Source organism: Impatiens glandulifera, chromosome 8, assembly GCF_907164915.1.
Source record: "Impatiens glandulifera chromosome 8, dImpGla2.1, whole genome shotgun sequence".
In the NCBI taxonomy this organism is placed as follows: domain Eukaryota; kingdom Viridiplantae; phylum Streptophyta; class Magnoliopsida; order Ericales; family Balsaminaceae; genus Impatiens; species Impatiens glandulifera.
Window position 1 is genome coordinate 2,417,424 of NC_061869.1, and position 118,964 is coordinate 2,536,387.

Sequence of the window (118,964 nt, forward strand, 5' to 3'; positions counted from 1 at the left end):
CACCAAAATTGTTGTTAAAGTAAGCAAATGTAAGAACCCTAAAATTCATGTAGAGTACCATAAATATAAAATATAAGAACTTTAAAGTCTTGAAAAAAAATCTATTTCTATCCTATTTGTACAGTATAAATAAAAATCCACAATAGGAATAAGCAAAGCTTATTATCTTCTTCAATTCAATCTCTTTGTATCGCAAAACGAGGGAAAGATAATAAGGCCTTATATAAAGCAATACATTGATTGGGGATCGGTTTTTTATTGTATTTTTTCGTTTGTAAATCTCTGTTATTTGTTTCTGCGAATGTTATTATTCAGTTTTTTAAGTTTTTTTTTTATTAATTATAGTTAAATTTTTCTAGTTTTTATTTTTAACCCTTCCACTCTTGAGATTTTTTAATAAAATGACATTAACCGTTTAAAAAAAAAAAAACACATTCAAATTTTTTTCAATTATATATTATCCTTTTCATAATAAACATATTAATATATATATATATATATATATATATATATAAATAAATATATATTAAAAGGTCCACCAATGAAATAGTATAAAATAAATTATTAAAATAAACTTAAAGTTAAAATTACATCAAATTGTTAAAACATTTATAAAATTAGCAAATTAAGAGTTTCCTTTAAAAATATATTTGTTATATATTTTTATTATTTTTATATATAATAAAATATAAAATTAATTTAAATAATAATTAAAAAATAATATAGAAATATAAATTCACTCTATCTATTTATATAAGATTAAATAAAATTGTAGCATCAAAATTAAATAGTTAATTTAACTATAATTATGATCTTTAAAATTTAGAATACAGGACTACGTTTAAAACTCTTCAAACAAATAAAATTTTAATGTTTCAATCAAAATATTACTTTATCAAAATAATAAGAATAAATATATATTTGAAAGGTAAATGTGTTTTCAAATAAAATTGCTGTTGCTCATGAGCATAAACTAACACATGGGAAGTTCAATTCTTAAAAATAAAGTAAAATTTGGATCAAGATTAAATAAGCAGTACAAATATTTAAGAATACAAAATTCACTTGCCAACTTTCGAAACAAAGCTGACAACACAATGAAAAGTATTTGAAAAAACCGCAAAAGTCACAGCAAAACAAAGACAAAATCGATGATCTCTATCGACTAGAAGTATATTTCTTGAAATCCTTACCAGCCTTCCTCGAGGAGGCGGAACCCCTAGCACCACTGCCTTTACCGGTGCCTTTACCGCCTTTCCCGGTCTGACCTTTCTTTCCGCCACCAGCCTTCTTCGGGTTACCTTTTCCACCTCTTCCTAACCTTCCCAATCCTTTAGTTCTAGCATCCTTCTTCATCCTAGGGTCAACAACCACTTTTCCCTTTCCACCCCTAACTGCAACTCCTTTCTTAGCCACAACATATTCCCTCTCGGGCTTCTTTGGAGTCGCCTTATTGTAAAGCTGTTCAATCATCTTCCTCTTAGACCTATCCGATATTTCAGACTGGTCTGAAATGGTGTTAGCCTTCTTACGAATCTTCTCAAGTTTCCTCTCGGCTACTCGCTTCTTCCTGGCTCTAGCCTCTGCAACCTTCTTAGCAGGCCGAGCGTTAATTTCTTTGAATTGGGCTTTCATTGCATTAATTTCTTCCTTCGTTACTGGCTTGTTAGGTCGGTTGTGTTTCTTTTCGTCCTCTACGAACCAGCTGGGCAAACGGGCATCATCGTTGAACATGTATTTGTTGTAAGAATCGTCTATTAAATTTTCGCGGTCTTTTTTGTGTAGCATTTTCTTTGCATAGGCTAATATCTCAGCTTTTTTGTCGTTGTCGTAATCGGATTCGTCTGAGGATGAATCGGAGTCACTCGAGTCCGAGGCTATTGCGGGAACTATCTCAAAATCGGGTTCTGGTTGCGTTTCTTTCTTGAATTTGTTATTCTTTTTCTTCATATCTTGAACTGGAAGCTTTTCTGTTGTTGGTTTCTTTTTTTCGTTCTTCTTGTTGCTAGTTGGTTTTGTAACTGGCTTGTCTACTTGCATTTCATCATCACTGTCATATTTAGCAAGCTTATCTTGTTCTTCCTCTTCTTCATCTTCTTCAAAGATGTCTTGACTGAACCATTTCTTCATTATCTCTTCCTGAGTTGGAGCTTCATCAGCAAACGGTACTACAAGTGGATTTAATTCAATGTTGTCTTGCTCCCTATCTGAATCGTCCGAGAGATTCATATCATCATTTTCATTTCCCTAACCCAAATCAACAAGAAATCTTGAGATTAGAGAAAAATAATTTTAAAGTCGAAAGTATTAATTTGTAAGGGAAATTACCTGGAGTTGCTCGTCCTTGGATGCTTCTTCCCCTTTGGCTCGTTTCCTTTGCTTTTGAAGTGCACTTCCTTCAATTCTAGTCACATAACTTTCATAAGCTTCATCAAGCATTTCTTCCAGTTTTTCATCATACCTGCAATAAAAACAGCTATAAATCTGGTACCAAGAAAAAACAAGACATTTTCTCGAGAAACTGAGTGTAATGAGATTGATAAATTACTGTTGGCGTTCTTCATCAGAGTCCATGTCACTTGACGATGAATCTTTAGGGTCTTCGCGAGTCTCTTCATCTTCTTCATAATTAGCAGTCCCAATATCACCATTCTCAGTATCATCAACAGCTTCCAAATCTTTCTTACCCTGTATTCCAAAATATAGGCCTCATTAGCTGGATCCACAAATTGCCTTTACAAACTTATTTCATATATGGTTAACACTATCAGCCACTTGCCTAGTTTAAAATGAAAATGCTAGCAATTATCCATTTTAACCAAGGCGTGTTTATAAAAAAGCTGCCATGCAATTCTGTTTTTATTCATTTATAGTTTAAAAGTCTCAAGGTTAAATCACAACAAAAGAGTAAAATTGAAAAAAAGAGTAAAGGAACCAACCTTAATGGAAGATAAAGCGAACAATTCAATATCCATACATCCATCCTCCACCGCATCCATTTGCATTCCTGTTGCCTTACGTGTCTTATCCTAGAAAATTAAGAGAAATAAAATTAAAACAAATACAAAAATTATATATATCGAAAAAGTAGAAAACTCTGGTTTGAAGGTTTCTTCACATTCTATTAGCTATTAATAGTACAATTTCACAATATTTCTAGAACATGGGCATAGTATTGGCTTCTTATAGAGATATCGGCAATAAAAATTGTGAATTCCAGATTTTGTACAATGGAAGATATGCAACTTACTAAAATGATATATCATTGACACTACTCAAAGATTTTGAATTCTGAAGCAATTTCTAGTTTTATGCAATCTAATTTAGAAGACCCTTTCCTCTGATAATTTCTTTGATATTGAGACATAACAGCTAGACCATGACTACTAAAAAATTGGACTTAACCATATTAATATATCAAACACAAGTAGGAAATATTCTAGGTCCATGCACAATCTCTAACAATTAACACTAGTATCCAAGCTTTGGGTTTTTAAAGCAGACATGATCATTGGGCACTGCAGGCAATATTTAAAGTTCAAAATGCAAGCAAAAGAAGAAAGACTCAACAATTAAACAGAAAAGGATTGGAAGATAGACAAGGGCTTCAAACCTTTTCACGTCGTTTTGTAATAACTTTCTTTGCTCTCTTTTTCTTACGATCCATAGCATAGGATAGTTCCTCCATCTCATTAAGCATCTTCTCTTCTTCATTCTCTTCCTTGTTCTCATTCTCCACAACAGCTGGCTCAGGAGTAGGCTTCTCAGTAAGTGCAGTGAGTGCTTTCTTAATACCCATTCGCCACCTATATAATAATGAGCAAAACAATATAAACAAATAAAAAATCTGCTGAGATCAAATTCTTGTGAGCCTCATAAGCTAAAAATAACTGGTGGAACTACTAGACTTAGAACCCAACTAAACCATCTGCCTCAGATATAATCTTTCATGTCAAATGTATTTCAGTAGGCAAATATTATTTTAAAAATACTAACTGAATTTTAAAAAGAAATAATCAAAATGGAAGAACCCATACACAAACAAGGAAAAGAGAAAACTACAAGGATGTAAGGAAGACATTATTAGTACAGTGTTGATTATAAGAACAGTTTCAGCTTACTTCAAAAGATACTTGAAATCTTGTTTTCCCAAAACACGAAGATCATCACATAGGGATTTCACCTGTAGAGATCAAGGGAGAAATAGACGAACGTTAATCAGAACTGGTTTAGTAAAGAAACAAAAGGTTATAAAAAGATGAGTCCCAACACCTTTAAACATAAAAAGAAATGTAGTAAAATAGTAATTGTATCTACATAAAAATTTTGCAACAGGAGATGAAGCCAGAGGAAGAATTACCTCTTCAGTGGTCAAGGCGTGATTCTTTATATCTAATGAAGCAGTATCTTTAAAGCTGATACATGTCACTGTGCCAAGCATATCAAGGGGATTGTCGGACCAAACAAAATCAGCAGCAGAACAAACCTTTGTAAAAATTGTCTCCCCATCTTCATACCTGAAAATGGAAGAACATTAAGACACATACATGTACTGAATAAACTTGACGCAATGATCCAAAACAAATGGACCATTATACATATATAATATCATTAGTTCATAGGTTTACCCATCACGGTGTCTCTTCTGTTTTGATGCTCTAAGTACATCTATCACCTAAGTAATCAAATTCACAAAAAAATCATATTCAGATCCACAAGCTTAGGTAAGGAAATTAATACATAAAACAAACAATTACACGATCACAAGTGGATTACCTTTGGGGGCTCTTTGCCACCTTCAAAAAGATGCCTTATATCAAGTAGGCGAGGATCTATCTTTGCTGGTGCCTTATATTTTAGTCCAATTAAGTATATCTCAGCAGACGCTGAACGACTGGCAGCTGGTTTATCAACCTCCACCTTTTCAAATAACTGGAAAGGAAAATAAATTGTTCAAGTATCTGAGAATCAACTATGACTATATCAGATTCCAATATATATATATATATATATAAGTATTACCTGTCTTAGACAGTAGAGAACAGCAGTGTAATCTTGAGACCTGAAGACCTGTAATAACATGCAACTATCAATACTATTCCAATTTCAGTCTAAAGCAACCATTCATGTTCATCAAATTCATAGTAATTCTCTTTCACCTTTCCAAAAACAAAGTAATATATACAGCCTCCATCTAATTCACTTTAAACAATGCATTGAAAAGTGTAAGCCAATTTAAGGGCTATCACATAAATCATAAAACTTGTGCCTTTTACAAGCATGGAGGGTACCCAAAACATAAAACATAAAACCCATATGAATTACGACAATCTTACCTTAGTCACAAACGTCCCTTTAGGTGATAAAAACTCAGTAGCAAGTCTAACAGAATCAATAACCAAAGCATTCTGACTCGTAGCCTCTTGAGCCCAAGCACCACCAACATTAGGTGAACCATCATGAAGCACTAAATCAACAGCTCGGCATCCATGTTCACCCATTAGTTTCTTAATAGTTGACCTACACTGAGGTTTCGTAATATCTTCTTCGGCAGCAACGGCTCCACGAATAGGGCGAATAGGAACAAGATCGAGACCCATGACGAGACTTCCAACAGGAACACGCTGAACAGCAACCTGCATCCAACCACCGGGAGCAGCGCAGAGATCGAGTACACCACGGGAAGAACGAAGGAAGTTGAATTTGGAATCGAGCTGGATAAGCTTCCATGCTGCACGAGATCTGTAACCTTGTTCTTTAGCTAGATGATAGTACTTATCCAAACGATGCTTACCCTTCACCTTTCCCATCTTCTTCTTCCTTTGTTAAATGCGGCTCCTTCAATTCGATGAATCGTTGAAGAACCGCCGACCTAGCTTAGCTTAGCTTATATATTAGATTATATACAGTTTCCTTGCTGCCCTTTTTTTCTATTACGGGCCTTCTTTTCTATGGGCCTCAGTCGCTGAAACCATGTCAAGCCCAAATTATGCATTCTGGATTTTGCATTATTAGTTAAAAATATAATTAAGTGTAATTAAATTAAAATTTATTAACTTTTTTAAATTTATATATATAAATTAACTTTTTCCCCTTATTTTTCTGTAATTTTCATAATATAGTAAAATTATATAATCTTAGGATCCTATATTTAAAATAGTAAAAATTTGACTATGTACAACTTCTCTTAGAAGCATAGTTTTGAAATCGGTCTGTCCCGGCCCGAGTCGTTCGGTAAACCCGGTGAACCGGTCGTCAAACCGAGTTGGGTTGATAAATTATCGAAAATACAATTAACCTAGTTAAATTCGGTTCAACCTAGTTAAATTCGGTTTATCCGTTGGTTATTTCAGAATTCGACAGTCCGGATTAACCCAACAGATTTATTCTGTTTATAAAAAAAACATTTATTTTATTTCTCACTTATCACTCTATCGTTCTTCTCTTCCCGATTTTGGTTTCCATTGAGTTTACTTATTTTTAATTTTATGTGAGTAGATTACACTGAAAATGACAAACTCTTTCATTTACTTCAAACTTGACCTCTTATCTGAACACCAAGATAAAGGGAACAATAATGATGTCCATATTGAAGGCAATAAGGTGACTATTGATGTTGGTGATGATTTTAGTGTGAATGGTGTAAACGTTTTGCGAATAATTAGTAATTAATATTTATTTTAATTGTATTAATCCATGACTTAAGATGAAGAAAACAATATTGGTGTCCATATTGAAGATAATGAAGTGATTGTCGATGTTGATGATGATTTTTGTTAATGGTGTGAACGTTTTGCGAATAATTAATAGTTAATGTTTATTTTAATTGTATTAATCCATAACTTAAGAGTTTGTGTTTATTTTAATTGTGTTATCTCTAGGGACGGATCTATGTATGGGATTCAGCTCACCCCGAAAAAAATGATTTTTTTTACGGTTAAAATGTGACACTATCTCCCTATTTTTTTTTAAAAAAATTCAATAAAATTTACTATTTTGTTTATTTAATTATTAAAAAAATGGTAAAACTTACTTTTATTTAGTCGTATTATTCAAAATTTTCTCGTTATTTGTTTAAGCACACTCTAAATTTTTTTAAGCTCACCCCACTGTCGAATCTTAGGTCCATCCCTAATAGATGCAATGAAGCAATGAAGAGACTTTAATTGCGAAATAATATTTTGAATTTTGATCTCTAACTATTATTATATAAACAGTTTGATGGATTTTTGCTATTTTTGTATTATTATATAAAATTCATAAATTGAACCAGACCCACCGGTTGAACTAGTAATAGCCCCTTCACTGTGTTGATGACTAGGTCCGGTTTTTAAAACTATACCTACAAGAATCATACAACATCAAATTTTAAAAATAAACTCAAAATCTTATACCTTGTTTGGTTTTGGTTATTTGAATAACAAAGATCTAAAAGTTATATTTTCACCCTCTCCTCTCCATCTCATTATTCAATTCATTAACTAATATACTAAAATATCATATATTTTATATTATTAATTTTTATTATATCATAATATATTAATACCCTTTAATTTTTTTTTATCTAAAAATATCATTACTTCTTCAAAATCATCTCTTATATTATTTTTCAAATTACTCAATTTTTTTTTCTTCAAAAACTCTTATACTAACCCGGCCTAATAATTTTATAATTTTTTTAAGAAAAATGATAGAGAGCAAGACAGCGACTGGGATAGCGATGCCTAAGTGGGTTTGACAGGTGGGTGGAATATTCTCTCTCCTATTATTAATTATTTTCTCTCTCCTATTATTAATTATTTTTTCTCTCTTCTTATTAATCGTGAGAATAAAAATATTAGATAAACATTTATTTATAAGTAATAAAACTAAAAAAATATTAATAAGTTAATAGAAAAAATAATAAAAAAAAGAAAAAGAAACCATAAAAAAATATTTGATAAATAAAGGAATTGAAAAGTCATAAAAATAAAATAAAAATAAAATAGATAAATTAATAATTCAACTAATCAGTGATATTAATTAGGGTTTAGAATTTAGTATTTAGGATTTAGGTTTTAGAGTTTAGAAGTTTTTTTAGAAAGGGGTTCAGAGTTTTGGGTTTAGGGTTTAGGGTTTAATAAAAAAGAAATTATTTAAGAAGAGATAAATTAATTAATAAGAAGAGAGAGAATATTCTACAAAAACGTGTTTTAATTATTATTATATTTTTATTTATTTATTAATTCCACCTGTCATCCTATGTAGGCATTGCGTTCCCAGTAGCTGTCTCACAGTCGCGCTCTCTATCATTCCTCTTTTTTTAAATATAATTATAATATTATTATGACCAAGTACATATAATTAGGTAAGACACTATCTTATATTAAGTATATGTTTGACAATTTATATTTAAAATATTACTACACTTATTAAATAAAATTAAATACATTCTTATTAAACAAAAACCATAAAAATAAAGTAATTAACATTTTAATGGTTTAAAATAAAATTTCATGACTGAATAAATGTATGAATAGTTAAATAATAACTAGCAAGGATGTCTTTCAATTGAATAAAAATAGTACCTAACAAATATAACATTCAAACAAATTATAAGCCAAACCTATTTTTTATATTCATATAAAAATCTTTTATCATATAAAAAAATATATATTCAAAAGTTAATATTCAATAAGATGACGAGTTATTGAAACCACACTTTAGAAAGAAGTTTAAAATTTTATAATCTGCTAAAAAAAGATTTGAATTTAATCTATAAATATTATTAAATTTGTTATATACCTAATTAAAATACATTTTAAAAAATTATTTCAACTAAATAAGATTTTTTTTTGTGCAAACCCTATTGCAGGTGTTTCCAAATTGGGGGCAATGTTTCTTATCTTTCCAAATTGGGAGTAGTATTTTCATGAGCTTGAAAAGTTTCAAACTAAACTAAAAATTAAAATTGGAGCAAAACTGAAGAAACAATAGAATAAAATAAAATAAAATAAAAGTAAAATGGCATCTATGGCCAATAAATTTAGCAACCTCAATTGATTATTGTCTTGTCCAATTGTTCAGCAATAATATCCACTAAAGAAGAGAAAAAAAAACACAACAATCAACATGACAAACAACCCAAATTCATTAATTGAGAAATTGACATCTCATTTCTATTTGCCATGTACTTTCTACATCACCTTTCTTCTATCATGATCATCAGCTTATGGACCATAACCATTCCATGATTTCAATCCCTTACCGACGATAAAGACAGTCTTAAACTCGGAATCATAATCCTCAACTAAATTTTCGATTCCAACTAAAAACATACCGAATGAAATGGGAAGTCATGACTTTCACCTGGTCTCGATAACAAACATGTTTACAAATAATATTAATAACAATCCTATGTTTCATCTATTGCTGCATATTATTACATGTCTTGGTTTAGCTTGATTATGGCAGGCTTGATCCCAATCACCTATACCTTTATTAGAAAACAGGGTCAGTTCAAAGTTTTCAATTTTACAGTTTCTATTCAAGATCCAGATTCATTATTATCATTTTAGACAATTATGTGATACCTTTAATTTCATCATGGTTCAAAGAGTGAGCACAAACGGTGGAGCATCTCTTCTTCGTCCAGCAACAGTTCGATAAACATAAACTTTATCAGCTTGACAGTCATCATCGCTCTCATTTCTTTTCAAATAATCTCCTTCATCTTCTTCTTTCATTACCTCAACATTCAACCTCGGCATCTCCTTAGCCAATAACTTGCACGCTTTCATCGTCACATTACAAGCCGACATCCAAAGTGATCTCATTGATTCATACTTATCCAATCCCGAAAGTAGAGCTGCATTCCCAAAAGGGCAGTCCCTTATCTCAAGCTTCCTCAACCTCGGGCAGCCTGAAAGCATACACTTCATTCCCCAATCACTTTTACCAGCAAAAGCTACTGATAAAGTCTCCAAGTTCTTAGCATACTTTCCTATGTATTCGAAAGTTCGGTCAGTGAGAAGGCCGGAGACTGAGAGTCTTTGGAGCTTTGTGCATGTTTTTACAACAGCACCAAATGCCTCGTCCATTGGTTCATTTGTGATGTAATCCGGCTGGTGTGGATTCATAATGCATAGACGAAAGTGGGTAAAGTTTGGGCAGTTTTGGACTATCGTCGTGACTGCTGCATTTGTCATTCTTTGACAGAAATAAAGAACATAGTGAAGTTTTGGGCAACCGCGAGAAACTGCAATGAAACCCAATTCAGTTACACCATGAAAATCCTGGTCGTAGGGTTCAGTTGGAAAAACACGAAGCTCCTCAAGCAATGGACAATGCGATCCAACGGCCTCTAGTCCAACATCTCCTACACTATCAAGTAGCTACACCACCCAAAAAACAAAAAAAACTGCATAAACATCTTGTTCAATCTGAATTATTTAAATTTAATCTACAAAGTTCTTACCCAAAGTCGCTGTAATTTAGGACAGTGAGCAAGAAACTTGTCTAGTTCAACACCACGAACTGCGGCGTAACTTAGATTCAAAAAAGTCAAGTTGCAGCAGGCATGATAAAGAACTTTGAGAAAGAGGGATGAAGCATCCCATAGACCTGAGAGTGTAAGTAAGTTCTTCGATTTTCCAAACGTGCTTTCGAGTTCTGGAAGCTGGTGAATGGCTGATTCTTGCCAGAAACTACCAGTTCCAAGATCTGTCAACTGTGGAGCCAGATCGAGCAGCCTCTTCAACTGATCTAGTGTCACATGACTATTAACCTTCAAAACCTTTAGTGATTTGCAACGACCAACAAGTTTTTCTAAATCAGAGAAGCAAACATCACTATGAAGGCTGGCAAAGTTCAACAGTTTTAATGATGAAAAGTTATCTGGAAAGCAGCTTAACCATGAACCCTTTAAATCTTCCATTCCATTCTCTTGTATGTCTAATTCAGTCAAGTTCCTGTTAAGAATCAATACTTGAGCTAAATCATCAAGATCAAGATCAATATAAACATATTTAAAGATTCTTACTTGCAATGTTGGGCAATGGATGCAAGACCTTCTGTACTGAACCCATCACAGCTAAATAGAGAAAGAGAATTGAAATTTGGAAAATTCATAGCCAGAAACTCCAAGCTTTCATCAGTCACAGTCATCCTCTTCAACCTAAGTTCCTCCAGAAAAGGATATGCAGAAGCAAAAATGACTAACCAAGGATGAATCTCAGCACCCCAATTCTTAGGGACTAAATTGAAGTCCGAAAATCTGGGTTTCCCTTTAATAGTCAAACTTCGGATCTTTGGAAACCTCCGGACAACTATTTCCGGCGAAACTGAGTAACAATTACCTATAAAAACATGGGTCCGACTCCATCTCTCAGCGTTGTACCAGTCCTTGCAGACGAGTGAAACAGAGCTCCGGTCCTTGTTAGACTTCACTAAAGAGAGAACTCGTTCCAGGACCTCATCAGGAAATGGAGAAGAAAGAGTTGAATCGGACGATTCCGATTCCAAAGACTTCATACAGTCTAATTTCTTTCTCTTTGGATCCATAATGGAATCAGATTTCAACTAATAACTTACAATCTATTCCATATAAACCAAATAAAAAAGTTAGTAACTAGAAATGCTAATCATTTTTGTTCAGTTTTAAGTACAAAATGAACTATTACTTACCGGTGACAGAGATCCGCCATGGATGGAGCTCGAAAGAATCAGGTTAGCATGAAGACGATGATCATGATATATCTACATACTAGAGTTTGGATATGGAGAAATTTCTTCTCTTTCTTTCTCTCTCTCTTCAAGTGTCCGAAGAGACAGAGGATAAGGGATGTCCTCGATCTTATAGATTTAATTAAGAAACAATAATTGTTTTTTTAGCATTATTATAGGGGTTAGTTTGATTCACCTTATAGCATTATTAAATTTATTTTAAAGGTACATCTATTCAACTTATTTTAATGACTAAAGTTAAATATGTTTGATTAAGTTAGTAGTTAGATGTTTAGTTTATTTATTTCTTATTTCTCAAATTTGTAATAATATTTAATAATTAATTAATGTTATATATATTTAAAATGAGAAATAATTGAGAGATAGAATTTGAGAATGAGTGAGGTAACACAATTTGATTAACCGAAAAAATAACAAAAATTTTGCAATATATCATTTTTCTAACAAGTGATATAGTGACACATTATTCTCTCTTATCACTCCAAAATTATAAATCATCAATAATATATAACTTATTACATAATTATATATTTATAAACTTAATATTTTTTAATTAAAATAATTAAAAAAAAATATTAACTTAATTTAAATATTAATAAATTATTTAAATTAAATAATAAATTATATGAACATATTAGTTTTTATTAATATATATTTTTAAAATTTTAATTAAAATAAAAAGTTTAAATAAGTAAATAAAAGAAAATTTTATCAACAAAATACCTAACAGATAAAGTCATACTTATTTTAAAAACAAAATATTTTATTATTTTAAACAAAACTTAAATCTACAAATTTTGTTTAAAAATATAAGACATGTTATTTGAATTTTTATTTGGTTTAATTATTAGAATAAATTTTATTTAAATTTAATACAAATAAATTATTATTTTAATTAATAAATTAAAATAATTGATAGTTAAAATTAAAATAAAATAATAAAAATATAACTTTAAAAATATATAAATAGAAACTTCAAAAACCCAATATATATATATATATATATATATATATATATATATATATATATATATATATATATATTTCATTTATTATTATAATAATTTGATATAAATAATTATTTTAATAAATATATATAATTAATGATTAAATAAATTATATAAAAAGTTAAAAAGTAAAATGAGAAATAATATTGAAATTATAAATTTAAATAGTAGGAGGAGTAGATAAAAAAACTTGAATTTTAAATGTAAAATATATATGATTATTATTTTGTGATGTAATTTTAATTTATTAATTGAATTAAATTAAGCTTGGTTAATGTTTACTGTATGACTTTTTATTCTTTTTCTAAAATTACATACTTTCTATTTTAAATTAATAAATTATTTAATTTTATAGATATAATATATATATATAATTAAAATTAAACATATTTAATAATATAAAAATTAAATATATTACATTAATATTAAAATAAAATATATCACATTAAAAAATAATAATTAAAAATTTTATTACTTACATCTTAATCATTATTTTAAAATATATTTATATACAATAATAATGGTTATATAAGTGAACACAACTCAACACAGTTCAAACACGCTTATAATACTAATTATGCATATAATTTAACTTAAATTCAAGCCACAAAATGAGACAACCATAATATATAATTATATAATAAAATTTAAAACAAAAAATGTGATGTTATAATAACTAAATATTCCTTACCCAAATTTAAAATAAAATATGAATAAATTATTTATTTTATTTGACTAAATTATTAAGTGTTATTTCATTATTTTTACCATATATATATATATATATTTTATTTTAATAGTAACTTATTAAAGTTAATTTATATTTAATTTTAATTATTTATTGAGTATCTTTAATTTTAATTATTTATTTACATATTATATTTATAAAATTACATCATTTATAAAGTTTAAAAAGAGGATGTATAATAGTAGATGAATCTGAATGATGTGCGTTAATAGTAGAGTGTATTTGAATATTAGATATAAATAAAATAGATCAAGAATTGAAAATACATATGAAATATTTAGGTTGTTGTTAATATTAAGTATTTGTTTAATTTTTATTTTAAATTTTAAAATATTATTTGATTTTATTTATATTTAGATTATTTGTTCAAACTACTTTAACAACTTATTACTCAATTACATAAGTCAGAATTATTTATAAAATTTAAATATTTAATTAAAATTAATCTTCTTATTCAAACTATTACAAATGGGGAGAAAATATTTTAATAAATTAAATAAATAATTTATTTTATATTAAAAGTGTTAAATATTTTTTATTTTAATAAAAAAAAATATTTTAAATTTCTAATTTGTTTGATTTTAAATAATTATAAATTAGAAAACCTCTTAATATATATAATTTTTTTATAATTTTTTTCATAATAATTATTTACTGAAATGGTATTAAGTATAAAAGAAGACTTTTAATATATATATATATATATATATATATATTTATTTATTTATTTATTGGTACTTTAATTTTATATAATGATTTATAATAAAATAACAAATTTTAATTTAATCTTATATAATTCAAGGAAAGAATAGTTAACTACTACACATAAAAATAACACAGTAATTAAAAATCACCGTGTTCAGTAATTAATATCATTAGAGATGAAACTGACAAAATGTCAGGGACAACTAACCTCCACAGTGGTGTGATTTGAGCTTGCCTCTCATGTTCTGCCACGTGTTCAATTTCACATGGAACCCAACTGCATCCTTAGTGGGGTGCTTTGCGCACCATGTGCACTTTAGAAACCCAAAAATATTCATAAAAATACATACAAATTTATAAATATTTTAACTAATTAAAATTTAAAACACTACCAATTAATTATATAGGATAATGTTATGTAATTTATTAAGAGTTTGTTTAGATATATTAGCTATGAAAAATATGGATGTATGATTTATATATATATATATATATTATATTTTTAATTTTATTTTATAATAATTTATAATAAATTATTTATTTATTTTATTAAATAAATAAATTTATAATATATTTTTATTTTTTAATATAAACAAAGATTTTTAATTAAAAAATATTTTAATTTAAACTTAATAATTAATTTATCCATTTTTTAAATTTAAATTGTGATTAGTTACTATTGGAATGAAAAAATAAGTTTTTTTTATAATATATTAAAATATTGTATAATATTAAATATTAAAATAATTTGTAAATATATGATTTAATATCTTTAATTGAAAACTCAAAAGTAAATATCTAACTAATAATTGGGAAATAAAATAATTTTATAAATGTATAACTAACTAAGTTTATTTACAATAGTAATTATGTTCATTTAGTTTGATTGTTTAAGGAAGTGATTTTTTTGGGTTTTGTTTAAATTTAAAAAAAAATATGATTAAAAGTAAAAATAAATATTTTTATTTATTTTTGATCAAATTACTTCTTATATCTCTAAATTTTTATTTAATAATTAATTTATATTAAAAGAAAAATAAATAATTTTAATATTTTAAAAGATAAATTAAATAATTAAACTATAATTACTAGTCTAAATAAACTTAGAACTCGTTTGATAAAAAAGTTTTTGGGATAAAACTCAATTTTTATCTTAAAACTCATAATCTTATTAACCATCAAATCAAATAATTTTATTATTTAAATAACTAAATTATCCTCTTTTTATTATTCTTTCACCTACATCTCATAAATTAGAATTTTTTCCAAACAAGGGTAAAACCACCTAGGGCAACTTGTTACTATGAACAGTTCCATAGCCACAGCAGTTAACGGAAAATCCAATAGACATGATTAGACGGATGAGAAAGGGAAATTTCTTCTCTTTTTTTCTTCATCATCATCGAATCTAAATCTGATCTGTTTGAAAGGAGGTGCATTCCGATCTCTTCTCCGATTTGACGGATTGTATTCGGTAAGAAGATTCTTCAGATGCTTCATATAATATAAGAAGAAGAATCTCATATGGCGTTTCGATTTCCTTATGCTTTTCATGTAAAGTAGATTCTATCCGTTTCCGCCTCGCTCATTCAGCAAATCCAATAGCAAAACAAATCGGATATGAAGAACTTGACCGATTATGCCATTGAGGTAATTAAGATTCTCGCCTTTTTCATAATTTGTTACATTCATTCATTCATTCATTCATGGCTGAAATAGAGATTTCCGATCATACATTCGATGGAATCTTATCGGAACCCTAGGTGTGTGTATGTATGTGAGAGAGAAAAAGGGAGTACTAATTAATTAACTAACTAACTATAGCATCTAATTTGGCAACAGCTAATCATCATTAAATTAAAGATTAGATACCATTATTAATCATTACTTATATCTACTAATTAATAATATATTATTTTAATTAAAATGCCTCAATAAGTGAATACAGCTGGCACTTATTTGTCTCAGATTGATGCACACGTGGCGGCAGACCCACTTTTCTGTGCCCCAATTGAGTTGAATCATTTTTTTTATAAAATGTTTGGGAGAAAGGGATCTCAATTGTTCTTCCAAATTTTAATATTTGACTCTAAATTTATTATATAGTTTAAATTCAAAACTTGTTAGTAAGTGTTTTCTAAATTAGAATCATTCTATACTTTTATTTAAAATTTGTTTATGTGACCAGAAACGAAGGCATTATTTTATTTGGGATAATTTATCCCAAAATTCAAATATTATATTAATAATCTAATTAATATTTTTATCTATTTAAATATTAAAATTACATTATAATTTTATTATTTCTAAACTATTATTCTCTCACTTAAATCAGTATAAATTAGTTTTTAAATTTTAAAAATTAATTTTTCATACTTTTTATTAATCAAAAATTTTGAAAAAAAACTCAAATAAAACCCAAAAAAAACTTTTCCTCAAACAAGTCTTTTTAGTGTAACCCTTTATCTTATTTTTTATGTTTTTAAAACATTAAATATTTAGATTGTTTATTTATAGAAGGCCTAATTTTTATATAAAATGATCCAGGTCGATATAATTATTCTAAAAAATGACTTTGATTTCTTGCCTTGTCTAAACTCATATTCTATTTCATTGGATAAATAAAATTATAATCCCTAGAGAATTGAATCGAAACACATTTATTTTTGTCAAAAAGTACACAAAAGCTGTGTAGTGGATGAAGTACAATATTTGCCAAATTTGTCAAACCATATATAGGCAGCCGTTCTATTTGAAACTCACACAATTATTTAAAACATTGTTAATAAAAATTGAAATCAAGACTTTTGAATTTTTAAATAAGATTTTTGTAATTCATCTTCCAATCTAATAATAAAACTAGGGGTTTGTTTGAGGAAAGAGTTTTTTGAATTTTACCTTGATTTTATCTTAAAAATTAAGAAAAAACTAATTTTTAAAATTTGAAAATTAATTTACCCTTTGACTTTAGAGAATATGTTGTGAGTGAAATAATGATGGTTTAGAGATGATAAAATTAGAGAACAATTTTGATATTTAAATGATAAAATTATTTGATTTAATGGTTGATAAGATGTTTGGATTTTGGGATAAAAACTGAGTTTTATTTCCAAAACTCTTTCATCAAACGAGCTCTATGAGAATGATCATCTTTGTAATGATTAGTCATCAATTAACATGATAATCTAGTTTGTATTATTCAGTCGGAGGAGGTTGAGAGAAAATTGCGTTTAAACGTAAAATGTGTTTGATTATTATTATAATAGATTATTACTCAAAATTACTATAACAAATTATTATGTAAACATTAAACGCTGAAATTCTTCATGATCTTACATTCGAGTAATAATATTTATATCTTGAATCCTCGTGCTCAGAATAGATAACTTCTTTATAGTTTCATTAAGAGATTTTACATTGTCCTTTTCTTGCTCCCAAGTTTATCTCATTATTTTATACCTAATTTGTTTAAACTTTTAGGGTCATGCATATCTAACGTTTGCGTAATAATCTACTACGTATATAAACATATTTTTGCATTTAAATACAATTTTCACTCTATTTCCTGAATCATAATAATCTACTACGTATATAAACATATTTTTGCATTTAAATACAATTTTCACTCTATTTCCTGAATCATATCAAACTTATATGAGAATAAGCTCAATCAAATTTATCCTTTTTATTTAAAATAGAAATTTGACTGGAATAATATATACTTTTTTTTTTTGTGTGACATCACACTTTTATTCAACGTATCTAATAGAGAGAGATAGAGAATGATAATATAAAAAAAGAAGAAAAGATTGGGGCCATTGGCAGCTAGCAAGCATCAGCATATTTGCATGGAATATAAAAATGGTAACTAGCTAGCTTTTGTAGTCATTTCGAGGAGGAGACGCATATGGCTGGCTACTTCATGTGAAATTGGGTCCCCAGCCATTGAATGCATGAATGAATGATCATCATCATCATGTGGTGTTATTCACATGATGATGATGATGAGTTCCATGTCAGGTTCATGAGGTTAATTTATAACTAATTGTCACCAGGTCCTTTTTTTTTAAACATACAATTTTATTTTATTTGAACTTTTACCGGACAGAGCTTTTTTTTTTTTTATCTCAAAATCCCTAAACTACCGCCTGAACTAAACAGAAGTAATTGTTGCAAACATTTTCTGACTAAAAGATGACAGTAGAGGCTGTCGGTGTCTTTGGTTTTTGTGTTAATTAGCCAAATGGGGGTACTGATCTTAATTATAATTGTGGAGACTAAATATCTTATTGGTAGATGTAGATCAGTCTCACCACAGACCATGTATAGAGAAAGGTATGTAGGGCCAACTAATATTTATTATAATTTGTAACATTTCTGCATGTTGTTTCATTAGAAGAAGAATATCTCATGCTAATCGAACTGGATAGACACCAGTAAAAAGAAGATGAAGAAGAGATGGAGTTCTGCTCCCCACTACCACCTGTTTGTTTATTTAATTCTGATTCACTCACACAGGTTATAGACCAAGTATTTTGATTTATGATTAGATCACATACCAATCTCCTTGTCGACTCCATTAATTAATTAATTAATTAAATAACATCTTCTTCCAACAACCATCTTTTCTTATCCCTATTGGGGCAGGTTAGGAGTTAGAGTAGGGGGGCCGACACGTGGCAAACTAATTGTAATTCTCTAGTCAAAAAAGTTTTTTACTACTACTCTTTGATGGGAACTCTGGTCGTATTTTCTTTTAATTGGATACACACGACTCTACCTATATACCTATCTATCTAGCTAGCTAGGTTTTTGAATTATAATCATGAAAACAATAATGCATTGATCAAAATCTGAACTTGAATGGGCATTATATTTTATTATTATTTAACTCTTCAATGAATCTGTTTTGTAATAATTAATTATACTCCCCTTCTTCATCATGATCACAAGACCAAATTGGGGACAAGAAGTTGAAATGCTTTGATTATACATATATATGATACACTCATCACCACCACAAACAAATGTGGTAAACAAAAAGCTCTTCCAAAATTTGTGAGACAGCAGCTATTATATAATATATATATATCTCACTTTGAATTATTATGGTCTAGAAAACATGTACCTGCAAACACGCCAATAATTGTTGCCATTCATTCAATCACCCTTTTTTATTTTATTTATATTCCACTTGAATCCCTTCCAAATATGTAGCGTCTCGTCCAGTCCGTGATCACCAATGCTCTTGTACGCCAGCTCACTTGTTTGCTATAACAATTCCCACATTCATTCAAAAACAAATTAGGACCACTTCATTTCAACAATCATTTATTTTTATTCATAAATATATCAAACTCTTTTTCTCCGCGGTCATTTTGGGCTCTCATTATTGGCATTTCAATTTTCCAAAAATGAAAACCATCAAAATCTTATATGATAGTTCTGACACTAAGAAAAACCTAAAACGTCTTGGAAGAAGATTATCGTGAATGGTTTGTTAGTAAAAGAAAGACTCTAATTAGATAGAATCAAAGGATTAGAGTGGGTGGGAACGTGCCTCTGGTTTGGGAGGTTGGTCAATGAAATAAACTGAAACATCTCTATTTTCAGTTATTAGTCTTTTTGGTTCATTATGGTTTTAATTTGTTTATGTTTTGTTATGCTTTTATAATATGGTCCGAGGCATGGGAACTGCCTTTTGTGCTCTCTCAATTGTTTTCGTGAATAATAATTGATAGAGATTAGTGATAAACACAAATTTCAGTGGCAGAATCAGAATCATACGCTTAAAAAAGAAAACAAAAAGCGCAATAAGGAAAAGGAAAATACGTACCTTGCATACACAGAATACCAAAGCCACTGAGAGCTGCGGCCAATTGACACCCAATCTCCTGGAAGTTGGGCAGCCGTTTGTTCTCCTCCCAAAGGAGCAAATTGTCCAAGGTGCTTGTACCTTAATTATTATTATTATTATTTAGAAAATCACATTCATGTTTGAAAATTGTAAGAGTAAAAATGCATTTACTATAAAAAGTGTGATTGCCTTTTCTTTTAGATTAAACTTTAAAAAGAAGCAGCAATTACTTGGATCAGAAAGTTTGGATGAATTGCTCAAATGTAGATTTATTTAAATAGTTTTTATGGCAGTGACAAAACCCCATACCAAAAAGGAATTTTGTTTCCCTTATCAAATATTCTAACAAAACTATTATTATCTATATCTTTCTCAAAGAAACCAATCCAAAAGGTGCATACTTTTTTTTATTTTCTTTTCTGTTTTTGATGGAAAACTGAGGATTTTATTTAAAAGCTTTATACCTGAAAGCATGAAACCGATGACGACCTTCTCCCCTAAAGCGGAGGGGTCCTTCCGGATTTCTCTCACACTCCTCCATGCGATTAAAACAATCAGCAAGGTAAGATCCTTGCTGAGCAGCAACCTACATATGATATATTAAGCAAGAAACAATAATTAAACATATATGACATATAAGAAGAAAAAAAAGAAGTATTGTTGATAATTAGCAAAACCTGAGCTGTGGCTGGAAGATTTTTCATCTGGGAGTCAACCTGGGATAGAGCTTTCTTAAATTCTTCAATACTCAGTTCAATGGACTCTTTTTCTACATCCCCTTTTGATTCCTTCATTAGCTCAACTATGTCTTTCATCTTTTTATTCTTCAAGTAAAGCTCCACTTGGGGATATCTTTCACAGATGTCATCAATCACTTCCTTGAACTCTTTAACTGTAAGTGTTCCAGATTTGTCCTTGTCTGCTTTGCTGAATATTGCAGCAATATCTTCCTAAAGATTGAATTATAACCAAAAAGAAAGAAGAAGATCAAAACAAGCTAAAATTTGAGCCTAATGCTTCACTGTAAATAGAAATTTTATACTAAAATGCAGAAGGAAATAAATGCTTTGGTTTTAGACATTACATATAGGATTCCTTACTAGAACTGGTTTGATGTGGGTTATTTGATATGTTTTCAAATAACCCACTATGGAATCAGCCATTACCACTTCAATTACACCATTCAAATTATCAAAATACTCTTTATAAAGTTAAAATTTATAACTGTTGTTTACCATGATAAAAACCCTGTTATTTGTATAGGATGATGAAACAGGGTTCTTTGGAAATAACTGGTTGGTTATTCAAATAACTCCAAATCAAATAAGGGTAGATGAAATTATACCATGACTTTTCTTTGATTAATTGTGGCACAATCTCCAACAGCATATATATTGTCGTGACCCTCAACACGTAGCCATTCATCTGTTGCTAGGGCACGTCTGTTTGTCTGTGTTTTAAGAAAAAAAATCCAGTAATAAGCAAAATCAAGAACTTTTGGACATACCAAAATCATAATCAAGGTTAATGTCAGAAAAAAAAATACCTGACCAATTTGCTTCATGAAATCCATTATGAGAGGACGAGTTCCAATACCAGTTGACCACACGGCCATTCCATATGGTATTGAAGAAATTTCTCCATTCCTTTCTTTTGTAGAAATTTCTTTGTCAGACACCTTAACAACCATTGACCCTGTTTTTAGATCTATACCATCTCTGTGGAACTTCTCTTCTGCAAAAGCTGTGATTCTCTTATCAAACCTGTCAAAACAACACATGGTAGAATAAGAAAGAAATAATAACATGAAAGATTTCGAAAAATTCATTGAAATAGTATCTTACATGTTAAGAATATGATCTGCTGCCTCCAGAAGTGTTATTTTCACAACATCCATGACCTTAGGGTACAACTTGACTAAGTCTTCAGTTACAAAATCATGGAGCTCTGCTGCAAACTCTACACCAGTCGGTCCACCACCAACCACCACGAAATGAAGAATTCTCTTCCTCTCTTCATCACTCAGATTAGGTAAGCTAGCCTTTTCAAAGTTTTCAATAACAGTCTCTCGGATCCTCTGAGCATCTTCCACTTCCTAATAAATGTTTTGCATTTATGAATTCATCTCTTTTAGGAATGTGATTCAAGATTTTAATATGCTTACATGAATTGACACAATTGTGTTATCTGATAAAAACAAATGGAAAAGAGAACTGGCAGAAAGTTAATAAGAATTATCCACAAGAGTCACCTTCAAGAAATGGCAATGTTCCTCTACACCAGGTGTATTGAATGTATTAACACGTGCTCCCACAGATATCACAAGGACATCATAGTCCACACTGAACTCTTCCTTATTGTTTCCCAGGTTAGATCGGCAGTAAACCTTCTTATTTTTTGCATCAATGCCAATACATTCAGCTTCTGAGAAAAGGACATTCAAATTTTTCTGCAAGAAGAAAAATGAGAGAGGATTTCAAATTCACTAAATGATATTACCCCAAGAATATCAAACATACTTTAATATGTTTTTTGAAAAATGAAATTTTCATTCAAACCATCATATTATTACCTTTCTAACAATCCTTCGAATTGGTTCGACAACACTCCGAGCTTCCACTGTGCCACATGTAACACTAGGCAACAAAGGGGTGAATGCGAAATAATTTCTAGGTGAAATCACCTGGACATCATAGGATGGATTCTTCAAATTTTTCAAAAAACTAGTTCCAGCCCAACCAGTTCCAAGTACCACAACCTTCTTTCTCTTGCCATCACCCTCTGACCCATTGATGAGATCTACTCTAGGTGATTGTGACTCTGAATTTGCTTCCGCATAAGCAGCAATGCCTCCACCACTGTTGAAAATCAGATTCAACTTTTTTTTTAAAAAGCCAAAAGGATTCAGAACAGTTGTACAAGTTATATGATTGAAAAGAGAATTATATCTGAAACGTTATCCCATTAGAATGCTAGCAATTATTCAATTTAATAACAGCGCGGTTGAGTAAACAAATATACGACCCTATAGTAAAGGCTTAGTTAGACTGATCACTTTGATAGTAGGCATATTAATTCGCAAAAGCTTCTTATGTTCAAAACATGAAAACTTAAAGTGGAAATCAGAGGAAAATTGCATAGGATCCATCCTGTTCATACTTTAATTGGTGATTGTTAGAAAAATGAGAATTCATCAAATGAAGAACTTGTATAATTATGAACATCTAAAAATGTGTCATGCATTCTTGAATGTTGTTCTTTATATCATCTTCTAAACCAAACAAACCTAATTGTAACATATTTGACATTTTATACTCTTAGAATATAAGATATTATATATGTAAGATGATAATATCAAAATATTATATTAGTTTCTTTATAAGTTTAATGTAATGTCTATCTAATATATCTAATCTGTAACTCTAAGATATATCATTCAATACAATCTCCTCTTTATTCTAAAATATAGAAAGGAGAATGATAATATTCAACCAGTTCAACAATTTCCAGCATCTAATCAGAACATATATTTTCGGTCATAGTAACACTTCTCCTCCTCAATCAACAAATACTAAATACAAAAGGCCATAGCATAAGTATAGACATTCTTTTTGCAATTGACCAAATAAGCAAAAGAGTCCATAGATCTACAACTAGATACGACAAGCCAATAACATATTTACAACTCCTAGCGATTAACTTCATTGAATTACAGTAAATGCAACTCAATAATCAATATTTTTCACTGTTATAAACCGGATCAATAATTGCTCAAATATTGTGTTTCAACAGTATCATTACATGTTTTCCAATGAAACAGAACAACGAAGAACAAATATTCCAAAATTTACTATAACATTGTTCACAATCACGATTCCACCACGTAGATTTCGTACAACTCTAATATACGAACTCAGTGATAGAATTCCAAAAGAACAGATGAGTTTACCTGACGGTGAGGACGACAAGCAGCTTGGAGAGTGAAGAATTCTCATGAAATGCTCGAGAAAATCTCTCGTAGAACGTAAAACTACGCATCGTGTCTCAACTTAGATCTGTCCAGAAATTTTGGAGATTAACGAAGTTCTACAGCTAGCATACAAAACTAGTACATGATATTTAAGAGAGAGAAAGAGACGTGTACTTACAGTATATGTCCTCTTTCGCCGTCGGTTGGCAAATGTGAAAAGACTAGAGGAGAGAGAGAGGAAGGAGACGTATGACTTTATTATTGAGAAGAGTCAGAAGAGATCTAACTGTATTTTCAGGAATAAGAAATTATTTTTGGCGCTAAAGAAACGTGGAAGATGGCGTAAGAAGAACGTGATCATCCAACTGTCTTTCAAAAGAATCTTCTGTCCAGCTTAGCAATTTACCCGACTTGGCGTCCAAGAAACACGCGCAAACCGTCTCTTTATTTCTTCCGCCATCCAGCTGTCCCATCACGTCATATTTATAATTTATAATTTTTATTTGTAATTATATATATTTTTATTACTATGAAGCTTTATTTAATAGATTAATTTCGAAAATTCGGAAATTTTAAGTAACATTGTTTATTTTTAGTTTTTTTTATTTTTATTTTTTCTTTATGTCTTAATTTGATAAAAAAGAGAAGTGAGAATTTTTTTTTTATATTTTTAGTTTTTCTTAAAAAAAATGTTATTAAATTTGTTAATATATATAATTAAAAAAAATAAAATTGATAATGATATTTTTAATTTATATTTTTTGGTCCCAACTGGGAGAGGTGGTTTCTAAGGTCTATAACTTTGTTCGGATTGAGATTTAAAAAAAAAATTAGAAAGGGAAAAAATAATGATTAGTGATGATTTTGAAGAGGTGATTATTTTTGGTAAAAAGACTTAAAATATTAATATATATGAATAAAATAAAAAATAATAATTTAAAATAAAGGATATTTTAGTATTTTAGTTAATAAAATGTGTGATGTGATTGTTGAGAAGTCATTAATTTGAAAATTGATTTTAGATGATTTTTTTTAAAAAACTAAAAAAAAAGTTTATATGTATTTTTTTTTTCTTCACATTGTACATTATATTTTGTTTGAATTTTTTTTATTTAAATAAAATTGATTGATAAAATTTCTTAAACATTTGAATATATATATATATATATATATTTATATTTATATTTATATTTATATTGATATTGATATTGATCATTGACACCTTCTATTTTTCTACAGCTAAACACAAAACATGTTTACCTGTCATTGCAACTTTTTTTTTAAATACAGACAACATATTATTTTGATTTCCTTTTAGTTTTAAACCTAAACATTACAAATCTTCATTTTATTTTATTCTTTCCTCTTCTTTTCTTCACATAACACCAACCAGACTTCTATTTCAATAAAAAAAATATTCATTTATTGAATAAAGTTAATAATGTTGATTATGTCCAATAGAATAATAACTTATATCAAACAATTTCCACATTTTACTTTTGTAATTTTTTGCTTTTAAAATATTTGTAAAAATTTATTAAGCTTGTTGCTATTTTTGTTTGAAGTTGTACTAATTACAATCGTGATTCTGGTTAGTGTTTTGATTAAAAACATATCGAAAAAAAATTATCGAGTCTAAATATATAGTATTTAGTGTTTTGATTATACTTTTATCTATCTATCTATATATAAATATATAATAACACTTAACTACAAATTATCGAGTCTTTGCACCACAATGCATAATGCATAATCTGTTATGTGAGTATAAACGAGTCAGATTGTTGTTTTACGGGTTAATCTGTCCTCAAAATATAGAGTGGTTTATGACTTTAACCAACTAAGTTACATAAATTTTATATTTTAAATTCAATCAATTTTTTTTTAAATATTTGCAACATTTTTTATTTTTTAATTAATTTTATAAGTTTTCTTTTTAATGTTAGATGATGAGTTTTTAATGTGAATTGAGTGATTTTTTTGAAATTTTAATCATATAAAATATATGTTTATACACAAAATTATAAATATGAATCAACAATCTTAAGTGTTTTAGTGGTTAAAGTGTTAATGATACATAATAAATGCAAGTGTTCGAATCCCATGCAAAATGATCGATGTGAAAAGTCATGATTAAGTATTGAGAGGTCGATCATAGGAACAACCGAGATATTGATTGTTGAATATGTGAATGATGGTTGATTGAATTGATAGTTGAGTATAAAAGTGAGGTAATGAGATTAGTAATGAGAGATTCATTAGAAAGAAAGAATATTAGTGATTAAATGAGATTGTTGGTTGACTAAAATGAGGGTAAGAGGTTGGTGATATGAATAGATGATTGGATTTCCAAAATGAAGGTAAAAGAGAATGTTAATGTTAAGATGGTTGAGTGCAAAAGTCAGGTCACGAGATTAGTAATACGAGATGTTCAATTAAGAAGAAAGAATATTATTGGTTAAATGAGATTGTTGGTTGACTAAATTGTGGGTAAAAGGTTGGTGAAATAACTAGATGGTTGGTTTGCAGAGTAAAAGAGTTTGGTGTTGTTGAAATGGTTGGGTGCACAATACTCGAAATAAGATAATGAGATTATGGTAGGTCACGAAAATAGTAATAAGAGGTGCATAATGGAGAACAAATGATATTGATGGCTAAAAGTATGTGAATGAAATTGTTGATTAACCAAAATGAAAGTTGGTTTGTCAAAATGAGGGTAAAAGTTGGTTGTGTGAAAAAAAATATTCGAAGATATATTGCGAGGATTTAATAATATGAGAAGTGCATTGAGAAAAAAAAATATTGACTATTAAAATACTTTAAGATTGATTGGTTTAACCGATATAAAGGTAAGATAAAGTGAAAAACCAAATTTTACTTTTGCAAACCATGTTCAAAGTTATTTTTAGCGGAAAAAAAAAGTATTAATATTTAATTGTAATAATAGATGGAACTATGATATTATTAGAAATAATATTAGTATTTTAAAAAAAAATTAAAGAATTTTTTTAACCATTAAAATTTATTAAGTAAAATAATATTTCAAATTAAATATTCAAAAAATAATATATTTAACATAATACCTTTTTATTTTTTTATTCATATTTTAAAATTATTAATTAATTTTTCATCATATTGTATAGATTTTTTTAAAATTATTAATTTAGAGGTTATTTTAATTCAGAATCACTTCAAGAAACCTTATCTATACATGATTTACCATTATTAATGAAAAGATCTCAAACATTGACTAAAACATGAAAGTGAAGATAAAGTGAAACAAAAATGAAAATAATCAAATACATGAAAACAAATTAAACTGAAAATGGCAAATTAATAGACTAAAAATGTACACTTATTTTTAAATTTTGCTTTTGATTAATCATGCATACTCTAATAATCAATCTAACATGAATAAAAATATTGTTAGAAGGATAATTGTTTGAATTTATTATTTCCATCTAAAATTAAGGGTGTATAAGAAGGTTATTTTAATTAAGAAAAGTTACTATATTGATCATAAACCAACTTAGAATCTTTTCAACTTACATGATTTACTATGATTAATCAAAAGATCTCAAACATTTGGTTAATCTAGACTAAAAATAATGAAAGTAAAAGATGAAAATAGTCATAAGTGTTAGATCCAATTCTAAAAACTAAGTGAATAAATCTTAGAATACAAACTAAATCATTAGAGGAAGAAACCTATCATCCAAAATCTTTTAGTTGAAGACTACAGACAAACTATTAGAGTGAGAAAAATACCTTGATCCATTATCCTCTGTCTATCACAGAAGATTGGGTGTTTTGATCTTCCAAACTCAGCAATCACCTTCTTCTCTCTCTATGGATCGATGGAGGCTCCAAGGATTGTAGGTGAGAGTGAATTGGGGACCATAACCCATTTTATATGCTTTATTTGATAATTTTATTTTGACCATCACAAAATATAAAATTATCCTAAGGTATCTACACATATATAAATTATCCATATTACTTTCAATATACTCCAAAATCCCTTAATCTTTATAAATCACTTAAAATTGATTTAGCTTAATAATAATAACATATATAACCTTTAGTCAAATAATTTAAATCCATTTTAGAATTATAAATCCATATAATTCTAACAATCTCCCACTTGGATTAAATTATGAACTAAACAATTATACATTATCCTTATGATATCAAATTTTGTTATTATCTAAAAGAATATATTCAAACAATCTTGTCCATTGATTATATCAAATGCAGAACCAAAGCGGCTTTCGTTATCATTATCGTAGCTTAACCGATCAATGATCACAAGCATTAATATAACCAAATGACATAGATCAAATATGGATGTGTAGCATGGAAATTACATGTAATGTGATTTAACATGCCTATTTCCAACTGGTCCAACAAAAACTGTATTGAGATCCATAAAAATAGCCAGAATGGACTAAATGAACACCAAAATTAATACCAAAATGATTAAACCAAAATATATATTACAAATATCCATAGAATAGTATCCCAAAAAACATACAGACTCCCACTAAACTTTCAATATCTCTAAGAGATACAACCCCCATATGGGCAACATGCTTATGAAAGACCTTGGGTTGTAATCCCTTAGTGAGCGGATCCGCTATCATGAAGTCTGTTCCAATGTGTTCTATAGATATTTGACCATCCTGAACTCTTTCCTTAACAACCAGAAACTTGATGTCTACAAACTTAGACTTTGAGAAACTCCTATTGTTGTTAGAGAACATTACAGCTGACTGATTATCACATAGTATCTTAAGTGGTCTTTCGATCTCTTTGACTTGTAATCCCATAATAAAATTATTCAGCCATAATGCTTGATTAGATGCTTCATAGCATGCTATAAATTCAGCTGCCATAGTTGAAGAAGCTGTAAGTTTCTGTTTAGCACTCTTCCAAGAGATAGCTCCTCCAGCTAAAAGGAAAATATAGCCTGATGTTGACTTCAAGTCATCTTTGCATCCAGCAAAATCAGAATCAGTGTACCCTATGATCTCAAGCTGATCTGATTTCTTGTATGTGAGCATATATTCCTTAGTTCTTTGTAAATATCTGAATACTCTTTTTACAGCCTTCCAATGATCCAATCCAGGATTATTCAAGTATCTTCCTAACCTGCCAACTATGTACGCTATATTCGGACGCGTGCATACTTGAGCATACATTAAGCTTCCTACTGCAGAATCATAAGGAATCTTTTGCATTTCTTTGGCTTCAAAGTCACTTGAAGGGCATTGACTTTTATCTATTTTGTCTCCTTTAGCCACAGGGGTATCTCCTGCTTTACATTCATGCATGCCAAACCTTTTTAAAACCTTCTCGATATAGTTCTTTTGTGATAATCCAAGTATACCTTGACCACGATCTCGATATATCTGAATTCCTAATACAAAAGAAGCGTCACCAAGATCTTTCATTTCAAATTTCGTTGAAAGAAATTTCTTAGTGTCGTGCAATAAGCCTATATCATTGCATGCCAATAATATGTCATCAACATATAAAATCAGAAACATAATTTTATTCCCACTAAATTTATGGTATATACAATCATCAACTTTATTTGCCTCAAAACCATATGAGATAACAGCTTGATGAAATTTGTAATACCATTGACGGGAAGCTTGCTTTAGCCCGTAGATGGATTTCTTCAGTTTACAAACTAAGTCCATTGAATTATCAGAATCAAAGAACTCGGGTTGCACCATATATATTGTTTCATTAATGTCGCCATTAAGAAACGCAGTCTTAACATCCATCTGATGTAACTCTAAATCATAATGAGCTACGAGTGCCATTATAGTTCTAAAGGAATCTTTCGTAGATACCGGAGAAAAAGTTTCCTTATAGTCGATGCCTTCCTTTTGAGTAAAACCCTTAGCAACAAGACGTGCTTTGAATCTCTCAATGTTACCATTCGAATCCCTTTTGGATTTGAAAATCCATTTACAACCAACGGGTTTCGAACCTGCAGGTAACGGAACGAGATCCCAAACGTCATTGTCCTTCATAGACTTTAACTCCTCATTCATGGCATCAATCCATTTTTGAGAATCAGAACTCTTAATGACTTGGTTGAAAGTGACAGGGTCATCTTTTACTTCGTCTATGTCCTCATGTTCTTGTAAGAATACGTAATAATCGTCTGAAATCGTACTCCTTCTTTCTCTAGTGGACCTTCGTAATGGCATAGTTTCTCGAGATTGTTGAGTTTGTTCTTCCAGAATTTCTTCTTGAATAGGTTCAGAAAGCACATTGTCCTTTTCATTATCCACTTGATTAAAATCAAGTGAAACCAAAGGAATAGAAACAAATTCTTCTTCAAAGACAATGTTTTCCTTATCTTTCCTCACACACTCTATATCCTCGAAAAACCGGGCATTTCCCGTTTCAAAAATTGTCTTTACCGTAGGATCATAAAATTTGTACCCCCTTGACCTTTCAGGATATCCAACAAAATAACAACTAACAGTCTTAGAGTCCAATTTCTTTTCATTTGGCCTGTATGGCCTTGCCTCAGCTGGACACCCCCATACATGTAAATGTGTTAATACAGGTTTTCGGCCTGTCCAACACTCATATGGGGTTTTGTTAGTCGTCGCCTTAGTAGGTACCCTGTTAAGGATATAAGCTGCTGTCTTTAGTGCTTCACCCCAAAGAGATTCTGGTAAGCTTGAATTTGCAATCATGCTCCTTACCATGTCCTTAAGTGTGCGGTTTCGTCTTTCAGCAACACCATTCATGTTAGGCGAACCCGGCATGGTGTACTGAGGAACAATACCGCATTCTCTTAGGAATTTAGCAAATGGTCCTGGACGTTGTTCACCTGACCCGTCATACCGACCATAATATTCACCCCCACGATCGGATCTGACGGCCTTAATCTTTTTATCAAGCTGATTTTCAACTTCAGCTTTAAAGGATTTGAACACGTCCAAAGATTGTGACTTCTCTTGAATGAGATATATGTAGGCATAACGCGAGAAATCGTCAATGAATGATATATAATATTGTTGACCATTCCAAGCTGCTGTAGGGAATGGTCCACAAATATCAGTATGTATCAATTCAAGGACTTCCGTCGCTCGGTTAGCTTCAAATCTCCTTACACTCGTTTGTTTCCCTTTAATACAACTAACACAAACATTAAAGTCAGTCATATCAAGAGGACTTAATATCTCATTTGACACAAGCTTTTCAATTCTCTTTTGAGAGATATGACCTAAACGTCTATGCCATAACAGAGCTGAATCATCATTAGTTAATTTACGTTTTGCACCTCTTGAATTAACTTGCAAGGTTTCATTAAATGAAGCTACAGTTTCTAACATGTATAGATTGTCACAAACAGATAAAAAACTAGAACCCATAACATTTGAATTTAATGATAAACTAAATTTTCCATTTCCAAATGAACCAAAATAACCAAATTTGTCCAATGCTGAAATGGAAATTAAGTTTCGTCTAAAAGACGGTACAACAAAAGTATCATTTAAGTCCAAAAACTGTCCAGATTTTAGTAACAATCTAAAGTCTCCGATAGCTTCAACTTCAACTGTTTCGCCATTGCCCACAAAAATGTATCTTTCAGCATCATTCGGCTTTCGGCAATTCAGGCAACCCTGCATAGACATACTAATGTGAATGGTAGCACCAGAATCTAACCACCATGTATGTCTAGATGCAGAAACCAAATTAACCTCAGAACAAACAAGGTTGAGAAGTGTACGCTTTTTCACGCGCCATGCATGATACTTAGGACAATCTTTCTTTTGATGTCCTTCTTCTCTACAGAAGAAACAGTTCAAGCCGTTAGACTTTTTCTGTTTCAATTGAGAAGGAGCACCCACAGCTACAGCTTTCTTCTTCCTTTTCTTATTCTCTTTGTCTTTGGAAGATGATGCCATATGAGCACTTTCTGTTCGATCATGCTTAATTCTCTCTTCTTCTTGAACACAATGAGATATCAGCTCATTAAGTGTCCATTTATCCTTCTGGCAGTTATAACTTATTTTAAGCTGCCCAAACTGAGAAGGAAGAGAAATCAAGACTAAATGGACAAGCAGTTCTTCAGACAACTCTAACTTAAGGTCCTTAAGTCTTGAAGCAAGATGAGACATTTCCATAATGTACTCCCTAATATTCCCTTTGCCATTATACTTGAGTGAAACAAGCTTAGCTAAAAGCGTACTTGTTTCAGCCTTCTCGTTTTTCTCAAAACGCTTCTCAAGTGCATCTAGGAATGCTTTAGCATCATTGTCTTCCGACAAATTGCCCCGAAATGCTTCTGGAATAGCACGTTTCATGATCATTAAGCTTACACGATTCGAACGCTCCCACTTTTCCAGCTCTCTTTTATCATCAAGAGTACTTGATGCTGTAAGAGATGGGGGGCGTGCGACCCTAAGTGCAATGTCAAGATCCATGCACCCGAGAACAATCATAACGTTCTCTTTCCAGACTTTATAATTAGTTCCATTAAGCATAGGAACTGCATTAACATTACCTATGATACTTGAAATGTTAACTGTAATAACAGAGAATATAAAATAATGTAAGCTCACAAAATAATGTGCATATATATTTAATAATAATGTAACTCATATTATTGTGCATCCATCAACAAGAAACCGGCACAACATCAACACCTAATCTTTTGACTAAAAGTGTTAACCTGTAATTGGCAACTTGGTCCAGTACATAAATATTGACAACAAGACCTGTCAAACAATGGATTTATCTTTGGACAAATTCAATGTTCACATGGCAACCTAATAATTGTCACATATTTTAATACTGCAACAATCCATGTCAATGTACAAACATCTACCTTCCTTTGGGCCGGTGAATATTCATACAATGTCATGTCTCATGCCCAACATATAAAACAAGACAATTACAGCAAGAGGCTAATTTTATAGCATGTTACTCAACTATCCTATTTTACAATGTAAGACGTCATAAAATTGCACGAAAGAGTTATAATTCACATATATGCTCAAACAATAGACAAACAAAATCATTTTAGATCGAATAGGGATAATCGCAAAAGGTTTAGTCAATTACAGACCAATCCTAACCCCATCGATCTAAAAAAAAAAACAAAGAGGCGCTGCATCCAACATTGAAAATCACTCATTCATTGATTTTCACCCCCAAAATTGTTCAATTCATCATATAATGAATGATCAAACAATAATCCTTAACATGCATCAGATAATTTTGCGGAAATAGACACATGCAAAACAAACCCTAAAGTAATTCTGAAAAATTGATTCCAAAATAACCCTAATTGATTACTTGTAGTCTAACAAATCCATGCTCTGATACCAATTGTTAGATCCAATTCTAAAAACTAAGTGAATAAATCTTAGAATACAAACTAAATCATTAGAGGAAGAAACTTATCATCCAAAATCTTTTAGTTGAAGACTACAGGCAAACTATTAGAGTGAGAAAAATACCTTGATCCATTATCCTCTGTCTATCACAGAAGATTGGGTGTTTTGATCTTCCAAACTCAGCAATCACCTTCTTCTCTCTCTATGGATCGATGGAGGCTCCAAAGATTGTAGGTGAGAGTGAATTGGGGACCATAACCCATTTTATATGCTTTATTTGATAATTTTATTTTGACCATCACAAAATATAAAATTATCCTAAGGTATCTACACATATATATATTATCCATATTATTTTCAATATACTCCAAAATCCCTTAATCTTTATAAATCACTTAAAATTGATTTAGCTTAATAATAATAACATATATAACCTTTAGTCAAATAATTTAAATCCATTTTAGAATTATAAATCCATATAATTCTAACAATAAGAACACAAAAATGAAAATAAATTTCAAATAAATGAAAACAAATTAAACTGACAAATGAACCTATAAACTATATGGTTGAAGAAGGGAAGAAAAAGACATAATCCTAAATAAACCCAATAAAGAATCTTCTTCAATAGAATGAAATTCTAAAATAAAGTTAAAGAATAAAAATAAAACTAAAACCTTATTCAACTCCCGTTTTTTATTATCTACAACTCTCGTTTTTTATCATCTGCACTCTGATAGTTTCTTCAAAGTCTAATCATCAACAAATAATTTAACAGAAGTATCATATATATATATATATATGTATATATATTTTCTTATTCATCCTTATAAGGACATTTCGTCACATTGTCGCATTCGGAGTTTCAAGCTCTTCAAAATCTCGAATCGAATTATATAAAACTGCAATGGGAAGAGGAGGCGTGTCAATTAGAGGCATCCGCTCATTCGCCATTCACATATCATCCTGATCATTTGAAGCAAATAATTTTATACACACATTCAACCATCCATTCCCCCACATCATTACATTCTTCTTCTTCCTTCGCCTTGGCCGCCTAGTCAGCATATTTGGGCCTCAGTCTCTTTAAAATCTCTATTCGGATTGAATTCAATTGGATTATTCAAAACATCAATGGTGTATTGTACGTAAAATGAGTCTTCATCGTTTAAAATCTATCAAATAGTAAAGAAGGAAAAAAATATTTATCCACAATGAATATTTTCGATAACCTAAAAAAGTAAATAAATCTATTTTACGTCACTGCAAATATTTTTCGAGACTAGAACATTTTGATTCAAGTTATCACGATCAACACAACACATAGTATTGATCTGCAAATTCAAACACTCGGCATGAGTAAAAGTACTGAAGAAGAACACATAGTATTACACTATAATACTTAAATTAATCTAAATTACTGAAAATTAAGGGTAGTAAGTTAGTATATATATATATATATATGTCTAAATTTAAAAAGAAATCAAAATAAATTCTCTAACAAAGTTTACGATATCAATGAATAGTAAAATCAAGTAAAATAAATATAATTTTTTTTATCAAATAAATTAGTGTAAAAAGGATATTTCAAACTAAATTACCAAATTATAAGAACCTAACTACTATTATTATAATAGAATAGTTATGGTTTCTATAGATTTAGACATATGGATGTTTACTAACGAGGATATCATCAGCCGGAGTTGAGACGGTTCACATTCATTTTCTCATATCAATGTACTTCGTTTAATTAAGGAACACATAAGTATATATATATAAATAATTACGGGAATTCATATAAATTTGTCGATTATAAATGTATATACCTTATAAACAATAATCTTTTATATCCCATTATATACATTTCCTTTAAGGAATTATCAAACCATCAACACAAATAGAGATCTTCATTAATGAGTTTTTAAAGGAAACTGTATTTATTTGAAAATTGGTTTTAATGGAAAAAAACTAGAACATATACATTTTACAGGGAGACGTTGAAGTCATGATAGAGATTTGGAAAAATTTACAAGAACTTCAATCATTAATATATAAGAAATAATATTGATGGAGTAAGAGATTAATAATGTTTTGAGATGGTTAAGCGTAAAAAATGCTCGAAATGAGTTTACGAGATTAATTATATAAGATCTTAGAAGAAAAATGATATAATTGAAATAATTAAGAAAATAATGTAGAAAATGTTCAAAAGTATTTTGAGTGGCAAAAATATCTCAGTATTGATATTTAATAGAAATAATATTAGTATTTTAAAAAATAAAATTTAAATAATTTGTTTTTAATTATTAAAAATTAACACATAAATAATATTTTAAATTAATTGTTTGATAAATATTTTTTTTTAACATAATAATTTAATTTTTTTATTAATATTTTAAAACTATTATATATATATATATTATATATATATTTAAAAAATAAAAAATAAAAAATATATATATTTAAATAATTAAAACAAAACTATATTTTGAGATGTTTTAAATAATATATATAAATATTTGTAATTTTAATTTATAATATTATTATAAAAAAAATTTATATACAATATTATAATATTAAATTATTATTATTAAATAAGTTTGGTAGGGAATGGTGTCATTTTAATTAAATTTTCAATCAACGCATTATTTTCCATAAAATTTTGTCAATATTTTTATCGCTTTATATCATAATATTTTCTAATATTTAATTAATTATCTGTTATAATAATATTATTTTTCTTATTTAAAAAAAAATATATTAAAGTTGTTTTTTTTTAATATTTAATAAATCCGGGTCTTAAAATATATATATATAAAAAGTAATGAATGGGACCTTGAGTTTTTTACTTTTTTTCTCCTCTTTTTTTCCTTTGTTTTTTTAAATATTTTTTATATTTCTTAAATCTTAAAACTTAGATTTTAAAATTTAAATATTAAATCCTTAATCCCTAAACTTTCTTAGATTTCTTAAATTTAAATATTACTCATTCTCCTCTTTTTCCCTATTTTTTTTACTTATTAATAGGGTTTAGGTTTAGGCTTCTAAGGTTTAGAACTTTAAGATTTTAAGTTTTAGAATTTAGAATTTTAAATTTAAGTTTAGATTTAGGAAAAATAAAAATATTAATAAATAAATAAAAAAGGAAAAAATGAAGGAGAACAGAGGAGATTCCTTTCTTGGAAATTTGTGAAAAAAAAATTAAGTAAAAAAATTGGTTATATCATGTTTTAATATTATACTTTTTAAATAAACATAATCTAAATTTTTGTTCGTGTTCTAGTGTCTAGAATTGTTAACCCTACTTATATTATTTATTTAAAAATATGTTAATATTCAGAATCATACTAATTTGTAAAATAATTGCTTTTGATAACTATGAATGAAAATGCTGTAAGGATAATCATCAGAATTTAATATTTTCATTTTAATTTAATTAATTCAGAATCACTTCAAGTTACTATTTTTATCATAACCCAATTTAGAATCTTATCAACTTACATGATGATTTACCATGATTAATCAAAAGATCTCAAACATTGACTTAAAAAATAAAAGTAAAGATAAAGTGAAAGTAAAAATGCATAATAAATGCATATATAGAAGACAAAAACATTCAAGATTTTTAAAGCAAAAAGTGTTAAAAGAGAAAGGGATATATTCTTCAACTTGGTTGAAGAAAAGCCTTTCAACAAAAAGACATAAATTCTAACTAAACCCCAATAATGAAATTTTAACATAAAGAAAGATAGTTAAAAGAATGAAAAGAGATAAAACTAAAACTCTACCCTACTTTCGTTTCCGATCCTATGCAGTCCGGTAGTTTCTTTAAAGTCTTATCATCGTCGTTATTATCAAAGTCTGAAATATCAGATATGATTTTCTCATTCACCCTCTCCGCATTCGGAGACTCAAGATCTTCAAAATTCTCAATCATTATTTCAATCGGATTTTGTAAAACTGCAGTAGGAGGAGGTGGCGTGTTAATCAGAGGCAGTCGCTCCGCCATCCTTACATCGTCGTCCTCTTTTGAAGCAAACAATTTGGTACCCACATTCAAGCGTCCATTCCCCAACATCATTACATTCCTCCTTTTGAGCGGCGCATTTGGGGGCTCAATTTCTTCGTAATGTCCATTCGGATTGAAGTTAATTGGATACTTAAAAACATCAATCTTCTTCCCCTCCGGAGTACTGTACGTAAAATGAGTCTCCATCGTAGTCCAAGTCTACATATAAAGAATAAGAAATAACAATTCATCTACAATGAATGTTTTCAATAACCTAAAAAAATAAATCTATCTTACCGCAATAGAATTGCTAGGTTTTCTATACATCGATGTTTACGAGGATATCATCCGGTAAGGAGTCGAGACAATTCACATACATTTTTTTTCAGATCAATGTACTTTGTTTAATTAATCGACAGCATAAGTATATATAGAAATAATTACGGAATTCATATAAATTTGTAGATTATAAGTGTAGAAGTATAAGTACTTACCTTATATCCCGTAATTTAAATATACATATCCTTCAATGAATTATCAAACCATCAGCACAAATAGAGAACTTCAACGAGTTTTTGAAGGAAACTGGATTTATTTGAAAATTGGTTTTAATAGGGAAAACTAGAACATATATTTTTCACAGAGAGACGTTGAAGATGAAAGATAGAATGATGACATTGAATTTTAAATATATAGTAGCATGCCTATATAGTAGCACAATTAAATAAATTGTTATTTAAATAATTATTTATACTATAATAATTACCGGCAAACTAGGTCATTTGAATCTTAATCTTACTTAAATTAAATATAAATGTATTTTTAACGAAATATATATGCATAAAAATATAAATATAATAAAACTTACTTATAGAATATATATACATAACAAAAATATATACTTAAAAAAAATTATAAAACAAAAAATTTAATAAAGGAGAAAAGACTCAGTATTATACCTTTACATGAAAAATTAGTTAATATGATAGAATTAGTCTTGTACCCTTAAATATGATAAAATTTATTTAATAAAAATTAAATGTAAACTTAATATAATTTTATTAAGAAAATCAAAATACAAATTTAACAAATAGATTTGAAATTTTCTTTTGTCTAACATGGGACTAAAATTTCCCTAACATTATCGAACAAAAATTTCCGAAAGAACATAGTCTGGAGACTTTTTTTTTTTGTCCCGAGAATATGGCTAATTGTTCTTGTTTTCGTTCTCAACTTTATCAGGACTCTTTTCGACAAAATTCCAATTCACAATAAACATAGTTCAAATATTAATTATTTATTTTATTAAATATTAAATTAGGTCTAAACCTCTCTATTTCAAATCTCTATCGTTTTAAGGTTAGTTTGATTCAGTTTATTGACGCCAAACTTATTGGCATGTATAGCTTATGCGTCCAATTTATTTATTTTTATTTTATAATATTATTTAATAATAAATATAATATATATATATAATGTTATATGTATTTATTAATTTAATTTAAAATATTAATAAATGATTTAAATTAAAAATAGTATATTTGAAATTAATTATATTATTTTTTATAAAATTTTGTTAATATTTCATTTCAAATATTAATAAATGACTTAAATAATATATTTTAAATAAATGATATATTATAAATTGAAAAATAATATATTTTAAATAAATGATATAAATATATAAGTTTAAATATATTTAATAATATTAAGATCAAATTCTTTGTTCATATTATAAATTAATTAAACTAAAAATTAGTTTATTTTAAAATAAATAAAATAAATAATATAAATATATTATTTATTATAACTTTTATTAATATATATTTTTTAAATTTAATTAAACTGGTGATTTCTTCCTATGCAGGGTTCATAAATACATTACTTTTTTCTTATTTCCATTTCTGTTTCTATTTTTTTCAAAAAAATACTTAGAATGATTCTTTCCTATGTGGTACCTATTATTCGATTTCCTATGTGGTCCCTATTATTCGATGATCATATAAATTGATCATAGTCCATTAAAAAAATTAATTTATTATTATATATCTTTTCAATTTACGTTCACATTTTTAGCATAATCTTTAAATGTACTTTTTACCCTTTCATATCATTATTCATTTTGGGCACAATATATATTATTAAAAAATTACATTGTATTTATATTTTATATTTTACTTAAATATTTATATATTAAGATATATATTATAAATAATAAATAAATATTTTTATTATTATTATAATTTTATATAAATATATAAAAATATTAGAAATAAATAGATAGGAGAGAATGAATAAAATGATTAATAAGAGATTAAATAGATGAGAGAGAATAAATATAATAATTAAAAAAAAAATGAAATGATTAAGAGATAATGAATAAAAAAATATATTTAAAAGTGACCATAATCAAACAAGGCCTTAACTCTTTTCAGCCATCATCCACCCTTAACATGACCTCCAAAATCTCTAATTCTCTCATCTTTGGCTTCCTGACGAGTTTGAACATGACCTCCAAAGGGATTCATAATATTTATTTATACTTTATATTGTTTTTGAATTTAGATTGTTATAAAATTGATTTGGGATTGGAAATAAATAAATAAAAAATTAAACTCATTTCGAATTTGTATTTAATTCGGTTTTCGAATTGACTAAAAAAATCGAAGAACTCGAATAACAAAAAAAACCAAACATAGACCCTATATTATATATTACTGTATCCAAGATTTAAAAATAAGTATAAAATATAATAAACTTAAATTAATTAATGGATTTTATGTCTTGTTTCATTTTAGGTTAAGGAATAGTATTATTAAGAAAAAAGAAGTAGCTAATGCCTGGTGTTTTGGAGCATTCAAAGTCTGTTGAATGACTGACCTGTTTAAACCAACTTCAAACTGGTAAAGCTCGGTTTAACTTCAGTTTAAACAGATTAAGGATTGTTTCGATAACGGTTCAGTTGGTTTTGGCGTATTATTCGATATATTCGGGTTACATGGCCACCCCTAGTGGAGTGGTGGTATGACAGTTTCTTCATTGAATGACAAATTTATCAAATAGCATCATTATTATGATGATTACTAACTATAGCTTACCATTGTCCAATGACAATAAATATGAATCTTGCTTGTATTTGGAGTATAAGGGAAGTCCAAGTGCTCTATCAGCAATTCTTCCATCATCATGGATTTTCTCAATTAAGCTATCAAGTGATGGAAAATTCGCCTGTCAATTCAAATCTTAATGTCAGTTAATCGGAGAAGAAAGAAACTGAATTACATTATTCGGGTACCTCTGAGCGTATATAGCCAACAATCACAAGTCTTAATTCCTCCCCATAAAAATCCTCGTTGAATTCATGAAGCAACCATGGCTCCTGAAAGTTTTTATAACCACAATTCTTCCACAGTATAAGGAAAACGTTTAAACCATTTGAAGACACTCTCTTGAAATAGATTTAGATGAGAAACAGTCAATAAGTTTTGTTTCAGATACTCAACATAAATTTTCAAATAAATTTACTGATGGTTTCATCGAGACTCAAAAAAGTGTTTTCAAATATGTTTTGAAGACGAATATAGACTTACTATAGTCTTTTCAGCATTGTTAAAATACGGGTTCCATCCGATACTCATCACCATCTTGTAAGTTCCTCGTCCTGACAATCCAGCCCAACCAAAATATACACCCGAAGGATGTTCTGACAGCGTATCAGAGAAGCCCTCGGCTGACAAATTGGCTGAAGATGTATAAAGCTTCAGTTAACCAAGGAAAATAATTTTACAAAATTAATTTCAATAAACTTAACCGGACCTGTAGGAATTCCAAGAACCTTTGAACCACGACCATATCCTTTAATAACAGGACCTCTTAAATGCCAAGGTTCTAAAGGCAGAGTTCCTTCAACCCCTATAATGATAGTGTAAATGTAGTGTTATAAGATTGAGGGAAGCTGATAAAGATATGATCATGATGAATATATAGAAGAAGACTTTACAATCTTTGAAAGGAGGAAGTCCCCATTTTTCTGGACGCAAGTCGAGAAGAGAATTAATCAATTCATCTGCTGCAGTGAAAAGATGGGTCTGTTTTGGAAGAGATGGAACAACAACTACTTCCATTCCAGCAGCCTTACCAGCAATTACGCCTGGTCTAATAGCAGTAAAGCAAATTACAACAACATTAAAGAAACGCTTAAAAACGGTTTAGAGAAATGTGTTCAAGTCACATACATTGAATCCTCAATCACAAGGCACTCAGAAGGATCGGCATTGAGTCTTCTAGCTGCTTCATTGAATCTTAAACATTGAGAAAGACGGTTAAAGATTTATCGATGAGTAATTCATTTCTGTCAAACCAAATGTTTCAATAAGTTTCATCTCACATTTCAGGAGATGGCTTTCCTGCTGTAACTTCATCACCACCAATAATGGTAGAAAATGACTCTTTCCATCCTACAAAATCAATATGTTCTAAGGTTGCATCTTGTAGATTAATTTATTGTAACTTTAACTTATTTATTACAACAATCAATTAATCAAGCTAAACCATCCATGAAAGCCCAAAAAATAAATAAATTAAGATACCTAATGTGGAATGCATTAGCTTTATTTCGAAATCCTGTTTTTATTAGTAATTTCGTAGTTGTGGTGATTTTTCCCAATAGAAATCGCCCATTTATTTTGAGAAACACATTCTCATTTTCTGAAAAACTGTGGTTGCAGAGGTGATCTAACTGGGATATGCTAAAAATGATTCATTAGCAATTTAGCATATTATCTCGTCCATCTAAGACTATACTTATCGATAAACATTACAAAAAGAAGACTAAATCAACGGAAGTACTTACCAGGGTGTTTGGAAATCTTATTTTCAATATTACTCCTTGAAGAGTTGGAAGCCAATGCCATTTTCACATTGTTACTCCTTAGATGCTTGATTAACCTGTCTGCACCTGGAAGCGCTTTAATATCGTTCCATCTACAATAACAGAAAAGAGAAGTTCCAAATTTCAAATAGATCCATCACCCCAGTTCATCTTTCCATCTTGTTACCCTCAAACAAAGCTTAATTTGAATTTGGATAAGAATAAAATGTAAAAAAAATGATGTAAGTTTGATTACTTCTCAGAGAACATTGGTGTAATTTCAGAAACAAATTCATCAATGGACAAGGGAAGTTGGTAATCTTCAACAATGGAAGCTGCAGCTTCCAATGGTGTCTTTCCTACAATTCTAGGAGCTCCTCTTCCATCCCATTTCTTCCCATACTTAACCAAATAGACCTTTAAAACTTCAGCCACAACTCCATCTATCAAAAAGAATTAAGCAATCTCTATCATTTTAAATCAAGTCTTAAGGAAGATAATTGACTATTTGAATAGGCAATTTACCTGTATTTAAAAGTGTACCATCTAAGTCAAGAATGACGCATGAAACCAACTTCTTTAAAGAGATCGCCATGTAAGAGATCGGGTGAGTAGAAATACAACTGGAAAGAGATAACATTTAAGCATTAAATCAAACACATGGAGTGCAATAGCGTGATCAGTTGCTGAACTGAAGCAATTCAAGCTAAGAAGTAATCAAACATAAGATAGAAAGATAACCCATTTGATCTGTTCTACTTACGGATGAATGATGTAAAGGATCGAGTTAGGTGATACCAAAATGGACCCAGAATTGTAAACTCCGGCGACGGCAACTTTCAACTTCAAAGCTCAAACTCCGATCGCCATTACCCAGAATTCTGATATGCTTGTTCTTGATTTCTTCTTCTTCTTCCTTGTTTACTTTTCTAGCCGGCTTCCTTGTTGCCTTCTTGTTATTGCAGAAATTTTATACTAAAAAAAATATTCTGGATTCATAGAATGTGTATTATTTTATTATGTCAAATGTTATTCTCTCTTTTAAAAAAAAGGGCTTATAACAAATATTATTATTTAAATAACTTTCTTGGTATGAATGATTAGTTATTCTTAATTCAAAAAAATAATTATTCTGTGAAAAGTTTTTTAAAAAGTATTAATATTTAATACAAATGATTTTTTTTAAAAAGAATATAAATTATTGTTATATTTTAGTTTGATAAATTAATTTTATTGATAAAAAGTAGGTAAAATAATAATAAATTATTTAAATAATACGAATCAACTCAAAATCTTGACTAAGAAATTTAATGTTCACTATAAAACATTTTAAATTTATCAAGGTTTTTATTAAAAAAAAAAATAACTAAAAAAAAGTTAATGAATAAATTTTGTTGAAACAATTACTTTAGATTATTTTAAGTAGTCTAAACATGTGGATCTATATAATGACGATTTAAAAATTGAGTTGGACTTAAAAAAATATTTGGAAGGAGTTTAAACGAATGAATAAATAAATAAAAGTATGTTTTATCTAATTTTTTATGAACTAAACTGAAAATAATGAATTAAATTTTAAAAAATTAAGAGTTGACTGTAGTTTTTTTAAGACGTGAATTTAGATGTATCCACATTTTTAACAAAAGTTGACCAATTTTTAAAAATTTATGGACAAACTCTTTAAAAAAAAATGCTTCAAAGTAGTTATTTTAACCAAAGTTTACCCTTATTAAAGTGTTTTTATTTTATTTTATTTTATTTTTGTCCATTTAATTTAAACTCGTGATTTAAATGCAATTTTTTTTTAATAAAAGGTTTTAAATACTATTTTTTTTTAAATGAATATTTTTTACTTACATATAAATTCACAATGTATCATGTGAATTTATTGTGTAAATTTTTTTTTCTGAAATTTGAATGGTTTTTAAATATAATATAGATATTTATAAGTTTGGAACTCATAAATACTTATAAGTAATCAATTACATAAATTCAATGGGTATATATTTTAGAAAGTTAAATTGATCAAAATAAAAATTTTGATCAAATTTGGGTATTTAGGTGAGATAGGTTTTATACATAACCACTTGTGCACTTACCTTATTCCTCTCATTTCTTTTTATTTTAACCTAATTCTATTGTTCTTCTCACATTTGTGTGAGTATGATTTAATTCTTTGTGCTAAATTAATATGAAAATGAAAAAAAGAAGTTATTTTATTTTATTTATCTTTTTATTATTATTGTTATTTTTCTCTACATAGCATGTTTTTAGGACAAAAATTATTTTCTTACTATATGAAGAATGTCTTAATTGACATAGAATTAAATCTTTATTAAGTAAGCAAACTTTATTCTCAGTTACTATCTTACTACTTATGGTTTATTGATAATTTTTTATTCTTTTCATTATTCTCAAACATGATAATTTGATCTAGTACTAGATCATAACATTCATTATTAGAATTATTCTCCATCCCTCTTAATTTCTCTTTGCATATCTAATTTTACTTCCTAATTTTACATAACTTTATATGGAAACTTAAGATTAATCCACCTTATCTTATAAATATAAATTTTAGATTCTTTGGTTTTAACAACAAAGTTCATTGACTAACTAGAGGTTGGAGCCTCCATAGTTGAGATTATTTTGTTATTATAAATTTAATAAATTAATACATTAGTTGAGATTATTATTTTGTTCTTATAGTTATATTGATTTTTTTTTATCTAACTTAACTAGTATTTCACTTTGGTAATTTTTCTTCATTTTAATGTAATTAGCATTTAGCCCGTGCATTTGCAAGATACTTAATATAAAAAACCATGAAAAAAATTACGGATAATATTTTTAATTTTATTTTTAATCTTTTTAAGTTTATGGGTGGGTCAACCCACAATCCGACCCGAGTATATATATATATATATATATATATATATATATATATCAGTTAGTTAAAAAATTGAATTTATATTAATGTTAAAACGTCTCGCGTTCATCAAATTTAGTGTTGAATTTAAAATATAAAGTCTTGGTAGCCTAGTTAGTAAAATGTTGTACTTGTTTTTTGTTAGGTTGCAAGTTCAAAACATACCTCTAACATTTTTTATTTTATTCCGTTTTAAATTTAAGGCGGGTCAACCCACAATCCGACCCAAGTATCCAAATTAACCACAACTCTCGACCCGACAATCCGGACACTTTAAAAATTAAGAATCATTATATATATATATAGATTAATTAGTTAAAAAGTTGAACTTATATTAATATTAAAACGTCTCGCGTTTATCAAATTTGGTGTTGAATTTAAAATATAAAGTCTTTGTAGCCTAGTTGGTTAAAGAGTTGTACTTGTTTTGTTAGGTTGCAAGTTCGAAATATACCTCCCGTTTTAAATTTAAAGGCGGGTCAACCCACAATCCGACCCAAGTATCCAAATTAACCACAGCTCTCAACCCGGCAATCCGGACATTTTAAAAATTAAGCATCATTATATATATATAGATTAGTTAGTTAAAAAGTTGAACTTATATTAATATTAAAACGTCCAGCGTTTATCAAATTTGGTGTTGAATTTAAAATATAAAGTCTTTGTAGCTTAGTTGGTTAAAGAGTTGTATTTGTTTTGTTAGGTTGCAAGTTCGAAACATACCTCTAGCATTTTTTATTTTATTTTTAACCGTTTTAAATTTAAATGCGGGTCAACCCACAATCCGGACACTTTAAAAATTAAGCAATATATATATATATATATATATATATATATATATATATATATATATATATATATATATATATATATATATATAATATATATATATATATATATATATATATATATATATATATATATATATATATATATATATATATATATATATATATATATAGATATAGATAAAAGAAGTTTGTAGATAATAAAGTAAAAATTAAGAAGTTTGGCCCAATGAAAATATGTTCAGGGAGTAAACTTGGGCTGCTCCTAGGGTTTTGCCCAGCGCAGCAACTACTAACCGGACACCTAATTTTCATACATTAATTATATTGTCATAACATTAATTTTCAATTAATTATAGGTGTATTCATTATGTGTGAAAAAAAAAATGAGAAAATTATTTTCGTACTACCAACTTATATATCTATCCATCACGTTATTTTTGGGGCCTTAGACGATCTAAGATGATTCGAGAAGGATTTCAAAGATTTAATTAAATTTTTGAGTCATTATTGAGAGAAAGATTTGAGAGAGAGCTTAGTAGAAAGAAACATAAAGCCTATTTTTTATTTTTTTTTATAATACTGCATAAAAAAAATTTTTAGAACCTTCTTAATTTTAGGGCCTTGGGCAGTGACCCAACTTGCCCACCCTAATAACCGGCCCTAATACTAACTATAATTATAATCACAATATATAACTATAATAGCATTTAATATCAAATAATAGTTCTTCCATTTCTCTTCTTTAGAAGCAAAAACAAATATCTCAATTATCTTCGAGAATCATGTTTTTCGTATATCCCGATATCATTATTTAAATCAACTTCATTCATATTGATTACCATTACCCTTTTAATAGATTTGATGATTTTGTTCCATGTGACCGAGCATCATCAATCATTTTGATGAAAAATGCTTTCTCATCTTTTCTTCATAGAAAGTTCCTCCTAAAGCCACACATTTTCAGGCATTGGTGCGCGCCTAGCAACATTGAACTTTGGAATTGTACCATACAATCGGATGTTTAGGATTTCATTTCAATATATTGTACTTCATTGTTTTTCATTCATTCTTAATAATATTTTGATGTTTGTTAGAAAAAAAAACTATAAAATATCAATAATGAAGAATTAATGGCTATTCTAAAATGGTGACATGTAAATAAATGATCATTTTAATATGAACAAAGGGTTTGGTGATATATAGTTTTTAATTATCATAAACTTATGAAATTTTTTGATACGATAAATTGAATTCCTTCAACAGTCGGTTTAGCTCGAACTTAATGTGCTATTTTTGGACTTTTGCATCAAATTATTCTTAAAAGAGTGTAGAAAAAGGATCCAAGTATCTTTGTATATCTTTTTCTTCTCCTTAACTATGAAGGAACCAAACATAATTAGTAATGACTTTAATAGTTGTTTTGTATCCATGTCTTTTAGTGGGCATGATTAATTATATAAACTAAGAAATAAAATTGTCCAATTTTTGTTTGAATCAAGTGAAGTTGTTGTTTCAATAACCACTATCAATATCTATGATGCACAAATAAAGCCAATTGACAAGTCTAATCAAGATGATATGAAACTTGGATTAAAAGTTATTTTGGTTGTTATATGGAATACTAATTATTATCCATTAAGCAATATATTGCGTCTTTCTCACTACTTATTCCTTAAATCACCACAAAAGTCTGCAACCCGTATTAGAGTATAAGCAAAAGATTGCTTCTAATCAATGTTTTATTAATATATAGAAAATATTGTAAATTTGTCCTTCACTAATAACACGGGTTTTTTTATATCGAACTTTGTTTCGAAATATTGGACGGTTCAATTTAAGCTCGATTGAGGTAATTAGATAAATAATATGATGTTAGGTTTAAATATTTTTATTTTTATAAAAACTTATAAACCCAAAGATCAAATAAGCTCTTTATGGAAAACGATATTCTTTTCATGACTCAAGTCTATTGTTATCAATGTCCAACAATTGAGATACCTAATTTAGTGTTAATCGATATTAAAATAAAAAAAATAATTTTAATTTCCTTTATAATTTTATTTAAAAAAAAGGGAATGGATGATTATCGACAAACACTTAATTCGCCTCACTCTAGTTTGCCCTAAACAACTTTAAATGTCATTAATGGTGTCAAAATAAATGATATGGGTCATACAAAATTGTTTTTCACATGTGATCTTAATATCTTGATTATATTCAGGTAGACAATTCATTACAATTAATGAATTGTACTTTTTCTTAAAAAATAAATGGTTATTAATAGGGGACTATAGGTAGACAAAATTGGGAGGAATTTTACTTTTCAAAATTTAGAGGAGTTATTCTCCATTTTCCTAAAATTCAAAGGCTTTCTTCTTCTTATTTTTTTAAAATTAAGTTTTTTTTTATTATTTTTTTGAAAAATGTCCATGCATATAATTTTTTTTTTTTTTTTTTGCTTAAACATGACATGAAAAAAAAAATGGTACTCAATAAGTTATTGAGCTCGTAATCCTCGAGAAGAACGATTAACTCATCGACATACTCTAGTGGTTTTACTGAACGAATCTCAGAAAATTTTATAATAATAGCATTATAAATGATACACATCAGACTACTACGGTCACTAAAAGTTTCACGATTTCTCTCAAACTAGATAATCCATCAAAAAAATAATCTATATATATATAATGATGCTTAATTTTTAAAGTGTCCGGATTGCCGGGTCGAGAGTTGTGGTTAATTTGGATACTTGGGTCGGATTGTGGGTTTACCCGTTTTTAAATTTAAAACGGTTAAAAATAAAATTAAACAAGTACAACTCTTTAACCAACTAGGCTACAAAGACTTTATATTTTAAATTCAACACCAAATTTGATAAACGCGGGACGTTTTAACATTAATATAAGTTCAACTTTTTAACTAACTAATCTATATATATATAATGATGCTTAATTTTTAAAGTGTCCGGATTGCCGGGTCGAGAGCTGTGGTTAATTTGGATACTTGAGTCGGATTGTGGGTTTACCCGTTTTTAAATTTAAAACGGTTAAAAATAAAATTAAAAATGCTAGAGGTATGTTTCGAACTTGCAACCTAACAAAACAAGTACAGCTCTTTAACCAACTAGGCTACAAAGACTTTATATTTTAAATTCAACACCAAATTTGATAAACGCGGGACGTTTTAACATTAATATAAGTTCAACTTTTTAACTAACTAATCTATATATATATAATGATGCTTAATTTTTAAAGTGTCCGGATTGCCGGGTCGAGAGCTGTGGTTAATTTGGATACTTGGGTCGGATTGTGGGTTTACCCGTTTTTAAATTTAAAACGGTTAAAAATAAAATTAAACAAGTACAACTCTTTAACCAACTAGGGTACAAAGACTTTATATATTAAATTCAAACACCAAATTTGATAAATGCGGGACGTTTTAATATTAATATAAGTTCAACTTTTTAACTAACTAATATATAATAATGTTGAGTAAATGGATACTTGGGTCGGATTATGTGTTGACCCACCCATAAATTTAAAACGGTTAAAAATAAAATTAAAAATGTTATCCGTAATTTTTTTCACGGTTTTTTATATTATTACTCGTGCAAATGCACGGGCTAAATGCTAGTTGAAATAGTAACTCAAATATGTAGGTCTACCATAATAGCCGTATCAATCCAAACTTTTTAGCAATTACTCAAAGACTCGGGCATCACTCAATTAATCCTAGTAATACTCTCCAAAACACTCCAAATACTAATCACTCATCGAAAATGTAAAAGTAAGTGAGTTGTCGATTCAACATCTTCATAGCACATACGACTAGACATAATACAATTTTTTTATAAATCCAAATATCATCTGTAAGAATTTTACCGTAAATAATATTTCTAAAGAACGAGAAATCTTAAATGAAACTTTAATTAAACAACTTAATTAATATCCACCTAAAAACTATCCATATATATTTATTTTCAATGCATATCGTCATGGTCAGAAAAAGACACTTGTTTGAGTTTAAAAAAAAAAGTAAAATAAAATAAAACAGTTAATTAAAAAATTAAATGTAATTTAGTGGTTGGAAATATCGTCATTCATTTGAAAAGGACATGAAAAATAGATAAAATAAATAAATAAAGTATATTTGTGTTAGCTTGGACATCTCTCTCTTTGATAGCGGACGAACTTTCAGCTTTCGTGGAAAACGATCTATAAGCTCGAACTTTTGTCGAGAAATGGATTATCACGGCGGCGGAGAGGCGGTTTTCTCCGACCAAGTTCTTCTCAACGGGATTGCGATTCCGGCAATACTTACCTCAGGCGGACGGATCCGATGGACTGAGGTCGGCGGCAGCAACCGACAGTTGATAGTTGAGAAGGAAGTTCTAGGTTTCTCCGTTGAAGGTTCCAAAATTAAGGTCAAGGCAATCGTTGAGAAGCCTGGAGGAACATGCTGTGTCGGTGTTGGAGGAGTTCCGATGAGGAAATCCTTTGTTTTCGAAACATTATCGGAGGAATCACTCCGATTGTGGTGCCAAAAGCTTCAAGAATGCATCGACTCATTAAGTATATTCTGATTTCATTTAACTATAATGGAGAAATCAATGAATCATATACTGTTATTTTTAAATTCATTTTACTTTCTGGAGTTGAATTCAAGTATGCTGCAGATCGACCGAAGAGATTGTTTGTCTTTTTGAATCCATTCGGAGGGAAGAAATCAGCTTCTAAGATATTCCTTGATGAAGTTAAACCTCTACTTGATGATGCTAATGTTGAATTTACTCTGTTAGGTTTGTGGATTTGATCTGGAATATGGATTAAGAAATCTTTAGTTTATTGAGAATTCGTTTTTATTGTTTCTTTTCATTGGTTTTAAACTCTCAGAAACTCAATACCAACTTCATGCTAAGGAAGTTGCTCAATCATTGGATTTCTCAAAATATGATGGGATTGTTTGTGTTAGTGGAGATGGAATCTTGGTTGAGGTCTGTTACTTTGAATATCATCTCCAATTTTTCATAGATTATAATACTTCTATTGTTCTTGATCTAATAAGTTGTTTCAGTGATGATCTGTGTTAGAATATTGTTGCATATGATGGATGATGTCAAACCCTATATAGATTTAACCTTTTGAGAGTTTTCTGCAATTGGAATCGTTTTCAGATACACTTGCGTGTCTCACTGTGTTTTGAAACTGTAGTAGGTAGTTAATGGACTGCTTCAGAGAAAGGATTGGAAAGATGCAATATCGACACCTCTAGGAATTGTACCGGCTGGTAAGTAATCTAATCTACATGTTCTTAATTCCTATCATTGATTAGGGTTTGTATGTATACTCATCAGCATTTGTTTTTGTGTTGAGGAACTGGAAATGGCATGGCAAAATCACTTCTTGATTCAGTTGGACTTCCTTGTACAGCAACCGATTCCATTCTTGCAATTATTCGAGGTTCTTAACCTTAACCTTATTCGATGATCATCCATGTTTTCAGTTTTCTAGGGGAATTGTTTCAATTTTTGTTAAGAGTTTTGGTGACCCGAAAGGGATCTTTATAAATATGTGTTCTGCTCTAGGGTTTTAGTCGTTTATCTCTAGATGTAACTACTTTTTCGACATATACTGAAAGTCTTCTCTCTAGCCCATGTTTTTTTTTGTTTATCTTGTGTTATTAATAGTTTCTTATATTGATTGTAGGACACAAGCGTTCTTTGGACGTCGCAACTATTTTGCAAGGAGATACTAAGTTCTTTAGTGTCTTGATGCTCGCTTGGGGTATGGAATACTAAAACAAAACAAAAAAACATTTTTGTTACTATTACACATCGACTGTTGTTTTCTCAAGGTGTTCTTTTTCCCGCTTATAGGCTTAGTGGCAGATACTGATATTGAATCTGAAAAGTATAGATGGATGGGAAGTGCCCGTCTAGATTTTTACGTAAGTTCATTTTACAAAAAACAACTTGTGTAAATTATGTAACTGCCTGTTTTGATTCTCTAATCTCTTTCCGGGCAGGGTCTTCAAAGGATTTTACGTTTGAGAAGATATAATGGACAAATTCATTTTGTTCCTGCTCCTGGTTTTGAAACAATTGGAGAGCCCTGCGGTCAGAAAGGTGTGGCTGAAGCTTATCATAGTAATAAGCACGTTAAGGAAGGTGAACAGGCCGGCTATGAAGGGCCTGTTCTTGATTTGGAAACGTCAAATTGGAGATCGCTCAATGGTCCTTTTATTTCTGTGTGGCTTCATAATGTTCCATGGGGCAGTGAAGACACCATGGCTGCACCCAATGCTCAGGTCTTTTTCTCTTCTCCAACATATTCCATTTGGAAACACTAGAAACCATCAATAAATTTATTTGAAAACACTTTTTCAAATGGTCCTAAGAGAATGTCTAGTTTCTTTACATGTATATTAATTTAGTTGTCAATATGCAGTTCTCGGACGGATACATTGACGCGATCATTTCAAGAGACTGCCCTAGTAAATTGGGTCTCTTGTCGTTAATGAGCAATATGAATAACGGGAATCACGTCAAGTCGCCTTATGTTATGTATTTCAAGGTAAACTCAGTAAAACACATTCTTTTGTAATAAATATATTGTTCCTAACTACCCAAAAAAACAAAACAGGTAAAAGCCTTTGTTTTGGAGCCTGGTTCACGAACCGACGATCAAACCAAAGGCGGGATCATCGATTCTGATGGCGAGGTTCTCGCAAGAGGGAACGGGACTTATAAGTGTGATCAGAAGTCACTAATGACTTACGATAAGCTCCAGTTAACAGTCGATCAAGGCTTGGCTACCATTTTCACACCTGTTTAGAACAAAAAATCTATTTTAATTTTCAAAACCAAACCATAGTGTTGTACTTTTTTTAATTTGTCATATTAATTTACCTGCTTGTTTTATAGATACCAATTTCATTTTTGTCAAGATTTTGCAAATACAAAATTGAATTCAACATGAAACTCAAAAAGAATAATTCATTTCTTCTCTATATGAAAGTAAGTTTTTTAATTTACAACCCCCAACCTAAAATTCAGCCAATGAAATGAATTAAATCTCTAATTTTCCATTTTGTTTGCAATAAAATAAATTCAAAAAGATAGATTATTTTCAAATATCTAACGGATACCACCGCTCATCATTTTCGAATACTGCTTGAGAGAATCCTGTCTCTGCAGCCTCATCTCGTCGTTAAACTTCTTTATAAACGCCTCCACTCGCCGGTTCAGCTCGTCGTGGCTCAACGACGGTTCTCTCCGCATCTTTCCCGGCGACGGACTTACCGACGTCGACGAGGGCGGAGAGTTGTTACAGTAGTTAGTTCGATCTCTGAACGTTTCCGATTTCTTCATTATCCGATTCTTCGGTGATTCATTACCATCATTTTGACAGCCGTAATTCTCAAACGTTTCCGACTTCTTAAGATGTCTCGTCAACGGCACATGACGGCCGTCAGTTATCGTCTTCCATGTGTTCTCCAATGTTTCATTCTTCTTCGGCTTCGCCACTTTCAATACCTTCGCAGCTGAAATCAAATTCATAATCTAATTTCAGAATCTAATCACTAATTCAAAATGAAAACGAGATCGAATTCTCGATTTACCTTCCGGACTGATTCTTGCAGGTTTCCGATTGCTAAACCTCGACAGAGCCATAGGTTTCTCCGGCGAGTTAGTTCGTGGCGATGGCGTCCAATTCGATCTCGAGATAACGAACTCATCTTCATCTTCAGACCTAGATGTAGATCTAGATTCCTCTGATTGGAGTTCGAATTCTAGATCTATAACCGAAGACTTGAATAAATCATCATATGAATCCGATCTCTGATGGAAGCTTGAAGATGCAACAATGGAGATAATGATACAGTTAATGATTAGATAGAGATATGGAGGTTTCAGCCACGATGCTATAAACTCCCAAATTGAAGGTAACTGGTAGATTATAAAGTCTATAATCAATGGAACAGAGAATTTCAACAACATAGCTATAAACAATACGGTAATGGATAGAAATATGAATTTCAGAGAGAGAATCCAGCTTCTAGAAATCGCCATTTCTTACCTTTCTCAGGCGAAGAAGATGAGTTTTTGAGAGCGTTCTTATTTGAAAATGGAAGATTCATATATAAGCGTGGATCTTGTGGTGATGAAATCCTGACCGTTAGATTCGAGGGGAAAAGGTACATTTTTAGATGGCCAACATATTCAAATAAGCCCCCTATTTAAAAGAAGAATCATTTTATACCTTTAAATGGAGAATAAGATAAAAAGGACTGAAAATAATAAGTGGAAAAGAAAATTGAGGGCTTATTTATTAAAATAATATGTGGAAAATAATGGATTAAAGTTAGGGGCTATTTTGATATTCTTTCTATAACTATGTGGGGTCGGTTTCAGAAATTTAAAATTGAGAAAAATGTAACGGTAACAAAGATGACCGTTGGAATAGAGAGGAGGCGGCTGAGTTGTCATGTATACCCGGTCTAGTTCTAGACCAGCTTTTATTGATTTTATTTTTTAAGAAATTTTGAATTTTCATTAAATAGATTGTAATTAGTTATATGTCATGAATTTTGGAATTTTTATATTTTTTTAAAAATCCTTAAAAAAATAGAAGTTCAAAAGTTACATAATTAGATTTAGGATTATTTAGTTACAATCCCAAATTAAGCAGTTAACGGCTCTATTTAAAAAAGATGCAAGTACATTATCCAAATTTGGTACTTTTATTTATTTTCAAAATAATATATTAATTTACAGGGTAAGAATAAAATTTTCTAGACAATATTTTATTTACTCTCTTATAAATCAAATTACTTATTTAATTAATTAAAATATTAAAATATCTTTTATTTAAATTATTTATTATTATATATTAATATGTTATACTTCATTTTACCAAACAAAATTCAATTTCACAAAATCAACAGTAATCAAGATTTTTTTAAATAATTCAAGCCCTAGTTATCTAAGCATATTCACAATCCAATATATGAGTAAAATTGAGTTGCCATACTGCAACCTCAGGCAACAATGGTGTTAAAGAAAGCACAGCATATTTATTTACACAGTAATATTTTCCCATCTGGGTTAAAATGAAATAACACAATTGAGAAGGCGCGTTTAAATTATTACATATAAGAAACTGTCACCGACGCACATAGGGCAGGGCGCATTCACACTTGGTTCGACAATCATGAACTCATGGTGCAGCCTTCAATGCAATGTTGTTCAATCTGAAGCTATTTCTTGAACCAATTTTAAGCTATTTTCTTGAACCAATTTGAATAAGGAAAATAAAAAGTAAGACCTTTTCTATGCTCATTTCTTAGCAAACATTCCTTGAAATTGTGTGAGTGATGAAAAATCATAATCTCTTCCTGATTGTTGAGCTCCAATGGATCCTGCTGGTCCCGAGAACCTAGTCGGATATCCATTAATTCCTACAGGGCTTACACCTTTGACAGCCGGAACAGGCGTTGTTGAACCATACACATTACTGGAAGCAACAGATTCAAATTTACATTTTAGTAAAATCAAAACTTGGATCGCATAATTTCAAGAAAAAAGTGTCATTTTAATACTAAACCTACACAGAAATAGTGTTTGTCACTGTGTTTCGAAACTATCTTACCTAGGTGTAGAGTAGATTCCGGTTCCTGTAATGTTTCCCATCTGACATTAGAGAAAGAAAACATAAGAACATAAAAGGAGATAATATTATTTTTTTTTTTTGTAGTAAACTATAAAAATTTCCAAACCTGCCCATATTTCTGCGGAAGAACCATTGGCATTGTATTCGTGGTCATTCCTGGAACTTGGCCGTAACCATTAAGACTTCCTCCTCTTGAATTTTGACCCTGAAATTGTGTGGCATTGAATCCATAATGCAATGGTGCTGGAGCTGGAGCTGCAGCTGATGTGAAAAATGACTGTTGTTGAGTTGCTGATGGTGAGACTTGTTGCTGATGCTGTTAAAACAAAGAAACATAAAACAAATTAAACAAAATCCATCAAATAATTTGACATAAAAGTATTCCACGGCTAGATCAAGACAAATTTAACTCGTAAGCTGGTTACTGCAGAAGAAAATAAAAAGTATCACACTAACATACCTTGACAAAGAGATTTGTGTTGTCTTTCTTCACTTCTTGTAGAGGCTTATCAGCAGTAGTAGTATGAGAAGTTATCCATTGTACATCCGCAAATAAGTCTTCAATTCCTGATGTTTGTTGGATCTTCCTTTCTGCTTCAAAAGCTGAAAAAGTCATATATAGTTAAACTGCACAACATCGGCTTCAAAAGAAAATAAAAGAAATAGGAATGAACATATGTAGATATATTCATACATTGGCCATGATTAAAAGTTGAAGGAGAATCCACGGAGAGTAAATTGAACAGTTCAGTAGCATAATCAACAGTTGATGCTGGAGAATTGGTGGAATTGACCGTTGATGCTGGAGGATTGGTGGAATTGGATACCGGTTTTACTGATTCTGATTCCATCTTTCTTTCTTCTTCTCTTTGATCACGAGTCACCTAAATTTTACAAAGTCCATGACATGACATGATTGAAACAAAATCAGCAAGAGACATCAAATGTGGAATATGCAATATGACTATTGCAAATGGACACACAATGACACAATATGTCTAAGGCCTTGTTTGTGATCTGTGGTTATTTCCAAATAACCTTTTTTGATATAGATGATAGAAAATCAAGTTATTTGGGTAAAAAGACATTAGGGGTAAGACGATATTTTAGTTAATATTTGACTGTGAGTAGATTGTTGATTGGGTAGTACTGGATTAGTTTGATTAATCTCAAATAACCCACATAAAACAAGCTCCAACAATCAAACAAACAACAACACTTTCATATCAAATGAATTTGTATATGTTTCTTATATTGAACGGTATCAACGCAAGAACATTTTGAACAAACCCGGGGAAAGGAAGTTTAATCAAACAAGGATAATGAAGCGTGACTGTACATTACCGGGGTAGATGCTTTAGGAGAAGAATGGTTTGCAGCAGAACTTATTTCTGTACATAGAATAAGCTGAGGGATTTTCTTCTCCTCTCGAAACTGTTTAATATTCTCCTTATATCCCATTCCACCATTAATTCTTGAATTTGGTTCCATGGGTGAAAGCTTCTCTTCTCTGGTTGGGGAAGGAAATTTTGATTTTTCATATTTTTGTATCCATCTCTTATCTGCATACCTAGAAAAGCCCACACTTAACAATTACTCAAGGAGAATAAAACTTGATTAATCAGTTATTGACCTATACTCACTTTGCCCGAATGAAATTCTCAATTCCAACTCTATCATATTTAGGTGGCAGCTCGGCTTCCCAATAGCTATTTGATTTTTCATTTCCCATAGCTGCAAAGTAGAGTAAAAAAATAAAAATTCAGGTTCTCAACCGAAATGCATTTTCATATGAGATAACGATGCTCACATTGAATAAATGCAATCTGATCCGGGAGCCATGTGTCAAGTGTGGCTGATCTTACCTGCAGAAAGAAAACCAAGTTCATCAATAATGAAATCATCGTGTTATTGTTTCTTATAAGATGGTAACATGAAGAACAATTGACCACCTTCGATATATGCACTCCAAGGCTTCTGTGAATCCCAGAACATTGCATACATATGAAAATTCCAAGATTTACACTAGCCCATCTTGGAGCTCTGCAGTACAAAACAACAACAAAATAAATGAACAATATTGCTTAACTAACACGTTTCTTCTTGGTTCCAACATATCGAACCAATGAACCTACTTGCTTTTGCAGTCTGCACATTCTCTGTTCTCGGGTAGTTTAAGAAGTCCTTCCAATATCTGCAGATTGAATTCACGTTAATGTTCAAGTCAGCTCATAAATGCTTCTCTTTCTGTTTATGTATTCTCTTCATTTTCTTAATTACTCAAGAAACCAAGTAGATAATCCAAATGAATCAAGTTTGTTTGGGAAAACATAAAAAGGCACAAATATCCTTCTTTTCTTTAACAATTAACCAATGGGTAATGAATGAAATTTGAAATGGGCAAAATATGTAAGGGCAGAATAGTCTTGTAGGTATGCAGTTTTAGATTATCTTGATAATCCTTCTTCTTTTTTTTACCCAAACAAGATTAACTACAACCCAACTCAATCAGATTTGACAACAAACAGATTTGACAACCTAACAGTATATATGAAATGAAGATTGGTTAGAACAGGAAAATTGAAATTCTACAATGAAATCATAGCAGAAAGGAGAGTAAGATCATTATAGAGATGTTTAATCAGTGCAATATGTGTATGAATGTGAACCTTTCTATGTTTGGCGTTCAGCTCCTTGGATACACTAGCTTTCCCATTCATGGCGATACAGAGATAGTAAAAGGTGGAGATTGGTTCCTGCGAAAAAAGTTAAGTTTCTGTGTAGATAAGAACAGCTGTGTTTCATCAGACAGATTACAGAAAGGAGAATCATTCGAATTGGAAAAGAAAAGAGAGGTCTATGGATTTGACTTTATACCTCTGTTTTGTTTATCAATTTGGAAGGTTGGTGCGTGTTAAAATGAAAGACGCCATGGGCCATGCCATTGCCTGCCTGCCCTCCTCCTCTTCCTCCGTGTACACGTTTTTGTTGCTTTTTCTCTCTTCTTCTTCTTCTTCTTGGCGGTAGGCGGAAAAAAGAGTCATATGATTCCATTAGTTTGTTTGCCTAATGCTTTTATGACGAACAAGACGACCAACTCATTCTGTCTCATGTTTGTTTTTTTGTTTTTGTAATTGATCGAGGCGTAAAATAACACAAATAAACACAATTAAATATATAATATTTTATAAAAAAAATATATTTATTAAGTATTTTTATTTTATTTAATAAAAAAATTATAAAATATTCAAATAAAAGGTAATTCATATTTTGTTTGATATATATAGTCAATTAATTGATGAGAATAGAGATTTTTTTTTTTTAAAAGAAAATTAGAATGACTACCAATTGTTATAACCTCCATTTTAATCTAAAACACTTTCCGATGGAATCAAAATGAAAATAGAAAGGACGTGATAGTTGAATTTTAAGTAAAATATTTAAATAACCTATATAAAACGAGCAATATGAATTTTAAGTTTATTTTTTATAAAATATAAATTTTTAATATATTATAATATATATAATATTAAAAATCTGTTTATATCATTTTATAAATATATATATATATATTTGTATTTTAGAATATGATATAATTGTGTTTTTTTTAATTGTCTCATTCTCATTCATAATTATGAAAGGATCATAAAATTTAACAATTAATATATTTTATGAGAAAGAGTGCAAAGTGCAACCACCATATTATATATATTAAAAAATGACTCATAATAAAATAAATAAAAAGATGGAGAAAATGACTCATAATAAACAAATATAGATCACAAGAATCACAAAATATTGAAGTTTTAATCTGACATAGTATTTAAATAAAAGAAAATACAAAAAGAATAAGGTAAATATTATTAATAATTGTTTGGTTAACAGTTCTCCTCCCTATCATATTCAAGCTATCGTCAACCATTAAAAGTCGCCTTCAAGATAATGTATATTAATTAGTGGATGATTCATCATGATTGGATGTGAGTGACACCATTTTTAGATTGAGAGAATTATTCTCCACTTTTATCTTTTAATTCCAACTTTTTTACATTATAAGTTTTTAACTAAAAGTGGGTTTGCTTCATTTCAACTAAAAGAAATATTAGTTTCATATTTCTTTTTATTAATTTGTGTTTATTTATATAAGAATGGTTGTAAAAACAAACAATAAAAACATAATATTGTGTAGAGAAAATCAAATATTAAAAAATCAATGTGTGCAAAGATATTTTAAAATAGTTCTCAAAATGACAATGAACTCTCCGACCGAATTTGTCAATTTCTGAGATCGAACTTCATATATTGTCAAAATATAGCATACGTAATCTAGAAGGATTTACAATTTTTTTTCAACCAAATTATTCACTAAAAAATTAATAGGGATAATTTTTAAAAATAATTTATATGATCTCACTCGAAATATATTATTTAAAGTTATGATATAACCATGGTCCTCGTTTCAACTAAAAACGTTTCCAATTTAAATTGAACTTTTGACATTTTGATCTCTTAATCCGACTTTTATCACTGTATAATTTTAAAATTAGTTACATGTACTGAATTATTGTTATGCGACTAGTAACCGAATATAACTAAATTTAAATTTATTAAAAAAAAATGGATCAAATTCACTGTCACCCATATTCAATAATATCATTCTTAGTAAATTCGAAATCTTTTATATCTTGTTTGACTTTTTTTTCATTTGAGTTACATTTTTGGCTTTACCAAAATTTCATACATAAACAATAACTAATCTCAATATCAATAACAACATAGTTTAAAAGACAGTTTTTTCAGTACAATTTAAATATATAAGCATTTAGAAACTAAACTCAGTGAAATAGAAAAAAAATAAAAAATTATGGATTATTTCTTCAGATGGGACCAAAATAATAACTAAACAGAAAAATCATTTAAAATCTTAAAGGGGGCATCTTCACGTGAGTCTATAAATATTACATCATTTTCTGATTTGATGGTTCACTAACAAACCATTATTATATATCCAAGAATTCATTTATTTCCTGTGAATGGAAATATAACTAAACTTAATGCGGTTGGTACCAAAAATACATGATAAATCAATGTTACAGTTATTTTTATAATGGATTGGCTTTAGGTAGATTATAAATATTATTCCTCCATAGAAAGTGTCCATTCAATGAACCCATTATTATATTTGTAATCCTAACAAATAACAATAGCTGCTGCTGCTGCTAAACTTTACATTATTGATGACATAATTGAGTTGGGTTAGCACCAACAACAGGACTGATGAATTTGACAATTATGCATATTATTCCTATATGGGTCCCTTCATTAATCATTATATCTTCTTAATCATTCCAGCTAAATATACTACATCTAGAGCTGTACAGAATTTCAGAAAATAGTAACTAAAAATGTACCTTCTCGAGAGAACAGCTCGATCGCCTTACCCTGTTCAGGAACCAAACCAAACACAGATCATATGAGTTAGTATTATGTTAAACCCGCAATCCAGAAATTCAAATTTGTATTTGATTTTATCTCCCATAGTAGTTTACAACTAGACACTTCTAAATAAGATAATCAAAACCTTTGTAATCTTTAACAAAATTTAATCAAGAAAAGCTGAAGAAAATAGGGCCAAATTTCTGCAATACGCTATTAGAGCAGGCAAAGTTTCCTTTAATCCACCAAGATCAGCTTTTCTAATTCATTTGTAATCAGAACTCATAGAGAGTTTTGTTTCAATTGATCTGTAGAAATGTTTCTTGTGGCAGTAGGAACAGCCAAGCGCATTCCATTAAGTTCTGGTTTTGCAATGACTTGACAACCGAGGCGAGATCTGTTGAAAAGCATAATATGAATGAGAATTACTTATTTAGTTTGACAAAGTCAGCCAAATTTTGTGTGGAATGAAAGTGCTTACGTTTTTGTCAAGCCAAAGGCAAGATCTAACATGTCATTTTCTTCATCAGTTGGATCTTCTAGCTTATTGTAGTATTCTATGTCCTAAACAACAAAGATAATAACAAGCAAGAAAAGTTTAGTAATCAGAACAAACCTACCCCAAACTTTTATTTAGCCCCTTAAGTTCGTTTCTTTTAAATAAATTTTGTTTTAGGTTAACCCTAAACCCTAAAACACCGTTCAGATTATCATGAGAATTTAACACAATGTAAAGTACATCAAGAAGTGACGCTACCCTGATTGCCAAAATTTGTATGATCAATGATGCAGATGCAAAGTGTCAAAAACAAAACCTTTTTCCACTAACTGTCTCCAAAAATGGTCATTTCAAAACTTTAAGGGACCTAAATCAAACAAAGTTTCGAGAAGGATATCAAAATTTGCAATAGTTTAAACGCTTATTTATGGATTTTCCCTTCTTTTTTTCCTTGTCTCGTCGTACCATCACAATACAATGGCAAGTGGAACAAGCAAGGCATCCATCACATGCTCCTGTTATCAAATTGAATCAGGCAAAAGAATGTTGATAAGAATTCAGTATAAGCTTAATCCATCAAACCCTAAATCCAACACAAGGATCACATATTAACAATTTTTCTGTAAATTAAACACAATCATTTACCTTCTATTTCAACATCATTTTCGACGGCTGCTTCAAGCATAGACATGCCAATAGGTACATTTACATGTTTCACTTCTCCATCTTTATCAAGAAATGACACTGATATTCTACACAAAATGATCTTATTAATCATCCCATTAAAATACTTTACACCAAGGATAGTATAATAATTGTAATTGAATATTAATAACTTACTTTTCTTCATTTCCTCCCTCTTGAGGTTTTGTGCTTGAAAATAACCTAGAGTTAAACTGATTGCATTCCTTGTTAATTACAATGTTAATTGAATTGATATTCATGAAGCAAAAATAAAGCTTGCAAATTTATTCATCACCCACATAAATAGAAGGATTAATTACTAACCTGGGGTAGTAAAATGGAGCGACCTGACAGAGCAATTCGTTTAACCAACAGGTAAGTTAATGAGATTTGCTCTATGAAGCAATAACTGGAACTTGGAGAAAGAGAAATTACCTGTGAAAGATTGGAGATAGTGAGAAGATGGATAGAGATTGAAGATTGTTCGGCGCTGAGTAGACGGAGTGGAAATTGATCGTCTCAATAGGTATACAGCTCTGTTAGCAAAGGCTCTGATTCTAAACGCCATTAAGACGACGATCCCCCCTCCAAACTCCGCTTCCTGTGGGCGGCTGTGAGGTAGTGCGAGATGGAGACGACGAACTGAGATTTTGCCTCCTTAGGCTCCGTTTGGAATTGCGGATGCTCGCCTTATCAAAATAAAAAAAATATAAAATATATTAGTATTACTATTATTTTGTTGGTAAATATTGAATTGTGAAATTAGAACCCGAGAAAATATACTACTTAATATTTATAAATAAAAATTAATATTAATAATTTAACGCACATTTTAGTGAATAGAAAATTTTGACTATTGAATTTAGTGAAACAGTAGTCAAAATTCACTAAAATTCGTAAGTTAAATTAGTCACGTTCAAATATTTTAGGAATACAGAAAGAAAAAATATAGTACAATAAATTATTAGGAAAGTAAAAATTATATGATTTTCAAAATTTAGATATTTATATTTATAAATTAATATATGTATATATATATATAATTTTTTATAAGAATATGATATTAATTTAATTATAAAAATATTATTTTTTAAAATTAAATTTAAATATAATTATATTATATTATTATTATATATTATTTTTGTCATTTTACTAGATATAAAACTAATTTTATTTAACTATAAAATATTTTTTATTTTATTAAAATAAATTCTGTCATTCTATTTTACTAAATATAAAACTAATTTTATTTAAATATAAAATATTTTTTATTTTATCAAAATAAATTTAATTAAATCAAATATGTTACTAAAAATACACTCTATTGGTTCCACTTTATTATAACTTAAAAATTATATTTATGTTTATTTATTTATTTATTTATTTTTTAACTTCTTTATTTTTTAAATTTTGTTTTCATGTAATGTTTTTGTCTTTTTAAATTTTTTTTTTTTAATATACATGAACTTTTTTAAAAAAAAATCTTAAAAAATAAATTAAACAGCTATCCGATAATAGTTCAAAGTGATATAAAAAAGAAAAAAAAAGCGCATATAAAGGTAAATTTGAGGAAATGACCCCACTCATATAGAAATAACTGATTGTGTGGGTGCATAATTTAAATAGTGCTGATAACCTTTTTTTTTTAATGACAATTGTACCTTTGTGTAACGCAACCGGAATTATTTTTTTTCGTCTCGCGATTGCGTAACGCAACTGGGCATTTTCATCCAAAAAAAATTATAATCAATTTTTTATTGACACAAACTGAAGCATTTTCGTCCAAAAACAGTAAAAGGAATACCAGCGTTTTTTTTTTATCCTCTGCACTTTCTGCATTTCAAACTGTCCGATTAAGAAATAGAGGAAATGGAAATAATAATAAAGATTTAGCTTAATATTGAATTGGGATTAGTTAAAAACCGCCATTGAATTGAAGCTTCTTATGGTATCTCGTTCTTCATTTGCTTTCAAATTTCCAATGTCTTCTCTCTCTAACTTCACTGGAATTGCATTTGCAGCATAAGATTCATCGCCGATCCTCACGGTTTGTTTCTTTCCTATTCGAATCTATAAATTCCTTTCAGATTCTTCGTAATGTACATATACAAATGAACAAATTAACCTACCTTTAATCTTCCATCTCATCTCAATGTTATTTTCTATGCTTATATTTGCAAACATACAGATAGGTCTAGATAGGTGAAGACAAGAAACTGAAATTCTTAGATATAAGAATATATATATGATTATCGTGCATAACTTAAGAGAGGATTTCTTGCTTTGTTCGTGTGTTTTTTTTATTAACGAACTATGGAAAGAAAGAAACTGAATATCTATGTAGCTCTTCTGTTTGTGAGTTTAATTTTTGAAAGAGTGAATTGTACAACAGTTACATATGACGGGAAATCAATTGTCATCGATGGTAAGAGACGTGTATTGCAGTCTGGATCGATTCATTATCCCAGGAGTACACCTGAAGTGAGTGATTGTTTGTATTTTTGTATGTTTAAGGTAAAATAATACATAAACCTTAAATTCTATTGTATTCTTATTGTTTTAGGTATGGCCTGAACTTATTCAGAAATCAAAAGAAGGGGGAATTGATGTGGTTGAGACTTATGTCTTCTGGAATTATCATGAACCAGTTAGAGGACAGGTAAACAAGTTGTTTTCTTCACTATATGTGAACTAGAACTTGGTAGCTGAAAGGATATTCTATTTAGTTAATTTGGTTTTGTGTAAACTATTGCAGTACTACTTCGAAGGCAGGTTTGATCTGGTAAAGTTTGTGAAGACAGTGCAGGAAGCCGGTTTGTTTGTGCATTTGAGGATTGGTCCTTACGCATGTGCAGAATGGAATTACGGGTTGATTTCTTCTAGAAGTAACTATGATTCATTGTAGGATGTTGAAAGTTTTTCTAATGTAAAATATGTTTTCCAATTCTCTGACAGGGGATTCCCAATGTGGCTACATTTCATTCCTGGCATTCAGTTTCGTACAACAAATGACCTTTACAAGGTATTTACATTTGTTTCTTTTGGAGCTAATGAAATCACTTTTATAAATAACGCAACAAATTGAACTTAGAATGAGATGAAACGTTTCATGGAGAAAATTGTTGAGTTGATGAAGGAGGAGAACCTTTTTGCATCTCAAGGAGGCCCAATCATTCTTGCACAGGTAGTTTGGGTTGGATTTCTTCGTTAGTTTTTGTGTGTCATCCTATGGACTTTAATTGATACCATTAATTTGTATCTTTCATTTGCATCTTATGCAATTAACAGGTTGAGAATGAGTATGAACTTGTAGAATGGGCCTATGGAGTTGGAGGAGAATTATATGTTGAATGGGCGGCTGAAACTGCTGTTAGCCTTAATACAACTGTACCTTGGGTGATGTGTCGTCAAACCGATGCCCCAGATCCAATAGTAAGTGTCTATAACTAATCCAAACGATAGTTATGACGTTAAGCAGCTGTTCATGAGAAGTGTTGTGATATTTATGTAGATAAACACATGTAATGGGTTCTACTGTGATGGATTTAAACCAAATTCACCTTCCAAACCAGCAATGTGGACTGAGAACTATGTTGGATGGTAAAACATGCCTATTTGTAGAAATGTTTTGACATATCAAACATGAAGCTGGTTAGAATCTTTGGAGAGCTAAATATCTGTAGCCACAACCTTGCAGGTTCAGTGCATTTGGTTATGCAATTCCTTATCGGCCTGTTGAGGACTTGGCTTTTGCTGTTGCCCGTTTTTTTGAAAAAGGTGGTACTTTTCAAAACTATTACATGGTGAGTCTAGATAAGACTGCATTATATCTCTATATATATAATGTGTTTATTCGAGTGAAATGGATCTATGATATTCTCTTGTAGTATTTTGGTGGTACTAATTTCGGAAGGACAGCTGGAGGGCCGTTAACTGCCACAAGCTACGATTATGATGCTCCAATTGATGAATATGGTAACTTCTTACATTTCATTGCCTTTTTTCTAAACTTTTTTACGAGTTTTATGTCACACAATTTTGACTTAATGCAGGTTTTATTAGGCAGCCAAAATGGGGCCATTTGCGGGATCTTCACATGGCAATCAAGCTATGTGAAGAATATTTGGTCTACGCAGATCCGGTTCAACTCTCACTAGGTGAGAATCTTGAGGTAACGCTAAAAAAATTCATCTGTAACCCCGCGAATGATTATGGAGGCTGAGTTATTGAAATGATAAAAAAAACTGAATTTATGTACAATATAAAGGTGGGATATGTTTATTTGACAAAATGGAATCAAAATTTTAAAACCAGGCACATGTATTCTACAAAGCTTCAAATGACTGTGCAGCATTTCTTGCCAACTATGGAAGCAATTCAGATGCTACCGTCAGCTTTAATGGGAAATCTTACTTCCTACCCGCTTGGTCAGTTAGCATTCTTCCGGATTGTAGAACTGTTGTATTTAACACGGCTAAGGTAAAACTGCTGATTCCCATAGCCTTTGAAGGGAACTTTTCTTGTAAAGATTTATAACTCCTATATACTTTCTTCATTAACCAGGTTGTTACACAGAAAAACCTTATTGACGTTGTCTTTCCTCGAAAATCTAATATGATTGAATATTCATTAGCTTCATCGGAATGGAGTTGGTTTAAGGAAAAAGTGGGTGTTTGGAGCAATAGCTCGTTTATCACATCCAGGTTACTGGAGCAGATCAATACAACACAAGATTCAAGTGACTTCCTTTGGTATACAACAAGGTACAGAACTCTTATAATCAATCATTGAAATGAACGTTTATCAATTATTATTATTATTATTTTTCATCTGGCAGTATAAATGTTGATGAGAACAGTAAGGTTGATAAAGAAACCAAAGCTTTTCTTCTTATCCAGAGTTTAGGTCATGCAGGTCTTGTTTTTGTCAACAAAAAATTAATAGGCAAGTGATTTTCTGCCTCCAATGTGATGTTGATTGAAGCATTTCTTCAAAAGGATGTGAAAAAAATAATACTTTGTTTATCTTTTGAAGGATTTAGCTACGGTTATCATGACGATGCAAGCTTCAATTTCAGTGGATCAATCGATCTTAACCACGGGCGTAATACCTTGGACGTACTAAATATGATGATTGGTTTACAGGTACATTACATCTTGGATAATCTTCCACAATATGTTAATGTTTTCTTTAACATTTGAGGGAAAAAACAAATTTATATAAAATGTTGAAGAAAGAATAAAATTAAATAACCGATTTGATCCTATTTGTTGTCTTATGTATATGCAGAACTTTGGGGCATGGTTTGATATTGCTGGGGCAGGACTTTATTCTGTTATTGTCAGTCATTCGAAAAATAATAGTAAAGAGGATCTCTCATCTGCAGAATGGACCTATCAGGTTCGATAAAATTGTCAGCATTGGCCTGTTTTGTTATATGTTGTGATATAAAAAAAGTTAGAAAATAATATGCATTTATTTTGGTTTATCTTTCATTTCCTTAAGGTGGGGCTTGAAGGCGAATCAATCGGACTTGATAGAATCGATCTTGTAAATAGTACTTTATGGACTAAAGGGAGTGATCTTCCAACTAATCAGAGCTTGATATGGTACAAGGTATGCATCAACCTGGTTAAGAAATCATTTTTTTCATTTTAGGGAAATATATAGGATATTTAGTTTGCCCAACACAAGAAAAAGGTAGATAATTTTCATATTTTAGATACTTGAGGCTCAAATTTTCTTTCCAAAATTCAGACAACATTTTATGCTACTGATGGAAAAGGCCCATTATCTTTGAACCTTTCGAGCATGGGAAAGGGTCAAGCATGGGTTAATGGGCAGAGTATAGGTCGCTATTGGCCTGCTTACATCTCACCGTCTGATGGTTGCACTGATAATTGTGATTATAGAGGATCCTATGACTCCAATAAATGTCTCAGACACTGCGGTCAACCTTCTCAAATTTTGTAAGTTAGATTAAACTCAATTTGAAACACTTTTTAGAGCTCAGTCAGAGTTTGCGGCAATGAGCCTTCAACAACCCCATTTTAAACTTATGTGAGTTTAAGAATGCATCAAACAGGTATCATGTCCCTCGATTATGGGTACACAAGGGTGTAAACCTACTGGTTCTTCATGAAGAGCTTGGTGGTGACCCTTCAAAGATCTCCTTTCTGTCACGAGTTAGACATGAGATATGTTCCGTCGTGTCTGAGGATGGGATACCACCTGTTGACACTTGGAAGCCGAAAACGAGCCTTCAACAGCCCCAAGTTCGACTGAGCTGTGAGCATGGATGGCTTATAACTTCAATTAATTTTGCAAGCTATGGAACTCCAAAAGGGGATTGTGGCACTTTCACTGCCGGAATATGTCACAAGAATGTTAAACCCATCATTCAGCAGGTAAAATGCTGCATATTCTCATCTTTAGATTTATTTAGTACTTTGATATATTAGTTGAGATTTCAAACCTTGGGGAGGTTTTGGATCTGTTTTTATTATGTCCAAAGGCTGTGTTCGATCATCCAAATTCTTATACAAACCCGTTTCCACGTGAAACCAGAAATAACCATACTTTGGAGATTGTATAAAGTATATTAATTTTATTATTGCAGGCTTGCATAGGCAACAGAGAGTGCTCAGTCCCTGTTGCTACAGCTAAACTAGGTGATCCCTGTCCAAATGTGCTCAAAAGCTTGGCAATTGAAGCTGTTTGTACTACTACTAATCCTTAGGCAGGAAAAAAAGGTATGAATAAAACTACCCATATGTGATGAAAACAGTTTTAAGAAGTATATGAAGTTTACAAGTCTTCTTATCAATCTGTGTTTGACATCTTTCGAAAGGAAGAAATGAAAGCCAAAGACGATTATTTAGTTGTAGATAAGCCAAGTTCTAAGTTTTTAATTAACATTGGGATCAAGGAAAAAGGAGAATTTTACCCATGTGTTTGCTGCTTTCCATGAGACTATGAGCCTCAGAAGCCTCAGATAGTGGGAAGGACTTGTAGACCACTGGCTTCACCTTCCCACAATCAATTGCCGGCCAAACGTTTTTCTCCACTTCCCTCACTATTTCACCTTTGTTTTCTATACTTTTACCATGCAAATCAATCAATTGGATTGTGACGTGCTTTGTTAACAAAGTGACTAGGTTCGTTTTTGGCCGTGTGTCTCCTATATAGCCAAACATAAGGAATTTTCCACCGACACTTAGAAAGAGTCTTCCACTGACATTTAGACTTTCAAGGTTAGGCTTATAGTAGCCTTCTCCAATGCTATCAAGTATAACATCAACACCTGTTACGTACATCTAAGGATCAGATATTGCTTTTTCATAAAGAAAGCAGCATATGGTGTATTTATATTTATACCTTTCCCTTGTGTTTCTTCGTTCACCCGAACAACAAAATCTTCGGTCTTGCAGTTGATACATACATCAGCTCCAATATCCTTGCAGAAAGCTAGTTCTTCCTCACTAACTGCAGTTGTAAAGACCTTGATTCCATAGTACTTAGCTATTTGGATGGCAAATGTACCAATTCCAGTTGAACCACCATGGACCTACATACGTACATTACAAATCTGTCACAAGAAATAAGAAAATGGCTTCCTTTAGATTAGTTAACTTGTAATGTATGTACCAGGAATGATTGACCAGGTGATAGTTTACTGATCATGAAGACAGTAGACCAGACAGTATAGGCAGCCTTAGGGAAGAAAGCAGCATCTTTAAGTGAAATATTAGGTGGAACTGGAAGAAGTTGAACGGATGGTACAGTCACTTTCTCAGCATAACCTCCTCCGCTAAGAAGAGCGCATACCTGATCGCCGATTTTCCACCTCGAAACATTGGTCCCAACGGCTTCGATCGTTCCAGAACATTCAAGGCCAAGATAGGGACTGGCGCCAATCCGAAGACGGTTGAGACCTTTGCGCTGAAATGTATCGACCATGTTGATGGCTGTGGCCTCGATCTTTATCAAAACTTCACCGTCTTGAAGTTGAGGTTCATCTACCTCTTGCACCTGCAGCACTTTCGGACTGCCGGGGGACGTAATGACTACAGCCTTCATTTCCGACGACTGTTTTAGTAACGAATCACAACAACAGGAGAAGAAGAAGTGAGTCTATATCACATAATTATGAGAAATTACATGGAATTTGGAAGAGGAATGTGAAAGTAATGATATGGAAAAAAATAAAATCAATCTCTTTCTCTTCCCTCCAAATTTCTTTTTCTATCCCTCCTATGTAATGATGGATTTAATACCATATTTGAAGGGAAATTTAATGAAATGACCATAGTAACGCCTTTATTTAGGGAAATGAACCGCGCCCATAAACTTTACAAAAATATCATTAGGATGAAAATACCCATTCGCGTCACACCATAATTCGTCGAGTGTGCCGTCGCGTGACGCGATAGAGTATTTTCGTCATAGCACAGGAAAAAGCAAGTTTTGTTGGGCGTTTAATTTTCTCAAATAATGGTTTTATTGAGGACATTTCATCAAATTTCCCTTATTAGAGATTATGTATAGAAAATAAGAACTTGGTAAGAGAAAATGTAAAAAAAATAAAAAATAAATAAATAACTATTGCATAATGACTAAGGTCTTGTTCGGATTGTTTTGTCTTTTTAAATCTAGAGGGAAAAACGTAATGATGGTCGATGATTTTGAGTATGTGATAATTATTTTTGGTAAAAATTTTTAAATGATATTAATATATATAAATAAAATAAAAAATAATAATTTTAAATAAAGAGTATTTTAATATTTTGGTTAATGAAGTAAATAATGTAATTGTTGAGAAATAATTAATTAAAAATTAATTTTATTTGGATTATTTTAAAAGATAGCAAAGAAAACAAAGCCTAAGGATGCCATGCAAGCTGGCCAATAATTGAAATTTGGGCATGGTTAAGACTATATAAGTTGTCTACTAAAACCACCATGTCAAACACATATCAATTTATAAAGCCTTTTTAATATATATATATATATATTAATTTAATTATTTTATTAAAAACATTTTTTTTTAAAAATTAATTATTTTAATAAGATTAACTATTTTAAATTTATATATATATATATTATTTATTTATAAATATATAAAAATCATTTAAATATCTCTAATTTCTTATAACTAATTTATAAATATATATATTAGAGAAATGATATATATCACAACTCTAAATTAGCGACGCACATCGAAAAAACCTCATTGTCATACAAATGTTATACAAAAGGGACTTGGTCAGCGAAGTCCCTTTTGTATAACAGCGTACTTTCGTTGTGCGAGTCGCGATTTCAGGGTCGATAGGTATAAGGTATCATTTTTCATATATTTATATATAATTTGAAATTTTAATTTTATTTTAAAAAAAATCAATATATTTTATTCAAAATTATTATTATTTAGGCAAAGTTTAAATAGTTATTTTAAATAAAATATATTATAATTTTATATATATTAAATAATTTTATTTTATAAAATTATTCTTAATTTTAAGATTTTAATAGAATATATTTACAAATTTAAACTATTAATCTTATTAAAAAATTCAAAAAACTTTATTATATTTTATTTATATTAAAATAATTAAATTAAAATACTTAGTTATTTATGACTTGATCAACAACAAAATTTAAGAAACAATGTAGGTGTATTTATAGCGATTTTAACTTTGTTAAGGCGCCAAACAAAAGAAAAAAACTTAAGGAGTTTAATAAGGGAGAGGAACTTGTTCAACACGTTCATTGACGGGATCACTTCTCATTGACCATATTTTCGAGGGTGCCAAGAAAAAGTGATAATAACAATGAAAGTATGTCTCGCATGAACCTTACCACCCAACAAGCCAAAATACTAGAATGAGACGTCTTTCTAACCATAAACCGTTTTTGGAAGGATATCATTTATCCTTTCTTCTAAACTTAAAAATATATACATATAAAATCATTAAAAACATTTTATATTTTCCAAGTTATGGATAACAAACCACTAACAAATTCACCTTGGAAAAGCTAAAAAAAAATTTATAAATGGAAAGCATGTAAGCAAAATAAAATCACGGTGTAAATAACCCTCCTTAGGGGATTATAATAGGAGATTTTTCCATAACTTTACAAACTATCGAAAAAATATAATCACGTATCTATCATTAAGGTGAACGGGGTTGAAATCGTCGAGTCAAATTCCATTCGGGATTCCACTCTCTTACTATGAGAGTCTTCTCACAAAGTCTACTTATGAGAAGCCGAGGAAACGATTTAAAAAAATTAGCGAGCAACAAAAGTTTTCTATCGAGCAGTATTTCACAATTGAGAAAATTTTGATACAAGTTGTGATGGAGACAAAACACCTGATCAAATGGATACACATTAACTTTCATTGAAAAGTCTTGAAAATTTATTAAGGAGGACTATTTGAGCTCGTTCAAACAATTTCATGTTACGACTTATTTTGACAAATGTTGAAATTCTAACTTTATTATCCTTGTTAGAAATATTCAAAGGCTAAAGAACTTAAACACTTCAGACCTATTAGCCTTGTAACGAGTTTTTATAAAATGTGGCGAAAACATTAGCTAATAAGCTCAAAGTTCTTTTTGTCAAAACTCATTTTTCTTAATAAGATGTCGTTTGTACAATATAGACAAATCACCGACGTTTCTCTCATTGCAAATGAGTATATTGACTCTATTGCTAGAAAATGGGGAGGGAATGTCTTTGTAAACTTGATATCGAAAAAATTTTTGATCACGTCAGTTGGGGACCTTGTATAAAGTATATTAATTTTATTATTGCAGGCTTGCATAGGCAAGAGGGAGTGCTCAGTCCCTGTTGCTACAGCTAAACTAGGTGATCCCTGTCCAAATGTGCTCAAAAGCTTGGCAATTGATGCTGTTTGTACTACTACTAATCCCTAAGCAGGAGAAAAAGGTATGAATAAAACTACCCTTGTGATGAAAACAGTTTTAAGAAGTATATGAAGTGTACAAGCAGTCTTCTTATCCATCTGTGTTTGACATCTTTCGAAGGAAGAAATGAAAGCCAAAGACGATTATTTAGTTGTAGATAAGTCAAGTTCTCTAAGTTTTTAATTAACATTGGGATCATGGAAAAAGGAGAATTTTACCCATATGTTTGCTGCTTTCCATGAGACTGTGAGCCTCAGAAACCTCAGATAGTGGGAAAGACTTGTAGACCACTGGCTTCACCTTCCCACAATCAATTGCCGGCCAAACGTTTTTCTCCACTTCCCTCACTATTTCCCCTTTGTTTTCTATACTTCTACCACGCAAACCAGCCGCTTGGACTGTGAGGCGCTTTGCTAACAACATTGTTAGGTTTGTTTCGGTCACCGTGCCTCCCATAAAGCCAATGATAAAGAGTCTTCCACCGACATTTAGACTTTCAAGGTTTCTCTGATAGTAGGCTGCTCCGATGTTATCAAGTATAACATCAACACCTGTTACATCTAGGGATCAGATATTGTTTTTTCATGAAGGAAGCATATGGTGTATTTTTTATACCTTTCCCTTGTGTTTCTTCCTTCACACGAGCAACAAAATCTTCGGTTTTGTAGTTGATACATACATCAGCTCCAATATCCTTGCAGAAAGCCAGTTTTTCCTCACTCCCTGCAGTTGTAAAGACCTTGATTCCATAGTACTTAGCTATCTGGATGGCAAATGTACCAATTCCACTTGAACCCCCATGAACCTACATTACAAATCACAATAAATAGTGCATTTTGCCCTAGATTAGTTCATTTCTACTATTACCACCACTACTACTACTACTACATAGCATGATTTGTACTCAAAATGTACCAGGAATGATTCACCAGGTGATAGTTTACTGATCATGAAGACAGTAGACCAGACAGTACAAACAACCTCAGGGAAGCAAGCAGCATCTTTAAGTGAAATATTAGGCGGAACTGGAAGAACTTGAACAGCTGGTACAGTCACTTTCTCAGCATAACCTCCTCCGCTAAGAAGTGCGCATACCTGAAACCCTAAGTTTAGCAAAGATCTAGTCTCCAGTGATCAATCTAAAGTAGGATTAGTTATTATCATCATTAACATCTACAATACTCATCTTCTTTCAGTAATTACAGATATGACAGAGAACATGCATTGGAATTTAACCGAAACAGAAATTTCAGAAATCGGATGACCTGATCGCCGATTTTCCACCTCGAAACATTGGTCCCGACGGCTTCGATTGTTCCAGAACATTCAAGACCGAGATAGGGACTGGCGCCTTTCGGAGGAGGGTGGAGACCTTTGCGCTGAAGAGTATCGGCTCTGTTGATGGCTGTGGCCTCGATCTTGATCAAAACTTCGCCGTCTTGAAGTTGAGGTTCGTCTACCTCTTGCACCTGTAGCACCTCCGGACCGCCGGGGGACGTAATAACCACCGCTTTCATTTCCGACGACTTATTTAGGAAGAGAACTGGAAAGGAAGAAGAAGAAGTGACAGTCTATCTATCACAATAATATAGTTAATAGCAAAATATATTAAAGAGAAGCTCAATTTGACAACTAAACAAGTTACTTTTCATTGGAAAAAAAAACTATTACTCTAAAATATCAAATCCAGTAACCATTTATTAAAAGAAATAAAAAATTACTCTAGGATTATTTTGTCTCAATTATTGTTAAGAAAGAGACATATACGAATTCAAGAAAATTGATTCCTAACATAATCGGAGGTATGAACAGCAAACGACCCCTGACGATTAGTAATATTATTTGAATTATAATAATTCGAGACGAAAAAATTGATTCAATTAAATAGGATGCCGGACCAAACAAAACACAACATTACCTCAAAACTGAATTATTAAAAAAAAAAAATAAGACTCCAATACTAAAAAATTGTCAATGAATGAGTCAGAAAATTTTACCATTCAATTATTGTAAAGTTTATTTTTCTCTCAGAGAATAAGACATTAATTAATTTAATTAATTAACAACAATCTAAATTAATTGAATAATTTTATTCTTAAAAAAAATCAATAAAGTAATTAAGTTACAATATAAATAAATAAATAAATAAGGAGAGTCCTATTTTCACTTAAAAACAACTTAAATTAAAGTAAAATTGATTGACCACCCTTTAATTAAAGGTTTTCATCTCATTTTTTTCATCAGAAAGTTTAGGGATTTTCAATTTTTTTGTCTTATTATCATAATACATTATTTTTATTTTTTATAACTAAAATTTATTTAGAGAATAATAATAAATAAGTAAAAAAAATATTATTTTTTATTCATAATAATAAAAAAATTATCTTTAACAATGTGTTAATTATTTTTTTTAAAAAGGCTAATATAATATAAATAATAATTGTTTTAACCTAACAACAACAACAAAAAATAAAAAAATTACAAAACAAGAGTGTTCATTTTATCACCAAACACAACGAAATTAACTATTGAGGAGCAACAATGGAAATGTAAACAAAAATACTCCTCAACAAACAAACATGAACATAAAATCAAATTTAATGAACTCGAAGATCTTCAATCAATGAGTTCACCGACCGCATCCGTCGGTGTTCTAGAAAGATCTCTCAATCGTCATAATAATAGCGTTATGGAGTAAACACATCGGTCGACCGTTATCATTGAACGTTATACATTTTTTTTCAATTCAAATAGTCCAAACATAAAATAATTAGGACGAGAACTCATCGACTCAATCCGATAGAGCTCGTAGTTTCAATTTAAACATCTCAATAATTGACGATTGACTCAGACATCACTCATGCAATGTCAATCATATTCCAAATTGTAGTCACTCTTTTACAATGCAAAAACAATGGAGGTGTCGTCTCCACCTCTTCACAACATATTTTACAACGATTAACCATAATGCACATTTTCATCTATCGTCCGTCAAGATCTTTATGAATAACACTTTATCAAAAAAAACGAGATTTTTAAATATAATTTAAAACCTCACAACTTTAATAGGAATTCACATTGCAATCTCCGTAAATAATGTGTAAAAATAATCTACCTGAATTCATGTCTTGTCAACTTAATGCGAAAAAAGGAATCAGCACTTTACGCTCAATAAGATCAACATACTTTCATTTCAGATGACTTTTTTATTATTAAATTTTCTTCTATATCTAATTTTATTAGTGAAAATAGAATATGAGAATAAAATTTGTGAATAAAACAGTAGAAGAATTGGTTTGAGTAATTAATTTATTGCAAATCAAAAATTACTCGCAGAGTCTATACATACAAGGAAGGAGGAGGAGTCTAACAACAAAATCACTCTTCAACATCTCTTATCTCTATCTCTATCTCTCCAGTATTCAAATTCCTGAACAGATGGATGAAATTGGCGATCGGAGGTGGTTGGATTCTTCAAACAGAGGAATCAACGGCTCAAACCTCTCTTAGAGTTAGGGGAGAAGAGAGATACCAAAGAATTCGTAACGCCGGAAACAATCGCCGCCTTCACTTGACCTCTCATCGGTATCGGCCGGACGTAAGTGCGCGAAAACTTCTTACCGTTGATGTTCGTCTCTTTTCTTGCTCCAGCCATGATCGATCGATCGATTGATTGATGATATGTAGAAAATATAGATAGATACGAATTTGTTGATGTTGTTGCTCCCGATGAAGATGATGATGATGATGAAGTGCAGTGAGCAAAGCGGTTACTTATATAGAGAAATTGTTTACGATATTACCCTTACTTTTGCTTCTTTTTACGATTTTCTTTTATTTATTATTTGTCCTATATATTCCCATGTGCCTAATTATTTCATATTTTATACTTTGTTAAATTTGATGAACATTCATCCAACCTCAAAAGAAAAACATTCTTTATATTATATGCTCTCAACTTTTACATTAAACAATTAAACAACTTGGGGTTTAATAGTTAATCTTGATTATTTCTTATTAATGAAATACAATTTTGACATTATAAAATTAACTCATTAGAATAACTCAATTGTTAAAGAATTGGAACTAAGATATTATATTTTCTTCTTAATAATGTGTTTTTAAAATTTATTTTGTTACAACCATTTTTTTTAAAACGCTGGATTTCGATTTTTCTTTGAAGTGCGACTAATTCATGCGGATTAAGCACATAATCCGCAAACACACTTAACTAGGCGCAGAACTTAACGTCTGAACGGGCTCAAACCCAGAACTTCAGAAAAGCTGGAGAATATTTACCTCTTATTGCATTTTGTTGCAACTTATAACTATTGTGCTAATTTAGTTTGGTCTTTTAAACAAATGTAGGTGTTTTTCTTACACCATATTAATTAACAAATGCACCCAAATTTAAGAAAAAGAATAAAAAGTATAAAACGTGTGATTGAATTTAGTGTAGATGATAATGAAAAGTTATTTAGGGGCCAATGAAAATATAAATTAGTGTTGTCTTAAAAATAAGTGGAAGAATTGATAAATTGATAGTGAAGTAAAGATTTAGATAAGATAATTAATGCAATGGTGGAAGGAACTATTAAAGCATGATAATCACATGCTAATTTAAAAAAGGACAGCCACTGTCTCTCCACTCTTTCATTTTAATAAGAGTACTGTCTCTTATTTCCTAACACAAAAAATAAAATAATATAAATGCTTTGATGGCTTTACTATTTATATAATGTATTTAAGCATTACAAAAGACAATAATTACTTAAGATAATATTTATTTAAGCATTACAAAAGACACCTCCATGTGAAATGTGACAGGAAGAGATTTAATGATGGTGGTAATAATAAAAATATTAGTTTGTTCTTTGAATCCAGACCCTTCTCTCTATGATTTGTGATAATTAATTGAAGGGGGGAGGATTCAATGGATCTAAAGGGCTTCATTCTTTCATGTGTTAAATAGTTAAAATGTATGTCAATATCATCTACCTTAATTATTTTTTAATTCAATTCAAAATATTCTAAAGAGAAATGGTAGAATGGTAATTTTTATTTTAAAAGTTATTTGATTAATTATGAAAAAAAATATATATAACATATAGTGGGTGGCAGAACCAGGAGAAAATATCAACGGCAAGGCTCGAACATAGGTCACTCGGATGACAGGCGTGCTACATAAACCTATCATGTTCTATTTTACTATTCTAGGAGAAAGTAGAGGATTGATGTCACGATTTTGAAATAATGGTAAACATTTTAGACAATTTATTATGCAATATTGTCTATTAGAACCAATTTGTAATATTAATTATTTATAGTTTGACATTCACACATACTAGAATTTTGTTTTCAAATTGAGATTACTATTTACTGGCAGTTCCAAAATTAAACCACCCCAATTCGAAGTTAAAAACCATACTGATATAAAGCCAAATAGTGTATTTTTTTTAAACGATCAACTTCTATTAAAGAAAAAATAATGCATGCAAACATTATAAAGGGAGAGGGAACAAACAAAATAAAAAAAAAAATTAACTTAACAATTTTAAATGCCAAAATAAAGTCTGTTTTCTATTAATAAGAAAGTTTGTTTGAAATTATTATTATAATTGTATTCTGTAATTAATCTGATCTGATTAATAACAAAATTTGATTAAAATAAGTTTAGTAACATTTCAAATATGTCTTTAAATGTAACCACAAGTTTCGTTCAAACATTACAAAAGAGAAAAAACAAGCAGAAAAAAAAAAACCATAAATACCCCTTTTCCGGAAACATTTCGAAAATAAATGATTTGATATATGAAAAAAATAGCAAACCAAGTAAATATCTCGTATATCCAATCCGCCGTATATATATAAATATGTCATTTTAGGGTACTCTATCACGACATAATAGAGCTGGATCTAAATTTACCCCAAAAATCGACCAGCCATCACAACTAAGATCTTCCAATACAAGACCAAAAACCAATGTGTATCCAGTAATTGTGGTTTTAATCAAAGCTTCTGTTTAAAGATAAGAGAAATTATCAAAGCTTCAGCATTTGTATGGTAAAGACATAAAAGGATTAAACACACTATTATGGATAAAAACATGGAAAAAAATATTGTGAAGAATTAAAGAACAAAAAAAAAGAGAAGCAAAACTGTGACCTCATATATTTTATGCTTTCTTGTGAAGCCTTTGCTTTCTTTTTCGTCTTCTACTAAATGGATCGATCCAGATTTTATCCTCTTTCACGGCTCGTTCCCACCTGTCCTTGAATATCTGTAGCTCTATTGTCGATTGTCTCCTTATCTGTTTGTTCAAATAACACTTATATTCTATTCACAAACTGCCATCAATTTTCAAACAAGGCATTATGGTAAAACTTACCTCGGCTCGAACATCAACAACGTGTCTCTGAAAATTAAAGAAGGGAAGGAGAAGTCAGATAAATACGACGAACCATTTTCTATAAAAACTAACGAGAAAGGGAAAATGAGATTTAAAGGTGATCTTATAACTGCTTGTGGATTCTGTTTTAATTGTGGAATTTTATGAGATGTTATTTATAACAAAACTATGACTCAAAGAAAACTAAACTCTTACCCTTGTTGTTTCTTCAGAATTTGTGTCCTGCGAGAAAATGAGAAGAGAAATTTAAATAAAAGTTAATTTTGGGAGATTAGTACGAAAATCTATAAATAAGAGCAATGAAATAAATGGAAAACATAACACACTTGGTTAAAGACCATATTGAATTATCAAACCATATATTATTAACGACAGATTCTATCGAGGTGACTTCTAAAGGAACAATTCAATCTTACAAAGGAAAGAATAAAGATTTAGAAATTGAATGACCTTTTTTGCAGATAGACCACCAAGTGTCTGTGTACCCTGATGAACAACATATTCACTGTCAATAATTCCAACCTTCTTAGTTCTATCCCCCTGTACAATAAAAAACAAAACAGTTAAAGTTCATGTTTCGAAATCAGATGAGACTTAGGTGTTATTTGATAAAGGGATATTTGGATTTAATCCAAATTATTCAAATCATCAACCAAAATATCACTTTTACAATATTTTAAAAATTAACTACAAATGATATTTTAGTCATTTAACCCAAATAATCCACTTTTTCATCTAAAAAAACATTTATTTATAAAAGAAAAAACTACATCAAACCAAGCTCTATGTTCAATCTCCAAAATTTAGTAACTTTTCAGAAAGTTGTAGAAAGAATCAGTGTCTCACCTGAGCACAATATCCAAGTTTCATGTCCATTCCCCAGCCATGAACAAGATCATTCTGAACAAAATAATATAGCCTAGTCAAATCAGCTATTTGATTTAAGCAACCTAATACATCAAATTAAGGCAACAAACAAAGAAGGCGAGCATCACTCATTCCGTGTCTGAGAATTTTAAAGTTGCTCTTTTATTATTTCATGCAATAACCATCCAAAGTCAGAATAGTTGTTAATCACATTTGCTATATATATATCAATATTCAAGCAAGATTTCAGAAATATATCTGCAAAATAAAATAGAGGTCAAGGAAGAGCTAATCATATTCACCTGTATGAGATGCCAAGCACATTGCCAAGCCGATTTAGAAAATACTGGAGCCATTCCTTCCACAAAGCTGCATAAGTATTAAGAAGTTATTCACATCTAAAATCTGAAATGCTAAACTAAGCTCATCAAAAGTGGTAAATGGCTTATGACGCAAGGGAACCAGCATAATTTTATTGTTAAGATCAATAGAAGACAAGAATTATTTTTAGCAAAACTAAGACGGGAATGACTGTAACTTGCCCAGTGCACGGAGGGCCTTCACTGGATTCTGAGCATTTTGCATTCCCCCGATCATCCCAAACCCGTCTGCATAAGGTATAACATTCTTGTTAGTATTATTCTAAGTCTTCACCAAAGAAGATGATTGTGAAACAGGATACTGACCTATGAAACTTATTTGTTCTCAAACGTACTGTAATTCTGTGATGTATACCGGTTGAGTTTGGGTCTAAAGCTGGCTGGGATATTTCAAATCCTTCATCTTTAACAATTTCCAAGTATCTGAAAGAAAAAAGAAAGGTGGTGACAACAATCAATCAGAAATAAAAAAGACAAGGCCTTACTCAAAGAAATCCTGCTATGTAAGATGCACAGTAAAACTGAATTCCAGCTAACGATATGTTTGATAACACAATTATTATAAATAACTTTTCCCTACCAAGATAAATTTGAAGTAACAGAATATAAATAAAATAAAAAAAGAATAGTTTCATTCTTGCTTCGACCTGTTTAGATTGTTCATACTAGTTTTACTAATAGAATAGCAGAGACATCCCATTTATGATTCCAGCCGAGAAGACTAGTTCAGAAATGTCATAATTTTTTATGACTTCATTAAAGAATTTCTATTTACTTGCTCAAAAACATTCTCTATCTTTTTTGGTTTGGCACCTTTCGCTTATCTATTCCACCAGTCTGTCCAGAAACCCTTTCTCATTATCTTCTATACATCCCCTTTTTTCCTACCGACTATGTAATCTAATAGTGCCTATTTTGAATTATGTTCATTTGATCATTTATTATTTTAAATTAAATAATTATCTAGTCTTTAACTACTTTCCTGACATTTAACTCCATATTGTCAAATCAACTTAGTACATACCAACGACTTAATATTTAGATTTTTTTTTTCATTTGGTTTATACAACATTTATTTTCAGACTTGACTCACTTCACTTAAAATTCAATATTAACATTTAGCACTTAAGTTTTATTTTTATTTAAATCACCTTTTGTATGTCTAAGTCTAATACTCTAATATATAAATGCATTGTGGTGGTAGGGCACTTGACAATTTAGGACACAACAAATCAATATTTGCATGTTTCAATAGATACATGAGAATTATTGAACAATATTCAAAATGACTTATTTGCATTGAAATAGTATGGTTTTGGAGTAAATATCAGGTTGTAAAGCAGTACCTTCCAGGGTGAAAATTCTCCACTCCTAAATCTTCATCCCACAAAAATATATAATCATAAATTGAGACAATGGCTGGATGCAGGAAACGTTTGGCAAACCACCTAAGAAATAGAAGTCAAAAACATAAGAAATAATCAAGTATTTCACATAATCCTTTTGATGGAACTTAAGGAATGATATAAAAAAGCAGGAAAATTGGAAATGAAAGATGGAAGTCTGGGATCCCATATTCCAAATGAACACATTCAAACTGGAAATGAACTTTATGATTCTTGAAGAATGAGGGGCAAGAGGATTAATCAAGAAAGACAAACATCATGTTTCAATAATTGAGAAAGGCACGTTAGATCAGAATATTGAAGGAATAGTTGTAGCAAGATAAATAAATAAATAGTAGGTCCATGAAGATGACATTATGAACTACTACACAAAATTACAAATCTACTATTTACCAATTCTTGAACAATATGTTAGCTAGAACCATTCTCAATGAGAAGTAAATCAACCTTAACAAATTCATGCTTCTAACAAAACAAGCATGGTTAAGCTAAGAAAATCAGGTATATGCTACTCCATATCCAGTTGAATATCTATGTTTTAATACATGGGAACTTACGGTTGTTGCTATAAAACGTCGAACTACAAAATAAGTCCTAAAAGGAGGGCTTATATTACCATTTTGTCTGGTTATGTGCAGCTACATGTATTGCTTTCTTACTCCAGTTAAAATTCGACCATCCATTCACATTGCTATCATAGTGAAATAGCATAACAGTGAAGTTCTCTGCAAGAAACTGAATTTTATACAATTACTCCAAGAATGTCAAAGTGATGACAAGTAGAATATAAATGACCATTTGCAATGGTTGACAAGTATTGACTGATAGTTATACCTTTTGAACGATAACATCAACATTACTTTTCTGTTTTACACCAGCAGGAATTGCCAACAATTTATGAGAGAACGAAGTGTTAACCTAAAAAACAGAACAATCCTACATATTAACCAATTTATATTATCATTTGCTACGGCTTTGACATACTGATCAAACAAATAGTAAATCTATGAGTAAAAGACGAATGGAATATATGAATAGATCACAGAATCCGAAGCTTACACGTGACTTCGACCATAGAGGCTTTAACTCCAAATCTGACCTTGCTTGAATAATTCCATGTGGCAAACCCTTCAAATTTATTGCTTCTATACCAAATTCCTATATCATTCCATCAGCAAAACTAATGTAAGGGATTTAGTTGCCAAGAATAGAACGCCAAATGATCTTTTGTGTTAAAGACCACTCACATATAATTAAAAGAATTGGATATTGGAGACATAAACTTACTTTTGATGTGTAAAATGGGTACAGCGTGGACTCTATCTGTTCACAAAGAAAGTAATGAAAAATCAACAGATGCTCCATCAAGCCATTAAAGGATAAAAGAATAGCAAATTCCACTTAAGTGTATGAAAGGTGAAGGGCATGAAGACTACATGAGAGCTCACTTCTCAGGAATTAATTTGAGCATTAACCTATGAAGTGCTTAGATCTCTAAACAGTCCCAAGGTATTCAAACAATATGCCTACTTCTAATGGTATCAATAAACCTTCAAGTCATCCATGGAAAATCCACAAAAATTTATTGTATATACAATATTAGTATAAAACCAAATTTTTAGATCCCATACCTCTGTCTGTCGATGTTGATATTTAGTGGTCCTATAAACAACAAACAGCATAACTGTGCAAACAAATCCCATGAACGGCAGTTGTCTCATTTTCAATCAGCATGTTCCCTGCATTCCCACATATCTAGTCAAGAACTTCTAAACTGATTCAGTCAAAAAGCCCTAAAATTATAAACATCTCTCCCAAATTCATATCAGCAGTCACATTGAACAGAAGAACAATAGATTATATGACCTTTAACTAAGGCCTTATAATCCCTACATTGCAACTCATAAATCATATAGTAAACTATCCTAGCAAGTCTTCAAGAAAGTAAACATCAATCACAACATATGAAATCGCAATCATATCCAGGTGAAATTGCTCTATATTTCCTTCATACTAAACAAAATCCTGAAGCAATCTATCAGTTCATTCAACTACAAATCGGAACATCTATTCTACAGAGAAACAAGTGTTCAAGCTAGTTCGATTCTAAAAAGAAGATAAACCTTCGAGATTCCTCAAGAAGGATCGAAAATGAGCTACGATTGATTACGAACTGCTCCAGAACCAGTAGTAATCATTAGCCAAACCGGATCCAATCACGACAAGGTGCCTATACATACGCGTTTAGAGATTATAGCTCGTGAGACGATCGCGTTCTAGAGATCGCAGAAGGAGAAAATCAGCGTTTGCATGCTCTCTCTCTAAGCTTGAAAAATGTGAACTGAAGCGTTACCTTTTAAGATCCACTTCCATTATTGTTATTATTATTTATTTTTAAGCGGTCAACATTCTATATTTTATTATTCATTACCTCTATAAAAAAATAAAAAATGAAATCCTTGTATATTCTTTAAAACAGTCAAAATATTTAAAGAAATGTTTGATACCATCATTAAATATTTATTCAAGATTTCTTAATAAAATGTTTAAATGATTTTATATTGCTTTAAATAATTCAAAATAACCCCCAGACCAACCAAACCCTAATATTTTACTTACCAAACAACCCCCACCAAATTACAATATTCAACATTATAAATTAGTAGTATTTTTATTTTGTTAGATACTTGGCACAGTCACTACCTGTTGTAAATTAAATAAAATTTTATTATTATTATTATTTTTTTATTTTTTTTTTGTCTCTTAGGAAGATTTTGACAATTCAATTTTTTTATTGGGTTAAACATATTTTTATATCTAAATGCACAAATAAAATATTGAATTTTTTTCTTTTTTTCTGTCCATAATTTATTGTCTGAGAAATTGACATGACCTTGCACTCTTAAATTATTTTCATTTAAATTTCTTTGGGTTAATTATGATAAAAAAAAATTAAAACTTACTCATTTAAAATTTATAATATTTTAGGTCAATTGTCAAATTAGGGCTCTCTATCGAGTAAAATGAGATTTTTGATATATATTCTTTAAATTTTACCATTTGTGGTATATGGTTAAAATTATACAAAAATATTTTATCTTAATTTTTTCAAACCTCATTAATTTATTATATTTATGACATTTATAAATAAAAAAAATATTAATATCACTAATTATCTAACAAATTAAAGTTTTGGTTACTGAATTTTTTTATTTTTGTTTACCGAACCATTAATTCACTGAAATTCGATAATTAGTTAGTGATATAAATCTTTTATTTATTTATAAATATTAAGTAGGTAAAAAAATTAAAACTGTTAAAACAAAATTTCGTTTTCGTATAATTAAAAGAAAAATCAAAATTGTGAAGTTTAATCGTAGCCCTCAATAAAGTCTCCCAATTTAACAATTCAGCCTAATATTTTACAATATTAATTATGTTACGAAAATTTAACTAAAATAAAAGAAACCACATATCAAACCAGCCATCAATTTGAAGTTTAAGAAATGAATGTAGCTAAAAAAAAAATAAAGCACATAAGAAATGAAAGCCTTTTCTCATGTCATATTCACAGCATAAGTTGGTTTTGCCTCATATTCTAATAACAATACTCACAAAGTATTATCAAAATCTGAAACTTTATCTACAGTCCTATTGTCAATATGAGAAACTAAAAGAAAAAACTATGTAAAAAAGAATACTAAGAAACCAAGTCAAATATATCTCACTTTTTCCTTACCATCTTTTTAAGCGTTTCCCCGAGTTTCTTCGTCGAACCAGATTGGTTAACTTTTCTACAATTTTGGCTAAGAGATGATGTCGACTTACCAACCTTTTTGCAACTTTGCGCACTTCTTCCAGCAATCTTCAGCCTTTCACGTCTTTCATCAGTTTTATCAACAATGTCAACATTGTTATTACTAGTTTTTTCATCTCTTCGGGCTGTTATCCCAAAAAAACTATTGAAATTGGGCGCTTGGTTCAGCACTCTTGGATTGCGAGGACGAGAACTGCGTGGTCTCACTGGTGGGTTATATATTGAGGAGGGAAATAACTCCATTGAGGATGATGAGATGTTGTTGCTTGTGCTATTGTTTATTAAATGCTGCTCATAAGCTTCGGTTATCATTTCTCTAAGCAAAACCGCACTATTATACTCTGGCATCTTTCTTGAATAATAAGCTATAGCATTGTTGGCTACCAAGAGCATGTCTCGAAAGAGCTTTTCCATTGATAGAATGGAAGAGCCGGCTAGCCTTGCTTTTATCGTGTCGAAATCCATATGCTGTCTTATAGTCCTTCTGTATCTTGATGTTTTCTGTCAAAAGAATGGGTTAGAGTCTGATCAGAATGTGAAAACAAACAGATTAGATAAATGTTTCCAAATGGAACCAGTGTTAACATACTTGAGTGTCGAGCCGGTGTTGGAAGACCTTCCCATGTTTGTTAAGGGCAATGGAGTCAAAAGTTGCAAGTAAGTCGTCGTGTTTGGACTCAACTTTGTTTCTTCCGGAGGTCATAGAGCTAGCCGTTGTTGAGGCCAAGTTTTCACTGTCATTAATAGAGTTACTTTTTACAGGCATTTCTTTCCCATTAGGAATTTTACTATTGACAACTGAATCTCTGGCATTATCGTCGCAAATTTCCCTCCTTTTTCTCTTACCCCTCCTCTTTTGAAGTGTTTTAAGAGATTTGTTTTGCTCGGTGAATTCCAAGTCTTTCTTTATATCCCGACTGAAACTACTAGTTGATAAGACTTCATTAGATGCCTCTTTGACAGATGATTCTATATGCTCCGATTTCAGCAAAGGTACGACGACAAGTGAATTGGTCTCACAAGAACTGTAGTGAACCTGGCTATGGTTGGAATCCCCTTTCTCAGACTTCAGACATTGAAGTTTTAACTCAAGTGAACTGAAATTGCCAAAAGATGAGATCATATCATTACTGAAAGGATAATAATTCAAAGAGGCTGATCTATTATGACAAGTAACTAGTTAAAGATATCACAATGCTAATTTGACTAGTTTACAAGAAAGAATTATCAATGATTTGTCATGTTCTCAAGATTAGGGGTCAAGCCATGGTCAATTGGAGAATTTTGGGATTAAATTGATTGGTTGAGCAATAACAAACCAAACTTAAAAAGGGTTGGAGGATGATTCCGATTGTGTCATTTGGTGGACAGTATGGGGAGAAGAAATAGGAGAACATTTGAAGGAAAGGTTCTCCACCATGATACAATTATAGGATTATTTTCCACTTCTTTCTCATCGCTTTTAAAAGGAAGGGAGTGTCTCTGGTTGGGAAGTCTTTAACTCGTAGATGAAATGATCTATAATTTATCTTATTTTTTTGTTTGTCATTTGTTTCTTGATATTTTTATTTTGGCATGAGAGCAACCTATTTGTTGTTGCACTACTTCAGAGGCATGTGTGTAGCCTCTTTATGCTCTCATTATTTTTTAGGTAAATAATACAATTACCTTTTCCAAAAAATCAAACAAATAACTTACCAAATTGAGCCTTCGGATTCCTCTAACTCCTGCTTCAACTGTGTCACTCGTCTCTTTCTTAGTTCTTCAAGCAAAGTTCTACAATATGAAAAAGGAAGACAATGAGAACTTTCATAAATAGGGACATACCAGGAGAATATATAAGCCATTAATAAGAAGCTTCAGTTCATGTCAAATCTTTCATCACTGCATTTTTAATTGGATATGTAACTGAAATAAAATCCAAAAGGGCGCGTAAAATGATTTCCAAATCAAGGTTATCAAGACTTTTAAGATAAAAGATAGTGTTGAAATATCATAGCTACTTAGAGAGTTATATATTCGCATTAGTATGATAGACTTAACCATATATATTTGCAACATAATTCAAACAAACAAAAAAGTAATCACAAAATCACTCCAAAAACAAACAGACAGACTCAAAAAAGTTTAGACCCTCTCGAGTAATGTCCCTGTTAGAAGATAAAGAGTTGGAACTTCGAACAACTTAAGGGGTGCAGATGTAGCTACTTTTCGTTCCAATAGAACAAATAAATTGAGTGATTGAGAAAACTTACGTGCATCCATCATACTGTTTTTGCAAGTCATCATACTTAGCCTTGCAAGCCTAGAATCAAAACAAACAATTAAAAGACTAATATAGTAACGATTGATCTCATGCATACAAAACAAAGCTTTGATTGCGTAATATGCAAGAATAGAACTGATAAATGAGAATGATAGGAATCGTCTACAGAGATGTATCATGTATGGCAACTTAATCCTGATAAATTCCTCAAATCAAACTTACTTAAGGTCTTAAATTCTCAATTATATACATAAAATTGAACAGTAGCTGAAGCCAGTAACACTAGTTCATGTTCATGATAAACTATTGATTTTGATCTCAAATTAACCATCATTTTTACTAACTAAATCTTCTATCTAAATTCAATAATTTATCCAATACAAAAACATGTCCCACCAAAATAGGATAAGTAAACCATCACTATCTAACCAAAAATCAAATTGAAAAGCATTATATTGAGCATGAAGTGTGATTGTAATTGCTATGAAATACAATGCAATCAAAAGAACCTACTGACCTCGGGCGTAAAGTTGAAAGGAGAAACGGTTCGAGAACGAAGTTCGGAAGAAACGAGGTCCCAGGATTGTGGACCGTGTCGGAGAACAGCGCCTCCGAGGATGAGCTCCTCCCACGTGCCCCACACGCTCTTAACAGCGACCGTCGTCGTCGTCTTCGTCGTTGTCATCTCCGCCTTCGCCGGAGAAGGAGAGAAGAGAGATAATGATAAGTGAATTAAAATTGACGGAGAGATGAAAGGGTAATTTGGGAATTAATTTAAGTACCAGAATTAGGTCTCCCTTTTCTATTTTAACTTTCCTGATAATCTCTGTTATCGTTGGACATGTCATTTTAACAGTGGTCCCCACCTAAGTCAAATAAATAAATTAATTAATTAAAATATTTTATTAGTTAGTATTAGGTGTTATTGTTTTTTTATAAAAGTTTTTTTATTTGGCATGCTTAATTATTATATTTTTCAAAAATAATAATTTGTTTTTAATATAATATTTAACATAAATATTTAGTTAATTATTATCTTCACAAAATAGCAACCAAACAAGGACAAAAACTTATAAGTGGGGATTGGGGATGGGGGGACTATAAATATGTTACAACAGGTGTTCGGATGATTGAGTTTATGAAAGTTCACAATATTTGTATAGTAAATTTCAAATATACCCTTGGTTTTAAATTCTTTTTTTTGTTTCTTCTTCATTTTAAATTTGTATACAAATGTATATAATATATAAAAATTGGAAACATGGTGTTACTTTTAATTTAAAACAAGAGAAAACTATATATTTTAAAAGAATTTAAAACAATAAAATATTTAAAATAATAAAATATTTAAAATATTAATCTATTGCAATTTTAATTGAAGTTAAAAAAAGAATAAGAGCACGGATTTCTAAATATGGAAATAACATGTGACACGTTCAGAATGCATTGGGCTGTTGATTGGCACATTCATCACCAGCCACCTGTCAAATTCTAGTTCTCTTTCATATTATATTATATATATTAAATAATATTTTAACTAACTAATTCTAATATAATAATAATAATATTCAATTTACATATTTTATTCCAACATCAATTCAATAATGATCAAGATAAACTAATTATATATCAAACTGTAAAAATCATGAAATGATAACACTATTAAAAATCAAGCAAATAACTTAAATAATTGTTACAATATAAGCATATTAATTTTCTTCTGATTATTAACCTTAATTGTAACAAATACAAATTACACATTCTACACACAAAAAAAGTAGTCACATATTGACATTATAATAAAATACATTACTAGCACAAGTATACAACATTCTCTAAAGAGCGGTTACTATAAACACGGGAAAGAATTACATCTGATCGGTCATAGCACCGGTGTCTTTGTACACCCAGTTGCAGTAGCAGCAGCCGAGGTGTAGTAGTTGTGTATATATATATATCCAATATTGAAGCTCTCAAAACTACAACCCTTCCCCATGAAAATGGAAGATTGACTTAACGAATGATGTAGAGTGTAGATCAACCAAAATTGTGAGAGCCTCGGTTTTGCTACATGACTATGTCAATTGTGTTTTACCAGTTGTGCTGAAAAAGGGTAACCCAGTGAGAATGGATGACAATGGGCGGACCTATCACCTATGTCTGTTGCAGGACTAGATTAAGTTCCATAGCACCTTTAGCCACTAAACCGCCCCTCCTAAAAGAACAATCAAATATCATAAGCAGCAGAAAGTAATTAATTTGCTTGTATTATATTATAACAGCAAAAGCCATTGAAAAAAAAGTGAGTTTTTCATAATTAAGGATTGTATTGAATCTTTTTTCAAATGTGCCTGATGGAGATATTGAAGAGTAAGGGCCCCCACTAAATTTTATTTCTTTATGTTTTCAATAAAAAAAAAAAAAGGAGGTGTTGAGATAAGATAAGCTTAATCCTAGAGATTTCGCCAAAGCTAGCTAACAGATGTTGCTCATGCAAACAATATGAAGAATTAATCTATCATTTGTTGACATGTAGTTAGCAATGTAGATGATTAGGTTAAATTTTATTCTTTTGTTTCCAGATAAGAATTATGATGTATAGTTTAGCTTTAGAATGATAATTGAGCATGTTCAGAATCTCATTAAAAATTCTGTAAATCTTTTCAAATTATTAATACAAAGATTTTCTTTCCACCAAAAAAAAACAAATCCATCATTTGTTGATCATGTTTCCTCTCTGTAGAACTTTGTGGGATATGATTTGTGAGGTACTCAAAATCAGTTCGGATTGTAATCTTTGTCAACAATGGAACATCATGTTTGAAGAAGTCACAAAAGTATCGTTGCTTAAGGCGATATGATGCAATTGTTTGTATGTTGGCTGTTTTGTATTCATGTTTGTTGGAGTGATAGGTTGTATGCTTTTTGTTTTTCAAATTTAGGACAAGGGGTTGTTTTGTCCTAATTCAAAAACTCATGTACTCTTTTCCCTTTTTGGGCTTTTAATTAAATGGCAATAAGCCATTTCCCAAAAAAAAAAAAAATCAGTTTGGATTGGAGAATGTGGGATGAATGAATTGATTGTTGGATGAAAAAAGTCGAACTAATGGAGGATGATTCTTATTTCCCTTTGGTGGATCATATGGGTGAAAGAAACATGAGAAGAAGGAAAGGCGCTAAGCCACAATAGACTAAATGGATTGAGTTTTCCTCTTTCATAAAGGGAGGAAGAGTCTCATGCCGGGAGGTATTTTTTTGACATCGTCGATGAAATGATCAACAATTTTCTTTTGGATCATGACGGTGCTATTTTTCTGTTTTATTTGACACAAATTGTATTTGCGGGCATAAGAGTAGCCTTTTTGTGCTCTCAATTCTAATTAGTTTTGTAAAAAAAATATCTTTACCTTTAAAAAAAGAAAGAAAATAAACATTTTTTATACCTGATAAGTTCTGGAAGATTCTTTTGGATATTTTGAAGCTGGACATTGCACTTCTTGCAGCATTCAATTCTGTGGACAAGTTTTAGCAAGTATATATGTTTAGTAATATTTAACTGAACAAAAATCCAAGCTTCATTTTAGCATCAGCCATAATACCTTTCCTCAGCGTGAAGGTTAACTCCAACAGCTGGACGTGCTGAAATAGCTGAGTGGATCACCGGACCAAACACAGCCACAAGCTTCAACAACATCCCAAGGGAAATACTGGCATGCCTATATATTATTATCCAAAAAATATTGTGTCATTTTTGTTAGCATTCACGGTAAAGACAAAATATGGTTTTCTTAAGGGATCTTAAGAGATCTCATAAATACAGCAATTTCAAGGAATATAATATACCTCGGAACTTGAAAAGAAAAAAAAAATGCGTGGAAAGTTCACCTTTCTGTTTTGCTGTCCAACAAACCGGACAGCAATGGCAGCAAGAATTGAAATGTATCCAATGTTAGAATATCTGTTTTCTCCATAAGTACACTCATCATGTCTGCTTGTACCTGCAACAAGTTCAGTCCAGACTTTCAAATTTCACATGAATGTAGGATACAGAAGAATTTATAAGAACCAAAACATCCAATACATCTAAATTCTCCAAAGATAACTCACAGAATGATCAGGAAGCTTTCGCATGGCATCTATCGCACCCTTGATGTCATTTCGCTCCCAAAAATGCCTAAGCACCTGCAAATTCATATCTCCAACTCTCAGCCACTTCAAGAAAAATTAATTATGACAGGATACAGTTTTTGAGAAAGTTAGAATAATGTCTTGGACCTTGCTTGATCTGGGTTATTTGTACAACTAGGCAGTTATTTTCAAGTAATCTCGTTTGATGTACGTTATGGAAAATCAGGTTATTTGGAGTTATTTGAGTAAAAAGACATTAGAGATACAAATATAAAATAAATAAATATATTTTTTTAGATAGAGAGTATTTTAGTTGATGATTAATGAGTTGATTCTCAATGGAATATTGGGCCATCAACCAAGGTCTTGTAATTTAAGAATCATCTCCAAGTCATTTTAATTAGATATTTAACTATTTTCCATATATAGCATTTGACAGGTGCTCTGATAGATATCACACACTAACTAATCCATATATTCATTTGATACAAACAATGCATGTTTTAATGAAAGCACGAGTTTCAGTATTCAAAGAGGAAGGTGTAAGTCGGTATAACAAAAAATAATGCCCTTAAAGATAATCCACCAAACCAACCTGAAGTTTTGTCAGGCGACCACGTAGGGTGCTTAAAAATACATCATGATTCTGCACCAACTCTTCAGTAATATTATCCTCATTGGCACATTGCGATTCGTTATCCTTCATTTGTGGCTGCTTACCCTGCAGTTGGCAAGTAAATGCGGATGAGAATATCAGAGGAAATGCAAGAATATACTCATGATAGAAATAAAATACTTTCAAATGAAAACTCAGATATTGACACGCACAATCTAAGTCTTAAATACATGTTCCCAATTCAATGAGATCGTAATTTCCAGAAGTTAAAAGCAAGAAATAAACCTACCAGCATGAAGGTTGAATGTGTTATCTCAGGTTTCAGAATAGGAGATATATCAGACACTTGAATCTCTTCAGACTTTACTTCATCTCTTCTTTCAAACCTTTCAACTAGACTAAGAGTACGCCCTCTTACAACAGTCACTGCACCAAAGAGTATAAATTGAATCAAGTTCCGCTAAATTCAACCTCCTAAACAAATTACTACAATCAGTGGCAAACCTCCATTTACATGTCTAACAGAAGGTTGTTTCTGTGTACTGTTTACATGCTCATTACCTGGAAAGATAAAAAGGTAAGTAAATTTCATTATATCTCGTTTATCATGTAAATTGATGAAAATAATACTAGCGGAAGAGAAAGGGTTAGGGCTAATGTCCTATGGTTGAAGTATGTGGTTAATAGCGGTTCCTAATAGAATAATATAAAATGACTAGTAGTTGTTATGTTTTAGTTAAGCAAAAAATTAATTGAGTACTCTTTTAGAGTTATATCTCTCTTCTCTCCCAAATGTAATTATCTCTTTTCATCTCATGATTGTATCTCAACCCTCACAGTTAGGGTTTGCTCTTCTTAACTATTTATATGAATATTCTTTCTTCACATAAAATTAGTAAATTTATGGGGGAAAACAAACAAACAATGCCACAAGACCTGTAAGTGATCAACCATTCTACTGGAAAGAAATGCCTCAATTTAAAAATTGATCACAAGGTCAAAAGGAAAGTGATTCTACGAGTTGCCTTAAAGATATACTGGATGTTTTTGTAGAAGAGACTGAACATTCACGGATCAATCACAGAAGACAAGAATAGACTCAAACATAGGCCTAAACGGAGGAAACGCAATTCAGGACCACGTAAAATAAAGGCAAGCGTCTATCTTAGAATTGCAAGGACAGATAAAATCAAAACAAGGAGAATGCAGTGGTATAGTTAAAAGCTGCATCCGGGAAGGGTCTATGAACGTTATCACATGGCAACAGTTTTAACTAGACAAGAAATAAATAGGAGGAATGATACAAGACATATGCGCACAGTGCAAACCATAAGCATGGTAAAAAATAAGAAGTATAATTAGAAGATTGAGCACGCACCAGCTTCGTGATGAGATGGCTTTTGATGTAATACTACATTCTCTAACTTATCTGACACATCCTTTACATTCAAATGCTTTTTCCCAGCTGTTTCTTTAACATCATCATCTGTCAGAGATCTACCATTGAAGGTCAAATCCACTGCACCTTTTGAATTACTAACTTTACCCATTGGTTCGGGTTCAACGGCCACTGATAGCTTCTCTGTGTCAAATACAGTAGCAGAAATTGAGCGGGCATGGAGAGGTTTGGATGGTACAGTAGGTCCAACCCTAGTATTTGAGATAGATTCTCTTTTTGACGTAGCTTTTCCATCAGAACTGTCCCGAAGCACAACGTTTGGTACTATAAAAGATTTGGTGTTTGCTTGCCCGAATGTTTTGACCTGTGCACCAGCAGTAGGACCCTGCCTCGATTTTGGAATATTACTACTTTCCTTGGAATAAGATGAGACTAAACCCTTAGAGTTGGCTCGACCAATTCTTTTAGAAGAAACTGGCTTTTCACCTGCAGAGTTGTACAGAAGAAGTTGCAGCAGGTTAGACAGCAGTTCAACTTACATTCCATAATATTCCAGCATGGACTAAAAACATAAAATAGCATAAAAGCTTTCTGAGAGTAGTTCTGGCTATCATGATTAAATAAGGGAATAAAAAGGAATTAGGGGAAGAATGAATGCATTTATGGTATATAAGACCCTTGAACTATATTGTAGCGTAACTACTAAAGCCTTGTTTAATATTTGAATAACCAAGTGGTTATTTCCAAATAATCTTGTTTGATGTAGGTTATTGAAAATCAGGTACTTTGAGCCAATTTGGGTAAAAAGATATTAGGGGTATAAATATATAATAAAGAAATAGTATATACTCTTTAATAAAATAAAAAAATAGAGGGTATTTTGTTCATGACTTGAATGATGTGATTTATGAGTAGATTGTATAGTGAGTTATTTGAAACTAATCTCAAATAACACACATCAAACAAGGCCTAACAAACTTTCCTTTGAACATGCCAATATCATAGGAATATCTACTTCTGTAAGTCCTAACAAGAAAATCATCTTCCAAAACAATACTTACTATCTACATAGATGTTTTTTATCTCTTTGGAGTCATACTCCGGGGACATGCTTCGCATAGCTGGACCTGCTCGCCTATGGTTACCAACTTTTTCCGGTGAACTCTGTTGGAGATCATGCTTTTGTTCACTGCATTTAGTCTTCTCATTTATATCACTAACTCTGTATGGTTCAATAAGCTGAGACATAAATTGAATGGGTAAGATAACTGTTAGACACAATGTTCAAAATTGACATTTCAAGTATGAGTTAGGGATTCCCTTTCAAAAAACAGAATAATTAGGGATAACAAATTCAGAATAAGTACCGAAATATCTGATGCCCACACACCAACTGAATTCTGATAGTATGAGCAACCCAAGAGCTTCCCCTCATTAATGGTGAGATCACTAAGCTTTGACCACCCAATTTCCAAAGCATCGTGACATATAACAGGTTCCCATGAATAAATCTACCACAGATCAAGAAAACTGAAGTTAGATCTTTTCTCCTCCTGATAGCAACCATTAGAAACACCAAATGGAAAATAATATAACCTTTAGACTGTCCTCTAATCCACAAAAGAGAGTCCGGCCATCTGGATGAAAGGTTATAGAGCACACACTACTGGTCTGGATTAAAAAGAAAGAAGATAAACATTAACGGAAGTTCAGGAAATGCCCACCAAGAATTTAACTATAACTTGATTCAGTGTCTGCACTTGGGAAAGATTTTATTGGATTAAGTAGCTTTTCCAGAATTACAATGTTGATGGTTCAGAAGATTCAAGTCATGCAATTTATGTACCTCTGGCCTTGTCGAACCAATCAGTTCAAAAGTTTCCAAATCCCAGAATTTTACTGTTTTGTCTGCCGAGCCTGGTAAAATAGCCAACATAATAATTAAAAGTTACTCCTGATAATATCCAAAAGTGAAAGAAAATAGAACAAAACAAAAGGAAAAGAGAAGTAAGAATAGACTAGGGACCTAATGTCCTTCAGGCTTTCATGGTACTTAAGAAATATCACAAAGAAAACTCCTGAGTGATCAAACACCAACCTGTTGCCAACAAGAACTCCAGTGGATGAAAATCTAAGGACCTAATATGTCCTTCATGGTACTTGAAGTCGTGCAGAAGTTTTCCAGCAGTAAGGTCCCATATCTGTCAAAAAGAATCTTATATAAATGCTTTCCTCCCCCAAACAAATATTCATTATAAATGCACACGTGTATTAATTCAAAATACATTAGCGAGAGTTAAAACGGTTCACCTTCACAATGTTGTCATATCCACCAGAAACTACCCAGCGACCATCAGGACTGAACTTAATTGTGCTAATTCCTCGACTATGACCAGTATATGTGTGCATGCATCCTTTTTTTCTGATATCCCAAATCTTCAGATTAGCATCCAGGGCACCAGATGCAAAAAATTCACCAAAGGGATGGAATTGAACTGCAGTGCAATTGGATCTGTGTCCAGGTAGAGTGCGAACCACTACACTTCAAGAGCAATCAGAGTTGCATATTAGGCTAGTTATAATATGTGCTTAAGATGAAATGCCTACAATTTTTATCATGTTCACTATGTATCAGGCATTTCTCAAATCCTCAATAAATCGGAATGACGTGTTCTCCACGGAAGTGGTAATCTATGCATACTTTATGTTTTTCCTTTATTGGAAACAGGAGAAGAGCCATATAACTGTTCTCAACTCAAAGAAAACCAATGTACCTTTTGTTTCTTCCAAATCCCAAAGCTTAATTGAACCGGCAGATGCTCCAGCAAGCACAAAAACCTCAGATGAGTCAAATGCAACAGATTCAACTGGGCTTGTATGACCACTTAGGCTCTGCAAAATGCAAGTAAAACTGAACTCAGATCTACGCAATGATTAGGCTGAGGCCATAGGCAGTTTTTCATAATTCTAAAGCCAAATAATACAAGATCATCCATCAATATGTACAACCATTGGGATAACTGAAATAACATTAACCTTGTTTCAATATAGAATGTAAACGACAAATTAACTCTTGATTCCTGCTTTTGCCATGCAATTTCGAACAAATACGCAAATAGAATAACTAAACAAGCGCACAACTGACCGATAAAGAAGTGTCCTTCCCAATCGACCAAAGGTTCACTTTCTGATCATCACCACCTGTTAGAAAGTGCCGAGAATTCTTCTTTCCAATAGTCAAACAATTTACATTCCCAGAATGAGCCAGAAACTCCTCTATTTTCATTTTTAAGTCAAGAAAGCAAACATTGCCAAATACATACTCGAAATCAACAATAATAACTACACACCTGAGATCAACTCATTCATATCCTTAATCTTAAGCTTAAATGTCCATTCTACAGTACTAGTAGGCTCAATTAATGAGGAAATCACGGAATCCTGAAAACTAATACACTACCTCCTCTCTATACTCATTTTCTTTGCAGAAAACGATATATTATCCAAATATTGCAATTAGGAAAAGCAAACATTGCCAAATACATACTCGAAATCAACAATAATAACTACGCACCTGAGATCAAGTCATTTATATCCTTAATCTTATGCTTAAATGACGCAGAGGAAACATATATTCACAAGTCACAACATAAATGTCCATTCTACAGTACTAGTAAGCTCAATTAATGAGGAAATCACGGAGACCTGGAAATTAATACTCTACCTCCTATCTAAACTCATTTTCTTTGCAGAAAACGATATATTATCGAAATTGAGGTAAAACAGTAAAGGATACGCAATTTATAACCACGCTTCGACATATTCGATCAATTTGTAACGCCTCAGCTAATAATCGTCACCGTAAGCGGTTATGAGAGCTCCGGCGATGCTTAGGGAGAGGATGAGCTGATTGAGCAGACCACGACGAAGAAGACGGTAGATTATATGTATGAATATTATGGAAATCCAGGAAGAAAGAAAAGAATGAGATTCAGTGAATTTCAGAGAGATTCGATTGAATGGAAAGGAGAATGAAGAACTTTTCGCGTCTTTTGAGAAGCTCTCGTCTTCACTCTTTCAATGGTGACTTTGCTTCTTCTTTGTCATACGAATACAGTGAGAGAAAGGGAAAAAGAAAAAAAGAAAGAAAAGCGAAATTATTATTTTCACCACACAAAAAAAAATATATAAATGCGTATTGACGAATTTACCCCGGTCGACTGTTGATGTAACAACACCACCTCTGAAAACCACATATAACCTCTTGTCTTTTTTTTATTTTTCAGAAAAAATATTTAACAATTTAAAGCTTGGCCATAAATCATAAATGAAACTATTTATTTTAATATTTTTAGAATATATGGTTAATAGAATTTAAACTATCACATGTCTTTTTCTTTTATTAATTATATAATAATATATTAAATTATTTCTTATTTAAATATTTGTATAATTTTATTATTAAATAAGATAAGGGTATTTTAAGTAATATATATTAAAAAACCAGTTTTCCCAAATAATATCAAAATAGTTTTTTTTTTATATTAAACAGTTTTATCTCAATAAAAACAACCAGCTTTTAGGACTTGTTTGGATAGGATTATTTCAATAATATGAGTTATTTGAAAGATAATAATTGACGTGATTTTGAGAAGTTATAAATTTTTATTTTTATTTTTGATAAAAAAAACTTAAAATGTATTAATATATAATGATAAAATAAAAATAATAATGATTTAAAATATATAACATTTTAGTTAATAAATTGAGTAATGTAATAAATGATATAAGAAGTGAAATAATATTTTTTGAATTTGGGTTATTTCAAATCGAATAAGGCCTTAAGTTTAAAGGAAAAATATAAATAGAAAAATGGTAATGATTAATGATAATTTTGAAGAGTTAAATTTTTTTTTTATAAAATATTTAAAATGTATTAATATATAATGAATTAAAATTAAATGTATTTAAATTAATGAATGAAGTGATATGAGTGACGAAAGTGGGGTCAAATGATGATTAATTTGAGTTATTTAAATAATTCAAACCGAATAAAATTTTATACGTGCGAATAAGTCACGCGAATAAGTCACGATTGCGTAATAAGTTGTTATAATAATTTTAATGAACAAGTTATCACATATAAATAAATTTAAATATATTTAAGCGTTTAATGCATAAATTGAATAATTTGGAACAAATTGAAGTGATTAAACATATCAAACACATTCAACGTTAGCGATTAAAATAAACGTTAATAATTAAAATAAACTATATATTATCAAACATATTCGAGTATTTAACCAATAAAATGCATGTGTATAAACTCAATCAAACTAGTCCTATAAGAACTTTAAACCAACAAGAACTTATGTTTCATCTTATATAATAAATAAATAGATAACATAGCAAAATGGTTTAAATACTATTTTAAATAAAATTTAAATATCAAATAAGGCTACAATCATAAGAAAATTGTCTTACACTCTTACTCAAAAATCTTTTATTTCTAAAATGGGAATAATGGATATGTTGGTGTTATATATGTTATATGTATATGTTAGTAATTTGACGTTTTATTTTGTTATATAATTAATTAATATGTTAGGTAGCATAGAAAGAAAACGTCTAGAATTGCTGCTGACATGTCCAAATCATTTGGTAATTTCTATAACCATAATGGTGAAAAATAATCTTTATTATCCGACGTGTACAATAGATAAATTTGCTTTGTTTAGTTCCAAAACCAAAACATTTAAGGCCATGTTTGATTATAATGTATCTTCCTTCTATATAATTATTTTTATTTTTATTTTTATTTTTATTTCAATTGATCTATAATATCAAAGAAATTCTAAAATAATAATATCATCTTATAGATGTTACAAGGGTTAGCTCAAATGATAAGACTAATGATCTCGATTCTTACTTGTAACTTTTTAAGTTAAATCGAGTGTTATAATCCCGCGAATAAAAATTATTAATCAAACAATCCTAAGTTTTGAATGTGCTTGTTTGTGCTGGTCTTAGCTGTTGACTAGGTATATTCTTCAACTTTACACACCCACCTCAATTTCGTGACAGTTTATTATGTCAACATAATCCAATTAGACACCTTCTTAATTATGACTAATTAAATTCACTATTCCATTAAATAAAAATAAATAAAAAATTGTAGTTTTAATAAAAGAGAAGAAATTAGCCAGACTTAGTCATAGAACCTGAAATATATTTTTTTTTCTGTTTTTGGTAAAATTTATTATTTCATTAATGAAACATCATTTTACTTTGGACAAAAATACATAAACTCATTTGTTTATCAACCATAATATATGGGTAAAATGTTGAAGTGCTTATATTTTATTAATTTTGTAAAAATAAATTATTATGCTTGAACAAAAAAATATATATGAAACTTATTATTATTATTATTATTATTATTTAGGGTGTACACACTTCGTTTATGGCACTCTCAATTAGTTTCAACATTAACAAACATATATTTCTTTTAAAATATCAAAAGTCAATTACCATTATAAATATTTGAATTGAAATGGAAGGTCTTGAAAGTCAATATTAATTTTTTAAAATAAAATAACAATTAAATAATGTCCATCTTACACTTCATATCTGAGTGTTTTTTTTATATATGGGTCCGTTACTAATTATCACTAACAATAAACCATAATAATATTTTAATACGACGACGTAATATCGTTTTCGGGTCTTCGAGAAGTTAATATAATTTTAGTGATGTCTTTTGTTTGATGCAATGTGATATTTAGAAGAAAAAAAAGGTGTTACATTGAATAAAACTATTAAATGGATAGCTAAAAACTCATTTTAATTGATTATAGTTCTTATTTGTTTTATTGTGAATAGGCAATTTATTATAAATGTAAAAATGACATTGCCCTAACAGCCTAACTAGACAGGGAATAAAATATTAAGTGTCGGTGGCTGTTCATGTTCACAATAGACAAGCAATCAAATTAAGACATAGTTTGGTTTTAATTAATGAAACCATTAGACCAAGTAAATTAACAATATTAGCCAAAATATTTAATAATTTGAAGTTATATTAATTAAGGTTTATTCCACAAAGAGTTCAAATTGAAGCCATTAATTTGCATGTGGCTGATTGAGGAGGCAAGGCATGCACAGTTCAATCATTGTTAATTAATTAACACATGAAATTGGACTCTGTCACGGTTTTAAAGCAGTGTACATTATTATTATTATAATAATAATACTTGGTAATTAATAAATATTAAATTTAGACTATATAAATATCACAATGAGATATTGTTTGATTGAACTTAACATCAGCTTATTTACTCATGAAAGGGTGTTATAGAGTGAATAGTTTTTTTAAAAAATTATTAGGACTGTTTTTTTTTTCAAATATAATCAAATATTATTTCATTCAATTTTATCGATATAGACGAATCTTTTTTTCCTGTTGAAACGTTACATGTTCACTTAATTCTTAATTTTTTTCAATTTAATTCAATATTTGAATTTTATTTTATTTTTATTTTCAAGAAAATTACAAAACTCACTCATTTTTATCTATAACCTTTTTTTTTATCTTGTTAGGTCTACCAAAAAAGAAATTTAAACACACCCCAGCTATAATTATTGGATTGGTCACTTTTTATCGATCACAAGTTTTTGTTTTTATTTTAAATATATTTAAATACAAATCATTTTTTTTAAATAATTTAAAATTATTAAATAAGTTAATTTGATTAAATTATTATACCAAATTAATTGTAATTATTTGATAAGGTTGGATAAGAAGCTGTGAATTTAAGAAGAAAAAGAAAAGAAAAAACTCCATCAAAGCAATCAATCCACATTACTTATTAACACATTTAACTTGAAAGATCAATAACTATTTGAAGCTCAAATTATATTACATTGTCAATAACAAAATAACAAAATATAAAGAAATAATTGGGCTTGGGTATTTGTCGAAAGTCCTATATTTTATTGGGTTCTAAGATAAATAGGCCTAACAGATGATGGGCTTAATTATTTATGGACAATAGTTTATTATCATGAAGTAATGGTTTAGTCCAAGTATTTTGAAAAAATAAAAATAAAAGTTTAATAGAGAATTTAATCAAAACTTTTAAACTCTTAAATAAGAATTTTGATACTTGAATATAATGAGCAATTTAAATTTTTAGGCCCTAGAATCTAGATTTGGTTATTGTCAAGAATCTGTATTTATGTTTTTATTTTTATTTTTGTGATTTTTTTTCCATGTTGTATAGGAGTGTGTGGCAATTGGCAAGTGTTTCAACGACTTATTTTTCAATAGATATGAATACGAATTCTAGAAGAAACTGATCGAATTAATGCGATAATAAATAAAGACAAACGATAATAAGCTAGTACATCTCACATATTCAACATGCATCTCTACACGACTAAGAAAAATGGAGCTCAAAAACATTACCGACAAACAAATCTTAGTCTAAAAACATTTTATATTTACTTTTAAGTGAGGTACATAAAAAATTCGATAAACAAATTAAGACTTTATCAAGTTTAGTCGAACAAACTAAATCATTTTCAATTAAGTTTATTTCCATTTAGTGAATGTTTGTAACATAATAAAGACCAACTCAAATAAAAACATTTAACAAACAATCATATAAATTGATAAATATCTTTAAAATGAAAATAGAGATAAGCAACTATTTCTAACTATATATATGCCCAATATAAATAATGATCAAGGTGAAGTTGTTATCTCAAATATACTAATTCAATTTTTGATAATTAAAAAGAATGCAATTATTTCAAAACTACACAAACCAGCCAACATATAAAATTATGTCTTATCACCAAGAACTACCAATATGTACATAGAAAAAAGATCCTCAAACTTTAATTTTTCATAACAAAAGTACCCCAAGGATTCCATTATAGGTACCACCCTCAACATTACAAGAAACAAACATTTTTTTTTCTTGAATTGTTTCATTGGATGTCATTTTCAATTGACCCTAGAAACGCATTTGGGGTCGGGTTTGGGTTTGAGTTTGGATCAGTGGACCGGCCTAGCTTTGACACCGAAATATTACTATGATGAGTTGGCCATTTGAACCTCTCTGGCGGGCAAGGGGGTGGAGTTGGTTGCGCGATAAACCTAGGAATGGTCTCACCCGGCATTAGAACCGAAACTTCCCTAGCATTTGTAGACACCTGATAAAACGACATATGGGCCATACAAGGTCATTGTCAATGAGCATAATAAAAGCGAAAGTGAACTTTTTTATTAAATGGAGCAATGCAAAAAGGGGAAGGGATGGGGACAAATGAACAAAGACTTGGTATCAAAGAAATCCTTGACTGACTATCTGTTGTCTCCAATTACATCTCTGGTCATCATAAATATAGGCAGTGATGGACCAAAATGGGACACCATTTATACTTGTGGGGCTAAATTTGAAACAACCAAAAATTAAAAACCAATTTACATATGCTTTTGTTCTATAGCCAAGTACCCCACCCAATATGCTATTGTTTTCTGATTAAATTCAATTTTAGAACCACATTGGATTAGAAATCTAGCATAGATGAGTTTTATTATCCAGATCATCATTAATCTAGCTAAAAAGTTGATAATGGGGCAGTGGTGGAAGAACAAAAAAAAAGTTTTTTATTTTTATTTTTTGGAAAAGCTAAGGAGAGTCTGAATGTCTCCATCCTGTAAGGGGAAAAGGCACATGTTGGCATGATAAATAAAATCTTTGCTTTATATCGGTCTGGTTTCTTTTAGTATTATTATATATACTAAACCTAAAGCTGACATTACAAGGTTGTCACATTTCAACCACTTAAATTAACATGATCATAAACACCCCCTTTTTTACTTTTTCATAATCATAAATTTATCAAAAAAACAATGAATTTTACAACTTAAATATGATTAAATTAATAAGAATGCATACATAATAGATTTCATTCAATGCCTTCAAGAAAAGTTTAATTCTTGTAAAATGATAATTTCCTAAATTGAGATTATTTAAATAAGAAAAATAAAAAAATATAAATATCATATCATTTAATTCATTAAACAAAATATTAAAATACATATTATTTTAAATTATTAATTTCATTTTATATATTAATACCATTTAAAGTTTTTAACCAAAAATAATATATACCTTTCTTCAAAATTATTATTTATCATTGTTTTAGGAGATAACTCAAAATCAAAACCGAATGTCTTAAGTTCAATTCTTTTTTAATATTTAAATTAAATATTTTTGATATATATACTTTTATTAAAGTAGTAAAAAATATAAAGAAGTAATAATTCGAGAGAAGTAATCTACAAAATTTCATGATCTACAAATTTAGAAAAAAAAATATTATTTTAAATAGAAAAGAAATAGTAAGAGAAAGAGAGAGAGAGAACTAACTTTGGTTAAGGGGAGAGAAGGCTTCATAAAATCAATCTGAACTTGTTCAATATGATCTCTTCTTCTATTAAAGTGATGACCGGAAGTGATGATCGGAGATGTCATCTCTGGCGAAGTAGGGCGTAGAAACCTCTCAAGGATAGCAAGTACGAGGAACATTGAAATTAGAACAGCTGTAGCAACAAACCCAAAAGAGATAGCATTAACTGAACTGTCGAAATGACTCCAATTACGATCATCTCTACCATTAACAAGTGGCGATCCAGACGGCGGCCATCCCCAGTAACTTTTTTCCGCCATTTTTAATTAACTTGGTCCGGTCGGTCGTCGTCTAAAATTACATTAAAATCTTGAATCTTGAGAGGACCAAGAAGAACAGAAGATGTTAAATATGTAATTGTAGGTTATATATTGAAGAAAGTTTCAAACAATTTTGGTTTTGAGACTATGAAGTGTTTATACTTGAGCTTGTTTCAGGGTAAAGAGATGAAGAGAAAAAGGTTAGAGAGAGAAATGAGGATATGGAGGAGACAAAGGAAAGAACAGAAGACAAAGGGACATAGAACATGTCGTCTCATTTCATTAAAACAGTCAACCTGCTGGATATCTTACTCCAGTCCACACACAGGAGTCTGAGATCTATCGGTTCTTCCTATTGGTTATTTAATTATCTTATCTGGTCCACCAAAAATTATTTATAATCTAGCTTTAAAAGACATAACTAAGAATTGTGACAACTCATGGGTTAATTTTATTAAGATTTAATTTAATTTGTCTACATATTTTCTCTTTTTAATTTATAAGGTTATAAATTTAATCATAAATTTTAAAAAATATATTATTTCAGACATTAATTGGCTATTGTATTTTGTTTTACACCTTCTTCACATTAAAAATATAGAACTTTTAAAGTTGGTCATTTTTACATATTATTTATGAATATTCTTCCTTATGAGTTTTTATTTTTATTTTTTTTTTAAAATAAAAAGAACTAGAATGACACTTCATATTCATGAATAAGAATGACAATAATCGATACATGTGGTTATCCAATAATCGAGTTTGGGATCGGATCGGGGTCGGGCATGGGGAAGGGAAAAGGTACCCGATCGGGTACGGGGTCGGAGATAGGAAATGTGTAAAACCCAAACTCGATGCATGACTATATTAATATTAAAATATTATATTTTTTTTATTAATGTGTGACTTTTCAAATATTTTGTTATTACAAATGTCATCATAAATACATCATTGAACTTATCCACATTTTAAAAATAAATATAGTCATAAATACACTACACTTCAACTTCAAATTTTTTATATTCCAAAAAATAATATGTCACTATGTAAATCTTAACTTTAATTTTTATTTGAATAACAAAATATTATTTCTTTCCTTTCCTTCTTCATATTCCATCTCAATTTTTTTCATTATATTTTTTCTCACTCTAATTTATTTTTTCAATATCTACAAAATAAGTAGGTAGGTAATTAATAATTTTATTTGTATTTTTAATATTTTAATATTAGTAATAATAAATTTATTAATTAAAACTATGTTTTTTTATATAATCTTTATAATTTTATAAGTTTTTTAATCGGGTAATGGGATATTCATCGAATCATCGGGGATCGAGTACCCGATTATATGAGGATAGAAATAGAGTTACCCGACGGGTTTGGAGTCGGGTCGAGTAATAAAATAAAATTTAGGTTCGGGGATTGGTACTTTACTATCCGACGGATAGGGTATCCGTTGTCATCCTTAGTCATGACCTTCCAAAAAATGTGAGATTTTAAATTTTCTTCAAAAATTATTTTTGGATGGAGAGTAATGCATTGGAGGGATCTTGAAAGATGAAAAAAAAATGTGTGCATGGGTAGTCACTAGAAAATGTGTTGCGAATAATTGAAGATGACATCTCACTTATTTTTGCATTACAAATGAGTGGATGCGATTTGGAGCCTAGTTAATTTGAAACATTATTGATATTGAGTGAGTGATGTCTGAGTCAATCGGCGGTGGAGGTATAAATAGAAACTGTGACCTCGGTTGAATTGAATCGATGGTTCTCTATCCACAATATTTTATGGTGGACTATTTGACTCGAAAAAAATCCATATAATGTTTAATGATACGGTCACAAATGCATTTACTCTACAAATTAGTATTATGATGATATGAGAGATTTTTTTTCTAAAAAACAGGTGAAAATAATAAGTGAACTTATTAATTTTGTAATGATCTCCGAACTCATTAACACTTAATTTATGTTATGTTAGGTTATGTTTGCTCGTTTTATTTATTTTCTATGTTTTTAATGTTGTTTCTTAAATGGTTATTCTCGTTCGTTCAGTTTGGTGCTTAACTTAAAATAATTTATTATGTACATGCACGTTTTACCAAATATATATTGTTTTATAATGTCAACTTTTATCTATTGTGACCAAAAAAAAATTATTTTTAATAGATTACTTGAATATGTTGTATTATATAATGTAATGGGAAGAATGTCAATTTTACACACCAAGTTGTAGGAAGGTGTCAAATTTACTTATTAAGTATCAAAATTCTATTTATATGTATGAACTTGTCAAAAAATGTCAAATATATTTAAAATAACATAAATGTTAAACGGTGTTAAAAATTTTGCCACATGTAATATCCACATATTTTTTATTTTTTTAAATTGACATTATTTTAATTATTTTTCTATTATTTTTTCATTTAAACAAAACTTATTTTTACTTTCTCTCTCATCCCTCCACAACTCTCCATTTTTTCTAATTTTTCTCTATTTGATTAACTCAAGTTCTTTTGGATTTTTACCTTCTTCTAACCTTCAAATACTCCCTAACTGAACTTTAAATAGTCATCATCGTTGGTGGAAGTTTTTGTTGGTCGATTCCTAAATCATAGACGTTGTGGCCAAAATCTTCATTAGTCGAACCCTAAATCATTGTCGCCATTAGCGGACAATGTCGAATCAAGGTAATAAAATTAATAATAAAATTACTCATAGATGAAGAAATGAAGAGGGAAATATTTAAAGAAAATGGTAAGTTGTGAGGGTAAAGAAAAAGAAAATAAATAGAAAAAGACTTTAATGTTTTGTTTGAATAAAAAATAATTAAAGTAATGTCAATTTAAAAAAATAAAAAATATGTGGATATTACATGTGGCAAAAATTTTAACACCGTTTAACATTTCTGTTATTTTAAATATATTTGACACTTTTTGACAAGTTCATACATATAAATGGAATTTTGATACTTAATAAGTAAATTTGACACCTCTTTACAACTTGGTGTGTAAAATTGGCATTCTTCCCATAATGTAATAGAGTACGTAACTCTTCAAATACCTTTTATAGTCAAGGATCTTATTGAAAGTGTTCAATAATTACTTTTTAAGTTTTTTTTTTATATATATATTTATCTCGAATGAAACTACAATTTTTGAGGATGTGATTTATTTGAATATTTTTTTATGTTAATTAGTATCTTAATATTTATTATTTTATTTTATAAAATTGTTAATTAAAATATATGTTTATTTTATTGTTTTTTAATATTTAAAAATTAAAAATAATTTAATAAAATACCTAAATAAATTGTTTTTTAGCCAATTTAGGATATTTAAATAACTAAAAAAAAACATGTATTCACGATTCTTTCTTCTATGGTATCCTTCAATAAATTAAACAAAATACTTAAATATTTTTTAATTTAAATTATTGTTTTTTATTTTATCATTAAACATTAATATATTTTATATTTGTTTTATCAAAAATATTATATATGTCCTCAACATCACCAACAAACATATTATATATGTCCTCAATATCACCAACAAACCTTATATATATTTCAATTTCCAATGTTTGAAGGCATTGAATGACTTTGAAATGGGGTAAATAAAATGTAAAAATGTGATTATTTACTTTTTACCCACATATATTTCTGAAGTGGGTCTTCACCTCACTATGGTAGCCTCAATTTTATTTTTAATTAATGTATTGTTTTTTACTAATAGATTATAACTAATTTAAAAACACTTCAAAATAGTATGTTTTTATATATGAAAAAATACAAATCTAAGTATATCTCTCTCAAATTAAGTTTGTGCATCATATTTGTGTTTAACCTAGCTATATATAGTCATAATATATTTTGCTTCTTATAATATATTGTTTGTTGACAGGAAGCCCTAGGTCATAAGTCAAGACCCCATGCACCATGTACTTGCTTAAATTAAATAAGAACCTTTATTTTATTTGTATTTTCAAAATTTTCAATTGATCTTTAATTTTTGTTGTAAGATATGACTTGTCGGGTTGCTCGTTTGTAGTTATTGTCTTTGTCGTCATTTTAAATTACTCATGATTGATGTGTTTTTATTAATTAATTAATTATATATATATATATATATAACCAAAAACTCAAAAAAAAATTAGAATAACCACAACCGAAACTAAACTTAGCCCGATATTGAAAAGTAATTGTAATATTTTACACGAACTTCCTAAAATGCCATAATTATCTTTAGTTATTCTCATATAAACTTTTTATTGATAAAACTCTCAATTGAATTTGATGTCATTTTCTTTAATTGTTGTTAGTGATCATGTTTCAAGTTTGTGAGTCTATATAATTGATCAAATGTATTTACGAATTATTTCTTTAATCCGCGGAATTAGTCGTATTCTGAAGAGAAAGTGGAACCAACGTTTAAAAAAAATGAAAATAAATGATATACTCATTTAACTCTTTTATTTGACAAGTTAAGATTGGCAGTTGGGAACTTGGGAGATAAACGAACATATGGGCCCTTTGAATTATTTATTATGGAAGTAGGGGGAGATGGAGGGCTTAAACTTGGGCCCATACAGGTTTACTATTTTTGATTTGGCCCGTTTTAAATTCTTCTACAGCTGTGTAAACATATTTACCAAAAAGTCCTCTTTTGACGCAGTTATTTTCGTATATGCCACCGGCCATGTCGACTGATGAGAGAGAAAAGAGACGGGAACCGATGAGATATAAAAAAATAATAATAATAAAAAAAAAGTACAATTCTGGTTTTCGTGTTGTCTATGATTTGTACGACCACCAGCTTTGTGTCCCCTCGGACCCATTTGTTATTAGAACCATTTCTTGTAACATGGTATTATTCTTTTTACTTCAAATATTCTAATAAATTAATTTAATATTTAGTTTTCACATTTTATTACAGTTGAAATTCTAAATTTAAAATTAAATATGTAATTTTTAGTTAGTTAATTTTGGTTGATAAACTCTTTTAATGTAAACATTTTTTTTAAATCAAACTATATCATATAAAGAGAATAATGTAAAGAAAAAATAGTGAAGGTATAATAATATATATTATATTTATAAATTTAAGTAAAATTAAAATATATGTGTTATTTTATTTTAATATTTATATAGTATATTTAATTAGTTAATTAAGAGAGAGAATTAATTAATAATTTAGATAGAAAATAAGTGTTTAATTAATAGTTAAGAGAGATAATTGGTTAATTAATGAGTTAAGAGAGAGAATTATTTAATTAAATAGTTAATTAATATTTTAGAGAGAAGGTAAACAGTTTAGAAAAATAATGAAAATGTGAGTAATTTGGAAAAATTATTTGAAACATGAGTAGAATTATTCATGTCTACCACACAACAAAACTCAAAATCATATATAAATTCTCAAACCACTATTCTGTAATATTTATATTAAAAAAAAATAACTAAATTTCTTAATTGTTAGACTACTTGTGAAGCGATCTTCCTTGGATCCCTAAAACCGAAGACTAGCTGAGCTTATCCTAAGACCTATCATAATTCTCATTTTTAATCAAAGTGAAAGGCAATAATTTTGAGGATATCATACTAATTTTCCATAATTAAAATAAAATAAAATAAATGAAATGAAATAATCACACCAATCAAACAATATCTTTTCAAAATTAATTATTATATCATTACTTTTTAAATAATCATAATTAGTTTTACAATAAATAATTATTGTTATTTTTTTTATTTTAAATTTAAAAAGTTAAGTAGACTTCTATAATCTCTTACTTCAAGATAAGGATGTTATTAATAAGAATAGAATATAAAATATTTTATAAATTATTAAATAATATATCTATAAATCATAATATTGATGAATTTGTTTTTAAATAATTATGATTATTTAAAAAGTAATATATATTAATGGTGATTTTGAGAAGATATTATTTTTTGTATAAAAATATTTAAATGATATTAATATATAATAATTAAATAATAATTTAAAATTGAATACATCTTAGTATTTTTCATTAATGAATTAATTAATTTAATAATTTTGAAAGGGGTGAAATGATTTTTGATTTAGTTAGATTATTTATGGTAAGTTTGATTCAAATTATATTCAGATGAGAAAAATAATTTAAATGTAAAATGTGTAATTATAATTTATTTCATTAATTTATTAGGTAAAATTAAACGTCAACTTATAATCTTAATCAAACAAACACTTAAATAACTCCAACCAAACAAATACATAATCACTTGTTAGATTCTTTAGTCTAAATCTTTATTTCTTAAGTCTATAATCTATATACTCTATGTCGATAAATTGAGATAAACTGTAATTGCGGAAACGTACCTGGATCTTAAATGAAGAACAGTTCATTAAGCCGTTCTTCATTATTCTCTTCTTCTTGATCTTGGATCGGAATGTTTGATGTGGGTGAGGTTTAAGTCTTCCAACCCTATATCGATAGCCCTCTTTAATATATTCTTGAGAGATGAATAATCAACCTTATTGTTCGATGAGAGAAACAAATCGGTAGGCTAATTATATGGGTTGGAGACCTAGCCCTAATATACCCATTTATTATTCGGCCCATCAACGAAATAATAAATGGTATTTCTGCTTCTACACAAATATATCCCCACATTTATTATAGATGTCTAAATAAACCCCATAATCTTTATACTTTAATAGATCACTTTAATTGGGCTTTAATCTTTATTATGATAACAACTAATATACAATTATTAAATAATATATGTACCCAAATATTGGAAATAATTCCAACAATCTCCCACTTTGGTCATATAATATTTCCTTCAATTGTATATTATAACCTTAAGAGCTCAAAATATTGTTATCATTTCCAAATACATCTATATCAATCTCGTCCATCAATTATATCAACATAGGATTAAAGCGATTTTTGTTACATTAGTTCGTAACTAAACCCTCAATAGTCACATATGTCAATACAATCAAATAACATAGATTAAACATGGGTGTGTAGTGTGGATTAACATGTAGTGTGATCTTTAACATGTCTAATAACAACTGGTCCTCCTTTATTCCTTATAGAGATCAATCTAAATAACTTTATAATCTTGATTTCTTTAAAAACTAAATCTTTAATTTATTTAGAAACTGATTCTTTAATGTGCACATAAATTTCAAATTTTATCTATGCAAGCATCACAATACAAACTCCCACTAAAACTGTATATCATCTAAATATGCAATATCCATATGAACAATATGTTCATGAAAGACCTCAGATAGCAAATATTTAGAGAACTGGTCTGTAATTTTAGAGTTTGTCCAAATATGCTCAATAGATAAGTAAAAATTATGAATTCTTTATTTTCCAAATAGTTCGACTTAGTCGAACTCGTATTACTCTTAAAGTAAAAGAACTGCAAATTATTGTCACGTAATATCTTTAGTGGTCTTTCTATATCATTCATAATTTGCAACCCCGTGACAAAATTTTGTAGTCGGATTCTTTAATTGGATGCCACAAAACACCTAATAAATTCTGTCATCAACTTGAAATAATTCGAGTGTCTACTTAACACTCTTCCAAAAAAATTATTTCTTTAAACTAAAATGATGTGACACGAATTTTCGATTGTTTTAGTATCCAACAAAATTCGAATCAATATACCAAATGATCTCTATCCGATTCGATTTCACTATATGAGTATGTAATGTTTTGTTCTTAAAATATCACATTAGTTGTTTGATTGCTTTCTTAATGATCCAAACTAGGATCCTTCAAGTATTTGTCCAACATCATAAATATTCTTAATTTCTTGATTTATATAATCTAAAGAATACATTAGACTCTTGTTTAAGGAGTCTTATGTATGTATTTATTTTCAAGGCTAATCTTGAAGTACTTATGAGACTAAATTTGTCTCTAGATCTTTTAGAATATCCAATAATTAACATCTAGAATATCTTTAGTCTAGTTTATTTTCTTTAGACCTATAAGGCCTGACCTTAACTGGACAACCCCAAAACAATTTACTAGTTGTTGTAGTTGAATCTTTATTCCATATATAAGTTGTAATTCTTAACTCTTCCTTCCAAATGAATCAATTACATGAAGATATTCCATAAATGTTTGTTTCCAAATAAAAAAGTATCTAAAATAATTCTTTATTTCTTCATCTTTAATATGAATTGTCAATGCCCACGCCGATGTTTCTTTCACCATCAATTGACTTTTGACAATTAACTCAACCGTATATCAACACATTTACTTTAGTAATACTGAAGTTACCATTAAATGTGTATGAGTACTGAAGTTAAATTACTCTTAGAACAAACAAAACAAACTATAATATGTATTCTTTTATGCACCACTTTCTTTAGTAATTTTCTTTTAGGTGCAATATCTGTAATTCTTACAACTTCATTTCTTTATTATGTATTAAGGTATTTGCTAAGTGAACACTATTTATGTTATTTTTGTTTCAATCTTTTATTTTTCTTACACACAATTGATGTGAGTTCATATAGAGACTATGTCTCCCTTTAGACAACTACAATTCACATCAATTAACTTAAGTGTAAATAAGAAAATCCAAATTAGATGCATGAGAATACATTATTGTAACTCTGACTTTAATGCATTACTTTTGAAATAAAATAAAACATATATTATTTATGAAATCTTTATTCTAATAATACCCTTAGAATTTTAACCTTTTAGATGTAATTCTTAAAAAATACAACAAATTCTAAATATGTCTTAAAAATTATATCATATAAAATGAACTTAAGATGTTGACAAGAAAATAATCCGTATAAGCAGAAGTGTTAACTTGATTAGATAACAAAACAAATGAACAATCATACTCACAAAATTTAATAATCACATAAATTCAAAATAATGATACGTCTCATCATAAGATACCAAACGCAACATTAATATTTAGTCTTTGGACATTAAATATTAACTTGCAAACGGTACTCTTTTGTAGTAATCAAATATTAACAATAAGTCCTGTCTAACAATTGGTTATCTTTGGATATTCCAATTATTCACATGGCCCACCGAATAATTGTTACATATTTATTACCACATGTGCATAATGTTATTCTGACCAATTATTTATCTTCCTTTGGGCCGATTAAATAACCGCATGAAATACATACACACTACCTTCTTAATTTATAAAACATATTAACCTTCACAAGAGAGCCTACTTTGGTAGGATGTTGCTTCAATAATTGATTTAATAAATTAATAAATTATGTACATACTTTAAGTGTGTAACTCCACCAATTATTAAACTTCATTTTGTCCGATTAATAATCGCATAGTTACAAACACAACCGTCTTAATCTTATAAAACAAATATGTTCTATAAATTAATAATTTGTACATTATTTAAATTTGCAATCCGACCAATTATTAACCTTCCTTTGGGCCGATTAACAACCGCATAATTACAAATTTAAGTGGGCCTAAAATTGTACCAAATTTTGAATGTGTTATTAATACCGAAAATCTGAATGTTGTTTTATGTATCAAAATTGCATAAATTCCATATATGTTACATAAAACAAATAATTGTGATTTTACTAATCACTCAATTATTTCTTAATATCAATCAACACAATATATACATAAAGACCGAAATATGTATATATATTTGAATGTGTAATATAACATGATTGATTATTCATCCAAATATAATAATAAATAATTAAATAATCAATTACATAGATTACCTGAAATTCTAAATTTATCAATTATTAGGTTAATTGATTTCCTTAATTCTTGATAAATAACGATATTTATTTATTCTTTAATTGTAAATTATTATTATTAATAAAATAATAATTTTTTATTCTTGTTCTTAATTTCTGAATATATTTATATAAATTGATTTTTTCTTAATTTCTATATTCCATACATTAATTAAGTCATAAATTAAATGGATGATACATCTGTTTTTATACTAATTCATTAAATATATTACAAACTTAATGTAATTAAAGTTTATATATATATATTAAAGTTTTAAAATTCTAGAATTCCATAATATATTTTACTTTATATAAATGTATTAATACATTAACAATTATTTCAGGAAATAAATATTTCTTCAATCTTTAACTAATTAAAATAATATTATCATTATTTTAATTCCTTAAATTAATTATAATAAGTATAATAATTAATTATTATTTTAAAACTGAATTCCTTAATTCTTTACATAATTATATAATTAGAATGATAATAAATTATTATTCTAAAATTCAAAATTCCTTAATTAATAGGTTAAGATTCTTTTATAATTATTATTAAATTCATACAAAATTGTATATATATCAAATATAACCAAAATATATATAATATATTAATTAATATCTTCTTAATTATCTAATCATATCTCACTTTCTTAATTATATATATATATATATATATAACTCTTCAAATATTCTTACTAAAAATTATATATATAATTCTTGATTTTATTTTCTTTTTATACCTTTAATGTTATCCTTAATTTCTTTTTATGACATATACATTAATTATTATAAATAATTAATATCTTAATTAAGTTATAAAAAAAAAAAACTTAATTAGAATTTGAAGAGTTCTTTATTCCATAATTCCTCAATATATATAATTACATTCCTTAATTAATAATAATAATATTAATTAATTATTATTCTTAAAACATTAAATTCCTTAATTAATTCCTCAATATATATAACTAATTCCTTAATTAATAATATTAATAATTAATTATTATTCTTAAAATATTAAATTTCTTAATTAATTCTTTAATTATTAATTTGACAAATTCTTTAAAAAAAAGTTAGCATAATTATATAATTAATTAATTCCTTCATTAATAATAATTAATCATAATTAATTATTATTCTAAAATCTGAATTCTTTAATTAATTATAATTACTAAATTCCATATATATATATATATTATATATAATATATATTTCTTTAATTAATTATTTAAATAATAATTAATATAATTAATTCTATAATTAATAACAAATATATAACTTCAAATAAATATATATAATAGAAATAATTTCTCCTTAATTATCTCATTTTTTTTATATTATTTAGAATTAAACCAAAAAAAACCTATTCAACTTTCCTATATTATCATCCTTATCATTAAATCTATACTAATCCTTGTTCTTATCATCCTTACTAATATCATTAAACCCTTACAAATTCAATGATCTATACTAATCCTTATTAGTTCTTAGTTCTGATATGAAGAACATATATGAATATGCTTTAAAATTCTTATAAACCTAAATTTCAATAGATAGACATAGAGATGGCTCTGATACCACTTGTTAGATTCTTTAGTCTAAATCTTTAATTTTAAGTCTATAATCTATATACTCTATGTCGATAAATTGACATAAACTGTAATTGCGGAAACGTACCTGGATCTTAAATGAAACACGGTTCATTGAGTCGTTCTTCGTTATTCTCTTCTTCTTGATCTTGAAGCCGTTCTTCGTTATTCTCTTCTTCTTGATCTTGGATCGGAATGTTTGATGTGGGTGGGGTTTAAGTCTTCCAACCCTATATCGATAGCCTCTTTAATATTCTTGAGAGATGAATAATCAACCTTATTGTTTGATGAGAGAAACAAATCGGTAGGCTATTTAATATACCCATTTATTATTTGGCCCATCAACGAAATAATAAATGGTATTTCTGCTTCTACACAAATATATCCCCACATTTATTATAAATGTCTAAATAAACCCCATAATCTTTATACTCTAATAGATCACTGGTCATTAATCTTTATTATTTATGATAACAACTAATATACAATTATTAAATAATATATGTACGAAAATAATTCCAACATATTATTCTTATCAAATCCATTAATATACTCAACAATAAAATGTTTATAAATAAAGTTATATTCTATTTTCAAACTTTTGAATAGTATTACCAATATGATCTCACAACTTAAATCATTCCAACATTATTTTACTCTCATTTTTATATATAATATTACAATTCATCAACCAAAATACTAAAACACTATATATTTTAAATTATTAATTTTTTATTTTATTTATATATATAACAATACCTTTAAATTTTTTTATAAAAAATTATTATTATCTCCTCAAATTATTAACTATCATTATTTTTCACTCTTTATAGATTATTTAAATAACTCAATCCTAACAAACTCTATGAATCTATTTTTAATCAATTTTAAACTAACAAAATAAAATTATCATATGTTTATATTTTGTAAATTATAAGATTAATTGGGTAAAAAAACTATTATAACTGTTTTTTTATACACTACATTACAGAAAATAGACATTTATTTCAACTAGATTACACAAGTCCTAAATAATCCAATTAAAAACATGACTAGATTTATTTATGTACGTTTGTACATTTTTTTTTTTTCCATTTATGCAATTTCAAAATATAAAATAATTAAATTTCAATGGTAGCCACGTGGCCCCAGTATTCCGACATGGCTCTTGGGGCATGTTTGTTTTGTTAGGTCCAACAAGCAAATGGGACCCACTAGTCTTTTAATCGGACATGTATGGACCGTCGGATCATAAACTAAAAAGTCAAAGAATGCTGCATGGGTTCAATATCTTTATTCAGGATCGCGCGTGGTCAGACAGGATCGCACGTGATATTTAGTTGTCTTACAATCATCCTACTTTTGCCGTACGTTAAATTTATTAATTATTATTTTACTCTAATCTAATTTATTATCAATTTAATACGAAGTATTTAGATATTAATATTATTTAAAAAATTAATGTAATTCATATTTATATCATCAACATAGATTGAAGGATAAATTATTTAATTTTATATACTAATATATATATATATAATATTTAAAATGCAGATAACAGTTTTAAAATTAATTCAATTATAACTTAAAACTTAAAACGTATTAAAAAAAATTAAACTAATTAGTTTAAATTAAAATTTCACATCCTACATTAAAATATTTGTTAGAAAATACATTTTGATTTGTATTTTGGTATAAAAAATATATATATATAATATTTAATTATCAAACAAAATATATTTTATTGGGCAATACGGGTCCTGTAACATGGAAACACACACAAAGTTTGAGTTGCATAGGACTGCTTGGCCTGGTTTTATAAAAAAAAAATATAAAAAAATCATTGTTATATTATGTGTAAGGTGTTAAATATTTTTGTCTTCACTGAATTCGAATTTCATATTCGATTTTTGAAACGAATTTTTGAATTTTATTTTTAGAAAACTAAACCAAAAATCGAATTATTTTTAGTTATTTATTTTGAACTAAAACAGATCAAAACGATTAAAATATCGAGTTTACTCTTAAGATTTCATATAAGGTTAACGAATCTAATTTTAAGTAAACTCTTAAATAAGTAATTTTTATGATTTTAAATTTACGATAATAAGATTTTACGAGTTTATAAATAATTTTGATTTTACGGTTCTATACGATTTTACGTTTAAATAAATAAATATATATTTTAAAAATAAAAAATAAAGTTATTATTTCTTCAAATAAATTAATTAATATAATTAATTTTATAATTATAATATTTTATAGTGTTATTTACTTATTATTAATTTTATATTTAAATATATAATTTTTTAAATTGACTAAATATAAAATACTTAATTATATATAAAAATAATAATGT

The 118,964-nt window shown here is 29.5% G+C and overlaps 15 protein-coding genes and 1 long non-coding RNA gene across 22 annotated transcripts; 3 read left to right on the forward strand and 13 right to left on the reverse strand.

The window, feature by feature from the left end:
* Positions 1-1,005: 1,005 nt before the first annotated feature.
* On the reverse strand, positions 1,006-5,861 carry LOC124911202 (pre-rRNA 2'-O-ribose RNA methyltransferase). The gene is made up of 11 exons (XM_047451652.1): positions 5,337-5,861; positions 5,023-5,070; positions 4,777-4,932; positions 4,629-4,675; positions 4,361-4,517; positions 4,122-4,183; positions 3,614-3,806; positions 2,940-3,029; positions 2,549-2,688; positions 2,329-2,461; positions 1,006-2,247 (listed from the first exon to the last, which is right to left on the reverse strand). The coding sequence occupies exons 1-11, from the start codon at positions 5,808-5,810 to the stop codon at positions 1,159-1,161; spliced, it is 2,589 nt and encodes an 862-aa protein (XP_047307608.1). The 5' UTR covers positions 5,811-5,861; the 3' UTR covers positions 1,006-1,158.
* A 3,150-nt stretch (positions 5,862-9,011) lies between these two features.
* LOC124911349 (protein AUXIN SIGNALING F-BOX 3-like) lies at positions 9,012-11,804 on the reverse strand. The gene is made up of 5 exons (XM_047451818.1): positions 11,665-11,804; positions 11,021-11,574; positions 10,457-10,949; positions 9,573-10,373; positions 9,012-9,475 (listed from the first exon to the last, which is right to left on the reverse strand). Exons 2-4 carry the CDS (start codon positions 11,539-11,541, stop codon positions 9,591-9,593), a joined length of 1,797 nt encoding a protein of 598 aa, XP_047307774.1. The 5' UTR covers positions 11,542-11,574; positions 11,665-11,804; the 3' UTR covers positions 9,012-9,475; positions 9,573-9,590.
* A 3,709-nt stretch (positions 11,805-15,513) lies between these two features.
* On the forward strand, positions 15,514-18,803 carry LOC124911535. The gene is made up of 2 exons (XR_007096619.1): positions 15,514-15,834; positions 18,581-18,803. It is a non-coding gene; the product is annotated as an uncharacterized LOC124911535 (long non-coding RNA).
* Positions 18,804-19,148: 345 nt separating this feature from the next.
* On the reverse strand, positions 19,149-24,228 carry LOC124911534 (external alternative NAD(P)H-ubiquinone oxidoreductase B2, mitochondrial-like). Of its 2 annotated transcripts, XM_047452035.1 has the most exons (11): positions 24,190-24,228; positions 23,991-24,096; positions 22,614-22,899; positions 22,293-22,490; positions 21,886-22,136; positions 21,588-21,804; positions 21,387-21,491; positions 20,719-20,991; positions 20,506-20,627; positions 20,021-20,140; positions 19,149-19,455 (listed from the first exon to the last, which is right to left on the reverse strand). In XM_047452035.1, the coding sequence occupies exons 2-11, from the start codon at positions 24,077-24,079 to the stop codon at positions 19,368-19,370; spliced, it is 1,749 nt and encodes a 582-aa protein (XP_047307991.1). In that variant the 5' UTR covers positions 24,080-24,096; positions 24,190-24,228; the 3' UTR covers positions 19,149-19,367. The 2 variants fall into 2 exon arrangements, with proteins under 2 accessions (XP_047307991.1, XP_047307990.1); XM_047452034.1 differs by lacking the exon at positions 24,190-24,228 and having other exon boundaries at positions 23,991-24,142.
* Positions 24,229-40,215: 15,987 nt separating this feature from the next.
* On the reverse strand, positions 40,216-43,248 carry LOC124911911 (bifunctional riboflavin kinase/FMN phosphatase-like). Of its 2 annotated transcripts, none has more exons than XM_047452443.1 (11): positions 43,063-43,248; positions 42,790-42,887; positions 42,521-42,707; positions 42,247-42,377; positions 41,782-41,851; positions 41,630-41,695; positions 41,395-41,549; positions 41,211-41,306; positions 40,985-41,136; positions 40,690-40,773; positions 40,216-40,622 (listed from the first exon to the last, which is right to left on the reverse strand). In XM_047452443.1, the coding sequence occupies exons 2-11, from the start codon at positions 42,857-42,859 to the stop codon at positions 40,482-40,484; spliced, it is 1,152 nt and encodes a 383-aa protein (XP_047308399.1). In that variant the 5' UTR covers positions 42,860-42,887; positions 43,063-43,248; the 3' UTR covers positions 40,216-40,481. The 2 variants fall into 2 exon arrangements, with proteins under 2 accessions (XP_047308399.1, XP_047308400.1); XM_047452444.1 differs by lacking the exon at positions 43,063-43,248 and adding an exon at positions 43,028-43,062.
* A 6,904-nt stretch (positions 43,249-50,152) lies between these two features.
* LOC124911276 (sphingosine kinase 1-like) lies at positions 50,153-52,931 on the forward strand. Its single transcript, XM_047451734.1, has 10 exons — positions 50,153-50,558; positions 50,663-50,785; positions 50,880-50,980; positions 51,201-51,273; positions 51,360-51,446; positions 51,693-51,770; positions 51,863-51,933; positions 52,012-52,293; positions 52,434-52,559; positions 52,629-52,931. The coding sequence occupies exons 1-10, from the start codon at positions 50,228-50,230 to the stop codon at positions 52,818-52,820; spliced, it is 1,464 nt and encodes a 487-aa protein (XP_047307690.1). The 5' UTR covers positions 50,153-50,227; the 3' UTR covers positions 52,821-52,931.
* A 30-nt stretch (positions 52,932-52,961) lies between these two features.
* On the reverse strand, positions 52,962-54,188 carry LOC124911277. Its single transcript, XM_047451735.1, has 2 exons — positions 53,608-54,188; positions 52,962-53,529 (listed from the first exon to the last, which is right to left on the reverse strand). Exons 1-2 carry the CDS (start codon positions 54,056-54,058, stop codon positions 53,123-53,125), a joined length of 858 nt encoding a protein of 285 aa, XP_047307691.1. The 5' UTR covers positions 54,059-54,188; the 3' UTR covers positions 52,962-53,122.
* An 849-nt stretch (positions 54,189-55,037) lies between these two features.
* LOC124911274 (ADP-ribosylation factor GTPase-activating protein AGD5-like) lies at positions 55,038-58,680 on the reverse strand. The gene is made up of 12 exons (XM_047451733.1): positions 58,536-58,680; positions 58,328-58,414; positions 57,794-57,852; positions 57,611-57,701; positions 57,469-57,523; positions 57,302-57,392; positions 57,003-57,228; positions 56,353-56,542; positions 56,119-56,261; positions 55,765-55,974; positions 55,638-55,678; positions 55,038-55,502 (listed from the first exon to the last, which is right to left on the reverse strand). The coding sequence occupies exons 1-12, from the start codon at positions 58,596-58,598 to the stop codon at positions 55,325-55,327; spliced, it is 1,434 nt and encodes a 477-aa protein (XP_047307689.1). The 5' UTR covers positions 58,599-58,680; the 3' UTR covers positions 55,038-55,324.
* A 2,487-nt stretch (positions 58,681-61,167) lies between these two features.
* On the reverse strand, positions 61,168-62,955 carry LOC124912116 (adrenodoxin-like protein 2, mitochondrial). The gene is made up of 7 exons (XM_047452676.1): positions 62,713-62,955; positions 62,602-62,624; positions 62,434-62,489; positions 62,239-62,345; positions 62,059-62,108; positions 61,576-61,658; positions 61,168-61,491 (listed from the first exon to the last, which is right to left on the reverse strand). The coding sequence occupies exons 1-7, from the start codon at positions 62,843-62,845 to the stop codon at positions 61,377-61,379; spliced, it is 567 nt and encodes a 188-aa protein (XP_047308632.1). The 5' UTR covers positions 62,846-62,955; the 3' UTR covers positions 61,168-61,376.
* A 1,264-nt stretch (positions 62,956-64,219) lies between these two features.
* Positions 64,220-70,064, forward strand: LOC124912457 (beta-galactosidase 8-like). Of its 3 annotated transcripts, XM_047453081.1 has the most exons (20): positions 64,576-64,758; positions 64,841-64,936; positions 65,033-65,145; positions 65,233-65,299; positions 65,369-65,461; positions 65,566-65,709; positions 65,789-65,877; positions 65,975-66,080; positions 66,165-66,252; positions 66,330-66,448; positions 66,592-66,756; positions 66,841-67,040; positions 67,115-67,221; positions 67,312-67,421; positions 67,567-67,677; positions 67,783-67,893; positions 68,035-68,246; positions 68,363-68,684; positions 68,897-69,029; positions 69,928-70,064. In XM_047453081.1, the coding sequence occupies exons 1-19, from the start codon at positions 64,591-64,593 to the stop codon at positions 69,014-69,016; spliced, it is 2,541 nt and encodes an 846-aa protein (XP_047309037.1). In that variant the 5' UTR covers positions 64,576-64,590; the 3' UTR covers positions 69,017-69,029; positions 69,928-70,064. The 3 variants fall into 3 exon arrangements, with proteins under 3 accessions (XP_047309038.1, XP_047309037.1, XP_047309036.1); XM_047453082.1 differs by lacking the exon at positions 69,928-70,064 and adding an exon at positions 64,220-64,324 and having other exon boundaries at positions 64,670-64,758; positions 64,841-65,145; positions 68,897-69,095; XM_047453080.1 differs by lacking the exon at positions 69,928-70,064 and having other exon boundaries at positions 68,897-69,095.
* LOC124912458 (quinone oxidoreductase PIG3-like) lies at positions 69,127-70,356 on the reverse strand. The gene is made up of 3 exons (XM_047453083.1): positions 69,925-70,356; positions 69,655-69,844; positions 69,127-69,580 (listed from the first exon to the last, which is right to left on the reverse strand). Exons 1-3 carry the CDS (start codon positions 70,354-70,356, stop codon positions 69,201-69,203), a joined length of 1,002 nt encoding a protein of 333 aa, XP_047309039.1. The 3' UTR covers positions 69,127-69,200.
* Positions 70,357-73,233: 2,877 nt separating this feature from the next.
* On the reverse strand, positions 73,234-74,768 carry LOC124912459 (quinone oxidoreductase PIG3-like). The gene is made up of 4 exons (XM_047453085.1): positions 74,474-74,768; positions 74,124-74,303; positions 73,824-74,013; positions 73,234-73,759 (listed from the first exon to the last, which is right to left on the reverse strand). Exons 1-4 carry the CDS (start codon positions 74,723-74,725, stop codon positions 73,404-73,406), a joined length of 978 nt encoding a protein of 325 aa, XP_047309041.1. The 5' UTR covers positions 74,726-74,768; the 3' UTR covers positions 73,234-73,403.
* A 4,193-nt stretch (positions 74,769-78,961) lies between these two features.
* Positions 78,962-84,622, reverse strand: LOC124911563. 2 transcript variants are annotated; one of them, XM_047452066.1, is made up of 16 exons: positions 84,394-84,622; positions 83,902-84,009; positions 83,558-83,593; positions 83,330-83,428; positions 83,105-83,188; positions 82,887-83,005; positions 82,211-82,312; positions 81,171-81,287; positions 81,027-81,092; positions 80,787-80,853; positions 80,464-80,517; positions 80,068-80,157; positions 79,813-79,839; positions 79,597-79,623; positions 79,374-79,518; positions 78,962-79,226 (listed from the first exon to the last, which is right to left on the reverse strand). In XM_047452066.1, the coding sequence occupies exons 2-15, from the start codon at positions 83,989-83,991 to the stop codon at positions 79,384-79,386; spliced, it is 1,113 nt and encodes a 370-aa protein (XP_047308022.1). In that variant the 5' UTR covers positions 83,992-84,009; positions 84,394-84,622; the 3' UTR covers positions 78,962-79,226; positions 79,374-79,383. The 2 variants fall into 2 exon arrangements, with proteins under 2 accessions (XP_047308022.1, XP_047308021.1); XM_047452065.1 differs by lacking the exon at positions 78,962-79,226 and having other exon boundaries at positions 79,248-79,518.
* Positions 84,623-85,804: 1,182 nt separating this feature from the next.
* LOC124911997 lies at positions 85,805-89,086 on the reverse strand. Its single transcript, XM_047452547.1, has 5 exons — positions 88,871-89,086; positions 88,343-88,392; positions 87,786-87,863; positions 86,677-87,184; positions 85,805-86,588 (listed from the first exon to the last, which is right to left on the reverse strand). Exons 1-5 carry the CDS (start codon positions 89,036-89,038, stop codon positions 85,995-85,997), a joined length of 1,398 nt encoding a protein of 465 aa, XP_047308503.1. The 5' UTR covers positions 89,039-89,086; the 3' UTR covers positions 85,805-85,994.
* Positions 89,087-90,057: 971 nt separating this feature from the next.
* Positions 90,058-98,598, reverse strand: LOC124911252 (katanin p80 WD40 repeat-containing subunit B1 homolog KTN80.2-like). Of its 2 annotated transcripts, XM_047451708.1 has the most exons (18): positions 98,293-98,598; positions 97,642-97,772; positions 97,271-97,388; positions 96,807-97,033; positions 96,595-96,697; positions 96,343-96,413; positions 96,093-96,167; positions 95,864-96,007; positions 95,558-95,735; positions 94,476-94,982; positions 93,602-93,658; positions 93,387-93,523; positions 93,077-93,202; positions 92,461-92,535; positions 92,239-92,351; positions 91,953-92,069; positions 91,797-91,865; positions 90,058-90,568 (listed from the first exon to the last, which is right to left on the reverse strand). In XM_047451708.1, the coding sequence occupies exons 1-18, from the start codon at positions 98,315-98,317 to the stop codon at positions 90,508-90,510; spliced, it is 2,334 nt and encodes a 777-aa protein (XP_047307664.1). In that variant the 5' UTR covers positions 98,318-98,598; the 3' UTR covers positions 90,058-90,507. The 2 variants fall into 2 exon arrangements, with proteins under 2 accessions (XP_047307664.1, XP_047307665.1); XM_047451709.1 differs by lacking the exon at positions 98,293-98,598 and having other exon boundaries at positions 96,807-97,038; positions 97,642-97,662.
* Positions 98,599-103,334: 4,736 nt separating this feature from the next.
* On the reverse strand, positions 103,335-105,495 carry LOC124912510. The gene is made up of 2 exons (XM_047453146.1): positions 104,939-105,495; positions 103,335-103,715 (listed from the first exon to the last, which is right to left on the reverse strand). Exons 1-2 carry the CDS (start codon positions 105,236-105,238, stop codon positions 103,491-103,493), a joined length of 525 nt encoding a protein of 174 aa, XP_047309102.1. The 5' UTR covers positions 105,239-105,495; the 3' UTR covers positions 103,335-103,490.
* Between the last annotated feature and the right edge of the window lie 13,469 nt (positions 105,496-118,964).

Coding starts and splice junctions, on each gene's coding strand:
- LOC124911202 (XM_047451652.1), bottom strand. CDS start 5,810: ATGGGAAAGGTGAAGGGTAAGCATCGTTTGGATAAGTACTATCATCTA. Junction 3,030..3,613: donor TTACAAAACGACGTGAAAAG/GTTTGAAGCCCT, acceptor TTAATTTTCTAG/GATAAGACACGTAAGGCAAC. Junction 2,248..2,328: donor CCAAGGACGAGCAACTCCAG/GTAATTTCCCTT, acceptor GATTTGGGTTAG/GGAAATGAAAATGATGATAT.
- LOC124911349 (XM_047451818.1), bottom strand. CDS start 11,541: ATGGATCCAAAGAGAAAGAAATTAGACTGTATGAAGTCTTTGGAATCG. Junction 10,950..11,020: donor TCCATTGCCCAACATTGCAA/GTAAGAATCTTT, acceptor GATTCTTAACAG/GAACTTGACTGAATTAGACA. Junction 10,374..10,456: donor CTAAATTACAGCGACTTTGG/GTAAGAACTTTG, acceptor TGGGTGGTGTAG/CTACTTGATAGTGTAGGAGA.
- LOC124911534 (XM_047452035.1), bottom strand. CDS start 24,079: ATGCGTAGTTTTACGTTCTACGAGAGATTTTCTCGAGCATTTCATGAG. Junction 21,805..21,885: donor GCAGATCATATTCTTAACAT/GTAAGATACTAT, acceptor TTGTTTTGACAG/GTTTGATAAGAGAATCACAG. Junction 21,492..21,587: donor TCATGAAGCAAATTGGTCAG/GTATTTTTTTTT, acceptor CTTAAAACACAG/ACAAACAGACGTGCCCTAGC.
- LOC124911911 (XM_047452443.1), bottom strand. CDS start 42,859: ATGGCGATCTCTTTAAAGAAGTTGGTTTCATGCGTCATTCTTGACTTA. Junction 42,378..42,520: donor ACACCAATGTTCTCTGAGAA/GTAATCAAACTT, acceptor CTGTTATTGTAG/ATGGAACGATATTAAAGCGC. Junction 40,623..40,689: donor TTGGCTATATACGCTCAGAG/GTACCCGAATAA, acceptor TTGAATTGACAG/GCGAATTTTCCATCACTTGA.
- LOC124911276 (XM_047451734.1), top strand. CDS start 50,228: ATGGATTATCACGGCGGCGGAGAGGCGGTTTTCTCCGACCAAGTTCTT. Junction 52,294..52,433: donor TGGCTGCACCCAATGCTCAG/GTCTTTTTCTCT, acceptor GTCAATATGCAG/TTCTCGGACGGATACATTGA. Junction 52,560..52,628: donor CTTATGTTATGTATTTCAAG/GTAAACTCAGTA, acceptor AAAACAAAACAG/GTAAAAGCCTTTGTTTTGGA.
- LOC124911277 (XM_047451735.1), bottom strand. CDS start 54,058: ATGGCGATTTCTAGAAGCTGGATTCTCTCTCTGAAATTCATATTTCTA. Junction 53,530..53,607: donor TGCAAGAATCAGTCCGGAAG/GTAAATCGAGAA, acceptor ATTTGATTTCAG/CTGCGAAGGTATTGAAAGTG.
- LOC124911274 (XM_047451733.1), bottom strand. CDS start 58,598: ATGGCCCATGGCGTCTTTCATTTTAACACGCACCAACCTTCCAAATTG. Junction 57,393..57,468: donor TCAGATTGCATTTATTCAAT/GTGAGCATCGTT, acceptor TCTACTTTGCAG/CTATGGGAAATGAAAAATCA. Junction 56,543..57,002: donor CTCCTAAAGCATCTACCCCG/GTAATGTACAGT, acceptor TGTAAAATTTAG/GTGACTCGTGATCAAAGAGA.
- LOC124912116 (XM_047452676.1), bottom strand. CDS start 62,845: ATGGCGTTTAGAATCAGAGCCTTTGCTAACAGAGCTGTATACCTATTG. Junction 62,625..62,712: donor CTATCTCCAATCTTTCACAG/GTAATTTCTCTT, acceptor TTGCTCTGTCAG/GTCGCTCCATTTTACTACCC. Junction 62,346..62,433: donor GAGGGAGGAAATGAAGAAAA/GTAAGTTATTAA, acceptor CATTTTGTGTAG/AATATCAGTGTCATTTCTTG.
- LOC124912457 (XM_047453081.1), top strand. CDS start 64,591: ATGGAAAGAAAGAAACTGAATATCTATGTAGCTCTTCTGTTTGTGAGT. Junction 65,146..65,232: donor TGTGCAGAATGGAATTACGG/GTTGATTTCTTC, acceptor ATTCTCTGACAG/GGGATTCCCAATGTGGCTAC. Junction 67,894..68,034: donor AGAGCTTGATATGGTACAAG/GTATGCATCAAC, acceptor TCCAAAATTCAG/ACAACATTTTATGCTACTGA.
- LOC124912458 (XM_047453083.1), bottom strand. CDS start 70,356: ATGAAGGCTGTAGTCATTACGTCCCCCGGCAGTCCGAAAGTGCTGCAG. Junction 69,845..69,924: donor CACCTGGTCAATCATTCCTG/GTACATACATTA, acceptor GTACGTATGTAG/GTCCATGGTGGTTCAACTGG. Junction 69,581..69,654: donor CGAAGAAACACAAGGGAAAG/GTATAAATATAA, acceptor TGTACGTAACAG/GTGTTGATGTTATACTTGAT.
- LOC124912459 (XM_047453085.1), bottom strand. CDS start 74,725: ATGAAAGCGGTGGTTATTACGTCCCCCGGCGGTCCGGAGGTGCTACAG. Junction 74,304..74,473: donor GGTGGAAAATCGGCGATCAG/GTCATCCGATTT, acceptor TTAGGGTTTCAG/GTATGCGCACTTCTTAGCGG. Junction 74,014..74,123: donor CACCTGGTGAATCATTCCTG/GTACATTTTGAG, acceptor TTTGTAATGTAG/GTTCATGGGGGTTCAAGTGG.
- LOC124911563 (XM_047452066.1), bottom strand. CDS start 83,991: ATGAGACAACTGCCGTTCATGGGATTTGTTTGCACAGTTATGCTGTTT. Junction 81,093..81,170: donor AGAACAAATAAGTTTCATAG/GTCAGTATCCTG, acceptor TACCTTATGCAG/ACGGGTTTGGGATGATCGGG. Junction 79,840..80,067: donor GTGGTCTATCTGCAAAAAAG/GTCATTCAATTT, acceptor ATTTTCTCGCAG/GACACAAATTCTGAAGAAAC.
- LOC124911997 (XM_047452547.1), bottom strand. CDS start 89,038: ATGACAACGACGAAGACGACGACGACGGTCGCTGTTAAGAGCGTGTGG. Junction 87,185..87,785: donor GAATCCGAAGGCTCAATTTG/GTAAGTTATTTG, acceptor TGGCAATTTCAG/TTCACTTGAGTTAAAACTTC. Junction 86,589..86,676: donor AACACCGGCTCGACACTCAA/GTATGTTAACAC, acceptor TTCTTTTGACAG/AAAACATCAAGATACAGAAG.
- LOC124911252 (XM_047451708.1), bottom strand. CDS start 98,317: ATGTCGAAGCGTGGTTATAAATTGC. Junction 97,389..97,641: donor GGAAGGACACTTCTTTATCG/GTCAGTTGTGCG, acceptor TGCATTTTGCAG/AGCCTAAGTGGTCATACAAG. Junction 91,866..91,952: donor AACCTTCACGCTGAGGAAAG/GTATTATGGCTG, acceptor ACTTGTCCACAG/AATTGAATGCTGCAAGAAGT.
- LOC124912510 (XM_047453146.1), bottom strand. CDS start 105,238: ATGGCGGAAAAAAGTTACTGGGGATGGCCGCCGTCTGGATCGCCACTT. Junction 103,716..104,938: donor CTTCTCTCCCCTTAACCAAA/GTTAGTTCTCTC, acceptor TCGTTTTATCAG/GTGTCTACAAATGCTAGGGA.